At 45.2% G+C, this 117,882-nt stretch overlaps 2 protein-coding genes, 1 long non-coding RNA gene and 1 pseudogene across 4 annotated transcripts; 1 reads left to right on the top strand and 3 right to left on the bottom strand.

The window, feature by feature from the left end:
* The first annotated feature begins 16,897 nt into the window (after positions 1-16,897).
* On the top strand, positions 16,898-39,928 carry MYH7B (myosin heavy chain 7B). 2 transcript variants are annotated; one of them, XM_055343734.1, is made up of 42 exons: positions 16,898-16,914; positions 17,225-17,325; positions 18,616-18,722; positions 18,905-19,048; positions 19,471-19,627; positions 19,891-19,918; positions 20,945-21,041; positions 23,216-23,239; positions 23,414-23,506; positions 23,633-23,696; positions 24,657-24,755; positions 25,251-25,354; positions 25,494-25,632; positions 25,936-26,054; positions 26,146-26,295; positions 26,470-26,640; positions 27,850-28,029; positions 28,120-28,252; positions 28,337-28,413; positions 28,842-28,929; positions 29,130-29,247; positions 30,776-30,899; positions 31,005-31,141; positions 31,826-32,081; positions 32,960-33,202; positions 33,769-33,945; positions 34,051-34,196; positions 34,532-34,622; positions 34,702-35,091; positions 35,688-35,814; positions 35,909-36,027; positions 36,119-36,315; positions 36,449-36,798; positions 36,965-37,089; positions 37,192-37,307; positions 37,782-38,178; positions 38,259-38,384; positions 38,487-38,657; positions 38,742-38,846; positions 38,929-39,024; positions 39,495-39,632; positions 39,714-39,928. In XM_055343734.1, the coding sequence occupies exons 2-42, from the start codon at positions 17,235-17,237 to the stop codon at positions 39,723-39,725; spliced, it is 5,826 nt and encodes a 1,941-aa protein (XP_055199709.1). In that variant the 5' UTR covers positions 16,898-16,914; positions 17,225-17,234; the 3' UTR covers positions 39,726-39,928. The 2 variants fall into 2 exon arrangements, with proteins under 2 accessions (XP_055199709.1, XP_055199718.1); XM_055343743.1 differs by lacking the exons at positions 16,898-16,914; positions 17,225-17,325; positions 18,616-18,722; positions 18,905-19,048; positions 20,945-21,041 and having other exon boundaries at positions 19,561-19,627.
* Positions 31,055-32,960, bottom strand: LOC129521907 (uncharacterized). The gene is made up of 4 exons (XR_008666873.1): positions 32,517-32,960; positions 31,841-32,018; positions 31,206-31,253; positions 31,055-31,127 (listed from the first exon to the last, which is right to left on the bottom strand). It is a non-coding gene; the product is annotated as an uncharacterized LOC129521907 (long non-coding RNA).
* TRPC4AP (transient receptor potential cation channel subfamily C member 4 associated protein) lies at positions 39,900-111,616 on the bottom strand. Its single transcript, XM_055343756.1, has 19 exons — positions 111,408-111,616; positions 95,636-95,764; positions 92,065-92,181; positions 85,376-85,433; positions 82,871-82,926; positions 80,470-80,598; positions 74,155-74,362; positions 66,961-67,146; positions 55,428-55,594; positions 51,235-51,366; positions 49,208-49,266; positions 47,138-47,239; positions 45,974-46,057; positions 44,917-45,007; positions 43,754-43,894; positions 42,900-43,008; positions 42,163-42,275; positions 41,029-41,235; positions 39,900-40,815 (listed from the first exon to the last, which is right to left on the bottom strand). Exons 1-19 carry the CDS (start codon positions 111,573-111,575, stop codon positions 40,678-40,680), a joined length of 2,394 nt encoding a protein of 797 aa, XP_055199731.1. The 5' UTR covers positions 111,576-111,616; the 3' UTR covers positions 39,900-40,677.
* On the bottom strand, positions 100,982-101,092 carry LOC129498674 (U4 spliceosomal RNA; annotated as a pseudogene).
* Positions 111,617-117,882: the final 6,266 nt, after the last annotated feature.

Below are 117,882 nucleotides of genomic sequence, written 5' to 3'. Positions count from 1 at the left end.
GTGTGATAAGGGAGGTCCAGAAAGGGGCCGAGACCAACGCAGGCAGGGTACCTTAGCACGTTCCGGGCTGAGCCAGTGTTGGAACCCAGGCTTCTGTTTTCCACCCAGAAAAGACCACCTAACTTCGAGGGAAACTGCTGGAAAAGCTATAGAGGCCAAAGAAAGGATTTTCCTCTTTCCGGCAATTTTTTTAAAAAAGATTTTATTTTATTTTTTAAGATTTTATTTTTAAGTATACATCCAACGTGGGGTCGGAACCCGCAAAACTAAGATCAAAAGTCACTGGCTCCACTGAGCCATCTAGGTGCCCCTTTTCCAGCTGTTTTTAGGTTGGGAATGTTTGAGGATAACATACTGTCTCAAAATGTCCAAATCATTTGCATCAGTATCTGGGGCGATTTTTTTTTTTGAGAAGGCAGATTCTTGATTCCTATTCCCACCTTGCCTCTTGGCAGCCCTCCAGTTCTTTTAATTGTTCCTTCTTTCTGGGTTGTTAATAGGATCTTCTCAATGTGAAGCACATCATATGAATTTTAAGTGTAACCTGAATTCCTGTCTAGGCTCTGGGAAATTAATCATAACTAAGAACCCCAACTTTTCACATCTGACTAAGAAGGTAGACTGGTAAACACTACTTTTCTGGGGAATCAGGGAAGGCTTTGGGGGTCTTGAGGAGTAGGTAGGAATGCATAAGCAGTGAAAGAAGTAAGGGTGGAGGTAAGAGGCAGGAAGGAGGACAGTGTTCCAAGTAGCAGGGACAGAAACAGCAAAGGCAAATAATTCTGAGTGTGGCTATGCTCTTTTTAGAGACAGTGAGGAGTTTGGTATAGATACTGAGGAGGGCCTGGGGGTTGAGCAGACTGTTAGGAGCTCAGCCTTGGAGAGGGAGCCTTGAATGCCAGGTTAAGGAGCTTGGCATTTGTCCAGGGAGTGATGGGGAGCTATCTAAAGATTTTGAGCAGAGGAAAGACCTGGTCTTTAGGTGCTGGCTACAGTGTGGCAAATGGTTTGTAAGAGGGGATACTAAGGCCAGAGAGCATGCTCAGAGGGTATTAAGGTGTGAGGTAGTGGCTCAGGAGATGGAAAGAAGGGGACATGCTAAAGAGACATTTAGGAGGGAGAACTACAAATGATCATAAATCAGAAGCCCAACCCAGGGGCCATGATGTTTCCAGCTCCTTAAATAAAGCTTGTACATTCTCTGTCTACAGGACAAACTGAGTCCTCCAATCTTGTTGGTGGGAGGGATGCAATAGCTGGTCTGATTATGGGCATAACAGTGTTTCCATGATGCCCTTCCCTTGTTTGCCTTTATAACTGAGGGAGAGTCTAAAGCAGCAGTTATGATAATAGGCCCCAGGTGCAGGTAAAGTCCACCATGTTAACCAGGAACCAAGGAAACTATTTGTGCAGCATGAAATTTAAAAATTAAAAATTATGACCCAGGGTTCTCTGTGCAGGTCCCCGCCTCCAAGATGGGTGCCAAAATGATGAATATCAGGTGTCTATTGGTGAAAGTTGGGGAAGATCCCAGATCTTAACAGCCCTTTGGTGGAGTCCCCCCACATTGTGGCAGGTAAGGTGCATTTCTTCCCATTTTGTAGACGTGGCAGCTGAGCCTCAGAAGTTATGTGACTTATTCAGTTCGTGGTGCAATTGGGAGTTAGGGGCTCTTGGCCAAGGATCTTTCTTTTTTTAAGATTTAATTTATTTATTTATTCATGAGAGACAGAGGGAGAGAGAGAGAGAGACAGGCAGGGAGCCCGATGTGGGTCTCCAAGATCACTCCCTGGGCTAAAGGCGGCACTAAACCACTGAGCCACCCGGGCTGCCCAGCCAAGGGTCTTTCAAGTGAGACTGTCTTTCCTGCTCCTTCTGCCCTGATGCTTTGCCCTTGAATCTTGGCATAATTGGTTCCTTCTTGTCATTCCCATGTTTCCTCTGCAGATGCCACCCCTGCCCCATCAATCTCTATCACATTATTCTATGATTTTCTTCATTGCACTTACTAGTGTCTGAAATTATTAATTTAGTCTGATTCTCTCCATCATGTGAGCTCCACGAGAACAGGCACATCTGTCTTGTTTACCACTTTACCACCTGGAGTGGTATCTGCCACATAGTAGATGCTCAATGACATTTGCTAAGTGATAGCAATAAGCTGGGGAGAGGAAGGCAGGGTAACCAACATTAGGTGAAAACTTAGGATGTTTCACATACTTTTCATAAAGTACTTTCTTTAATCCCTTCAGCCTTTCAAGGTAGGTACTGCATCTTCTTTGGGTAGATAAGAAAACGTGCCACGTGAGGTCAAGTCAGAAGTTTGTTACTTTTGAGGTGATACACTCCTTCGAGAATCTCCATTAGACACAAGCTTTTTTTTTTTTTTAAGATTTCATTTGTTTATTCAGGAGAGACACAGAGAGAGAGGCAGAGACACAGGCAGAGGGAGAAGCAGGCCTCCTGAGAGCAGCCCAATGTGGGACTCAATCCCCAACCCCAGAATCATGCCCTGAGCCAAAGGCAAATAGATGCTCAACCACTGAGCCACCTAGGTGTTCCTAGACACAAACTTTTTGCAAACCATGTGGAGGAATTCACAGGTCTCCTTGGGCCCACTTGGGGGTCCCAGATCAAGGAACCCAGGGTTGGGGAGTTTTTCCTGAGGTCTCTCTAGCCTCAAGCCTTTGCTAGTTCCCCACTCCATGGCAAGGATAGATTCCATTTAGTGGACTGCAGCGGGCCTGCTGAAGATTCTGGAGCAGAGGGAGATTATGATGCAGTGAGCTTTTGATGTGTCAGATGTGGGTTCAAATCTTGACTCCTAAGCTGGCCATGTAACTATGAGCAAGGGTTCTCACTGCCCTGAATCCCATTGCCCTCCCATTGAAAATGGAATCTATTTTTTCCCCTAACTATAACAAATCTTTTTTTTTAACTATAGCAAATCTTTATTAAATAATCTGTTCACCAAGTGCCAGGTACCTGGTTAATGGCTTCACAGTTGTTGTCTCACTTTTTACCACAACCCTGTGAGATCAGTACTGTTATCTCCATGTTATAGCTGGGGACTTGCAGGCTTGCAGAAGTGTCCTGACTTGCCAGAGATCATGCAGCTTCCCACTGTTAGCCACTGTGCCCCCACACATGCACCTAGGTGTGTACCATGAGCTCAGGCTTCCCAAAGCTGACTTTTGAGTTTCTGCTCTCGGGGCTTGTGGGAACATTTGAGTCTGAATTAGGTGAAACAAGACCAGGAGGGCTACACTGCAGTGTGAAGGGAGTCCAGTCCCTTCACTTTGTATGTGTCTTCCATCCCACCTCCCCCACCTCATGAGGGCTTCTCGCCAAGCCTGTATTGGGCCTCTTGATTGGAACATATCTGTCGCCCTGGGGTTTACAGTGCACATGGTCTGCATGTGTGCACGTGGCTGCTGTCTCTTTTTAGCAATAACATCACCCTGCCTGGTACTGTTCATGAAGCTGTCTCCCCACCTGGCTGGGGGCCATCACTTGGTCACTCAGTGGAATTCCTCTGTCTTCTAGCCCCCTAGCACAGGTCTGGCCCAGCAGTGCTGCTCAGGAAATGCCTGTGGAATCACAGTGAGGACTGTCCCATGTGTTGAGGATTTACTGTGTGCCAGGCCTATCTCGGACACCTTATATGTGTTATCTCATTTACACCCCCCACCATAAACCTGGGAGGGAGAAATTACTGTCCCTATTTTACTGAGAAGAAATAGAGACTCAGCTGGACTTTACTTTATTTTAGGCCCACTTGTGATGATTGATGGCACCAGGGCTGACTCCAGGTCTGTGCTCTCATTGTGCATAAGGAATTCTTGAAACTGTGGGCTGATAAAGGGAAGGCACACTCCTTCCCATCGCCCCAGGACACTTAGACATTTTCTACTAACAAGCTTCTAATCCAGCTCTCATTTCACCCATGGGGAGGGGTGCTTGGCTGGCTTGGTCAGTAGAGAATGTGCCTCTTGATTTCAGGGTTGTGAGTTCAAGCCCCGCAATGGGTATAGAGATCACTTTTTTTTTTTAAGATTTTTTTTCATTTATTTGAGACAGAGCACTAGTGGTGGGAAGGGCAAAGAGAGAAGGAGAAGCAGACTCCCTGCTGAGGTTGGAGCCTGATGAAGGGCTGATCCCAGGACCCCAGGATCATGACCTGAGCCGAAGGCAGACGCTTAACCACTGAGCCACCCAGGTGCCCTACCATTATGTTTTCAAGGTTTATCCATGCTGTAGCTTATACCAATATCTTATTCCTTTTATGTCTGATTAGTATTCCATTGTGTGGAGATACCACATTTAGTTCGGCTGTCGGTGAGCATTTTGGTCGTTTCTCCTTTTTGTTATTATAAATAATGCTATTATGAACATTCATATACAAGTTTTTATGCAGCTGTATTTAATTCTCTTGGGAATAGACCTGGGCATGGACTTGCTAGTTCACAGGGTAGCTCTATGTTTAACTTCTTGAGGAACTGCCAGAGCATTTTTCAAAATGGCTACACTATTTTGCACTCCCACCAGCAGTGTCTGAGACTTCCAATTTTTACATCCTTACCTCTCGTTCTTATCTGTCTGATGATGACCATCCCAGTGGGTGTGAGGTAGTGTCATATTGTGGTTTCAGTTTGCATTTCCCTAATGACTGATGATATTGGGCAGTGCTTCTCAGCTGTTTTTATATCTCCTTTGTCTATTCCCATCTTTTACCTATTGTTTTTAACTTAAAAAATTATTATAATGAAAGGTATTTAAAATTTGCCATTTTAACCACTTAAGTATGGTTCAGTGGCATCAAGTATATTCACATTGTTGTGCAGGTATCACCATCATCCATCTCTGGAATGTCTTAGCATCTCCAAACTGTACCCATTAAACAATAATTCCCCTTTCTCCACTCCCAACCAACCCTTGGTAACCATCATTCTACTCCTAGACTACTCTTTGACTCAGTTTCTCTTTCACTTAATAAAAGAGAGTTTCTATTTTGAAATTAGGTCATATTTTTATTGTTGAGTTGTAAGAATTCTTTATATATTCTGGACATTAGTCTCTTATCAGGAGTAGTTTCTCCCATTCCATAGGTTGTCTTTTCAAGTTCTTGATAGTGTCCTTTGAAAAACACTTTTTTTTTTAATTTTGAAGAAGTCCAATTCATCTGTTTTTTCTTTGGTTGCTTGTGCTCTGTCATATCTAAAAAACCATTGCCTAATCAGAAATCATGAGGATTTATATCTATGTCTTCCTAGAGTTTTACAGTTTTCACTCTTACATGTACATCTTTGGTTAATTTTTAATTTTTATATATGGTGTGAGGTAGATCCAATGCATTTTTAATCCTTATACTAGGTATATGTGTTTCTAAATACTTGATGCTATTTTTCCTGTTTTTTGGACTTTAACTGGTAACATTGTATATATTATCATTCAGCTTGTTTTCTCATTCAGCCTTATGTTCGGAAACTCATCCATGTTGATAAAGGTGACTAGTTCATTCATTTTCACTGCTCCATAGGTTCACTGCATAAAAGCCACATTTTGTTTACCTTCTCCCCTGTGAATGGTCTATTGGTTTGTCTCTTGTATTTTATTATTACAAATGGTAAACCGTCTAATATGCCTTTAACACACTGCCTCCTTGTACAGTGTGTTAAAGATCATGAGCATATTCAGATTTCCTAGATAATACAAAATATCTCTTTTAAGTGGTTTTATAAATTTGCACTCTTGCCAGTAATATATTAGAATTGCTAGATTGTTGGATTGGAATTACATCTTCACTAAGACTCAGTATTGTCAGGCTTTTTTGTTTTTGCCAGTCTAGTGGGTATGACATGGTATTTCTTTGAAGTTTCCCAGATTAATAGCAAAGTTTATTTTTCAGTAAATACGTACATAGTTGAATGCATGGGTATATTAAAGCAAAATGGATGCAGGGCTTTGAGGAATTACCCTTGTGATTCTGCTTGTGGCTAGATGGTGGCAGGGTTCTGGGCCTACACTGTGCTGGCTGTTTATAGGGAGACTCTGGAGCTGGGAAGTGCTGGGTGAGCCTGACAACGCCATATATATATGAGAGAAGGCGTTTTTCACCTTGACATCAATGATGGCACCCTTTCTTCAGGAAGAGGCTATAGTCTTGCCCTTCCATCTCCCTGAACTTTCACCAAGAAGGGAAGGAGCTGCAGAGAGAGAGAGAAGCCAGGAGGGAATTTTGTAAGGATGAGAATGGGGTTCCACAGCCTTAGGAATGACCTTTTTTGGGAACCTTCTCATTGTGTTTATATTGGTGGTATGTATTTCTCTTGTTTATAGTCCTGAGTTTGGGGGTGATGATAAGGATAATAAAAAGAATAGTAATGATTGTGTATTAAATGCTTCCTATGTGAGACCTTGTGCCTTTTTAAATGATTATTATCTCATTTAATTCCAATGGAGTAGGTGCTGTTATTATTCTTGCCTTATAGATGACAAACAGGGAACCAAAGAGACAAAGCAACTGAGAGATTTCACTCAGTCTGGCTCCAGAACTTGTAAGCACTGTAACATATTATTAGCCTGGCTCAGATAAACCCAGGAGAGCAAAGCCCAAGCTTGGGTGAATGAGAAACACAAGTCATGGTATCCACTGGGCCTGGTGTGAAGGGGACAGCAGGAAGCAAAGTGAGAGGCCCTGGAGAAGGTGGTTCTTGAGAGGCAGGTGTCCCCATCCCGGTGGACACAGCCCATTTGGCACACACATATGGGCACCTCTTCTGTACAAAGTCCTATGCTAGCTGCTGGGGATGCAGGATGGAATCTGCCCATTTCTGGGTCTCAAGAAGCTCCTAGACAGATGGAACAAGAATTTGGAGGATATGGGTGCCCTTAGCCCCATAGGACACAGGTGATGAGACAGCTCCTCCAACTGAGGGCTGTCCAGGAGGGGCGTCCAGATATCCCTCGACCGGTAAAAGTTTAAACAAACTGTGGTACATCTGTGATATGGAATACTACTCAGTAACAAAAAGAAACAAATTATTGATATAGGCGACATCAATCTATTGATGTAGATTAATCTCTAGGGAATTATGCTGAGTGGAAAAAAGCCAATCTTAAAAGTTACATACTGTATGATTTCACCTATATAACATTTATGAATTGACAGTTTTAGAAATGGAGAACAGATTGGAGGTTGCAGGGTTAACAATGGGAAGGAGGAAAGTGTAGTTATAAAAGGGTAACACCTTTTTGTTGCTGAAATTGTTCAGAATATAGACTGTGGTGGTGAATCTGTGAACCTACACAGGTGATAAAATCATATAGAACTGAATACACACACACACATACACACACACGTATATGTAAAGCTGGGAAAACCTGAATAAGCTTGGGGATTGTATCAGTATCAATAGAGGTGATCTTTCTGTATTATTTCTTATAATTGCTTGTGAATATATAGTTACCTAAAAGAATTTCCATTAAAAAATGAAATTTAAGGCCCAAATTTAAGGTCCTCAGTGGCAGGACAAGTAGAGATATTTGTAACAACAGCATTTTCAACCCATATAAAAAAATCTGAGGGCTATGTGCAAGGAGGCCTCTTGCCCTTAAGTTTGCAATCCAGCTCCACAGAGAGGTGGGCAGTACACTCTAAGATGTGGAGGAATGTGGAGTCACCATAATACCTCAGAAGATCCGGGGCAGACCCACTGGGTTGGATTCTGAATTTTACTCTTTGAGCTTCTCTCTATCCTTTACCTCCTGAGCTGACTGATGATGATTGTAAGGGTAAGGATAGAGGTGCACTCACCCCACCCTAACCTCCCACTCCACCTCTAATTGGCCTTTGGAGAAGGACAGATGTTCTTCCCTTGTTCTCTGCTCTACCAGGTTGGGCTAAGTGCCCCTCCCCTAGGAGGCCCTGTGCCTATTGTTATTAACGTGCCTCCTCCATTTCTGTCTCTTCTACTAGACAGACCCCTGGGCGTTAGGAGCAAGACCAGAACCAGTCCCGATTTGGGGGACATCAGAGAGTGTTTGTTGTACTCAACTAAGTGGGAAGCTGACCCTGGCTGGAATAAGCCTGTTCTGATCCTAAGATTCTTAGGGAAAGCCTGGGCTGTGGCACAAGATTTTGGAGGTAGTATGGCTATGGTCTTAGGAGATTCTGGGACTTTGTTCCCACATGGTGGTCCCACTAGAATGTCTCCTCCAGAATGTTGGCTGCCATGGGCACTGCTTCAAATTCCATCCCCAGAGTGGCACACCCAAGGCTTGTCCACCATACTACCCTAACATACACATAGTCACAGGGTTCCTATGTTCACATTATTGACCTCTTACCATGGGATAAGCACTTCAGTTTATTGTTTCTCTCAGCAACATTATAGGGCAGGTATTCTTCACCTATTCATTTTGCAGAGAAGGAACCCAAAGCTCAGAGAGGTTAAGTAACTTTCTTTGGGTCACTTAGCTTGTGAGTGGCAGAGCAAGGACTTGAGGAGGCAGTCCTAATGTGTGCCAGTCTAGTCCCTGCAGGTGCAGAGCTGAAAAAAGAAGCATTCCTGCTCTTATGGAGCTAAGGATAAAATCACCAGACATCTAGATGTGCTTAGCTATGTCAGTCACAGGCTAAGCTTTTTACATGTATTCTATCATTGACTCTGCATAACAACCACAAGAAATAAGGTTATGCCCATTTTATCATGGAAATTGATAAAAGCTCCAAGAAGAAAAGTAAGTAGACACATAACAAGTAGAAGCAGACCTGGACAGTCTGATTCCAGAGCCAGTGCTATCAGACCCTCTTCTGGCATCTCTTCCCCAGACCTATTTTTGGCTTTTTCCCTCCTCCATATACTGGCCCTCCCAGGCTCTCTCCCTGCTACCATTTCCGCCCTCCCCTCACCCTAGCTCTCCTGTCTAGCCTGTGTCCATAGACCCCACCCCTTTCATTCATAGTCTAAGCATAGTTTAGACCAGGGGTTTGGGCCAGAGTGTGTATCTGCACTGTGACTCCTAGGGGGATACCCTGCACTCTGCCGGGCAACGGGAGTCTTGGAGGAGCCTACTACCCAGTCCCCTTCCTTACCTGTGGTGGCCAGAACATGTGCAGCCTGTGTGGTGCAGGGGATAAAGCGGCAAGAGGCCCACACCTGACAGGGAGGCCAACACACCGGGGGTGGGGGGAGCACTGGGCCTCTCAGTGCTGGTGGTTCTGGAAGCTGATATGGGCAGCAACAACTGCTGGCATTATCTGGCCTCCAAGAATAGCTTGCCTTAAGAGTTGGGGGCTGGGGCCAGGGAAGAGGGCAGAAGCCTGTTTCTACTGCCCCTTCCACCTCTGCTGCTGCTTGGTCTAGAAACTGGGAAACCTCCCTCTGGTCTACTTTTTGCTATTTTTAAAAATTTAATTTATTTACTCATGAGAGACAGAGAGAGAGGTAGAGACATAGGCAGAGGGAGAAGCAGGCTTCCCGTGGGGAGCCCAATTGAGTCCCACAGACTCAATCCTAGAACCCTGGGATCACGCCCTGAACTGAAGGCAGACACTCAGCCACTGAGCCACCTAGGCACCCCTCTGGGATGGTTTTGCATGGATACACCTTGCCTGCTATTGGGCTGGGGGTGTCCCAGAGACTCAGACCTAGGGGTGAGGGCAATGAGCCTGCACCCTGAAGCCCGGCCCTCACCCAGGCCTTCCCCACTGGCACAGAATAGGAGCTTGCTTTTTCAAGGATCATGTTCAAGGAAGTGACCCATATTCACTTAGCAAATCCTTAAGAAATAGGTAATTAATACCCATGATTCAAAATTCAAAGGTATAAAAGGGTAAATAAGGAAAAAAAATGGCGTCCCTCCCTTCCCTAGCCCTCAGCCACTTATTCCGCTCTCCAGAGGCAACCACTCTTACCAGCAAAGGTGGTCCCTTCATAGGTGGGCACACAAATATATTATTCTTCTCTCCCCCCATTTTTAGAGAGTGATACCATATCCATCCATTCTTTTCCTCACTTCTTTCACTTAATGATGTATCTTGGAAATAGGAGTAACTTACTGAGTCTCTCCTCTGTGGCATGCACTATTCTAAGCACTTCAGATGTTATAATACTCATCAGAATCCTGTGTGGTTGGTAGGTACTTTTTTTTTTTTTTAACAAATTGCCATTGTTAAGAGGTTAATTTCCCAAGATTTCATAGCTGGTAATTGGCAGATTCTCAGGAGTTTGACTTTACTGAAGGTATTTTTCATCACTACCCTACACTGCCTCTCATACTTGGGTCCTCTCACTACATAGCATGCCGTCCCTCTCCGTAAAGGCCAAGGTAAGAAATATATGTTGAACACTCACCATGGCCCAGTTCAGGCTGGAATACAGCAGAAAGTGGAAAAGATTAGGTCTCTGCCCTTGTGGAACTGGCACCCTGTGCTCCTGGGTGTTTGTCACCCAAAGCAGGAGGAGGGAAACACACCTGTCACACATGCTCACCTACCCACGTACAGGTCTGCTGTTTGCACACACTCTGCTCCCTTAGCCACTGGTCCTCTCCTCACACAGCCTCTGAGCTGAAAAGCCTCACAGCCTAGAGCTACAGGTGGAACATGGGGGTCCAAACAGAGGTAGATACTTACAAGAGATCATGACATGGCCCCCATGAGCCTCACTCATCCCCGGCCCCCTGGGATCTATTTCAGCAAGGCTGGTGGGGGGTGCCTGTATAATCCAGGCCCCAGCTCTTGTTTGAAGTTGGGAACAATTGAAGGGCAAGGGAGCTATAGATAGATCCACAGCTGCTGTCACCTGTTCCAGCCTGGGCACTGAGCCCGAGCATTGTCTACATGGGGGCACTCTACCAGTGAGGTAGAGTGGGTGGGAGTTTGGTCTAGTCCAGCTCAGCCCTAGGTACACTGAGTCAGAGGTCAAGACAAAGAAATACGGAGTCTCAGAGGGCAGAGAAAGACAGGGTGACCCAGAAGGACCAAGGCTGTGAGAATTACAAGAGACCCCCACCAAATGCAGACAACACTGAGAGACTGGTGGGGGTGGTGGGGGCGTGGGCAGAGACAGTGAGCGCCTAGAGCAGAGATTGAACTCAAGGATGCAGCAAACCAGAGCTCCAGACTGCTTGAGTCCAGCACAAGTCTTTCTGTCCATCCCTTTATCTCCAGGAGGGCTTCCCACACACATTTCTCTCTGGGGGCAGCCACATCCCAGATTCTTCTAGGGCAGTCTGAGGTATGCTTGGGAGGGATTCGGGAGGCCCCTGGGGTCTCTGGAAGGGGGAGTTTGTGCTGTTGGCTCTAGCCATAGGTCTCATTCACTATGTGGCCTCAGACAAGGATCTGTCTCTTCCTCTGTGCCTCAGTTTCCATAGCTGTTCAGTGTGAGAGTTGGTTTGCATGATCTCTGAAGGGTCCTTTCGTCCTCTGATGCCTGTCAGGACATTTCCCCTCACGTGTCTAACCTCCCTCCCTGTTGCTGCTGCAGAAGCCACAGTCCCCTCCCTTGTGTGTCCTTTGTGAAGATGGGGGACAGCTGGTCCCCCCCACTCTCCCCCCAGTAATCTTTTAGCCCTAAATCCACGCTGAGGCATCTCTCCTCCGGATAAACAGCCCTGATGCCTCTTGGCAGCCCTTATCCTATTTTCTGCGCAAGCATCAGAGCTGGGGCCCACTCAGGGCCTCTGCAGCTGCCAGGGCCCCAGGAGGGGAACAAGCCTTGGACAAGCAGGGCACCCCCCAGGTCTTTGGGGCCTCACTGCTTTTCGTCTGGACCGTTATGGCAGCCGCCTCCTAAGCCAGTCTTCCTGCCACCGGTGTCATCCCTTAGGTCCTTCCTCCACACCAGCTGCCACAGGGATCTTGTGAACACATAAATCTGACCACGCTGTCAGATGTCCTTGCTCAGAGCTCTTTGATGAGAAACATAAAGTACAAATGCCTTTGATGGTTCCCCAGCTCCTGTAGGAGAAAGCGCCAAACCCTGATCTGGCTTCTGAAGCCCTTCACAGTCTAGTCTCAACTGCTCTGGTCAGCCTGGCCTCCCTGGGGGGCTGCTCCAGCCTTGGAGTTTGGGCTCCTGTTCTGCGTCCCCTCCCCTCTGCCTTCAGTGCCCTCCTCCCATCTGGGTGACCAGGGCCTCCTTGCTGCTTCCAGCCCATTCTCTAGATGGCAGCCAGGGTGGTCAGCATTCACACTTGAACCACGTACTCTCCTGTCCTGACAGCTTTCCGCTGTACTTGCTGTGAGGTCCAGGGTCCCTTCCAAGTCCTACAAGACTCTCAGTGACCCAGCCCCTGCCTACCTCTGTCACCTCACCTTGTAAAACCCTCCCCCCATCTCTGCTCCCCGCTCCAGCTGCACTAGCCTTGTGACAGGGCCTCAAACACACCAAGCTATTTTCTGCCTCACAGCTTTTGTATTAACTGTTCCTTCTGCTCAGAATATTCTTCCTCTGGCTCTTTGCATGGCTCCTTCCCATCCTTCATGTCTCACTGTGAAGCATCACCTCTTCAGAGAGGCCCTTCCTGACCAATCTGAGTAGTGTACACCCCCATGACCCTCCACTGCATTACTATAGTACCTTCAGAGCCCATGCCACCATCTTTAATTACCCTGGAAAACATATTTGCTGGTTTATTGACTGTTGCTCTGTGAGGGAAGGGGTCTGGTCGTCATGCCCCTCTCCTGGCCCGTCTAGGTGTCAGACTTGCTTATTGTCCTTCAGACGCCTCCACTCTGACACCTCTTTTGGGTGTCTCTCCTTTCCTGGACAAGGAGTATTGTGTTCCCATCCTGGACACAGAAGCTGCCAGATGCCTGTCGAATTGGATTCATGTGTCTCTCCCAGATGAAGTAACATTTGAAGAGTCCTTCAGCATCTTTATCAAAGAAGGACTTCCAGGCACTGAGGTGCACTGGTGACCGATACATTTCTGGCCAGGTATAGCTCCCAAATCACATCTTCTCTGTCTCCCTGTCTGCCCTTGCTTTTTCTAACACTCAGCTCCTCCAGTGGCATTTTGGGCTAGAAGAAGAGAGGCTGGAGGTATGATGTCCCTTTTGGGCTTTGTCCTATCAGCTCATTGCTCATGGGAGTCTCCCCCAAATAGCCCTGGCTCAGTAGCTGCCTCCAGTTCTGGCTGCTACTAAGCTGTGAGCTCCAGGACTCCTGGCAACTGCTGATCTGAGGCCTTTGATAGAAACTGGGAGCACCTCGACCCTGATGCCCAGTTTGGCCCCCACGCCCCTATATCCTAAGACTGCCTGTCTCTGTCTTTGGCCACTTTACTGTCTACCCTGGATCCTGCCCTTCCTCTTCAGGGTCTAGGGCCCTGGGAGCACTGAGGCTGAACTTTCTTGCACCATCAGCACCTTCATTAAGTCCCTTGAAGACTGCAGTTCTCAGAGCGATTTCCAGTCAAAGGCCCTGCAGCCCAGGAAGGTAGACACACTGTAGGCCAGGCTGCAGGTGACCTAGCTGTCCTCATGCCAGTCCTCACCATAGCTGCTTTTTCCTTTATGGGTTTCCATGTGCCGGGTTAGAGAGCTAACCTTGGGAGTGGAATCCCAGAGTCTGGCCTGGGCTCCCTCTGTCCCTATAAGGGCCTCTGTGCCCTCAGCTCACCGGAAGGTCTAGATGAGATGATTTCCCTTTCAGCCCTGATACTCCTAATTTCTTATGCCCTGCTGTCTAATTGGAGATGAAAAAGGGGGAAGGTAATAAAAGATACAGGAAAGTACAGAGAACAATTAACAAAGCATTGTGTACATTTTGTCATATTTGCCTCAAGTCTTCTGCTCCTGGATTCTAACACTCCAGGATTACAAACTGAGGTGCACCCATGTCTTGGCTCTGTACTCGTAATCCTGGGAAGAAGAGGCAGGAAGAAGGACTTTGGACTGTCTACACTGGCTACTCAGTGGGTGGGTTAGTTAGGATGTGAGGGTGGTTATGAAGAAATGAAGCTTCTGGAGGTTCTAGAATCCTAGGGTCCTGAAGTTGGAGCAGATCTCTGAGATTACCCAGTCCAAAGCTTCAAGCCCTGCATGATTCCCCATTGCTGTTGGCAGGAATGCTGTTGCTCATTTTCTTCCAGGCAGCCTCTTCCATGGCTGACTGGCTCTGAGGGTGAGAAAGCCCCTTTTTCTGTGTGTATATCCAAACTGCTCCCTTGTAACCACCCCATTGGCCTGCTCTTGAGACCACCACAAATCACATGGGCTTCCTCTGCTCCAGGATGGCTCTTCACATATGTAAGGTTGGTCCCAAATTTAAGTCCTTGCAGACTGTGGCAGTTGGTGCCTCTCTCAGGTGTGTCTTGGGTCTCCCGGTGTTTTGTCATTTTTGTCTGTAAATGGTGTGCCCTGTGCAGTAGAAGCAAACTTAGCAAATTCAAAACCCATTTCTTTTGGTTGTTTTTTTTAAAATTTCTTTCTTTAAAGATTATCTTTATTTATTCATGAGAGACACAGGAAGAGAGGCAGAGACATACATAGGCAGAGGGAGAAGCAGGCTCCATGCAGGGAGCCCGATGCAGGACTTGATTCCAGAACCCCAGGATCACAACCTGAGCCAAACGCAGACACTCAACTGCTAAGCCACCTAGGTGCCCCTCTTTTGGTTGGTTTCTTAGCCCCAGGTTTAGACACTGAGCAGGTAATTCTAGAATTCAGACTCACATCATGTTTGGTATAAGCTAGGCTCGTTAGAGGTTCTGATTCTCTGGGCTAATTCTATTGCTTAGGTATTAGGAAAGAAGCCCTGCCTTCTGAGCATCTTCAAACAGTGAGCAGGGGTTTTCCCACCCTCTGGACTTTCTATAAATTGCTCAGGCATAGTCCCCTAGCCTCTGACCCCATAAGGAGATCAAAACCCTATCATCTTAAACTATCAAGTTTGGTTCATACTCTTACTCAGCACAGATTTATTGACTTTCTACTATGTGCAGGTGCTCTGTGAGGTGCTGGGGGTATAGACCAAGCTCTTGCCCATTAGTTGTGGGGAGGCAGGCAAGAAACAACCTAAGTTCTATGAAGAGAAGAGAATTAAAACAGAGTGATGTCCTCACAAAAAAAAAAAAAAAGAAGAAGAAGAAGAAAGAAGAAAGGAATGCATAATATAGGATTCCATTCATAGAAATTTTGTAAAATAGGGGCACCTGGGTGTCTCAGTAGTTGAGCAGATGTCTGCCTTTGGCTCAGGAAGTGATCCTGGAGACCTGGGATTGAGTCCCACATCGGGCTCCCCACGGGGAGCCTGCTTCTCCTCTGCTTGTGTCTCTGCCTCTCTCTCTGTGTGTCTCTCATGAATAAATAAAATCTTTAAAAAAGAAAAAAAGGAGTAGGTGTCGGTAATTTGTTTCTTGAATTGGGTGTGTTTATTTTGCAAAAACTCAGACTGTATGTGACAATATTCATTGTAGCCCTGATTATAATGGCAAAAAGACTGGGAACAACCTAAATGTCACCCAAAGGAGACCTATATCATTTCATAACATGGAGAAGTATCTGTAGGATTGATTCCTAAAAGGATCAGAGCATATGTATTTTAATAGACATTGCCAAATTTGGCCATGCACTTTTTGCAAAATTTGTGTCACATACATGCAGTGAAGTATGGACATCTTAAATGTACAGCTCATTTAGTTTTATAGAATGAACACACTTGTGTAGCTACCGCTGTGCTCAGTATATAGTGTTTCCTGCATTCCAGAAGCTTCTCTAGTGCCTCATCCATTCATTACTCTCCCTCAAAGGACTACTACTTTTATCCTCCTACATTAGTTTTACCTGTTTTGAACTATATACAGTTGAGATGTATCTTTGAAATTATTTCTATATCTTTTATGGAATATAGATATATCTGCGTATTTGGAATTGGTAGTCAGTTGGTACAGAGGATTTCTCTGCATGAGCTCAGCCTGACATCTAGCTGGCATCCTGGCTCTGGACCTGCGTACTTCTACACGTCCACTGTCTCAGGTTCCAGGATCCTTGGATTCTCTGACTCTGAAATTCTGTGGTATCACAAAGGCCTGAATGGGGTGATGGACAGGAGAGCCTGGAAGCGCCCTGATGTATTCCGAAGCCCATACCAGACAGACTGAATGCCAGCACATCCAACCCCTGTTAAGAGTGGGGTGCAGGATGGGGCTAACAGTGAGAAGTTGGTTTCCTGTGAATCTTGAATGTCTTCTAGATGTTCTGAATTTCCTCATTTTGCTTTCTCTTCAGCCAAATTATTCCTTTAAGCCTGTGGTCCCTGCTCTAGTTTTCTTCATGTGTGATTTCCCCAGGGGACCCTGGGGAGATGGGGACAGAGGTAGGGAGGAAAGAGACGCAATGCAAGTACTGGAGAGGGATGTCTCACTTTCTGTGCATCTCTTTTTGATCTGATCTCTGCTACTGCTTATCTGTGAGACTTACCAGTGCTTTCTTTTCTCTGGGCCTCAGTTTCCCTGGATGTATGAAGAGAATTGTGCCAAATAGTCCCAGAAGGCATTCCATAGTTTCCTCTGTCTGAGTCTCCTTGCTCTCTGTTTCTGAGGGTGTGAGTGTTTTTCTGGGTGGATCAGACTCCCTGTGACTCAGTTTCTCTCTCTGAGCTCCTCAGTCTTCCTAGATCTCTCATGGCTTTGTCCTTGCCCCCTTGGTCTCTGAATCCCAGCCTCCCTATCTCTTAGTAAGAGTGTCTCTCTCCGCCTTTGTGATCCCATGACAATGGGAGGTAAAAATAGCCCAGGGGCTGTGCTAGTAGAGATAAAAGGGAATTTGCCTTTTGTGTCCTGTGGCCAGGCTGGGGGGGCTGTGACACGTGGAGATTGCTGACATAGCTCTCCTCCGCTGACCTTGACTGTGGCAATAAAAGGGGTAGCCCAGCTCCCAGCCCTCACCGTGGTGCTGAGGTGGGTGATCAGGGTTGAGGTTGGAACCAAAGGGTGAGGGTCCCCATGGGTGGGCACGAGTCTCTGTATCTGTGGGAAAGGATGCACTGGTGTGTGTGTGTGTGTGTGTGTGTGTGTGTGTGTGTGTGTGTTGGGGGCTCATCAGGGAGGCTGAGATGGGGACTCCACTGAGTATTAGGCCATATGAATCATGTCCCAGTTTGGGGTCCCTGGTCCCTCAGTTCCTCCATCACTGCCGTCTTCCAGTGCCTGATGCCTTGGACTGCCTTGAACCTCCAAGATTTTTAGTCCCTCGTTCTCCACCTCTCAGTGCCACTGCCATGATGGATGTGAGTGAACTTGGGGAGTCTGCTCGCTACCTCCGCCAGGGCTATCAGGACCTGATGAAGGTTCACACTGTCCCATGGGATGGTAAGTGAAGACAGAATGGTCCAGCCACAGTGTGGCCCTTATGGACTCAGACCGGGACTGGGGAGGGCTGGCACTGAGCTCGGGGCTGAGGGAGCACTCTGGCCTGACAGCCTTAGCCCTGGCCCTTTCCCTCAGAGTCTGGGGTCCTAACGGTACATTCTCAGAGACCCTGTGCACATCACTGCATGTTTGCGAGCAAGCCTCAGTTTGCTCCTCTGTAAAATGGGACAGACAGTATTCCTTGTCTGCTGGAGCAGTGTCTGTGGCTGGAGCCTGAGGCCCCTAAGGTGGGAGTGATTGGTATGTATGTAGGCTAGTGTCCGTAAAACCTGTGCTAGAGTTATTTTTAGTGCTTTCCATAGAGCCAAAGCCAAAGACAGGAATAAAGACTACTATTTATGACCTGGCTTGCTCATAGGACAATAATAACAATAGGCAATGTGTATCAAGTGCTTATTTTGTGCCAGGCCCAGAGTGGATGACTTTCCATGTGCCATCTCAGTAACCTGGGGAGGTGGGGACCAAGGCCAAGGCCAGTTTCATGGGCATGTACCCTCTGCAGTTGCACAGGGCATCATTCTCAGAAAGTCCTCATGTTTGATTTAACACTCTGCTATCACCATCTTGAAATTTGTAATAATTTTTTTTAACCAGGGGCCTGCACTTTAACCCCAGGGCCTACAAGTTATGTAGCTGGTCCTAAGACAGGTGGTGGTAGCAGGATAGGGAATGGAATCTGGCAGTCTGCAATCTGAGTCTGTGCCTTTAGCCACCATGAAACATGGGCTCCCTGAAGTTTGGGGGCCAGCTCACCAGGCAGGAATGCACACAAGACAGAAGTAGGAGCAGTAGGTTTGAGTCTGCAGCGAAATGGGGGGAGGCAAAACACCCCCCCCCAGGACTATGTGCCTGGTTTTATGGGCTGCTCCATGTGGGATGTCAGGAGATGCCCATAACATTTTGCCTTTGATGGAGAGAACGAGGGATTTTCCAAAGGTCGCAGGGTAGATATGGCAAAGGCAGGAATCTGAACCCAAGTGCTAATCCAGGGTGGTGAGGGACTGTTACCTCAGTCAGGGAATCCTCTGAAGAGATCCCTGTGGACTCTCCCAGCACTGCTCTTCCAGGATCCTGGATTTAGAAGGATCTTCTCTGTATTTTCTGCATCCTGACCAAGGGGCTCATGGGAGGGGCACAGCTCTATGGACATGGCTTGAGAACCCTAGCTTGGCTCCCCACCCCTGGATGTGCCTCAGCCCTTCTCAAACCCCAATGTTCTCCCCTAACCAGGGAGGAAGAGGGTCTGGGTACCTGATGAACAGGATGCCTATGTGGAGGCCGAGATCAAGTCGGAGGCTACTGGGGGCAGAGTCAACGTGGAGACCAAAGACCAGAAGGTTTGGCTCCCCTCTTTTGAGACTAACTTCTCTGTCCCCGGGGGTGCAGCTCCTCGCTAGCGGGCACGGAATGAAAGGGGGTCTGGGAGGGCACAGGGGTAAGAGGCTGAGGTCAGTAGGTTCCTGCCCGCCTACTACCCCAGCCCACGTTAAGGTCTCCCACGATATGGTCTCCCGGACAGATGCTGATGGTGCGCGAAGCAGAGCTGCAGCCCATGAACCCTCCCCGCTTTGACTTGCTGGAGGACATGGCCATGATGACGCACCTCAACGAGGCAGCAGTACTGCACAACTTGCGCCAGCGTTACGCTCGCTGGATGATCTACGTGAGCCGCGGGCCAGGCTGTGTGTGGCGGGGGTGGGGCCATAGGGGTAGGGGCGGGGCTAGGGGAAGAGCCCCTGCGCTAGGCCCTGGGCCCGGGGAAGGGGCGGGGCCAGCGGGGGTAGGGTGATGTCATGGCCCTGGGAAGGCGGGGCCCCGCGCTGGGGCGGGGCTGGGGGCGGTTCGGCTCCTGGAGTGTAGGGGTGGAGCTGCAGCTGGGAGGCCTGGCGTGGCAATGTGGAGGTGGGGCCCCGGGCTGCGGGGGGCCTGAGTCAGGGCTGGGCGGGCTAGGAGAGCCCCAGAGGGTGTGGCGGGGCACTTTAAGTGATTCCTTGGCGCATGTGGCAAGGGTCACGGTTTCGTGAGGGCTGGGGCCAGAGGATGGGAACTTGGCCTTCAATAATCCACTTTACATTCTCTCCTCAGACGTACTCGGGCCTCTTCTGTGTCACCATCAACCCCTACAAATGGCTCCCGGTCTACACGGCCTCCGTGGTGGCTGCTTACAAGGGAAAGCGCCGCTCGGAGGCCCCACCCCACATATATGCAGTGGCAGATAACGCCTACAATGACATGCTGCGCAGTAAGAGCCGCCTTGATTCCTCTCCCCTCACCCAAGACCTCTTCTCCTGCTCCAGTGAGGCCTCTGTAAAGAACCCCTTTCCCTCCACGTGTACTGCTTTCCTTTTGATCCTGCTGGAGTGTCCAGCATAGCGACCCATCTTTCCAAGTGGGAGCTGGCCACAGGTGGAGGGGCTGCCCCAGTGCCATGGATACTCACAGTGTTCCACCTGTGACTGGTTCCTCACCTTGGCTAACTTCTCTGTCTCCTCCCCTTTCCTCCAGACCGAGAGAACCAGTCCATGCTGATCACGTGAGTGTGGGGCTCTGGGGGTGTGGTGGGAAGTGCTGGCCACCTGGCAGGAGGGGAGTGCAACTAAAATAATTTCCCCGAAATCCTTAGGGCAGGGCTTTTATTTTACCACCTGGAGCTGGCATCCTGCTGAAGCTAAATTAGAGCGTTTTCTCTGCCCCCAGGCGGGGGAGATGCATTGTGTCCCGGTGACCAGGGAAGGGATACCGAAGCACCAGGGTGATAACCAGCTGTGATACTCCTCTAGTCCCCTTGATCTTTGGGGAATTATGATTCTGGCTCATTGGGAGGGAGGAGATTACTCTCCCTCTCCTCCTTACAATCTCCTTGTCTCTGAATCTTGCTTTGATTTTTCATTTGCCCCCATGAGAAAGTGGTGGAATTCTTACATGCCAGTTTCATGTCCAGCCAAGTCAGTGTGGACATTGTGTGTGAGTGTGTGTGTGTGTGTGTGTGTGTGTGTATGCAGCCCGGTGGTTAAAAGCAAGGCCTGTAAAATCAGAAGGATCTGGGTTCAAATTCTCACATGTCTACTTCCTGCTGGTACCCTTGGGCCCCTGAGTCTCATAGAGCAGAACAATCCTACCTACCTACCATGCAGAGCTGTAAGGATTCAGTGAGTTAATGTATGTGCCTGGCACACAGCAGGGACATTTATGTAACTTCCCTGAGTCGCATTTCCTTACCCATAAAATAGGGGTGATAATGGTGCCTGCCTTACAAGGATTCTAAGGGCTTAAATGAGTCAGAACAGGTAAAGCAATTGGCCCAGTGTCTGGCAGGAAGTTAGTACTCAGTAGACAGTGGCGTCATCATGTGTGTTCTCATCTCACATGGATGTTCTGTCCTGGCTTGCTGTGTAAACAACTCCACACCTCTGTCTCTGGAGGGTTTTGAGTTGGGGGTGGTGAGTTGGGAGCTGGGTGGGGGGAAAGAGTGGCCCTGCTTGAGGGGTGGGGTGTTGGGGAGTGGGGGCAATTAGAGTGGCCAGATGGGCTTTGGTGACTCCTGTTTGTGTCGTCTAAGCGGAGAGTCGGGGGCCGGTAAGACGGTTAACACCAAGCGGGTCATTCAGTACTTTGCCATCGTCGCTGCCCTGGGAGACGGGCCGGGCAAGAAGGCCGTAAGACTCGCCCACACGGGCGCCGCTCCCCACTCTTCCCACTGCTTCTCACTATTTCTTTTTTTCTTTCTCTCTCTTTTTTTTTTTTAATTCTTTTTTTAAAAATTGATTCCCCAGAGCCTCTAGCCCTGCCTGAGCCTCCCACCCTGGTGGTGGACTCTGGCCTGAGCAAGACTTGACCAGGAGAGAGGTTGTGACCGCCTCATCCATACCATGGGACCCAATTCTGGGCCTGCCTCAATGGCCCCATCTGTAACACAGAGGGGCTGGACCATAGTTGTTCCTAAACTTCTTCTGTAATTTTGCCTTCCATCCTGACTTTTGTATTTTCAAAAAGTTTACCAAATAGGCTGCTTTTACTATGAAGTGATTATTTTCTTGGTTTTCATGCTCTAAAGACACAATTACCTGTCAATCAAAAAGCAGGCTTATATGGAATCTAACCAGAGCCAAGGGCACTTGGCATTCCCAACAGCCAGGGTCAGGGGGAAATTTCTCACCCTGTGACTTCTGTACGGATTTTTGAAATTTCTGAAATAATGGGGAACCAATATTTTGTTTTATTTTTGTTTTCCGGGCATAACATTCATTCCTAGCCCCCAAAGCCAGCTCTTCAGTTCTGGGTGTGCCCCTCCACCCCAAAATGGGCTGCTTTTTCTTTCCAGAAGCCCAAGGCCACCTCCCACCCAGCCCCCACTCCTGGTCCTGTTAAGCCTTGCTTTATTCTGGGGCATTTTTCTTTCTTCTTTTTCGTTGCTTTTTTCCATTTTAAAGTTGTTTTTCTTTTTGCTTTTTCCTTTTTCCCCATTTGATTTTCTTGCTTTTGTTTTTGTTTTTCCTTTCAGTTTTGTTTTTTTGTTGTTGTGGTTGTTTTTGTTGTTTTGTTTTTGCTGTTGACTTTTTGGTGCTCTTTGCTCCCTCCCTCCCTCACCCCATTTTGGAACCCCCCACAGTGCCTCTGAGGATGCTGCAGAAAGTTGGGGCTTGGTCCAGTAACGGGAGAGGTCAGAGCTGGCAGGGGTGCAGCTGGGAAGGGTGGGGCAGAAAGGAAACCTGCACAGTGGAGCATGGGGGTGTCAGGCAAGGGAGGTGGAAAGAAAGGCTGGCTCACAGGGTCCCTGGATGCTGGGACTTAAAAGCCTCATCAGCCCCCCCGCCCCTTCTCTCAGCCCCAAATTTGACTACATCTGCCATAGAGAGCCCTGTCCAAAAGGCCTGGACATGAGTGTGTGGGGCAGAGCTCAGGAGGAGGGCTCTTGCCGTTTCCCCCCCTCTGTCCCTCCAGCCATGTCTCTTGGGCTCCCTGGAGGTGAGTGAATAACCTTAGTACTCTGGTGGCCTGGCACTGGGCATTCCAGAATCCATTCCTTCCTTTGTCTCCCTTCCTCCCCTGGCTGTAGGGAGCCAGGGTGGGGAAGGAAGGGGACATGGACAGAAAACAAGGATGAGTCCAAGAGAGGAGGGGAGGGAGATCCTCGCCATCCAGCAAGTCCCTCTAGACGAGACCTGCAGTGGCTATGGTGGCATAGGAGGCAGGATGCCTGGGCCCAGTGCCCACCCTGCCCCTCACTCACCACACGGCCTGGAGATCATGCCCCTGCTCTAAGTCATACTGTCCTCATTGGAAATTAGGACCAATAATCTGCACCTGGCAGGGCCATCATGTCTAATAGTACACAGGTGCAGCTCATACAATACAAAGGAAAAGGGTGAAGGACTCTCACCGGGGGAAGTAAGGGGTGAGAAGGTTTGAGCAGCAAGAGGGCTCCTCTAGCATCAGAGCACAGGGAAGCCTTCCTTAGAAGTGGGCATTTGAGCTGGGCTCTGAAGGGGAGTAGATTTTAGTCAGGAAGATCTAGGGCTTTGGGGCAGGGGCCACTTCTTGGAGTTTGGAAAATGAAGGGATATAGAAGAGGCCAGAGACAACTGGGGGAGGGGAAAGGCTGCAAGGAGGAGATCCCGAGACATAGTCCCTTGCCTCAGGCTCCTGACTAGGGCCAGGTCTTCTCCCACTTTCTAGCATTTCTCCTAACAGTGCTGACAGGGTCTGGGAGTGGGGTTGGGGGCTACACATTTGGGTGACTAACATTCACTGTCCTGCTAACCACTGCCACCCCATCTGCCGGCCTCGTGAGACCTCATATTTTCTAACATTGTCTTCCTTCTCTCTCCAGCAATTTCTGGCTACAAAGACTGGGGTAAGTATGGGGTCAATGTGAGTAGGGCAAGCAATGATAATGAAGCCCTGGGGAGCCCCCTTTCCTTTTCCCCACCAGAGGTCCAAGATAGGCTGATATCCAGGACCACTGGGCACCTTGGTCCCCCCCTCAGTGGCACCAGGGCTGACGGGCCCTTCACCCTGCTGTTACCAGGGCACCCTCGAGGATCAAATCATTGAGGCTAACCCTGCTATGGAGGCTTTTGGCAATGCCAAGACCCTGCGGAATGACAACTCATCCCGCTTTGTGAGTGTCCACCATGGGAGAGGTGGGTGGGGGTTAGCAGCAGGGAGTTGGAGGTTGTGAAAGGTTTCAGCAACTAGTGCCCCCTGGGTGGCTGGACCTCAGCTGAGTGTACTCCTTTGCCCATAGGGCAAGTTCATCCGCATTCACTTCGGTCCCTCTGGGAAGCTGGCATCTGCAGATATTGACAGCTGTGAGTCTAGGGGAAGGTGGGAAAAGGTGGGGATGGGGGACAGAGACCTGGGTCTTTCTGCTTGGATTGAGGACCCATCCTCAAGTCCCTGGGGCTCTCACCTGTTTTTCTCCATCCCCTGCCCAGCCTCTGCCACCTTACTCTCACCTGTAACGTTCCACCAACCTCCACATGGCCTCCCAGCCTCTGTTCCTCTGCTTGATCTTATAGCCAGAGCAATATTTTCTCAGACACTAATGTGATCACATTATGTTTCTGCTTAAAAACCTTTTCTAGATTCTGTTACCTTAAAATGGAGACACAGATCCTTATTGGGCCAGTCAGGAGCTTTGTGATTCAGTCCTTACCCCACCTCAGTCCTTTCTCTGCCCCCTGGCCCCAGACTCATGTACACAGAGTCCCCGTCCTTCCTGGAAGCCTACCCTCCTGTCTCTTGGGGGTTGTTGCCCATCCCACCTTACTGAGCTGCACTGTTCAGACACCAGGTCCCAGGCTGCATGTGCAGAGAGGCCCCACACTGACCATTCCCCACCTTGGGATGCATGGCCAGACCTTGATGATAAGTGCAGGTGTGTGACCAGGGAGCCTTTTAATTCACTCCTGACTGACTCCTTTGCAAACACACACCAACACACCAGGTCTGCTCTGGAGGGAAGGAGCGTGTTCTGTGGGTGAAGGAATGAAAACACAGATGAAAAAAGGACAAATAAAAAAAAAAAAAAGAAAAAAGGACAAATGCAGACACCCCCCCCCAACAGACACAGACCTACAGACACACATTCCCACGACTGCACATATGCTGATAGAGACACACCCTTCAGTACATGCTGGCACTTGTGTGGACACGGTGCCTCTCTCCACACCCTTGGCCCTCACGGGTACCTCCTCCCTGCCCCCTCAGCCCTAGATGGAGCTGGGGAGGTACAGGGGATGGTAGGCCAGTGCCCCTCTTTCTCCCAGATCTCCTGGAGAAGTCCCGAGTGATCTTCCAGCTGCCTGGTGAGCGTGGTTACCACGTCTACTACCAGATCCTTTCGGGGAAGAAGCCAGAGCTACAGGGTGAGGGTCAGAGATGGATAGAGTGGGAGTCAGAGCCCGCGGGGGGACTGGGACTCTCCCCTTGCTCATTAGCCGGGACTTCTGGTTATTGTTGAGCTCTCTCCTTGTACTGGAGAACAGGCCCCTTGGTGTCACTGCCCTGGCAAGGTTGTCCCTTCTGGTGTCCTGGGTCTGGAGAGGCCTCATCCAGCACCAAGGGGGAAGCACTGGCTCTGTCTCGGCCCAGCAGTTCCCCTCTCTTGCAAGCCCTAAAAGGGCAGAGTGTGGTACTCCCTGTGCCCTGTCACCCGGCATGGGGCCTGGGCTCATTCCTCAGAGAACCACAAAGAAAATAAGCCAAGAGCATGGGGGAGCGGGGTGAGAAATTCAGCTACGGGGAGTCCTGGGAGGGCCCTAGAGTCTCCTGCAGGGTGGCTCCAGGACCTACTGTGCTGGGATGGGGGCTGCTGTCTAAGTGAACACAGACAAACCCACTCTGCTCCTCCGTACCCCCAGATATGCTGCTTCTGTCTATGAACCCCTATGACTACCACTTCTGCAGCCAGGGTGTCATCACCGTGGACAACATGGACGATGGGGAAGAGCTCATGGCCACTGATGTACGTCTGTGGTGGGAGAGGGGCCGAGCGGCTGCCTATGGCGCAGGGATGTGTGAGGCTGGGTAGAGATCGGAGTGGCTCCCGTGCCCTTCCCTTGGCCAGCCCCTGGACCTCTCTAATGCTTCTTCCCTTGCCACAGCATGCCATGGACATCCTGGGCTTCAGTGGAGATGAGAAGGGTGCCTGCTATAAGATCGTGGGGGCCCTCCTGCACTTTGGCAACATGAAGTTCAAGCAGAAACAGCGGGAGGAACAGGCTGAGGCCGACGGCACTGAGAGTGAGGGGTCCTGACCCTGGTCTGACCTGGTCATCACCTTGACCCTGATTCCCGTGCCTTGTCCATGACCATTACCCCTAACCCTTGTCCACAGCTTTTGGCCTCAGTCTTACCTGGCTCTGATTGTAACCTCTGACTTTTCAACCCCAGACCCTCACCACCTTCCCCAGCCATATCTTTCACCTGCCCTGAACTCAACCTCTCCCAGCCTCCGTCTCCTGACCCCAGGCAGAGGCCCATAGAGCCCCCAAGTGCGCCTATTCTTAGCCTCCTCCTCCTCAACCCAGTCGTGTGCCCTGCCAGGTGCTGACAAGGCTGCCTACCTCATGGGGGTCAGCAGTGGGGACCTCCTCAAAGGCCTTCTGCACCCCCGAGTGCGTGTGGGGAATGAATATGTGACCAAGGGCCAGAGTGTGGAGCAGGTGAGCTGCTTGTGGGCCAAGCCCACCTGGGGACAGCTGGGGCAGGGACTCCTCCCTGTCAGGTCCCAGCCCAGCCTCTCCACACCTCCAGGTGGTGTTTGCCGTGGGGGCTCTGGCCAAGGCCACCTATGACCGACTGTTCCGGTGGCTGGTGTCTCGGATCAACCAGACCCTGGACACCAAGCTGCCCCGTCAGTTCTTCATCGGAGTCCTGGACATCGCTGGTTTTGAGATCTTTGAGGTGAGAGCAGGCTTATGCCCCTGGGCTCTGTTCTTCCCAGGGTGGAGGACCACAGGTGGGGAGGGGTAGGAGCCCTGGGCTTCTGCCTGGAGGTGGGGATGAAGTCATGCACATCGCCGATCCTCTGTGGGTCTCCCTGTCCCTGACCGCTGAGCCCGGCGCCTCCCTTTGCAGTTTAACAGCTTCGAGCAGCTGTGCATCAACTTCACCAACGAGAAGCTACAGCAGTTCTTCAACCAGCATATGTTTGTGCTGGAGCAGGAGGAGTACAAACGGGAGGGCATCGACTGGGTCTTCATCGACTTTGGCCTGGACCTGCAGCCCTGCATTGACCTCATTGAGAAGGTGAGGCCTGGGCCAAAGTCACTGCAAGGAAAGAGGAGTGTGGGTGTGGTGAGGGGGCAGGAGGAAATGTGTGCTGGCTGGTGAGTGAATGTGTGCAAGCATACATGTGCGTGTGTGATTGTGCTTTGATGTGAGCTTGTGTATCTGAGTGTGCCTATGACTGTATTTCCGTTTGTGTGTGTGAATGGCAGCGTGCATGGATGTGAGTAGGTTTGTTGGAGGTGGTGTGAATGTGTGTTGGTGAGTTTGTGTGAGCGTGCACCCCAGCACTGTTGACAGCAGCCCCATGGGCACGCACGACTGCAGTTCCTAAGGCTCCACTGCAGCCACAGTTTCCTAGGACCTTCAGAACTGCCCTGGGGCAGCAGGACTGGGTCCACTGGCTTCTTTATTTGATTGGTCACACCTGTGTCCCCATTGTACAAAGACGAGAAGAAAGAAATCAAAGAAAATTTGAAAAATCAGAAGAGGGAAAAAAATGTTTCCCACTAAATCTGTACCTCGTACAGCCTGTATCTGGGCACCTTGGTGAGTCTCCAAACCCTTTATCCTGGGTGTACATTTTTTCCCATAGACCCACATTTGTTTCTCATCTTAGTTTTTCTCCGAAAATGTGTTTTGAATGTTGAACGTTGTTGAATAAGCAGCAATAGTTCATGCAGCAGGTGATTTTTATGCATTTCTGTTATCTGCACATTTGGGTGCTCAAGTAGTTTTTTGCTGTGAAATCAGCACTGAAAGTATTCATTTTGTCACTTTGCAGGTTAGGGAGTTGAGGCCTAAGGGCCCCTGCTAGTAAGTGAGGAAGCCAAAATTTAAACTGCTTTTTTTTTTTTAAATTATACTGTGTGTGTGTGTGTGTGTGTGTGTGTGTGTGTGTGTGTGAGAGAGAGAGAGAGAGAGAGAGAGAGAGAGAGAGAATGAGCACAGACGTCAGGACATGAGTGGCAACAGGTGCCAGTTTGGGTTTGGGCCCCTGGGAGCACAGAGGACAGCCCAGAGCTGGAGAAGGGGCCTGGCAGCCAAACCACAAACTTCTCTTTTAGAAGACAGGACTCCTGGGTACCTGTCTGGTTTCTGTTCCTCCCAGCAGGGGGTTAGGGGTATGGGGAGGCTTCCAGAAGAAGGGGCCCTAGGATATGGGGATCTGGCCCAGCCAGGATGGGGCTGGCCTCAGGGCAGCCTTTCAGGCTTGTTCCCTGTCCCCAGCCACTGGGCATCCTGTCCATCCTGGAGGAGGAGTGCATGTTCCCCAAGGCCTCAGACGCCAGCTTTCGGGCAAAGCTGTATGACAATCACGCGGGGAAATCACCCAATTTCCAGCAGCCACGGCCTGACAAGAAGCGCAAATACCAGGCCCACTTTGAGGTGGTCCACTATGCGGGCGTGGTAGGTGCCTGTCAGAATCCCAGCCCTCCTCCCTGCTCTTGGTGCACACACACCCCCTTCTCTGCTCAGCACCTGTCTGGTCTCTGCAAGGTGCCTTACAGCATCGTGGGCTGGCTGGAGAAAAACAAGGACCCGCTGAATGAGACGGTGGTCCCTATCTTCCAAAAGTCGCAGAACAAGCTCTTGGCTACCCTCTATGAGAACTACGCAGGCTCCTGCTCCAGTGAGTACAGGACAATGTCGCCATCCTGTTGGGTACTCCCAGAGTGACGTCCCCTGGAGTGACCGGGTCCCCTCTCTCTCCTAGCCGAGCCCCCCAAGTCTGGGGTGAAGGAGAAGCGTAAGAAGGCAGCGTCTTTCCAGACCGTGTCCCAGCTGCACAAGGTGAGGCCCAGGCCAGCCCAAGCAGGCCCTCCCCCGCTGGGCTCCATCCCTAACCCTGCTCTGTTCCTTGCACCCTGGGCGGGCGGCCGTTAAGACTTGCAGTGATGTTTAACTCCTCTCCACGTGAACATCACAGCAAGTCTGTGCTGCTTCCCGTCCCCATGCTGCCTGGGCAGGGAGCTGTGGGGCCACTGGGTGGGGGGACTGATGGGAGAGAATGGAGATGGGGGGGGGGAGTGAAGACTTCGGTGACAGTGAGAGGGACCCAGTCAAGCAGAAGAGGGAAGAGGGGCACAAGGAGCTGAGTGAAAGGACAGGTGTGCAGAGGCATGCTCAGACGCCTGGCTCTCCAGTCCTTAGCAGGCTGATCCACTATGGTTTCCAATTCTGCTTCTTGCCCCTCTTGTGCCTTCTCCTCCCACCCCCAGGAGAACCTCAACAAGCTGATGACCAACCTGCGGGCCACACAGCCCCACTTTGTCCGTTGCATTGTCCCCAATGAGAACAAGACCCCAGGTAGTCACCCCGAGGCTGGGTGGGTGGCGCGGGGGCATCAGAGGGAGGGGATAGGGCAGACTTAGAAGCTGGGTCTTCCCTCTCCTCCGGCCCACACCAGTCTCATAGGAAGCCCATTTATGGGCTGGTGGTCTGTCTCTGGGGCATGGTGGGGTGTTCATGGCCCTCTAACCTTACCCTCTAACCGTCCCCATGTCCAGGGGTCATGGATGCCTTCTTAGTGCTACACCAGCTGCGCTGCAATGGGGTTCTGGAGGGGATCCGGATCTGTCGCCAAGGATTCCCCAACAGGCTGCTCTATGCCGACTTCAGGCAGCGGTGGGTGTCTCCCTGCCCATGCCTTCCTGTTACCCAAAGCCCCCTTGCTCTCCTCCCTAGGTGGAGGCAGCGGTCTGAGGGAATGGGAAGGGCACACACCAAGCCAAATGGATCCAGGGTCCCAGGACTGAGATTCAGTTCCTGAGGGGAACACCAGGACCAGGGAGATGACTGGGCAGGCTTCTCAGGGGGAGATGGTGACAGCTGAGATGGGAGCGTACTGGGTGGCTTGGGGTAAGTGTTTGAGGTGTAGCCAATAGGCCATGTTGGTAGATTGGATAGGGAATAAGAAAAAGACAAGGATGATCCCAGGTTTTGAGCCTGAACAACTGGGGAGTTGGTGGTAGATTTGCTGAGATACCAAGACTTTTTTTTTTTTAATATATTTTTTGGGGTAGAGGGATAGTGGATTGAGTTCCACTTTGAACAAGTCAAGTTTGAAATGTCTTCAGCAGATGTCAGAGAAGAGAAGTCGAAGAGGGGCACACCGAGCTGAGTGTGGATTTGGGAATTGAGTGAGGGGCCCCCATAGACTAGACTTCATGTGATACCAGCCAGTGCGCTCCCTCCCCTCCCCTCCCCAAGTTTGATTTTGTTAGGTTCTAGGCGCCAACAGTTCCCTCCCTCTCCTGAAGTCCCCATGGTCATCCACACTGACCGACCCCTACACACAGACACAAGTGTGGCGGGCATGCTTACACACGTACTTTCTCGTGTGTGTGCACGCTGTCAACCTCTCTCCTCCAACCCTTGTTTTGTGAGTTTTTCTCATGTAAGAGAAAGAGAATGCTCCTTGTCAGCAGACATAAGTCTGAACCATCACCTTTTTCTTTTAATTGATTTTTAAGAGCAATTTTAGATTCATAGCAAAATGAAGGGGGAAGTACCTAGATTTCCGATGTACCTGTAACCCCCACCCCACATGCATAGCCTCCCGCAGGATCAGCATCCTTCATCAGAGTGGGACATTTGTTTCAGCTGATGACACACCATAACCACTCAAAGTCTGTAGTTTAGAGTTTGCTCATGCTGGTGGACATTGTGTGGGTTTGGACAAATGTATAGGGACATGTAGCATCACTCGTTGTGTTATGGCTGTGAAATAGCCCATAGCCTAGTGAGCTGTGCTTTGTTCACCAGCCCCCTCAGGAGGGCTCTTCGTATTTCTCTGGCCTTCATAGTGTGACCACCACCCAGACCCCTGGCCGTGCTAGGAACCCTTGTTCTTGTTTCAGATTCTCCTCAAATGTTCCTTGAGCTTTGATACACCATACTGTATCACCTTTATATTCTTGAAAGTGCGGCATGCCTGTTGTAAACACAATCTCTTAGAGAACTTAAAGAATGCATTTAAATGCAACCCATAGTTTTTAAGCAGAATGTGCTCACACACAACCTCTCCCCCACTGTTGCCACCATGCTCCCCTGCTGGCTTGTTCAGCTGGGACCCCCCCTGGAGCCTCTGTCTAGCCTCTGCTAAGCTTCCCTGTCTGGCCTCCTCCTCACCAGTGCTTCCCTGCTCTCCCAGGTACCGCATCCTGAACCCCAGTGCCATCCCGGACGACACCTTCGTGGACAGCAGGAAGGCCACAGAGAAGCTCCTGGGTTCCCTGGACATTGACCATACCCAGTACCAGTTTGGCCACACCAAGGTCAGGGCACATGGGACTGAGGGCTGGCCGAGGTGTGGGTGGTCACAGTGGACAGGAGCCATGCAGGCGGTTGGGATTTACACCTGGTACGTCTCCTAACCCCAGGTGTTCTTCAAAGCTGGGCTCCTTGGTGTTCTGGAGGAGCTTCGTGACCAACGTCTGGCCAAGGTTTTGACATTGCTGCAGGCACGGAGCCGGGGCCGCCTCATGCGCCTCGAGTACCAGCGCCTGCTTGGGGGCAGGTGTGTGTGGGATGGGAGCAGGGGCCAGGAATGGGGGCAGGACCCCCAGGCTTGCCACACTCACCTTCTCTGTCATCTGGGTCAGCTTATCCCCGGGGCTGGCCAGGTGGCTCTGAAGGGGCAAGGTTCTGTTTTATGCCCCTCACGGGCCAGTTTGCATTTCCTCCCCTCAAAAAGTGGGGCAAGAGCACCTTTCTCTCCACTGCAGGCTACCCAGAGTGTGGCCCAAACAATAATAATGACCCGCAATGTTTTCCAAGACTCTAAGTGCCAGGTCCCAGGCAAGAGGCTTTATTTGCATTATGTTGGTTAAAGTGCACAACGCTCCCATGGAGGTGGGCACTGTGATTATCTCCAGCAGAAGGGCCGTGTGAGTCTGAGACCAACTAAGACTGCCCCAGGGCCCACAGTGTATCTGGGTACATTCCTGGTATCTTCAGGACACTAGCAAAGGACACCAGGACATTAGGGCTTGTGAGCCCTTGGCCTGGAGGCAGGCCATCTGCCCTTCAGCCTCTTTCTCTCTCGACCTCACCTATAAAGCAGAGGCATTAGACCCCCTTGGAAGGGCTGCTGGGAAGATGAAAAGAGATCACATGCTTGAGTAGGAGCCTCGCCCAGGGCAGGTGCCCTCTGAGGGGACAGCCCCAAGCCTCCCAGCCACCTGTGGCTTTCCCTCCCCAGGGACGCGCTGTTTACCATCCAGTGGAATATCCGTGCCTTCAACGCTGTCAAGAACTGGTCATGGATGAAGCTCTTTTTCAAGATGAAGCCATTGCTGCGCTCAGCGCAGGCAGAGGAGGAGCTGGCAGCCCTGCGGGCAGAGCTGCGGGGACTGCGAGGGGCGCTGGCCACCGCGGAGGCCAAGCGCCAGGAGCTAGAGGAGACACACGTCAGTGTCACCCAGGAGAAGAACGACCTGGCCCTGCAGCTGCAGGCAGTGAGTGGGAGAAGGGAAGAGAGGAGTTTCCCCTGGTGACCTGTGCCCCCTGGCACCCCAGAGAACCCCAGGCTGCATTGAGGAAATACATAATCACTCCCTCCCCAGCCAGGGGGGACCTGGTACACCGTGGGTGCTCTGGATCTGGATCTTTCTTCCCAGTCCCAGATGTGCTGGGAGATGTGGCTGGTGTGCTCACGTCCATGCTTAGCGACCCGCCCCCTGCCCCCCACAGTCTGTCCACGTGTCCTGATGCTCCTGAACCAGTGCTCTCTGGGCTCCCTGCTGGAGCCACAGTGGAGCCCCCTCTCCCCTGCCCTCCCTGAAACACACCCCTGCTCCCTGCTTGCGGGAACCCAGGTGGCAGGGACCTGGGGTCTGGAATCTCCCCAAGCCACAGAGCCATTCCTTCCTGCCGCAAACCTTGAGTCTCACCTGTGTGCCAGGCCTCACGGTGGCTCTGGAGACATGGTGGTGGGAAGGCGGGGTGTGGTCACCAAATTCAGCTGCTAGTGCAGGGGGGTGTGAGGCAGCCAGGTGGTGAGGAAACGGGTTGAGGTGGGAGAGAAGGCCTCAGCCCAGAGCTTCTCCCCTAGAGCCTTTGTTGGGATGTCCCTCTGGGTTGCCCCCAGCCTGTGTGATGGAGGTTCCCCTCTCCAGGGTACCACTTCTGCCCCTGCCCTCCCATCTCCTCAAGCCCACCCTCATTCTACCACCCTTGAGCCCCCTGGGGCCACAAGCAGGAAGGTCACAGGCATTCCTGGTCCCCAGAGCCCAGTTTGCATGGCTGTCAGACCTCTGCCCAGACACATGAACCTCCTGCTCCAGGGCCTAGCCTGGGGTCCCTTGGCCGGCTCATTCCCCACGTCCCTCTCCAGGAGCAGGACAACTTGGCAGACGCGGAGGAGCGCTGCCACTTGCTGATCAAGTCCAAGGTGCAGCTGGAGGCGAAGGTGAAGGAGCTGAGTGAGCGGCTGGAGGATGAGGAGGAGGTGAACGCTGACCTGGCTGCCCGCCGGCGCAAGCTGGAGGACGAGTGCACGGAGCTCAAGAAGGACATTGATGACCTGGAGCTGACGCTGGCCAAGGCAGAGAAGGAGAAACAAGCCACAGAGAACAAGGTGTGGGCCTGGCTGGGGCTTCTCTCTCTCTCCCGGCTCGAGGGCATATGCCTGCTGGGTGGCCTTGGGCAGCTTGCTTCCTCTCTGTGGTCCTCAGTTTGCTCATTTGCCCAATGGGGTTCATAGCAGTACTTACCTTGTTAGAGTGGTGGGGGAATTCAGTGTGTAACCAGCTTCTGCTAGCACTCACCCCGGGCTTTGCACATGGCAGTGCTCCGCAGATGCTGGCATTTGTCATCCATCCTGGCCAGCAAGCCTCTTGAGGGGTAGGAAGCTGCTTTCCCAGCTCCGCAGCCCCTAGAGGCCTCTGATGCCATGTGCTGCTGGGGCACTGGGAGGGGAAAGGAGGCTGGGAGTGGGCTGCTTGCTCAGGTGCTCCCAGGGAAAGCCAGGACTGTCTAGAACATGTTACACTGAAGGAAACTGGCATCTATTGATAATTGAAGCTCAGGGTGAAGTGACTTGCTCCAGGCCCTCTAGTTGGAAGGGGGGGATACTGTGACCTGGTGTGGTGGCTTCTCGGACCACAGTGTGGGAGGGGCATCCTCACGGTGACCCTGGCACAGGTGAAGAACCTGACAGAGGAGATGGCGGCCCTGGACGAGTCAGTGGCCCGACTGACCAAGGAAAAGAAGGCATTGCAGGAGGCCCACCAGCAGGCCCTGGGTGACCTGCAGGCCGAGGAGGACCGTGTGAGCGCACTGGCCAAGGCCAAGCTCCGGCTGGAGCAGCAAGTGGAAGATGTGAGTCCCGGCCACAGCAGAGGCCTGTGTAGTGGGGCTGGAGCAGCTGGGACGATGGCTTGCCATACCTGGTGGCTGAGCCTGCCCACCCCTCTGGCTTCACAGCTGGAGTGCTCCCTGGAGCAAGAGAAGAAGCTGCGCATGGACACAGAGCGGGCGAAGCGCAAGCTTGAGGGTGACCTGAAACTGACGCAGGAGTCAGTGACAGATGCTGCCCAGGACAAGCAGCAGCTGGAGGAGAAGCTCAAGAAGTAGGGATGAGGTTGAGGGGGGGCAGCAGACCTGACCCCCTGGCCTGCAGGCAATCTCCGAAGCCTGTGCCCCATTTCTCCCTCTGGACTCTATGGTCACTTCTGCATCCCTGTGGAAGTTGAATATGGAGGATGGAGGCAGGGATCACTAGGGTGTAGGCGGCAGGCTCCAGGCTGGGGATTTGAGAGGGACAGCGGGGGTGGGGTGAGGCCCCGTAGGGCTTGGTGCCCCAGGCAGGGAGCAGGGAGGTGGGAGGGCTGGGAGGCGGGGGAACTTCCAGGCAGGTTGATGGAAGGTTGGGTCTGCCCTGGCTCACACCTCGCACTACCTCCAGGAAGGACTCAGAGTTAAGTCAGCTGAACCTGCGGGTGGAAGATGAGCAGCTCCTTGGGGCGCAGCTACAGAAGAAGATCAAGGAACTGCAGGTGTGTATGGGGCACGGGGGTGGGAACGGCCAGGGCCAGAGGCCCATGGAGGTGACTGCTGCCATCTGCCCATCCCCAGGCTAGGGCAGAGGAGCTGGAAGAGGAGCTGGAGGCCGAGCGGGCGGCCCGGGCCCGTGTGGAGAAGCAGAGGGCCGAAGTGGCCCGGGAGCTGGAGGAGCTGAGCGAGCGGCTGGAGGAGGCTGGCGGGGCGTCGGCGGGGCAGCGGGAGGGGTGCCGCAAGCGGGAGGCCGAGTTGGGCCGGCTGCGGCGGGAGCTGGAGGAGGCAGCGCTTCGGCACGAGGCCACCGTGGCTGCCCTGCGCCGCAAACAGGCCGAGAGCGCGGCCGAGCTGGGCGAGCAGGTGGACAGTCTTCAGCGGGTGCGGCAGAAGCTGGAAAAGGAGAAGAGCGAGCTCCGCATGGAGGTGGATGATCTGGGCGCCAACGTGGAGACTCTGGCCCGTGGCAAGGTGTCCGCCCCCTTCCTGACCCAGCCTCCGACCCTGCCTGCTGAGTTCCTATGCCATACCCAGCTTGACTCTGAGCTGATTCTACTCTGGTGGTGACCCCACCCACTGACCACCCCCTGCCAGTGCTGACCCTGGACCTGACCCTGTCCCCTGACCTACTCACCTGTCCTGCAGCCCTAGCCCCACGCCAGTCCTGACCTCAAACACTAACTCCTAATAAACTCTGTGCCCTGATTCCAGGTCATTTGTGACCTAGCATCTAATTTTAATGTCTCAGTCCTTGATCTCTATCTTGTTTGTCGCAAACCCAGCACCCAACCTTGACCCCTGACCTTTGTACCACCAGTTCTGACAGCTGACCTCTGACTCTAGGATCCCAGACTCACCCTGGCCCTCTCACTTCTGACACCCATCTTTTTAAACCGTGGTCCAGCAGACTCTCTGACCCTGAATGGGGGGTTCTGCTTTTCCATTTGCTTCCCGGGCCCGTGTCTAGCCTTCTAGTTCCCAACCCCAGGGTCCCAGCCTCCGACTGGCAGCCTGGGACACTGCTGGTGATGGGCAAATGTGTTCTGACTCCTGATCCTGGGTCCCAGGCCAGTGCGGAGAAGCTGTGCCGGACCTATGAGGATCAGCTGAGCGAGGCCAAGGTCAAGGTGGAAGAGCTGCAGCGGCAGCTGGTGGATGCCAGCACTCAGCGGGGGCGGCTGCAGACCGAGAGTGGTGAGGCCAGGGGCTCAGCTGGGCCACCCCCAGGGCCTTGGGGCCACCCCTCTCAGGGGCCAAATGACCTGTGGGCTCACTCCTTCGTGTGCAGGGGAGCTGAGCCGCCTGCTGGAGGAGAAGGAGTCTCTGATTAGCCAGCTGAGCCGGGGGAAGGCCTCTGCCACCCAGAGCCTAGAGGAACTGCGGCGGCAGCTGGAAGAGGAGAGCAAGGTGGGCCAGCCACGGGCTGCCCCCAAGCAGGCAGGGTGGGCACTAGGGCCACTGGCCCGGCCCCGTGCTGAGGTTCCTGAGGTGCCTGCAGGCCAAGAGCGCGCTGGCCCATGCTGTCCAGGCTCTGCGGCACGACTGTGACCTCTTGCGAGAGCAGCACGAGGAGGAGGCAGAGGCCCAGGCTGAGCTGCAGCGGCTACTGTCCAAGGCCAATGCTGAGGTGGCCCAGTGGCGGAGCAAGTATGAGGCAGACGCCATCCAGAGGACCGAGGAGCTGGAGGAGGCCAAGTGAGTGTCTTGCCCACAAGCCCGACACCACGAAGGGGTGGTGCCCGAGCCTCGGAGCCATCAGGGGGCAGGCGGGGGGCGGGCAGATCTGGGGACTGCTGCCAGCCTCCCACCATTGGCTTCCATGGCCTAGAAAGAAGCTGGCACTGCGGCTGCAGGAAGCAGAGGAGGGAGTGGAGGCTGCTCATGCCAAGTGCTCCTCCCTGGAGAAGGCCAAGCTGCGACTGCAGACGGAGTCAGAGGACGTGACCCTTGAGCTGGAGCGGGCCACCTCAGCGGCTGCTGCGCTAGACAAGAAGCAGCGGCACTTGGAGCGGGCACTGGAGGAGCGGCGGAGGCAGGAGGAGGAGACGCAGCGGGAGCTGGAGGCTGCCCAGAGGGAGGCCCGCGGCCTGGGCACTGAGCTTTTCCGGCTGCGGCACAGCCATGAGGAGGCGCTGGAGGCCCTGGAGACGCTCAAGCGGGAGAACAAGAACCTGCAGGGTACGCTGCCCTCCTCCCCCGCCCCTGCTTCGGGTTGGAGAGCTGTGTTGCTGGGGTCGGCAGGAGTGCCCCAGCGGGGTTCCCCTGGAATAAGGAGTGAATGAAATGACCTGGGTTGGAGCTGAAGGCTGGGGCATCGCACCTCATTGTGCTTTTCACTCTGCAGAGGAGATCAGTGACCTCACAGATCAAGTCAGCCTCAGCGGGAAGAGCATCCAGGAACTGGAGAAAGCCAAAAAGGCTCTGGAAGGGGAGAAGAGTGAACTCCAGGCCGCACTGGAGGAGGCGGAGGTTAGGGGCTGACCAGAGGGTTGGGGTGGCCACTGGCCTGCTCCCCAGGCCTCTGTTCTTCTGTGACACATGCTCTGCAATCCTCCCTGTTCTGCACTCCAGGGAGCTCTAGAGCTGGAGGAGACCAAGACTCTGAGGATCCAGCTGGAGCTATCCCAGGTCAAGGCTGAGGTGGACCGGAAACTGGCCGAGAAAGATGAGGAGTGCACTAACTTGAGGTTTGGCTAGAGTCCTCCCTATCCACCACACTCGGGGCTCCACTCCTCCTCTGGGGGTGGACACCTCTCCCATCCCAGCTGCCTGAGGGCAGGAGAAAGGCAGGCTAGCAGTGTTTGCCAGGCCCCTCTGTGCCTGCCGACACTTAAAAGTTTGCCCCTCCTCTGGGCCTGTCAAGGGCAAGACTATCGTCCCCAGGATAGAGTGAACTTCAGAAGCTAAAGGACTTGCTCAAGGTTCCATAATGCAGGTAGATCCCAGGTTCAGCCTGCGTCTGGCTGGAGTTTCACTTTTGTCAATGAACTTACTTGGGGGTGCCGGTATGGGGTGGGGACAGGTCACTTCCACAATGGGTTCCCGTCTGCAGCATTCCTTGGGCATCTGTAAGAGCAGGTCCAGTGCCTGTACCTGCCCCCTTCTCCTAGGCCGAGACCCTTCCTGCCCTTCCTCCTTCCCACCCTTCCTCCTTCCCACAGGCGCAACCACCAGCGGGCAGTGGAGTCCCTGCAGGCCTCCCTGGATGCAGAGACCAGGGCTCGCAATGAGGCGCTGCGGCTCAAGAAGAAGATGGAGGGCGACCTCAACGACCTGGAGCTGCAGCTGGGCCATGCTACCCGCCAGGCCATGGAGGCCCAGGCAGCCACGCGGCTGCTGCAGGCCCAACTCAAGGAGGAACAGGCGGGGCGGGACGAGGAGCAGCGGCTGGTGGCTGAGCTCCGGGAACAGGCGCAGGCCCTGGAGCGGCGGGCGGCACTCCTGGCCGCAGAGCTGGAGGAGCTGCGGGCTGCGCTGGAGCAGGGCGAGCGCAGCCGGCGGCTGGCTGAGCAGGAGCTGCTGGAGGCCACCGAGCGCCTTAACCTCCTGCACTCGCAGGTGGGGCCCAGAAGGGTACAGGGAGGCTGAGGGCTGACTCAGGGCAGCAGGCCGACTCTGAGGCCCTGCTTCCTCCCCAGAACACAGGCCTCCTGAACCAGAAAAAGAAGCTAGAGGTGGATCTGACCCAGCTGAGTGGGGAGGTGGAGGAGGCTGCCCAGGAGAGGCGGGAAGCCGAGGAGAAGGCCAAAAAGGCCATCACCGATGTGAGTCCGAGCTGGGGCCATGGGGTGCTGGAGTGGAGTTCACCTAGACTTTCATCACCTGACCATGCCAACCCCCCCCCCCAACTCGCGCTCCACCCACAGGCGGCCATGATGGCGGAGGAACTGAAGAAGGAGCAGGACACGAGCGCACACCTGGAACGGATGAAGAAGACCCTGGAGCAGACGGTACGGGAGCTACAGGCCCGGCTTGAGGAGGCGGAACAAGCTGCCCTCCGTGGTGGGAAGAAGCAGGTGCAGAAGCTGGAGGCCAAGGTGTGTGCGTTCCTTCCAGTCCTTTCCCTTGCAGGGTGGGCCAGCCCAGGCTCTGGGCAGCGGGCCCATCTCTGGTGCTCATAGGTGAGGGAGCTGGAGGCCGAGCTTGATGCAGAGCAGAAGAAGCATGCTGAGGCCCTCAAAGGGGTGCGGAAACATGAGCGCCGGGTCAAGGAGCTCGTGTACCAGGTGGGTGGCTAGGTCCATCTCAAGGGGTGACCCCAGAGCCGGCATGGTCGGTGTGAGGCCTGAATCGCTCTTGCCTGCCTAGGCTGAGGAGGACAGGAAGAACCTGGCCCGCATGCAGGACCTAGTGGAGAAGCTGCAGAGCAAAGTCAAGAGCTACAAACGGCAGTTTGAGGAGGCGGTGAGTGGCCTGGAATCTGGGCAGCTGGAGTCTGGAAGTTTGTGACTCAACTGCAGCGTCACTCCCAGGCTCCATAGCCAGAGATGGCAGCGGTGGCCAGCCCCACTCCGTCTCTTGGCCATGGGTGGCTCTGTGTGTAGGCAGGCTGCCCCTAAAGGACAGTGACCTGACTGTCCCAGTGCAAAGAGGGACAATTCACTAACCGCTTTGGCTGGAGACAGGACCCAGCTCTTGTCTCTGGGGCGACCCCCCCACCCCCCGCCATGCCTTCCCTCTGTGCACCTCTGGAAGAAGCACTCACACCCCCTCCTTCCTGCCATGGGTACTGGTGAAGGGGGAAAACGGGAGCAGGAGGTGGTGGCGGCAGCAGTTGAGGACCAGGAGAAGCCAGCCCCCTCTGGCGGTTCGGGGGGACCAGACTGAGCCTGTCTCAGTTACCGAAGGGTGACTGGGCCTGCCTGTGCCCCCAGGAACAGCAGGCCAGTACCAACCTGGCCAAGTACCGCAAGGCCCAGCACGAGCTGGATGATGCGGAGGAGCGGGCAGACATGGCAGAAACCCAGGCCAACAAGCTGCGGGCGCGGACCCGGGATGCCCTGGGGCCCAAGGTGAGGGGCTGCATGGGGCGCCCCTGCCCTCTGCCTGGGGGGAAGGGGGGGTGTGCAGCTCAGCCACTCCTATCCCCTCAGCACAAGGAGTGATGCCTGAGTTCCTGGGCTCTGCAGACACTGCCTCTTCCCGCAGTCAGCCCCGAGCCCCGCTGTCCCCGGAATAAATGCTCGCATCTGCAGCTCCAACTGGCTGCCTTCTCCTTCTTTGAGGTTCAGGAGAAGAAAGGAACACATGGTCCTTGGACAAAAGTCAGGGCCACATCAGTCATTTAAAATAAAGTTCTTTAATAGTCTCCATTTAATCGGTTTATTTGTTGTTAATAAATTGGCAACACAAGGAGGGGCCGAGGGTGTGCTCCTAGCCAGGCTCCTGTGTGTGTGGGCTCAGGCAGGAGACGCTGCTCTGGGGCAGGGCACAGCCACCCTGTGCCGCAAGGGATGGAAGTGGAAGAAAAAGGCCCCCACTTCTAGGGGAACCCCCTGGGATGAACACAGCGGCCAGTGAGCAAACAGAACCAGAGGTGCTAAAGGAAAACAAGGGAGGGAGGGACAAATGGGCAGAAGTGGGGGAAGGCAGCGTCCTCTGGTAGCCCCCACCCCTGCCTGGTGGGGAGGAGGGGCTCAGAAGCCTTTGCCTGGGTCCAAAGGCCAGAGCAAGCTTGGCTCACAGATTGGAGGAGGGTGCCCATATCTCCCTCCCCACCCCAGGACTGACAGCCAAGAGACTGGGCAAGAGCTCAGACAGAGCTATTTTTAAAAGTTCCCTTACCTCTGGGTGGGCCAGGGCCCCAGGGTTCTGAAGAAAGGGTGGGCGCAGCGTCCCTGTCCTTATGGCGATCGTGAGGGAACCGAGGCTCCCCAAGGACCTGGGGCTTCTAGATGCTCCCTCCCACCAAGCCTGGACCTGAAGACCTGGGGCAGGCAGAGTAGCGGGGAGGCGAGAGGGGGGTGGGGGCGTGGACAGGGCACGGCGTGTGGCACACGTACCCACGCTCACCCACACTGGCCCTGGCCCGGCAGCCTCCCGAGGCCTGGCCTAAGGTCACTCCTCGGTGAAGTCCCTGTCTATGTCCATGTAGGGCTCCTCAATGTAGCTGACAAGGGCAGAGGGTGACTGGCGGTCTGGGTTCAACAGGATGGACACGGTCTCTTTCCAGTATGAGAAGCTGATGCAGGAGCTCTGCGCAAAGAAAGCGGGGCTGGTGGGGGGGGGGCGCCTGGAGGACCCAGGTTGAACCCAGCACCCCGTGGGGAGGGCCTTGGTAAGGGGACAAAGAGCAGCCCACAACATGGCCCAGGCGGGGACCACGCACCCTGGATGCCCCTCGGAGGGGCCCTGGGGCTGTGTGTCCACAGCACACCCACCAACTGCTAGGGCTGAGGGAGAACTCACATTCTCCAGGCAGGTGCTGTCCTTGTCCTTGTGCAGGTAATGCTGCTGCCAGAAGCGCAGCAGGTTGTGGAAGTTGTTAAGCAGGAAGCCGGGGTACTTCTTGCTGTGCTCCATCCGCTGCAGCAGCCGCAGGTATAGGGGCAGCCGCTCTTTCCGGCGGGCTAGCATCAGGATCACCAGGCTGGTGTTGAGGCAGCTGACGTTCTCCTGCAGGGCACCAGGCCATCCAGGTTAGGTGCGGGTGGGCAGCCCCAGTGGCCCCCAGTGGACCTGGGGTGCCACGCGGCAAGGAGAAGGGTGGCCCACGCCCCAACCCTGTGGGGCCCTGGCAGATCCCACAGGCCACGCACGCCCCAAGCTGCCCCGGCACACACCTGAGAGGAGGGGGAAGGAAGGCCACCAGCGGGCCACCCTGACCACCTTCCTGTCCCTCTGCCACCCACCACCCATCCCCACACTGGTGGGGCCATCGTCGTTGGTCCAGTGAGAGGCCGCTCCTCTTCCAGAGTCAGCTCAGGCATTGCTTTCTCCTGGGAGCTCTGGCTCCTGGAGCTTCGATCCCCAGGGTAGGGCGGGGTGCCTGCCTTAGGTGCGGCTACCTCACTCCCTAACTTGCACTCGGAACTAGGCTGGGGGCGGCACAAGGGAAGGGTCTCGTGCTCTCTGGTTCACTACAGCCCCAGCCCAGTGCCCAGCCGCAGTGTATGTTAGCTGAAGGAACAGAGAACCACCTCTGAGCCTACAGCATCACCCCCATTTTAGAAAAGAGAGTGAAGACACAGAAGGGATAGCCATGGTTAGTTAGGGAGGGGGTGGGAGGCAATATCAAGTCCAACTCCAAAGCCTGGAAGGGGCACCAAGAGCACTGGACTGGGAGTCAAGAATGCAGTGCCAATCCTGACCCATCCGTGACCCCAGAGACTTGTTCCCTCCTCAGGCCCTGTCTATAAAATGGGGCACTGATCCCTGTCAGGAAAAAGTCGTCAGAATAGCTGGTAGGGTTTCCCAGGAACCAACAGATGGATCAAGATATGCTTCTAGGGTGAAGGTGGGAGAGATCAACCGTTGGGCTCTGGGATGAGGGAAACGGTCTCCAATCTCTCTTTCCCGCTGTGGGGCCACAGAGCATCTCACCTGGGTCAGAGTCTGCACGTGGATGATGTTGATGAGGCGGAAGAGGAAGGACATCTGCGTGGGCACCTGGGATATGTAGGCAAGCAGGCGGCACTCAGACAGGACCTCGGCAACTGGGGACAGAGAAGCAGAGGTGTGCTAGCAGGCTCGGAAGCTGGTCTATGGCTCAGGCCCAGCGATCTGCCATTCAGGCTTCCAGCCAGGACCCCTCCCATTGCTGGGGCCCGGACTCTGGAGCTGGGAGTCCCCACTGTGAAAGAGACCACAGGAGAGGGTAGTTGCAGCGGGAACACGTGTCTCCAGCTGTGCTGCCTCCCAGGCTGAGCCCATGGTCTCAGGAAGTCCCACTAGGAGCTGACTGCCACCTCTTCCCACAGTCAGTGCAAGGGCTGCCTCATGAGGCCTGCCCTCCCCTCAGCTCACCACCTAGGCCTCTCACCCCAGAAGATTCCAAGCAGGATGGGGTGGTGTGGGGGGGGGGAGGTGTTTTCATTTTACTTGCAAAAATAGTTTCTTCACTTTTATTAAAATGTACGTCTCATGAAAGGAAGCACAGAAGACAGAGAAAAGTCAAAAGCCAGGAAAATCTCCCAGGGAGCCACAACCTTGACCTCGGCCACATGGGCATTTGGGGCAGCTGCCTCTAGCCATTTCTGTCTCCTTGCCAGATGCTGAGTGTTTGACACCAGTGGGGCCACCTTGGGTTGATTCGCCCTGGCGTTAGGGCTTTTTCTTACCTTTCATGTCCACCTGGTTTTCGAATCGGTCCAGCGACAGAGTGACACAGCGCACCAGCATGTTGGAGTCCACCAGTGAGCTGTTGATCTGCTTCAGGAACACCTGGAACTGGAGCGGAGCCCGAGCCTCAGATGGGCGGTGGGGGCGGGTCCCGCTGCAGGCAGCTGTGGCCCAGGCTGTGCACTTGTCTCGAGGGGCCCCCATTTACCAGGCCCAGTTGCTTCTGATAAGACCAAGGCCCAGACAACCTGGGTAGGCTGCCCTCCAGCCCCATGGGACACCAAGTACAGTGTTTTCTGCACTGATGGGGACTGGATTCCTCTCATTTTCACTTCAACTGGTCTGAGCTGGGTTTCTGTCAAATGCTCCATAAAGCTAACACACCAGGCCCAGTCCTGGCACCCACATCACATGCCTGCTTACACCATCTCACTGGCCCACAGCAACTGTGACGGTCACCCCTGTACACCCAGGGTCTAGTGTAGTCACGGCACAGAGCAGGGGTGAATGGCTATTCGGTGAAGACTGCCCACTGACTCACCAGTATTTTCCAATTTTTTTTTCCTTATTTTCCAATTTAAAACCAGCACCTGAAGACAGGCAAAGGCCAGGCCTCTAAGATTACTATTGCTACTACTATTTAAAGTATTCATTCATTTGAGAGAGGGAGTGAGTGAGCACGAGCAGGCGGGGTGTGGAGGGGAGGGAGAAGCAAGCTCCCTGCTGAGCAGGGAGCCTGACTTGGAGCTGGATCCCAGGAGCCAGCCCCTTAACCGACTGAACCACCCAGGCATCCCTCCAAGACAACTTCTGAACAACACAGCAAACCCCACGGAGTCTGGGTTAGTCTTACCTTTGCATCAGTGTTGATATATTTGTTGAATCTCTTGAATGCATCAACATTGAACTTCATTAGCTCCCCAAGAAGGTCAAAGTAACTCTGGAGCACATCCCTCGATTTGCACTCGCTGTCCACAATGCAGTACAGGATGTGCTGGGGGTGGGAGAGGACAGGATCAAGGCAGGAAGGTGGCTGAGCCCTGGGGCCAACAGGCAGATGTGGCTGCTACCCCCAGGCTGGGCTCATCCAAGATGCCCACTGCCTGCCTCCCACCAAGGCCGGGCACGGAGCTTCAACCACATGACACCTGCTTCCAGTAGGCATCCGCGTCAGTTGATGGAACTTGTTCCCCTGTCCAGAGTCTCATCTGGGGATGCTGGGAGCTGCGAGGGCAGGCCTATGGCACCTCACTAGGAGGTTGGGGTGGGCTGGGGTAGGCAGTCAAGACTTCTCCTGCTTGCCCAGGGCTCTCCCGCTTGCAGGCGAGGGGAGCTGTCTCCAGATATAACACAGGCCACTGCCTAAGCACTGAGGCCATTCGAATAACTGAAGCACAGGGTTTAAGGGCAGAGGACACATTTTGACCCCATGGTTTGTCTGCATATTTATGAATAAAAAAGTTTATACTAAAATCAATGAAATTTTGTCAGGAACATAAAGCCAATTTAACTTCTTAATAAAGTTTTCTGTAACAGTTCAACTGTTTCCATTTTTTATTTTCATTTTCCTGTAGTTACGCTAATTTGGATCAATTCCATTTACAATTCATGGGTCAGTTTGTTTGTATCCTTAATTTTTTTTAAAACCAATTATATCTTTGGCCCTTTTTCTCCCTGTCTTTAGCAAATTTTGCTCTTTCTGAAGGCCATTTTACAAAAGGGAAATTAACTTTTGGTCAACAGCAAAATATCCTCAGGGTCAAAAGGCCTTATTGGGTAACAACAGACTCTTCCCCCTCTTCCATGGCCACCCTCAGCTCCATCACCCGTTTTAAGCACCTACAGGACCCACAGCTGGAAACTCAGGGGAAGTCCTAGGGCAATCTTGATTAGCATTTTAAAATAAAGAGATTTGGTCTGTGCCTGACCACCTGTCTAGGTCTCAAGAAGGAGAGCAATGCATGGGGCTGTGGGGGGAATGGGACACCCAACACCCTGGCTCCTCCAGGCCATTACCTCCAGAAGGCCTCGCTTCAGCAGGAACATCTGGTCTGCATAGGAGGTGGTCCCTCGGAGGAAACTCTCCACAGCCCGGGCTTGCCAAAACCTGCGACCCAAATGTTGACCCCTGGGGCTGGGAGATGTCTGCTGCCTTTGGACTTATTCAACATTTACTGAACATCTAGGTGGCAGGCCTCATACTAGGCATCAGGGACACAGCAAGGATAGGTCCTCACAGGGCGGACAGTTCAGTGGGGAACAGTCCTCTATTTGGTTCTGTGTGGAAGAAGATGTGTCTCAGAGAAGGTGGATCTAGGATCAAAGGGCTGGCTACAGTAAGTCACTCTAGGCTTTGACCCTTCAGAAGGAGAGAGGGACAATGGAAAGCGAGGCTGGGAATGCCTGAGGGAACCAGACAGACATATGTAGATGGGACACCAAACTGACTTTGGATGGGAAGAAGTGGTCATAGAGGGTAAGGCTGGGATCAGTGAGGGGAAGTCTGGACAAGTCAGGCTGAGGTGACAGGGGTCCTATGAGGGCACGGAGCCTACTGATGCATTACACCCCAGGCCTGAGAGACTGCCTTCCTTACTCACTGCTTCTGTCCATAGCCTTCACGACTCCTCTTAGGTGAGCTGGAGGAGCTCTGAGAAGCCCTCCTGTCCATGCCCACCCCACCAGTCTCCAGCTGGGAAAGAGGATTTCCTTTGCACCCTCAGCAACTAGGGCAGATCCCAGCTCTGCTCCTTTTCACAGTGTATTCAAACAGGTTTCTTTTCATGCTTGTTTGCCACAACCCAGGGAACTCCCATGGGCAGGGGCTGTAGCTTCCTACCACCTGTCCAATGCCAGCACAGAGGAGCATTTGGTTAATGCCAGGTCAGTTCTTGAAATATGTTGTTGGTATGCAGCAGCAGCTCACATACCTACTGAGTCAGATCCCCTTTCCCCCATAGTAGTCAGATGTCCAGGGTGGAAGCTGGTAACTAAATGAGGTATTTCTAATCACCTGAGAAACACTTAGTTTCTGGGCCCCTCAGGAGTGGCAGGTGCCTGTCCCCAGACCTACCTGAAAGAGGACTCAGCTGGCTCCTTCTTCATGACCTGCAGCAGACGAGTTAATAAGCCCCTCTTCCCATCACACACCAAACTCCTGGAACAAAACAGGGACATTGGTGGCAGACCTGAGGCTGACAGGGCCCAGTCCCACTTGGCCGAAGGACTGTTGTCCTGGGGTTGGGTTTCTCTGCTGCTTTAAATGGGTAAAAAAGCCTGGGGACATTTCCAAGCCGGCAGGATATCCTCCCCCACCTCTGTCTGGGCCCAGAGCACCCCAAAGACGCTTGCAGTCTTAGAAGTGAATAGCCAAGTGGATTCACACCACATCTCAGGCCAGCTTTCCCTCCCAGACCCACTAGCAAGCGATGAGAGGCCAGAAAAACCCAAAGTCAGTGCTCAGAACTGCTGGAGGGGTGCTGGTTACACCAAAGGGAGTCTGAAACACCACAGCAGAGTCTATCAGATGGGGTAAAGTCTGTGCCAGCAGGGTGAGACAGAGTACCCTGGGCCCCATGTTCAGCTCCAGCTGGTTTCCGACAAGCCCCTGTGCCCCTGGGCCTCAGCTTCCTGGTCTGATAAAGACATCTGATGAGGAAATGACTCGGGCTGCATCATGGGGGGAAGAGGGCCAAGCAGGCAGGAGTCTGGGCCCTTAAGTTCCCTCTTCAATAGAATGGCTCTACGTTTATCCTCTGTAGACATTATGGACTGTGCACAGTTTCATCTGAACAGATTTCTCCTGCTTTAAAAAAAAAAAAAGAGGCTGAGAATTATGACTTCTCTTGCTGGATACAGCCCTCCCTGCCCTGACCCCCGTGAGCCTGTGACCTCTCTGCTGTTCAGGTGATATAACCCAGCTAATGGGACTTGGTACCGGACAAGGAAGAAGCGTATCAGCAAAGGTGACTGACAAAGGAGTGGGCAGAGCACACATAACCTCTGGCAGGTGACCTCTACAAGGCCCTGCTCCCCGTTCTGTAAAGTTGAGGTAATGATGGCGCTTCTTTCCTGGGGCTGCCGTGGGACCCAATGAGGTAATGCAGGTGATGTGAGGACAGTGCCTGACACACAGGAACCCTCAGGATACAGCTACATGTGAGTGAGAAAGGACAAGTACCACACCTGCAGGCATGTAGCCAGGGTAGGCTGTGGGCCAGAGCTGCACTTCACCTACCTGTCAGTGTTAAGGACGGCTTCCACCTCAGGGATGTTGGCTTTGAGAGAGATGGCACTGAGTTCGTTCAGCTCCTGGTTATTGAGCAGCAGGTACTTGTTCCTGAAACAAATGGGTTGAAAGGGATAAAGGACAGGCACTGGGCCAGCCACCTTCCCATTTCCTGTGGTGAGAATCAGAGAGTCTCTCTCCCAAGTGCCCTCCCCTGACCCCACCTGCCTCTGAGGCTCAGGCTCAGGGAGCCTCCCTGGCTCCATCCTCTGCCCCTCTCACTAACAAGACCCCTTCCCTCAACATTTCCGGGCCTTTTGTTTGCCACTGAACATTTCTATTTGACTTCTCAAAGGCACTTCCAACTCAATGAAATCCAAATCCAACTCATCATTTTGCTTCACATCTAGCCCTATTACAGCACTGCCACCAGGGGGCCTGCCTCCCTCACCTCTAGGCCTCGCATCACTCCAGCCACGTGGACAGAACAAGCTTCCTAAACGGTCTCTCAACACACAGCACTCAGAGAGATCTTTAGAAAAAGGACCCCCTGACCATGTTACTCTCAAGTCAAAATGCCCCCACAATTTCACAAGCCTTAGAACACACACAATCCGGGCCCACAAACATGACCCACAAGGCCCTCTGGCTGAAACCAATCACCATTGCAGTCTCACTCTGAGCCAAGCCCGCCTTCATTCACATCACCTGCCACACTGCCCTTCCTGAACACATGGCGCTCCCTCCTACTGGGGATTCTTCTGGAACAGTCAGCCTCTCATTCTTCCTTTTCACCCAATTTCACTACCAACCCTCAAGGTCTCAGCCAACAAGTTACTTCTGCAGAGAGAGCTCCTAACCACACTCTGGCCAGTTCAGGACCCCTGTCAAATGTTCTCTCACAGAACCAAGCTCCCTCCACCAGAATACTATCCCTATCTGTCACTATACATTCAGTGGTGTAATTCTCTGATAACTATCCTTCTCCCTTCCAGGACTGTACCCTTCATTAGAGTGGGGGTCATGGCTTTCACCCATCACTGTCTCCCCAGAGCCTGGCCCATACAAATGCACATATGCCCAGCACTTACAAGTGCTCAGATTCAAGAGTCTGATGAAAGTTAGGGACCCACTTCCTCAGAAAAAAAGTCCACATTCAGAACATACTGGTGCCATTTTTCAGAGGGTTCACATTACTTCCTGGAGCTTAAGTCCTTCAGACAGAGAACCTCTGAAAGAGGAAGGTCAACATGATCCAGACGGAAGTAGCAAAGTAGAGGCGCCTGGCCATTATTTGTCCTCAGGCACCCACGTTCTGGTAGTTTATACAATGTTTCAAAAGAATTTAAGCCAATGTTTAAAATCAGGACCTTTCACGTAAATCTTAATTTCTAGCTTCCTTTGGGGGAAAAACTCAGAAGCTGTGCAATAGTGAGCCCAGTTTCCTGTATACCAACAGTTGGCAAGAGCTGAGCAGTAACTGCCTGTGTGTTCCAGCTCACCAAAGTCCCCACCACGCTGTCTCCCCAGTGTCAAGATCAAGGGTCAGCTGCTATGCACTCCTTCCCTACACTATTCCCCCTATACCAGAGAATCATTCTCTTATACATTCACCACTGAAGGCTGAAAAATACAACATGAGAGGGCAGAATGTGTTTCTAAAAAATGAGAGAGGGTACATCTCCCTGTGTGGGTGAAGAACAGTCCCCTGTCCGATAAGCAAACACTCAGCCCACCTGAGGTCCCCGTGAAGAGCCAAGCTGTCCGCTCCTGGTTCAGGAGGGCAGACAGTTGAGAGATGTATTGACTCCCAGGGTCACAAGGGGCCAGCAACACCCATACTCACTTCCTCATGTGGCCATGAGGGCTCGGAAGAAGCCCAGCATGGAGCCCGGCACACGGGGAGAGCTGCGCCAACAGCAGCTCTCGGTACAGCATTGTGCAAGTGTGGCCACACACGGTAACCGCAGTGGCAGCAGCTCCTGTGGCTCCCAAGTCCTCCGGAGTGGAGGTCGACGGGACACAGAGATGAGAGGAGCTGGCGCAACAACCCTCCTTCCAGGAACAGCTTGTACTTACTCATGGTGGTCGCTGAAACTCTGGAGAAGCCTCAAGAACTGTATCTTCAAGGTAATGTCCTAAAACATATGTGCATCATTGTTAAAATCACCACCACAATAGAAACCAAAACACTACAGTGAGAGCCTGGGTGTGTGGCTTTGCTTCTCTGAGCCTGTGTCCTCATGTACAAGGAGGACTTTTCTAGTCAGAAACCCTCTGCTGACTTCCACATCTGGCCAACGGCAGATTAAGCTAACGTGGATCCTTCCTAACTCCTACTCCGCCGACATCTTGGGTAAAAAAATCATGGAAATTCTTTTACATGTGAGGTAAGTTCATAACAAAGGAAAATGCGCAGGAATCAGAATTGAAGAAAGGACTGAGCCCAGAGCTAGAAGCACGAGAGCAGATGGTTGATGGCTGGCAGCTCTGGGTAGGATGGAGAAGTGGAAATGACACTCACTCATCCAGGGTTTGAGTTTTAATGCTGTGCAGGGACTAGAAAGAAAACCTGAGCCCATGTAAAGTCCAGGAAGTATATACACTCAGTGAAAGAAGGTTTAAGAAACTCCCACACTTACCAGCCCAGGGAGCTAGCAAGGACACTTGTCTTTGCCAGGGTGCTGCTGGTGGTGGTGGAAGGGAAGCCCCAGGAAAAGGATTCTGGGCTCACATCTCCAGGGCCAAGGCACTCAACATGATGAACACTTGCCCTGGGACTTACCCCTAAAGTACCAGGCAGACAAAAGCCAAGTGCTCTAAAGAAATACTTCCAGGACCCAGGCTACATTACAGAACATGAGGCCACATTCCACCCTGAGTTGAGTCTGATGACTCAAATACAAGTATTAGCACCCCATGAGCAATCTGAGACCATAAAAAAGATGTTACAAGTAATGAAAGAGATAGAATGCAACAGAACATTAACATAATGAATAACACCAAGTAGTTTTTGACAAAGAGCCAGATGTTTCAAAATGCAGAATATGTTCACTTGAAATTAACAACTCAGATGGAGGGGCTGAGAAGCAAAATCTAACAAGGCTAAAAAGGAAGACAGTAAGCTGGCAGACGGGGCACTGCAGAAAGTTCACAGGACATGGTCCAGAGACCAAGGAGGCCCCACAGCACTGACGGCTGTGCCGCACTATAAAGCCCCAGGATACTGTCCCTTTTTTGGGGTGGTTACTGAGCCTCCACATGGCCTATGAGGACAGCAGGCAAGGGAGTGGTACCTTCCTTTTGCAAGAAACAGGCTCAGAGGGCAGCCCAGGTGGCTCAGCGGCTTAGCGCCACCTTCAGCCCAGGGCGTGATCCTGGGGACCTGGGATCGAGTCCCACATCGGGCTCCCTGCATGGAGCCTGCTTCTCCCTCTGCCTGTGTCTCTGCTGCACTCTCTCTCTCTCTCATTAATAAATAAAATCTTAAAAAAAAAAAAAAAAAAAAAGAAACAGGCTCAGAGATTCGGTGAGTTGTTTAAGCTCTCCCAACAAGCCAAGCAGCACAGAGGCCTCCTGACTCTATTCTGTGCTCTCCCCGTGGCACTAGCAGAGCAGCTTGCAGTGAGCCCCTAACTACCCCCCCCACACACACACACAAAGCATCCTAAAGCCCTTTCTGCAGGACATTGGTGGTGCATGGTTTCAGAGGGCAAAACTACTACCGGTGGATGGATGATATTAATGGGGTAGAGTACAGAATGAAGGAAACTTGCTACTAGGTCACGGGGTGGCAGGGCCCTGCCTGGAGGAAAGTGAGCACCCCATTCCAGAGGTGTACAAGAGAAAGCTGGCCCAAGGGCCTCAGAAGGGATTTCTGCACAGGTAGAGAGGTGGGTCAGACCCTTCTCCAAGCAGCTTCCACTTACAGGATTATACAGACTTCAGAAATAAATTATAAACAAATATATAAAAATAAAATTATACAGACTTTAAACTTTCAGTTTCTGCTCTTTCAGAAAATGAGATTTCAAAGGGTCAACAGCAGATCTTGAAACAACTACCCCTGGCAAGTAAAGCCCATCTGTTGTCATTCCCCTGCTCACCGGGCTACAGTCACAGTTCTGGTTGTGACCATGGAGGACAAGGGCAGATGCTGAGTGCTTCCTCCAAATCAGCTTGTCGAACAAATTATTGAGCCCAGGGATCAGCTTGAACTCTGCAATCATTCTGTGAACCTGGATGGAGTGGGAAGGCAAAAGCATTATGACAAATGTGCTGCCAAGATCCAGCAAAGCCTTATGCTTGGCATGTACAAAATAATCTTTAGGAAAGAAAATGATGATCAGTAGGGACTGCTGAGATTTAAAGAAAATACCCCACTGAGCCTACCCCTCTCTCACCACACTCCCACTATGCACAGATACACTTTTATTCTCTGCTCATGGATCCCCACAATACTCCTAGGAGTCCCACTATACGATGGGTCCTTTCTTAAGAACACAAGTTTGGATTCAGAAACCCCTAGGTTTGACTCCCAGCTCTAGCACATACAAAATTTGTAACCTCAATCAAATTTCTTAATCCTAGCTTGTTCCCTCCTCCTATCATTAAAAAAATAAAAATAACCCTCTCATGCTTCAAAGTAGGATAAATTTCAACTGGAGGCAAGATAAACATATTTTAAAAATTTAAATGCTCAATAGCCTAGGAAAATCTATGCAAAGACTAAAAAAAAAAAAAGATCACACTTGAGAAAGACTTTTTAAAGTATTAAGTATATTAGGTAAATCTAGAAGCCAAGACAGAAAACCATTCAATTCAACCATATAAAACTTTAAAAATTCTATATGGCAAAATTTATAATAAGTCAAGTCCTAAGTCAAATAGGAAAATGGAGAAGATACTGGCAATCTGACATCACAGGTAAAAAGCGAATTTCCTCCATAAGGAATCCTACAAATCTCTGAAACAAAAAGACTACCCTTAGGAAAAAGTGGGCAAAAGACACTGACCGGATAATACAAGATATTCTTCAATATATGGTAAGTGCTCAGCTGCACTTAAAATACTAAGAGAAATTCGAATCACAACCACTTTTTCACTTTTCAGATTAGCAAAGATAATACTACTGTGTTGGTGAGCTGGGCCTCAGGCATGCTCATACACAGCTGGTGAGGGGGCATATTGGAGGTAACACAAGAAGGAGGAGGACATTTCAGTAATACCTGTAAAAACTACAAATGCATATTCCCTTTGATGAGTGATTCTACTTTTTAGGAATTTATTCTCAAGCAGATCCACATATGTACTAAATGACATATATACAAAGTTGCTAATGGCAGCATTATTTGCAATACAAAATAGATATAACCTATACTCACATTAATGGGGATTAGTTGCATAAATTATGGATATCCATTCAGAGGGGTATAAGGTACCAGTAAAAAAAGAATTGCAGTTTTTTTTCAGACGTAGTGAACATTTACCAAGATTCAACATTAAGAAAGCAAATATGTATATAAGTACATGACTGCATTAAAAAAAAAGAGGAATATATTTGCTGTTATAAGCATAATATGTCTCTAGAAGGATACATGAATAACTAGTAAAATTAGATGCTTCCTAGGAGAACCAAAATGTTCAGGATCAGAGGAGAGAAAGGCTTGATACCTATTTATACATTTTAATATAGAACTATGAGTTATTTACCTATCAAAAATATTTTTTTTACAGAAAACAAAGCTATTACTACTTCTCAGGGCTACTGTAAGGATAAGGTCAGAAAAGGTATGTAAAGTCCTGAGCACAGCGCCAGCGCTTATTAATTCCCATTTTACAAGGGGAAGGGGAAGTTGAGGAGGACCAACTCGGGCAAATGGTAGAAATGTCACCCTGATTCAGGTATTCTAATCCTAAAGCCTGACTTTTTCAGACCCACCACAGGTGTGCATATATCTCAAGAGACCAGAACTTAAAAAAGATGGGATTCTGGGTAGCGTTCTTCTTTGAGCCTGAGTCCCTTGACAAAAGATGAGGGATAACAAAGCTGCTGAAAGGATTCAATGAGGTAATGTGGGGGAAGCTCAGGGCCTGATGTATAGGAAGTACTGCATGGATTATTTACTTTAGCACCAGAGAAATGGAGCCTCTGACTTCTAGGGAGAGTTTCCAGTATAGTGATTTCAACCATACCAAGACTGGTCAGAGAACTTGGTCTGAATGCACAATAATAAACACTCTAAGAAGGAGCCTTCTGGGAGACCTGGCCAGGGAAACCCTTCCCCTTGCTGTCCCCATCTCAGCGAGGTCCATGAAACCATATCCCCACAGTGCCGGTCACACAGCAGGAACGAGTTAATGCTGACTGTGCAAAGGCGGCTGTGCCAGCTTTACACTGGTTCTCAGGTGGACAGGATCCTGAGCCCAGCCTACAGTCCTTCTAGGGAAGCAGTGGCTGTAATCATACAGTTTAACTACAGACCACAGTGACTAATTCATAAAGACTTGGAACAGGAAAGCTCAGGGAGTAGGGGACAGTCATGGGATAGAGTACAGAAAGCAGAGTCAGGGTGACGGAGTTTAAATCTTGGTTCTACCGATGCCTGGAGCCTGAGAGCACAGTCCTTTTTGTACCTTGGTTTTTTCAAGTATCAAGAGAGAAGAGAGTCACCACCTGTTTCATAACTTACCAAATACCTGAAAATTCAAATATGAATAACTGTGAAGTGCCTCAAAAAAGGTAAAAGCACTCAACACATGTAAAGCACAGTGACTATTATTTTTTTTTATAACAAATATATTCTATACTGAAGGAAGGTGCTTTGATACTGTGGAGGTCAGGGTGGGATCTCATCCAGGGTCCTGGTTTTAAATACCAGCTGCAACTTGACAACCCCAAGTTCTATCTCTAGGCCGGAACTCTCTCCTAACTCCAGGTATGGGTAATCCAGGTGCCAATTCTAACAAATACTTCAAACCTAACTTGTTCAAACAGTATTCCTTGCCTTTCTTTCTCTCTACACCTCTGTCCCCTACCCCAACTCCCTAACTCACAATCTTAACCATCTCAATAAATGGCCCATCCATCCCCCCACCTGCTTGGGCCAAAAACCTTAGAAGGAGTTAAAGAAGTTACCCGTAACCCCTTTCTCATGCCCACATCCAAACTTGGCAAATTCTACTTGTTCTACTTTCACAGAATATATTCACAATGTAAGCACTTCTCACCACTCCCCTCCACCAACATGCTGGTCCTGGCTACTATCATCTCTTTCACACAGCAGCCAGAGGGATGACTTCCTCATCACTCAGAGTAAACACTAATGTCCTTAAAACAGCTTATGAAAGCCTGATACAATCTGGCCCCGGCAGTCCTTCCCTGCCCCCCTTGCTGCTTATTCCAGTCCATGACCCCTCTTCCCTACTGTTCCACCAACCCACCAGGCACGCTCTCACTTCAGGGCTTGCTCCCTCTACCTGGCAGGCTGCCTTGGGGATCAGCATGCCCAGCACCCTCATGTTCTTCAGAACATCCCCCTATGGGATATCATCTTTTCAGTGAGTCTTCTCCCTGGCTATCCTAACCAAAATGGCAGTAACTGCCTCTGTGTCTCACAGAACTATTGTGATGGTCCAGAGTCTGACTCAAAAAGGAGCTTAAGAACTGTTGAGTGCCCCACCACCACCACCAGCCACCACCATTTTTTCATCCACAGGACAATTAGCTAGTGGAGAAAGCTATTTCTCCCTTATCTTGAAGAGGAGCACTATATACTTCCAGAGCCCTTTCTCTTTTTGTAGATTATAGGTCCTTGCTCCTCCCTCTTGGAACTGTTTCAAGGCTCAGGGAACCCCAGCACATTTGGAGCCCCCAATCCTTACCTAGTTTTTATAACCTGCCCCGGCTCCGGGCTCTGGTCCATCACCCTAAATCCCCATCAGATTGGCAACTTTTCTAGTGCATCTACAGGGTGGTAATCTTGCTACCATGACCCTTTATTCTTCATATTAACAAGGTAGGTATTATGGCCAAGTCACCAGCTGCTGCCCTGGGCACCAATGTTCTGCCCAGAAATGCTGCCCACAGCAAGGTACAGTGGAAAAGACTGCGGACTCTGGAATGAGACTAGTTTCCTGATGTGTAAAACAGAGAGAAGGAAAACGAGCCCTATGTTTTGCTGGACTAGAGACAGCCATCCTGAGAGGTGGCCTAATGGAGTACTTGGCATGCCACAAGTGCCCAGAAAGCATTTGCTCCCCATTCCCCCTGTTCTGAGGCATGGTGGGAGGGGCCCACCTGGTTTCGCTGACGTCCCATCAGCAGCACGCAGAGAACATAGAGCACTTCCAGTTTGTACATGATTTCATGCATAATCTTCATTGACTGTGGCAGCTGGGTCCTGGTGGAAGTGTGAGGGAGGCCATTCTCCTCAGAAGCCCCTGGGGGAGGGAACACAATGGAGGCTGAGACAGCCACCGAGAGAGAGGATTGAGTCACTGCTTGTTAAGAAACATGTCTCTATCCCCTCAAAACCACTCTGGACAGACTTGAAGTAACAGAGCCATCAGGCTGGCCCCTGAACCCATGATAGAGACTTTGAAAGCCACAAAAACCCCTCCAGGCCGACAGAGGTCAGGTGAGCTTAGAAACTTAGAAAAACTGACTTCGTGTATCACAAGAAAAATAATTCAGTATGTATGGTGACATGTTAACTAGACTTACTACAGTGATCATTTGACATTATATACAAATATCAAATCATTACGTTGTACACTGGAAGCTAATGTAATGTTGTATGTCAATTATACCTCAACAAAAAAGGGGAAAAACTAACAACTCTGCGGTTTCATTCTATTTCATCAACTTTAACATAGCAAAATGCTGTGATACAGCCAACACAGTAATGCGATCTATCCCTTCTCCCACCACCATCAGAGAGTGCCCCCCACCTAAGTGCCCAGACAGTTACCTAAACAGCAAACTGTGCCAAACTCTCTTCAGGCCACAAATGACTCTAAGTACTTGGTTCCTCTGCCTAGATTCTATGAGGAGGCACTGAAAGACTGAGAAGGACCATTTTCCAAGACTCTTCTCTTTTTCAAAGAACCATCTAAGGTTCAACTTTCTAAGGCAGAGTTGGCACTACAATTGCTATCAGTGATACAGATGAACGCATTATCTACCAGCAGACTTTCATTTTACTCAGTTTCATTATTAATAACAATGGCAGCAGCAAAGTAATATTTCTGGGACACTTGCGATGTGCCAGGCATCGTGTTTTGGGCAGCAGTAAACCATCACATTTATTCTACTACCCAGTTAACAAACAAGTCTCAATGAGCCATGCACACGCCAGTGAGGTGTATTCATGGGAAGGTGGCAGAGCAAAGTGTGAGGACTGAGGGCTCTGGAGTTTCAACTTGCTGGCCATGTGACACTGGGCAAGTCATCTCCTCATGAGGCCTCAGACTGCCCTGCAGAAGGGAAGTAACAGTAGTACCACCATGACAGCCAGGGTGTCTGTCTACAGGGTAGCTGTGTGGAGTAAATGAGAACACAAGAAACACCCAGCACCTGGTTCTTGGGGTAAGCCTTCCTCTTAGGTCCCTATTATTTTAACAGAGCACTAGCCAGAGTCAGGAGACCTTAGGGTTTACTTCCCCTCAGTTTTCCTCATCTTTACAGTGAAAGGATGAAGCAGCAGTAACTACTAAGATCCTTCCAAGCTCCCACTGGAACTGCTGCCCTAGAGGCCTTTTGCAAAGGGCCAGGAAAACTATATGGAACAGAGCAGAGGTTATCAAATAATATTTGGGCAAGGTGCATGCAAAGAGTCTGGTGACTTCTGCAGGGTGATACCATGACACAAGAACCCAAGCTACTCTGCCCTACAGATATGGAATTATTTTTTCCAGCCATATTATGTCACTAATATAAACTCCAGGAGACGACCAGCTGTTGAGTAAAGTCAGACTGAAGGGCAGCACAGCCCAGGCATGAAGAGCATAGACCCCAACCAGCCGGCTGGGTCTGAACCCCAGCTCTACTGTTCACCAGCTGAGTGGCCTTGAGTAAACTGGAGGATGTCACCATGCTTCAGCATCCATCCTCACCTGTAAAACTGGGAAAATAGCAACAGTACCGATCTCTTACCCATGTCACAAAGATGAAAGGATTTAATATATTCAAAGTGCTGAAAACAATGCCTGGCATGTGTAAAGAATACATAAGTATACGTTAAATGGAAGTAAAACACTTGAGTTTTTCTGTGAATGCTTGCTTGCTACTTGTTTTTTTTTTTTTTTTTCTTTTTAATCTGCAACTAAAAGTGGCAGTGGGCAAAGATTGAAGAAAAATCTACTGGAGAAAACCGAGCTGAGAAAATTTTATCTCAAAAAAACACATATTTTCCTGCATGTTGGGAGAAAAATCATAATTACTCAATTTCCATGTTGGGACTCCTTGGCCCAGCTCCCAGAACAGTTTAAGAGTCAACTGATTTGTGGAGAGAATCTGAAGAGCTATCATGTAGATCCTGCCACCGCTGCACACTTGCTGCATGGCCTTGAGAGCCTCGGCGTCCTCATCACCTAGCTCAGGGGGCTCAGGGCCGACTGCAGGACAGGATGCCTACAGGAGGAGCAGGCGCAGCGAATGGCACACAAGCCCTCCTCAGTAATAAACGTCTGTGGAGAAAGAGAAACACAGGCAGCTCGGACTCTTCCCCGAGGCATTGCCCATCTTTCATGCCTGGTTTTGCACAGGCCTGACGAGAAAGTCTCTGGGATAAGTATTTTCAAAAAAAAAAAAAAAAATGCAGTTCTTAAAGCAATGGCCAGAGCTTAACAACAAGGTTAACTCCCAAGGACAAGGATGGGCAAACTACTTTGAGAGGCCTGTGCTTCCCTCCACATGTCTTCAGCTCCGCAAAACTGATTCAAGGGGTCTCCACCCTCTGTGTGTCTATACTGCACTCTGGAGCACATGCACTCTTTTTTTTTTTTTTAAGATTTTATTTACTTATTCATGAAAGACACAGAGAGGCAGAGACATAGGCAGAGGGAGAAGCAGGCTCCCTGTGGGGAGCTCGATGAAGGACTCCATCCCAGGACCCCGGGATCAAGCCCTGAGCCAAAGGCAGATGCTCAGCCACTGAGCCACCCAAGCTTCCCTCATTTTTCCCCCTAAAACAGCTTTGAGCTATAATTCATATACAACTCACCCACTTGAAGTGTACAATCAGTGGTTTTTAGCATATTCACAGTTATGCAGCCATCACCACAACTGATTTTAGAGCATTTCTGTCACCCCAAAAAGAAATCCTATACTCACTGGCAGACTACCCACTTGCCACCAAACCTCTCATTCCCAGACATCCATTAAAGTATTTTGTTGGAGAGGATGTGGAGAAAAGGGAACCCTCTTACACTGTTGGTGGGAATGTGAAATGGTGCAGCCACTCTGGAAAACTGTGTGGAGGTTCCTCACAGAGTTAAAAATAGACCTGCCCTATGACCCAGCAATTGCACTGCTGGGGATTTACCCCAAAGATACAGATGCAATGAAACACTGGGACACCTGCACCCCGATGTTTCTAGCAGCAATGGCCACAATAGCCAAACTGTGGAAGGAGCCTCGGTGTCCATCGAAAGATGAGTGGATAAAGAAGATGTGGTTTATGTATACAATGGAATATTACTCAGCCATTAGAAACGACAAATACCCACCATTTGCTTCAACGTGGATGAAACTGGAGGGTATTATGCTGAGTGAAATAAGTCAATCGGAGAAGGACAAACATTATGTGGTCTCATTCATTTGGGGAATATAAATAATAGTGAAAGGGAATATAAGGGAAGGGAGAGGAAATGTGTGGGAAATATCAGAAAGAGAGACGGAACATAAAGACTTCTAACTCTGGGAAATGAACTAGGGGTGGTGGAGGGGGAGGAGGGCGGGGGGTGGGGGTGAATGGGTGACGGGCACGGAGGGGGACACTTGACGGGATGAGCACTGGGTGTTATTCTGTATGTTGGTAAATTGAACACCAATAAAAAAATAAAATTATTAAAAAAATAAAGTATTTTGTCTCCTACGGAACTGCCTGTTTAGGACATTTCATAGGAACAGAATCATATAGTACATGACCTTTTGTGTCTGGCTTCTTTCACTTAGCACAATGATTTCAAGATTCATTCAGGTTGTAGCACGTATCAGTACTTCATTTTTTAAATTGTTGAGTAACATTTTAGTGTATGAATGGACCACATTCTGTTACCCATTTAACAGCTGATGGACATTTGGGTTGTTTCCATATTCTGCAGCTGTGAGTATTCATGTATAAGTTTTTATGTCAACATTTTTCATTTCTCTTGAAAATATAACTAGGACTGGAATTTCTGGGTCTATGGTAACTGTTAGCCTTTTGAGGAACTGTTTGAAAATTGTCAGACTGTTCCCAAAGTGGCTGTATCATTTTACATGCCCACCAACAGAGAATGAGGGTTCTGATTTCTCAATATCCTTGCCAACACTTGTTATCATCTGTCTTTTCAATGACAGACATCCTAGAGGTATGAAATACTATTTGATTACGGTTTGAATTTGCATCTCCCTGATGGTTAATGATTTTGAGCATCTTTTCACATGTATTTATTGGCTATCTGGACATTTGCTTGGGAGAAATACCCATTCAGGTCCTTTGCCCACATTAGAAATGTACTGTCTTTTTACCACTGAGCTAGAGGAGTTCTTTCCCAAGTCCCTTATTACTATTATTAGATATATGGTCTGCAGGTAGTCCATTTTTGCAAAGAAGCCAGTTGGGATTTTGATAGGGACTGTGTTGAATCTGTAGACTGACAAATAGGCCAACACATGGAGTACTGCTACCTTAACAACACCGAGTCTTCTTATCCATTTACATGAGATACTTTATATTTATTTAGGTCCTCTTTAATTTAACTTTTTTTTAATTTTTATTTATTTATTTATTTATGATAGTCACAGAGAGAGAGAGAGAGAGGGGGGGGGGCAGAGACATAGGCAGAGGGAGAAGCAGGCTCCATGCACCGGGAGCCCGATGTGGGATTCGATCCCGGGTCTCCAGGATCGCGCCCTGGGCCAAAGGCAGGCGCTAAACCGCTGCGCCACCCAGGGATCCCAGTCCTCTTTAATTTAGTACTAAAAATGTTTTATAATTTTCAGAGTAAGTTTTGCATTTGTTAAGTTTATCCTTATTTATTTTTTGATGCTCTTATAAATGTTTTCTTAATTTTCATTTTGGTGTGTTCATTACTACTGTAAACAAATACAACTGAATTCTGTATATTGACTGTATTCTGAAACTCTGTTGAACTCACTTGTTAGTTTAGTGGGGTTTTTTTTACTGGATTCCTTAGGGTTTTTGTTTTGTTTTTTAAAGATTTTATTCATTTATTCATGAGACACACACATAGAGACAGAGAGAGAGACAGAGAGAGAGAGAGGCAGGGACACAGGCAGAGGGAGAAGCAGGCTCCATGCAGGGAGCCCGACGTGGGACTTGATCCTGGGACTCCAGGATCATGCCCTGGGCTGAAGGCAGGCACCAAACCACTGAGCCACCCAGGGATCCCCCCTTAGTTTTTTTTCTATGGGAGATCATGTCATCTGTGAAGAGACAGCTTAACTTCTTCCTAATGCAATGTCTTCCATGTCTCTTTTTTGCCTGTCTAGCCAGAGCCCCCAAAACAATACTGAGCTGCAGTGGCAGGAACAGGTATCTTTCCCTTGTGCCTGATCTTAGTAGGGGAGAAGGTTTCATTGTCTGGGCATGAAGTATACTGGCTGCAGGTTTTTGTAGATGCCCTTTAACAGGTTGAGGCAGTTCCTTTCTATTCCTAGCTTGAGTGCTTTTATCATGAACGGGTGTTGGGATTTTGTCTGATGCTTTTCTGCATCTACTGAAATGATCAAAGTTTTTGTCCTTTGTCTACTGATATGGTATATACATCAACTGATTTTCATATACTGAATCAACCCTGCATAAATCCTCCTTACTCATGTGTGTGTATATGTATGTGGTCAAGTGTATAATCCTTGTATGTTGCTATAGTTGGTTTACTAGTATATTCTTGAGGATTTCTACATCTATATTCATAAGAGATATTGGTCTGTGATTTTCTTGCCGTGTTTGGGTATCAGGCTAATAACGACTTCATAATATGAGTTAGGAAGTGTCTCCTCCTCTTCTATTTTGTGGAAGTCTGTGACATACTGGTGTTAATTCTTTAAATGGTTGGTAGAATCACCAGGGATGCCATGTAGGCTAGGGCTTTTTTTTTGGGGGGGGGGTAGCTTTCTCATTACTAATTCAATCTCTTGTCATAGTTCTGTTCAGATTTTCTATTTCTTCTGTTCAGATTTTCTATTTCTTCTCAAGTCAGTTGCAGGAGTTTTCGTCTTTCTCATCACTGTCCATTTCATCCAGGCTGTTAATTTGTTGGCACAAAGTTGTGTACAGTATTCCCTGAGTCCCTTCTATCTTTGTAAGGTTGTCATGTACCCTCTCTTCCATTCCTGGTTTTAGTGGTTTGGATCTTTTCTTTCTTTCTTTCTTTCTTTCTTTCTTTCTTTCTTTCTTTCTTTCTTCTTTCTTTCTTATCAGTGAAGCTAAAGGTTAATTTTGTGGACCTCTGCAAAGAACCAATTTCTGGTTTTGTAGCTTTTTTCTATTGTTTTTCTAGTCTCTATTTCATTAATTTCTACTCCAATTCTATCACTTCTATCTGCTTGCTTTGAGAATATAGCTTGCCTATTCTTTTTTCAATAACTTGAGAAAAATTAGGCCACTGACTTGGGATTTTATTTTTTCAGTTTTTTAAAATGTAGGCATTTATAGCTATATATTTCTCCCTTAGCAGGTTTTAGTTGCATTCCTTAAGTTCAGTATGTTGTGTCCTCATTTTCATTCGTCTTAAAATACCTTTTAATGTTCTTTGTGATTTTGTCTCAGAACCACTGGTTATTTAGAAGTTTATTACTGAATTTCCGCATGTTTCTAACATCTGATTGCTAATATCACTCCACTGGGGTTGAAATACATGGTCTGTAGAATCTTTTTTTTTTTTAAGATTTTATTTATTTATTCATGAGAATACACACAGAGAGAGAGAGAGAGACAGAGAGAGACACACAGGCAGAGGGAGAAGCAGGCTCCATGCAGAGAGCCCGACGTGGGACTCGATCCCGGGTCTCCAGGATCACACCCTGGGCTGAAGGTGGCGCTAAACCACTGAGCCACCTGGGCTGCCCTATGGTCTGTAGAATCTTAATCCCATTCCCTCTGCTGAGGCTTTTAGATGGCCTTGTATATGGTCTTTGCTGGGGAATGTTCCATATACACATGAGAAGAATATGCATTCTGCAGGGGTTGGGTGGCATGTTCTATATGCCTCTAGTAAGTCTAGGTGGTTTACAGTGCTGCTCAAGTCTTCTATTTCCTTCTTGATCTTCTGTCTAGCTGTTTGCTCCATTATTGAAAGTGGGCATTCTAGTCTCCAACTATTACTGTTTAACTTATTATTGCTCTCTTAAATGTTAGTTTTTGCTTCATTTATTTATTTTTGGCTCTGCTGTTAGATACATGTTTTATGTTTATAACTGCTATATCTTAACAGACTCACCCTTTTATTGTTATAAAATAGCCTTTTTATCTCTGATGACATTTTTTTGTTTTAAAGTCTCTTTTAGTATTAGCCACTCCAGCTTTCTTATGGTTGCTCTTTGAAGGATGCATCTTTTTCTATCCCTTACTTTCAACCTATTTTTATCTTTGAATAAAAAGTATGCCTTGTGGGGGCTGGCTCAGTCAGTAGAACATGCAATTCCTGATCTCAAGGTTTTGAGTTTAAGCCCCACATTGACTGTGGAGCCTACTTAAAAAGAAGAAAAAGGGGAAAAAGAAAAGAAAAAGTATGCCTCGTATAGGCTGCGTACAATTGGATCTTTTTTTAAAATCCAATATGGCAATCTGCTTTTGGGATGAACTGCTTTTCTCCATTCATATTTAAGGTTATTAACAACAGTTGGATTTACTTCTGCCTTTCTACTTTTTGTTTTCCACCGATCTCATGTGTTTTTAATTCCTCTATTTCTCCTGTAACACTTTCTTTTGTAGTAAGTGAATATCTTCTGGTATAAACACTAATTCCTTTAATGACTTTCTCACTGTATTTTAAAGTTACTTTCTTTGCAGCTTCTATAGGGTTTGCCACATACATCTTAACTTGCTACATCTTTTCAGATTTATACTGAGTTCCTCTACAGCTCTATTCCTTCCCCCCTTTTGTGCTATTACTGTTCATGCATACTACATCTACAGACGCTAACCATTCAACAACATATTGTATCATACACTGCATACATTGTTATACAAGTGTTGTAATTATTACTTTATATAATTTTATGTCTGTCCACGAAGCTAAGAAAAGAAAGTAAATATTAACAGAATTTGTTATACTGACCCTCTTATTTACCATTTTGGTTCTCTTCATTGATTCCTATTAATTCAAGTTACCATCTTGTATAATTTCCTTATTGCAATACAACTTTAGTCCCACCCAAGCTCCCACAATTTGGTTCCAAAGAGTTTCTCTGTGCTGTTACTGTCAAGTGTATTACTCTGTTATGTCACAGATTCAACATTATAAACATATGGTTTTTACATAAACGCTTTTTTAATTTGTTAAGGAAAGGAGAAGAAATATGTATTTATACTATCTTTGATGATTATGTAATTACCTTTACTAATGCTCTTTACTGTTTTGTGTATATTTAAATTACTGTCTGAGGTTACTGCTTTCAGTCTGAAGAATTTCCCCTGGTATTTCTCATAAGGTGAATCTATTAGTAACCAATTCTCTAAGTTTTTATCTAGCAATTTCTTTATTTCACCTGTGTTTGTGAAACAAAGTTCTGCTGTTGAGAGTTTTTTCTTCAGCACTCTGAACATGGCATCCCACGGCCTTCTGACCTCTACTATTTCCAGGAAGTCAGCTATAAATCTTATGAGACATTCTTGAAAATTAAGAGTTGTTTTTCTTTGGTTACTATCAAGATTTTCTCTTTGTCTTTCAGTATTTTTATAATGATGTGTCTGGGTGTAAATATTTTGAGTTTAGGCTACTTGCGGTTCTTTGGGCTTTTCAGATAGACACATTAATGCTTTCCAAGTTTGGGAAATTTTCAGCCACTATTTCTTCATATATTCTTCCTGCTCTTTTCAGCAAATTTTTCATTCTAGTTATTTATAGTTTAATAACCACAGAACTTCCGTTTAGCTCTCCTTTATATCTCTTTACTGATATTCTCTATTTGATGTTGTCACAGATTCTCAAGCTGCTCCTACTTCTTTAAGCATAGCTTCCTTTAGTTCTTTGACCATCCTTACACCGGGTGCTTTGAAGTCTCTGTTAAATCTGGTATCTGGACCCTCCCACAGCCAACTTCTGTTGCCTGCTTTCTCCTGTGTCTGGGCCATGCTTTTTTGTTTCTTTGCATATTTCATAAACTTTATTAAAAACTGACATTTTAGGTAAACAATGCAGCAACTCTGGATACTGATTACCCTTCCTTCTGTTCAGGGCTTGTTATTTCTTTGTTCAGTGACCTGGCTAGCCTATTTCAATAAAACCTATTTCTCGATGGACTAGTCAGGTCTTTGGTGTTTTGCCTCAGAATGTGCAGCTATGGTGTGTTTACAGTCTCCCTGGATGAGTGTTTTAGCAGGGCTTTCTATGGCGCTTTCCTTGATCTCTCTGTTAAGATTTCTACCTCATCTGGTATGGAACCCAGCTGTCAGACTCCACTATTCCTGGCTGAATGCTCTACTTTTGACAATGCCTTAGGGCATAAAGTACTCCAAAGTCTAATCCAATTAAAATTGGGCAAAGGTAGTTTTTTAATCTGAGGTTTATTTTGACCTCAGAAGAGCTCTGCTAAACTGTATGTCTGGTTCTTGCCGGTAAACTACCCAGCCTATGGTTTAACTTTGTTCTCATTTAAGAGCGAACAGCCTACTTTTATTTGCTTGCCACCAAAATCTAGACTGTTACTGAGAACACTCTTAGGTTTGAACTTCCCTACCTTCTGTTCTTGCCTATTAACTCTCCTCTTGGCAAAATCTTGGCACCACTACTCTGAGAGGGTCAACAGACACTTAGTCTTCTCAACTTCCCTCTCTCCCTGCATGGAATCTCTGTCCTACAGTGAGTTGGGGCAAGGGCAAAAGGGTCAGAAAATTCTTGCTTGCCAGGCCTAGAACATAGCTTGTGTACTGAGTGTAGCACAGAGGTGGGAGGGCGGGCAAGGGAAAGGAGCCCCTGGCATTATGTGAAATAAGTGAATTAAATGAAATAAGTCGGAGAGTATAATAATATCACTTATATGTGGAATCTAAAAAAGCTAACTCAGAGAAACAATAGAATGCTGGTTATCAGAGGCTGGGAGAAATAGGACGATAGTGGTCAAAGGGTACAAACATTCAGTTATAAAATTAACAAGTTCTGGGCATCCAATGTACAGTACGGTCATTATAGCTAATAATATTTGAATGATGCTAATAAAGTGGATCTTAATGTTCTCACCACAAAAAAGAATGATAATTATGTGATGGGATAAGGTGCTAATGCTATGACCATAACTATTTTGTAATATATAAATATATCAAATTAACATGCTATACACTTAAACTTATACAATGTTATAAATCTATTATATCTTAATAAAGTTGCATTGGGGAGCCCCTGACCTGAAGGGTACAGTCATCAAGAATTTAGCCTCTTCAACTTGGAATTGGAGGGAATGAAAAAAGCTGGTAGGTCTGCCCTCCTCCTTAACAGTGATATCATATTCCTTATTTGGGAATCATGTCCTGTTGAGGGTTATCTTTTTGGCCACATCTGCCTACAGTGGAACCTCCAACAAGCAAAACTTCAAATGTCACAGACTCAGTGTTCTGAATTTTAGCAGATTATCTTAAAGATTTCCTCGTTTACTGTATGCTCTTAGAACAACTTCCATAGAATTTAAATGGATTTTTTTAAAGATTTTATTTATTTATTTATTCATGAGAGACACAGAGAAAGTGAGAGGCAGAGACATAGGCAGAGGGAGAAGCAGGCTCCATGCAGGGACCCCGACGTGGGACTCAATCCCGGATTTCCAAGATCACACCCTGGGCCGAAGGCAGCGCTAAACTGCTAAGCCACCCGGGCTGCCCTACATGGATGGTTTTTGTTATTGTTTATAGGTTTTGTTTATAGTTGCAATGGGGAGCAGGTCCACAGAGCTTCACACCCTGCCATCCTGGAAACAGAACTCCTTTTCACTTTTACAGTGAGAATTCCTGGGTTTGTACAATCTGACCCCATCCTGCTGGCTAGGATCAAATGCTTCAGGGTTGAGCAACAGACCCAAGATGGGCCAGAGCCCTTTACCACAAAGCTATTGCTGAAACTAAGAGCCTACTCATCAGAACAGTGAGAAGAGAACACCAAAGAACCATGGAGAATGAAGAGGAGACATGGAAAGGACTCTGAGTTCCTAAAAATGGTCTGGTTATTGGATTCAGCCAGTCCCTTCTCTCTGCTTTCATATCCACTGAGAGAGTTCAAAGAGGTTTCTGTCACCAGCTTTCAAAAGTATCTTAACAGTTATGATCTAGGACTTCCCTAAAGAAATTTCTTTGAACAAATTTTAATTAATCCTCCTTGGAAAAGAGGTCAAGAATGGCTCCAAGGAGTCTAAGGGAAAGGTCCCCACCTCATAGAAAACGGACCCCAAGTACCTTGATTGTGCTCGGATTCCTCATTAGCCACTCGCATCAGGGCATCCAGCACCAAAGCATTGTCTAGCCATGTGTACCACTCCTCCAACTCCTGAAGGAAACTAGCTGTGCCTGTTGACTCTGATACCTTTCGAGTTGCAAGCTTGCAAAGCCGCTCAACAAAGCCAGGGATGCTGAGAAGGGCCGCTGCCAAAGAGAGAATAAAATAGTGCATTTTCAAAACAGAAACCAGCTCTAAAGATCTGAATAAAGGGCCTGTTCCTTACCTGCATGATAGGAATGATTTTTAATCTGACAGTAGCTAGTCAGAGTTTCCTTTCAAAATGAAATGCTAAGCCAAGGTAAAACAGTACTTAAGTTACAGAAACAAGTTCAATAGCAGGTGTAGGGAAATAGGCTCTCTTACATCTACTGGAGAAAATATAAATTGGAATCACTTTAATTTCTTAAACCTGTATGTCTTTGAGCCATTCGTTTCTGGGGATTTCCTGCAAAGAAATAACCAATCACATGTACAAAGATATTCACTGATGTGGTTTCTGCAACAGCAAAACGGTAAAGATGATCATCAACAGCATATCTGTTAAACACAATAAATTCCACTACAATAGAATACGACAAACACTAAGAACAAAGATATATATCTTTACATAGAGTGACTCAAAAAAATGTTTAAATTTACTTGCTAGAGAAAAAATTACTAAATATTGGCTTAAACCCATTTTCTTTAAAAATTTGCTTCTTTAAAATATGCACAGAATATACATATAAACAATGAAGGTTTTACAACAAGATGTTTATGTGGCCATTCCTGAGTAAGAGAGGATATATATGCTATTAAAACCACTTCTCTCTAGTTTGATTTTCCTGTAACAAACATGTACTAGCAGGAAGAAAGGAGGGTTTTTTGTTTTGTTTTGTTTTTTTAAGGTAAAGAACAAAACTGAATAATCACCCAGCTCTTATTTTCCCTAATCCCATTTTGGTCACAATAGTAAAATGGAAATTCTGATCAGCATAAGAGAACATAATAAACTGAGGAGGCAGGGGAATGCAGGTGGTAGATCTTTGATCTATCATTTAACCTTCTTTAAAAATAAGGACTAACATCTCTATGTATTTGCTTATACATGTATTAAATTTTCCTGGAATGACAGAAAACACCAGTGGTTGCCAAAGGCAAAGAGAATTAGGCCACTGGAAATAAGAGTGTGATGGAGAAACTTTTCAATGAATGCCTTTTCGAATCTGTAGATTTTTTTTGAACCATGTGACCGCATTATCTAACTGAATTAATAGGTACTTCATAACAGCAAGATTTTACTATTAATTTGGGGGGTATAATATGGTGTCAGGGTTATTTTTAACAAGAGTCACTATCTTGTGTAAACACTGCAATATATGCAGGTTAAATTTCATGATATCTGAGATTTACTTCAAAATAATTCAAAGTAGAGTAGGGAAGAGTGAATGGGGATACAGATAAAGATACTGACAGGTGAAGCTAGGTGATGGGTAAATAGGTATTATTATTATTTTTTAAATGTTTTGGTTATTTTTTTAAGATTTTTTTTATTTATTTATAGAGACACACAGAGAGAAAGAGGCAGAGACAGGCAGAGGGAGAAGCAGGCTCCATGCAGGAAGCCCGACATGGGACTCGATCCCGGGTCTCCAGGATCACACCCTGGACTGGAGGCGGCGCTAAACCGCTGAGCCACCCAGGCTGCCCAAACAGGTATTATTACAATGTCATATGTGTCATACGCATGTCTCTGTGTGAAGAATTTAAATGAAAAAATTTTAAGTAACATTCAAAAGAATATTAAAGAAAAATTTTCAAAAATAAAACAATTACAACAAACTAATTAGTTATGATTATACAAAGTCATATAAATTCAGTTCCAGCACAGAGCTCAGCAAATAATCTTAACCCCCTTTCCATCCTCTATAAATTAGTGACTATCATATCTGACCTCATTTTTTTAAAAAAGCTAATTAAAACTATATTAAAATTAGCTTTTCCTCAAAAAGTTGGACACAAGGGCGCCTGGGTGGCTCAGTCAGTTAAGTGTCTGCCTTCGGCTCAGGTCATGATCCTGAGAACAATGTCCTGGGAACAATCCCCATGTTTGGCTCCCTGCTCAGTGGGGAGTCTGCTTCTCCCTCTGCCCCTCCCCTCTGCTTATGCTCCTGCACGCTCTCTAATAAATAAATAAAATCCTTTTTTAAAAAAGTTGAAAATAGAATTACCACATGACCCAGCAATTCTACTCCTAAGTATATCCCCCAAATCACTGAAAACAGGTGCTCAAATACATACACATACACACATAGTCACAGCAGCACTACTCCACAATTGTCAAAATGGGGAAACAACTCAAATGTCCATCACCAGATGAATGAATAAACAAATTGTGGTATATACAAATAATGGATATTATTCAGCCATAAAAAGAAATGAAACACTGATGTGCTACAGCATGGATGAACTTAAAAAACATCATGCTCAGTGAATGCAGCACGATACCAAAAGTCACATACTGTAGGATTCCATTTCTAAAATATCTAGACAACAAGAAAGCAGGCAGTTGCCAGGGTTGGGAAGAATGGTGAATTTCAGTTGTTTAATGTGTACACAGTTTCCTTTTGGAGTAATGAAAATTTCTCAAAATAGATGGAGATGTGCTTTCACAAACTGTAGACATTTATTTGGTTATGTGACATTCACTTCAATTTAGAAAAAACACATGGAGATAGCTTTTTTGTTTTGAGATATCATTTTTCACTTATTGGCTTGAGAAGTTTAAAAAAGGTGTTGTACTGGGAACAGCGTATAGAGTGGGGGAAGATGAACCAGTAAGTTCTTCAGAAGGTTAACCTGTGAACATCTATCAAAGCTTAAAAGGGAAATATCTATCTAGCACATCATACTCCAAACACAAGGCTGTTATCTGTAGGAACAAAGATTTAAAAATAAGTCAAATTTCCATCTATCAGGGATTGGTTAAATAAATTGTGGTATGCCCAAATATTAGAATACTCTAGCTGTAAAAAGGAATCACATAATTCTATATGTACTGGAATAGAATGCTGTGCAAGATAAAGTAAACAAAGGGCAGGATGGTGCCTATTTTATACTATCATCTATACAGATAGGGAGAAGCCAATCTCTTTCCCTCCTCCACCCCCCTGACTGGACACGTACAGAATTTCTCTGGAGGGACATGTGAGAAAATATAAGAGGGTGCCACAAGGAAGAGAACAAACTTTCTACTATAGACCCATATATATTTAAGAAACTTCAGATACATAATACTTTTTCCCAAAAATAAAGAGTGGATTCTATATGAAATCTTTCCAAAGCTGGATTTTTGCTCTCAAACTCTTTTCTGCAAGGATAAATAGCTGCAGTTTCTCTATTCCTCACAAGACAGTTCCTAAGACCTAGTCTTCCTACCCTGCACACTCAACACAGCCCCTCAGATGTGAACTGCCCAGCATTCAGGGTTCTGGGATTCCCACCCCCACCCTGGAAATTCCTGCACCTTTGTGAATCATTCATCTCTTGAAAAAGTGATGAAAAGCTAGGGGAGCTCTCCCCAGGAAAAAAAAAAAAATCATTGGCCTAATTATGCTCATCAAATTATACACAACCTCAGGGAACTGGTACCCAGTGTCACAGTGTCCTTCTAACTCGCACAGCCTTACTGACAGTGATCACACACTATGGTTAATGTTATACTGGTTGACAATTGAAACACCTACAACTTCTGAGAATTTCTGCAAAAGCAAACCTTTTCTCTCCTCATATTTGTAAAAACATCAGTATTTTGAAATATTCCCGTAAACTTTCCTCTTCAGTTTTGGCCCTACTTTCCAGCTGAGAGGATTCTGAATTCTGTCCTAGCTCACATGTTACAAAAATAAGCAACTCTTAGCTTAGGGTCACCTATAAATTGATAATTATCTGGCCTGTGACTTCATCTACATCTTTGACTAAATTTTTGAATGATTTTTTTCCCCCAATGAAACCATCTGTTCCCATCCGAATGGAAAGAAGAACAACTGGTAATTCTAAGAAATCCAAAAAGGGCTCAAACATTTTTATTTTTATAGGAGCTCCAGGAAGACAGTATAAATCATTATTTTGCTGGGCAAGAAAACAGCCACGGTTTATTCAAAACAAAACAAAACAAAAACATGTCCACTTTCCATACTATTATGGACCAAATTGTGTCCCCTCTCTCAAATTCCTATGTTGAAGCCCTAATTCATAATATGACTGCATCTGGATACAGGCAGGGCCTTTAGGGAGGTAATTAAATGGGGTCATAACAGTGGGCCCTAATCCAATAGGACTGGTGTCTTTATAAAAGAGGAGGAGACACCAGGCATCTCTTTCTCTTTGTACATACAGAGGAAAGACCACCTGAGGACACAGTGGGAAGGCCAGTCCACTGCAAGCTAGAAAGAAAGGCCTCACCGGAAACCAATGCCAACACCATCTTGATCTCGAACCTCTAGCATCCAGAATAGTGAGAAAATGAACTTCTGTTTTTTAAGCCACCCAGTCTACAGTATCTTGTTATAGCAGCCTGGGATGATTATTACACATGCCTCTATTTAAAACTATTTAGTACTGGAGTTCAATTAAGGCATGACAACACTGAGAACTAAGATCTTTTCTCACTGTACTTGTGATTTAATTATGTTCACCTTGACCTTCCCAGGGCATGTGGCTGGAGAAAAATATGTGTGGGGTGGGGAGCAGGGAAACAGAAGTTATGGTCAGAAAGCTGGGAAAGGTCAGACCCTGTACATCATGTGCTAAAATACATTTATTAAAGCTTTAACCCAAAAGCTACAAGCAAACATCACATATAGATTATCTCATGGGTTAGCCACATAGGTATACAAGTGAACCTAGACATTTTATGAAGACTTTTTTTTTAAATGCCCAAATCAAATAAATCTGAGTTTGGGGTTAACTCTCCGTGAACTAAAAAACCAACTAGCTAAAAAACCTCCAAGAATGATGGGCAATGCTAGTTTCACTTAAGGCAGCTTACAAACAGGTATGTGAAGGTAATCGATACCAACAGGATAAAAATAATCTTCCAGAACAGATTCCTTAAATGGGAAACTAAGATGAAAGTGACTCAGTGCCCCCAGCACACACAAGTATCCAATGACGAACCTTTATGACCCTCAGCTTCCCAAGCTATGCAATGGTGATGCTAATCTCTTTTTCATAGGGCTGCTTGGAGGAGTAAATAAAATCATTTCTAGGTAATGCAGTTAGTTCAATGTTTGCTACAAATGTGAGCTTTTGTCAGTGTGTCTATTTTTTATTTTTTAAAGATATTATTTATTCATGAAAGACAGAGAGAGAGAGGTGTAGACAGAGGCAGAGGGAGAAGCAGGCTCCATGCAGGGAGCCCGATGTGGGACTCGATCCCAGGACCGCACCCTGAGCCAAAGGCAGATATCAAACTGCTGAGCCACCAAGGCATCCCTGTCAGTGTGTTTAAATCAGCTTTAAGGTATAATTTAATCATAACAAAATTCACACGTTTTTAAGAATGTGTATTTTATGATTTACTAAAATGAGTACTCCTTAAAAGTCATAAGAAAGGAGGGAGGGGAAGAAAAGCCTACACAGACCAAGGTAGGCCTTGGATCTATGGATTCAGGAAGGAAAATCAGCCTGGAGGGAACCACCAACCTGGGTCCACAGAGTTCATATATTTCTGTTTTTACATATGACTAAAACATGTAAAATTATATTAATAACCTAGAAATACAGTCATGACCATCTAGTGTTCATAACTAAAACCAGAATGTTCACCAAGTTAACAGAGGACTCATATTCAGTATTTAGAAGGGAGGCTGCTGTGTAGCACTTAGCAATTCTATAGAGCTAAGCCCGAGAAATCACATATCCAGTCAACTGGACTTCAGAAACAAAGTATTTGTTTTCAAAGCATCCTCAGGGCTGCCACAGGATGATCATCACTCTCTATTACTGCTTTTTAATGCTAAGTTTTCATTATTTCACCTTGGTTATTCAGTTAACCCAACATATAGCACAAAACTTTATGTTGCAGGCTGTTCATGTTCAAGAATGAGCTTTTAAGACACATAAATATTTTAGTTCAAATGTGGATCATCTATACTCTTACAACCAAAACAGATATATGCCAAATTTCCCCCAAATCTGCTTAGACCAGTATAGAAATAGAAGAAGTTCTCTTGCTACCAAAAAGCAATAGGTAGGGAAGTAATTAACATACTCACAGGGTTCTAAAATCAAACAATATGTAAAATAATACATTAAGAAGTCTTACTTCCACTGCTGTCATTTACCTCATTTCCAGCCACCCCCAACAGGTAACTATTTCCAGTTTCTTGTGCCTGCTTTCAGTTTATGCATACTCTATGTGAACAAATATTCCCCCCGTCTCTGCTTACCACACCAAGTATCATACTATACACACAGCTCTGCATTCCCCTTTTTAACAGTAATATATCTTGGAGATATTTTCCTGTATCAGTACACAGATATTCATTCTTTTTTCTTAAAAATTATAAAATTTCCCATTATATAAATATTCTAGAAATTAAGTAGTCTTGTTTCTGGTCTTTTGTTACTACAATTTTGCAATAAATGACCTTGTATATATTACATCCTATATACCTATAGGATAAAAGCCCAGAAAAGGCTTAGTGATCAAAAGGTATGTGTATTTGTAATTCTGATAAACATTTTTTTTTTTTTTGATTTTGAGAGAGAGAGAGAGAGAGAGAGAGAGAGATGGTGGGGAGGAGAGGGAAAGAGAGAATCTTAAGCACACTCCATGCCCAGTGCAGAGCCAGACATGGAACTTGATCTCATGATACTGAGATAATGACCTGAGCTGAAATCAAGAGTCAGACGCTTAACCAACTGAGTCACCCAGGTGCTCCTGGTTCTTAACTTTTTTGAGATTCTGAATCCATTCAAAAATCTGATAAAGGTTATGGACTTAGCCTCCTAAAATAATGAACAGATATACACAAAATTTACATACTCTAAGTGGACCCTAGGAGCCCTCACATAAATCAATCTCTAGGGATACTGAAAGAGCAGATAATTTACGAAAGGGTCTCAGAGCCACAATCTCAAAATTCTGAAAATTTAAGAGACTTTACCTTGGTTGATTTCAGCTGCAGAAGGCCCCAAGCTCAAGCTCTTCTTCTGCTGAGCATTTTTGGCAAGTAGGGTGTGCTTGTCATCATTCCCTGTATCCATCTCTGAAATGGTAACAGCTAGAATCCGGCAGAAATTAGCAAGCTGCTGCTGATCAAAATTGGATACTAAAGAACTCAGATTGGGGACTTCATCTAGTCGGATCATTTCCTACAAGAGACACAAATAAAACAATCAGCATGTTCAGTTCATTTGAGACTGGATGTGTCCTTCCCTTTGCATTCCCCTAAGAATGGGACTTGGTGCCAAACCACTTAGGTCCAAATCCCAGCTCTGCAAACTACAGCTGTGCAAACATAGGTAAATTATGAAACTTCTCTAAGTCTTTGCTCAACTGCCAAATGGGACTAACATACCCTTTAGGACTGGTTGAGGGTTAACCCCTTTGAATACCACTGTTCTTATTTCTCTACCTTTGCTCATATGGGTCATTCTGCCTATCTAAAAAAGAAAAGAAATGCCTACCACACAAGTTTTATCACTCATAAACTGCCATTCTTCCTACAGATGTTTTCTTTTTAAGAAATAAAATATTTCAAATATAACTGAAGGCCCTTGTATATTCCTACTCAGTTGCAGTCCCATCTCTCCCACCAGAGGTAATCATTATTTTGAACTGTATTTATTATTCCCATACATGCTCTTATAAATATTTCCATAAAAATATATGGTATTAAAGCAAAGGAAGCCACCAATAAAACAAAAAGGCAACCAACTGAATGGGAGAAGATATTTGCAAATGATATATCTGATGATGGGCTAATATTCAAAATATATATAAAGAACTCACACAATTCAACATCAAAAATAATCTGATTAAAAATGGACAGAGGTCCTGAATAGACATTCTTCCAATGAAAACATACAGAAGGCCAACAGACACATGAAAAGTTATTAAACATCACTGATCATCAGGGAAATGCAAATCAAAACCACAGCGATACCACCTCACATCTGTCAGAATGACTAATATTTAAATGACAGGAAATAACAAGTGTTAGGATATGGAAAAAAAGGGACCCTTGTGCACTGTTGGCACAATGTACCACTCTCTATGGAAAACAGTACGGAGGCTCCTCTAAAAATTAAAAACAGAAATACTGTATGATTCAGATATTCCACTACTGGGTATTTACCCAAAGCAAACAAAAACAACAATTTGAAAAGATATATGCACTCCTATGTTTATTACAGCACTATTTATAATAAGCCAAGATACAGAAGCAACCCAAGTGTTCACTGATACATGATGGATAAAAAAGACATGGTTTTACACATACAATGGAATATTATTTAGCCATAGATGAGATCTTGCCATTTGCAACAACACGGTTGGAGATCTCTCTCTCTCTCTCTCTCTCTCTCTCTCATGAGAGACACACAGAGAGAGGCAAAGACATAGGCAGAGGGAGAAGCAGGCTCCCTGCAGGGAGCCCAATGCAGGACTCAATCCCAGGATCTGGGATCATGACCTGAGCCAAAGGCAAATGCTCAACCACTGAGCCACCTGGGTGCCCCACAACATGGATGGATCTAGAGAGTATAATACTAAGTGAAATCAGTCAGAGAGAGAGACAAATACTATATGATTTCACTCATATGTGGAATCTACAAAACAAATGAACAAACAAAACAGAGAAAGACCCAAATACAGAGAACAAACTGGTGATTGTCCGAATGAAGCAGACTGGGGGAAATGGGCAAAACAGGTCAAGGGGATTAAGAGGTACAAACTTCCAGTTATAAAATAATTAAGTCCTGGGGATGAAAAGTACAGCATGGGGAATATAGTTAATAACATTGTAATAAAAAAAATAACATTGTAATAACATTGTATGGGGATATGGTAGTGAGCATACCTTAATGTATAAAATCATTGAATCACTGTGCTGTATACCTGAAACTAATATAACATTGCATGTCAACTATACTCCAATAAAAAATAAACTACAAAATTTAAAACATATGCTATTGTTCTGTATGCACAGTGTGAACCATATATTATACCTTACTTTTTAGTCAACACTGGGATTTTTTTTTTTTAATTTAGGTCACTTCAGACAAGTATTTTTTTTTTTTCTAAAACATGTATTTATTTTTAAGTAGGCTCCTAGGCTCAATATGAAGCTTGAACTCATGACCCCAAGATCAAGAGTCACATGCCATATCGACTGAGCCAGCATGTGCCCCTTAACACTGGGATTTAACTACTCTGATAGAAGTAGCTAATTCATTCATTCTTCACTGTTTTACTCCACAATGAATTTAACGATTCTTTTAAATTTATATATACATATATATACACATAAAAGAACATATATGTGTATATATGTATGTTTAGGTAGACTATAATTTTCACTATTAAACAACATTGCAATAAACATTCTTATAGGAATTACTGTGTAATTCTCTCAATTACTGTGTATGTGCACAGGTAACCAATTATCTAGAGTAAGCAATAGCAGGTGTTATTTTTTTTTTTTTTACTTTAAGAAGAGTATTTCCGAAGTTTCAATATTAAGTTTAATATTTGCTGTAAGTTTTGTTATCATATTAAGGAACTTTCCTTCTATTCCTAGCTTTTGTCATGAATAACTACTGGATTCTACAAAATGCTTTCTGTTACTTGGTCATATCTTTTTTTTTCTTCTTCTTTAAAATCTGCAAATGTTGTGCATTACATGAGCCTCTGCTTTTGAAACATTCTTATATTCCTCAGATAAAACCTACTACCCTACATCTCAGTAATTCACTTTCACTGGACTAGGTATTTATCACTGCACTTATCACAGGACCTTGTAATTACCTGTTCCTTCATCTATTTCCAAATAAATTCATATTGCCTTGAGGGAGAGGTATGTCTTACTTTCTTTCCAGAGCCTCAGCACATAAGACTTGATATAGTAAGGGTCTCAGTATATGTGAATATGAATAATGTCAATTATTCCTAGAAGCCTCCATGGCCTCCACTCTTATTTCTGGTAATGAAGAACAGGAGCTTGCTATGGAGGGGGTATGTGGAAATAGCTTCTTCCACCTTTGCCTTCTCCTTCACCAGGACACAAATGTTAGTTATTGTTATTAGAGGAAACTGTAACTTTCAGCCTTGTTCCTCTAGCCCTGTCTTAGTGTATGGGTCACAAACCAGGTCCAATAGCCCTCCAACCCCACTTTGTGTTATATTTTAATACTTAATACATACAATATATATTATGAAGTATAACCAAGTGAATAGCTGTGTGTGTCTTTCCTATCACATCTTCCTGTCTCTCTGCCAGAGGTAACCACAGTCCTGAATTTTATTTAGCCTTATATGAGTTTGCTTATTTCAGAGCTTAATAAAAATGATACACTAGAGGCGCCTGGGTGGCTCAGTCAGTTAAGCATCCAACTCTTGATTTTGGCTCAGGTCATGATCTCAGGGTCATGAGATCAAGCCCTGCACTGGTACCTCCATGCTGATTGTGGAGCCTTAAGATTCTTTCTCCCTCTCCCTCCGTCCCTCCCCTGCTTACACTCTCTCTCTAAAAAAACAAAACAAACAACTATATAGTCTTCTGCAACTGACTTCTGTCAATTTCTATGATTTAGCTATGTTGTTGCCTATAGTAACAGCTTATTGACTTCCACTACTCTCTAATATCCACTGTATGATTAGAGAACATTTATCCATTCTCCTATTGATGGATCATGGACTTGGTTTCAGTTTTTAACTCTGAAACAATAATATTATAAGCATTCTTGTGCATTTCTTGATGTACATGTGCAGAAGTTTTTCTGGGGCAGTGGCTTCCAAATTACATTGACAATGTCCAAGAATAAGAAAAAATTTCTATTATAACCCAATAAAACATACATAGGTGAATATATAAATAATGTAACAAAAACTGAAACAATACCCTTACATGACTTTGATCTTTTCTTTTTGGCTGGTAGACCCAGCTTTCGTGACCTCTTGGCTTTGATGTAGTATGTTCATTTCTAAAAACTACTGTGCTGGGATTGAGTTTATCCACAAACATGCCTGGGCACAGGTGATCCAGGCACAAGAATGACACATCAGCCCTCAGGGTAGTGCTTCCCTAGGTGCTGGGTCACAGGGTATGCACATATTCAAGCAGAAAACAAGGAAAAATAAAGAGATTCTGCAGAAACAAAAAGGTATCAGCAGTATATAAGTGATTCCAAAGATACACCTTCTCGGGGTGCCTGGATGGCTCTGTCAGTTAAGCAACCGACTCTTGATCTCAGTTTAGGCCTTGAGCACAGGACTGTGAACTCAAGCCCCACATTGGGCTTGGAGAAAGAAAGAAAAGAAAGAAAAAAGAAAGGGGACACCTGGGTGGCTCAGCAGTTGAGCATCTGCCTTTGGCTCAGGACTCAGGGATCAGAGTCCTGGGATCGGGTCCTACATCGGGCTCCCTGCATGGAGGCTGCTTCTCCCTCTGCCTGTGTCTCTGCCTCTGTGTATGTCTCTCATGAATAAATAAATAAATAAAACCTTAAAAAAAAAAAGGAAAGCCAGCCAGCCAAAGAAGGAAAGGTCAATGATATACATTCTCACCAACACTTGCTCTTTCTCTCTCACTGTAATCTTAATTTGCATTTCCCTGATCATCAATGAAGTTAAGCACATTCTGTTTATGGATTATTCGTATCTCTTTTGTGAAATGCTCATTATATCATTGCCCTCCTTTTTCTTTACTGAGCTATTTGTCTTTTTCTTGTTGATTTGTAAGAACTCTTGATAAATTCTGAATACCAATTCTTTATTAATGAGTTACATATATCTTTTCCCAGTTTGTGGCTTAGGTTCCCATTTTCTTTACCGTGTCTATCCCTCTTTCAAACTGTACCAAGGTTAACCATGTCTAGCAGAACTCCTCACTATTTTTGGTAACACACAGAGAAATGAATGTCAGGTCACGAGGAACAAGTGGCTAAAGTTATGAAGGAGCAATCCTAGACTCTCATGCTCAGACTGCCAGGGAGTCTGGTGTTTCCACCCTGGAAGCTCCCTTTCACACACTGGCTGGAACATACAATTATTGGAAAAATAACAAAGCCTTTTCATCAGAGGGTACAAAGGGTTTGTCTGGGACCTGCACACATCTCCAGTGTGTTTCTATAGACAATGGGCCACTTGTGCATCTTCTGCTTGTGCATGACAGGCAGGGCCTGGGGAAAATGCAGCAGAAAGACAGAAATGAAAGCTGGGATAACCACAATGCACGTTGGTAGCCTTTTCCCTGCAACAGCAACTCTTAAGAGGCTGCTCCTGCCTCCTCAGTAATAAGAGGAAGAAATCTGCCAGCCTACAACCAACATAGAGCAGTGGAACAAAGACTGGGGAAGTAAAGTAAGCTCCACATCTTCACAAGCATTGCTCAAAAATCTAATTTAGTGATTATCTAACAGAGGTCTATAGATGTGGTTTTTTTGGGGTAAGTTCTTGATGATAATTTTTTAATTTAGTGTTTCATTTCAATCCCAGTTTTTTGTTTTTTTCATTTTTCTTTCTTTTTTTCTTTTGTAAGTAAGCTCTTCACCCAACATGGGGCTTGAACTCATGACCCTAAGATCAAGAATCACATGCTCTGCTGAGCCAGCCAGGTGCCCTTTGTGTTTTTGTTGTTGTTGTTTTTAAAGCATATCTTTTGAATGTCCACCTTACAACCAAATGGCAGGATGTCAGTGTTCACATGTGCATCCTCTATGCTGGTATCAATTAAACTGTAACTGTTGAAGACTAATGAAAATAAACAGAAGTGGACTTAATATGTGAAAGTCAAACATCACCACCCAGGAAAACATATCCTAAAGAATGAACGTTTCACAGCTTTCAAGTATCGAAAACTGGTAGGAAAATGTAGTCATCACATAGCATATAACAATTTAAGTATGCTACAAAGATCTTGCATCAAAATAATTAGTGAGGGGTAATCTGATTTTGGCAAAGTAATGTTAGTCATCACATTAAATTCACAAAGTCAATCTGAGCTTTTGAGTCTTATCATTATTTTGATTTCAATTTACATACTGGTTTAGGTTTTATTGTCATTTAAAACCCATTAGAAGGAGGAATATAACCTAGTTTTGTACTTGAATATATTAAGTAAATAGAAAAAAGTTAATACTAGGAATATGGAAGAATTTTGTTTTAAAAGAGCTCTGTACATCATTCAGGTTTGATAATCCCAATTGTCTGAGACATCCTCCCCTGTCTGGTCATCCACCTGCTGGAAAACATAGCTCACCTTTTTAACACCCAAAATATCTTCAATGAGGGTTGCTGTTTGTAAGAACGTTTTCTTACTCGTCATCAATGTAAACAGGAAGATTACAAAGTCATTCTTCTCTGCCAAACGCTTTGTAACTCCTTCCGTCTATCACAAGAGAAAAGGAGAGAAAAGGCAGAATAGGTTATAATCACAAAATAAAACATGAAAAGCAAGGTATTCCCCCTTCTAGACATTGGAAAAGCAAGTCCAAGCTACAACAGGAATTCTTGGCAGAGGCCGTAAATCACTAAAACATTGTGTGCAAATGAAAGGGGGGCGGGTCATGGTTGGTTCATCATAGGTTCTTGACCTAATGTCTGCCTAGTAACTAAATGAGAAGCTACAAACCAGCACCCAGTAGGCCAGGTTTTATTTGGTCAGCAGTATGTTTTAAATTTGGAATGTAAATGTCTTCAGGCAGGTCATGCCTACTCCAGGTTAGCCACAATTTGCACAAGTTTCCGCCCCCAAACAGGCACCATCAGACATTTCTTGGTTTCTGCCTACTCCCTGGAATTAAGCCAGATCAGCACAGAGTTGAACCATATTATTCTATGTTCTTCCAATTTTTGTTTCCTTTACTTTTTTTTTTAAATGAACTGTTTTGATGGAATATTGATAATTAACATTAGGTACCATTAACAAACAGCCTCATAAACTAATGACTATATGGAAGTTGCCACTGATGGGAGTACTTATATCATACATAGGTCATCTTTTAAAAGAAGGACAAGTTCTTACTGACCTTAGTTGCAAGAATAGTTGTGTGTTAGCTGAACAATTAGTTTACTTTTATCTTCTAGGTCTGTCCATGCCTATCTGCCTGCTAGCTACCTGTGGCTACTGAGCACCTGAATTGTGGCTAGTCTGAACTGAGATGTGCTCTACATGTAAGAAACAGAGTGGATTTTGAAAGCTTAGTACAAAAAAGTAAGGTAAATATCCCATTAATAATTACGTTGTTCACATGTTGGAATAGCCTTGATATACTATAATAAATAAAATATATTATTAAAATTAACTTATTTCTTCCTACTTTTCTTTCTAAAAAAAAAATGTGGCTATAAGAAAATTTAAACTATGGGATCCCTGGGTGGCGCAGCGGTTTGGCGCCTGCCTTTGGCCCAGGGCGCGATCCTGGAGACCTGGGATCGAATCCCACGTCAGGCTCCCGGTGCATGGAGCCTGCTTCTCCCTCTGCCTGTGTTTCTGCCTCTCTCTCTCTCTCTCTCTGTGACTATCATAAATAAATAAAAATTAAAAAAAAAAAGAAAATTTAAACTAATCTAAGTAGGCTCATGCTGTATTTCTGTTGTGCGGTGCTGTTAAAAGATGCTGAATTGTGTTAAGTGTTGAAACTTATTTCCCTATTTGTGTTGGCCAATAAGTTTAAACCCAAATTTGTGCCCCATTCATACTACAGATGATTTTATGGTCAGCCCAATTCCTGCATACATGTTATACCCTCACCTTGTTCTACACTTTTCTTTCTTCTACTTCTAAATTTATGATTTATGATATTGGTAGATTTTACATATTACTACAAGAATGCCTGAAATCTCTTTCTGAATGATGCAAGAAAGGACATGGAATTAAATGTTCCATTGTATTTTCATAACATACAGGTTTCACTTCCATAGGATCACTTGTTTCATTCTGGCGTGTATTATGATTCACTGCTTACACGTTACCACATAAGTTCCTAAAAGACAGGTACTGTGTCTTACAAAAACTAGCACCTGTATATTGCTTAGTCCTCACAACAAGCCTACAATGTTAATAAGATTACTAACTGCATTCTACAGATAAGAAACTAAAGCTCAGAGAGGTGAATTAATAAGTACTGAGCCAGGAGCCAGAACTCCAAACCCAGTTCTAGCACTAAGTGCTAGGCTTTTTCCTTTCTACCAAATTGCTTCTTTTATTCACCATTCTTTCCTTCTCAGGGGTCAAATAAGCAGAGTCTCCTGCTTAATACACTGGTGGGGCTTCTAGTTCTGGTTTTGTTTTGTAACAAGGAAAACAAAGGAATGGAAATAAATAATGGAATTAAAAGGAACCTTAAAGGTTACACATACTCTTCCAGTGTATGTATCGACTTGGTAAAGGATTGTTCAGTCTCTGCTTGGACACCTCCAGGGCTAAAGGAGATCACTACCTGCTGGAGCAGCCCTAACTCTTAACAATTTCTACGAAATTCTGCCTCCCTACAATTTCTACCTGTTGGTCCTGGTTCTTAGGCCCACATAAGTAAGTCCAATTCTTGCATGTCTGAGGATAGCTCTCATGTCCACCACCCCCACTTGAACGTTCCCCTCTCAAGCACTGCAAATGTGGTGGGGACAAAAAAGGAGGCCCCAAGAACAGGTATACTTACACAGACACACGTATTATACAGGATGCTCAAACAATCCTTGGACATTTCATCACTTACTGAAAGTGAAAGGGGAATAATTGGTTATTTTTCTCACTGAAAAGATGGTTGTAATTAAATTTTTGAACCTAAGAACTGTTCCTCACAATCTCCTCCAAGATGATTATCTTCCTTTTAGTATACCTCTTTCAAAGAGGTGTACTAAATCTTGTTTACCAAAGATTTTCAGGATGCCTATCAGAACCTACAAACCAATTTGTATACTGACTTTGGGTTTGATGCAGTAGCCATTTTCTTCTTAAGCTCCATAGTCTTCATACTTTGAACCTACTGTGGTGTCATCTTGTAATAGCCATGATAAATTTCCAAAAGCAGAAATGTTAGAATCCAAAGTATAAACTTCCTGATTGCACGTTATAAATTTCCACTGGTGGTTCTACTAGCAGCAAACAAGGGTATCACTTTTACTAAAGACTCACAAGTGTGTTTTTGTTTTCTTTTTTGTTATTTCTGTTGGGGAAATGGCTTTTAATGCCTGACCTACTAACTCCAACAAAGAACTAGCTACTTTTCTGTGAGCAGGAACAGGGGAATACAACAAAAAGGAAGTAATTTTTATGACCCCTAAGCCTGAAGAGAATAAAACTGAGTATGAATCATCAAAAGAGTGTTTTTGCTCGGCATTAGTTTTACTTTTAAAAGTTGTTTCCATTCATTCCATCACTGCCACAAACTCTAAAATATTAGGTCTCCCTCTGAGAGGTCAATGGGCAGCCCTGCCAAGCCAGCTTGACCAGAAGGGTTATCTGACATAATCTGGAGACAATGCAGATGTCCCATATCCCTTATCACTACCTTTCAACCTGTGGGGGCTTTTTGGTTTATCTCTTGACTTCAGAGCAGGTTGGAATACCAGATCAGTGTATCTCTGCATTTCTAGACCTTTCATTTTCAAAGGGAACTGCAATTTACTCATTCATCAAATATTTATTCAGCACCTACTCTAGAGCAAATGAAGAATACACAGTGGTTAGCAAAAGAAAAAAAAGTCTCTAAACTTAATAGGAGGCAGAGAGAGTAAGTACACCAACAAGTATTTACAAGATGCTACTTGCTATCAGGGTAGACAGGGAACATGAAGAACCAATTTAGATAGAGTACAAAGCTGAGACATCAAAGACAAATATGAATCTTCTTAACCAGTGTTGCACATACAAACGAGGTCTTACATAATATGTTTTGAGTTAAGGCAGGAATTTTTTAAATTAAACAAAAATATGTATTTTTCCTTTTGCCTCGTTATATCCGAGGGACAAGGTAGGTCCCCAGCAGCTCTCCTGGACCTATCATAGGAAGTCTAGCCAGGGTTCTCCTTCTTGCTGCATCTGCTCAAACCGACACAGTCTGATTGGGAAACAGCCTCAGTATGGACCACCAGTGTTTCTGTCAGTACTCGAAGGCCACAGGCTTCACTGAGTTGGATTAAGTGAACTTCTTTGAATAGGTCATCCAAGATACCTACCTTACCTGCAGATACCCAGGATACCTACCCTCATGCTACCTCCTTGTATTTACATAAAAATACTTCAATTAGGGATCCCTGGGTGGCGCAGCGGTTTGGCGCCTGCCTTTGGCCCAGGGCGCGATCCTGGAGACCCGGGATCGAATCCCACATCGGGCTCCCGGTGCATGGAGCCTGCTTCTCCCCGTGCCTGTGTCTCTGCCTCTCTCTCTCTCTCTCTCTGATGACTATCATAAATAAATAAATTTAAAAAAAAAATAAATAAAAGATAAAAATACTTCAATTAAAAAAATATGTATGTGATGTTTGTAGAAGGGTATTCATCAAATGTTAAAAGTGATCTCTGGCCTGTATGTATGTATTTTTGTGATCTCTGGCTTGTGCCAGAGTGCTCTTACTTTTTTTTCTTCTTTAAATACTGAATACCTAAAAATAATAACTGTAACAAGTATAAATTATAAAAAGGAATGAAAGAATAATGCCCATAGAACCGTCACACAGCTTAAGAAATAACATGCTACCAAAACACTTTGACTTTCTAATCTCTACCATTTTTGGTAATGACTAAACTTTTTACCAAGAGCACATATCACCTTTACCACAACAAAAAAATATATATATGCTTTTGAAAATAAAAACAAATGATCTTACCAGATTATTCTTTACTCTCTCAATTAACTAAATAGGAAAAATAAGAATTTCCAGAGAAAACATAAAAGCTGGGCCCACAGACTATTAGGAACTACAAACATGCAATTCTTTTAGCCCAGTGGCTTTCACACTTTTTTATTTAAAGTCCCAGATCAATATCACTACCTAGTACAAAATGAAGAAAGCGAGCTGCTTAGTTGGGGATGGAGAGCACATACTGCCACTGAACGAAAAGCAGACCACCACTGTAGAGCTAGGAGGGGAAAGAAGCCCCCGGAACCACATCACATCTGCAAGCTGGGAAGTGAGGACCAGTGGCTCACAAGTATACTTACTTTTCAGTTTCTGTCCCCGGATAGAGATTGTAGGCCTCATAAGAATTTCTACAAGGAGCTACATATTTGAAAAAGAAAAAAAAATTTCAGTAAAAATCTGCAAAATTAAGTCCAAGCACAACTTATAAAACAACCTTTGCCATGATGACCGACAGCCCAAGTATCTGTCACAGTACTAAAAGACCCTCTTGTTCCCAACATGGCCAGAAGGCAGTGAGGCTTGTGGGAATGAGCACTATACCAAGGGTCAGGAAACCAGTCACAGCTCAGCCACCTAGTCCTCATGTCATCTTGAGAAAGTCAATGTCCCTCCATGGCCTCAGCTTCCTCATTTTAAATAAGCACGTTAAACTAGGATCCAATGTGGCTTTAATTTTTAAAAGCTATAGAACATTATCACTATGATTCCTCTTTTGCTTAAAGAACATTTGTGTTCTTTTACAGACATAGGTTAATAAAACAGAATTTCAAAAAATATACCATAAACTGTTAATACGAATTTCTATGGGGGATGGGGCTGATATGCATTCATTTTTCATTTTATATACTTTTAACACAACACATAGTTTTTGCTGCTTAAACTCTTAAAATAAGCATACACTTAAAAACCCGTTCTGTTGAGACAAGGACAATTTATTACGATGATCAATCCAGTAGGAACAATGATAAATATACACATCTAACAAGAGAGCCTCAAAATACATGAAGCAAAGCTGACAGAACTAAAGTAAACAGACAATTTAAAAATAACAGAACACTTTAATATCCCACCTACAATAATGGACAATTACACATCACCAAAGAAATAGGAAGACTTGAACATTATAAACCAATAAACTCTAACAGACATCTGTAGGACATTTTGCCTCATAACAGAATACATATTCAACTCAAGCACACGTGGAACATTCTCCAGAATAAATCCTATATTAGATAAAAAAACAAGCCTCAATAAATTAAAAGGACTGAAATTACCAAAGCATATTCTCTGACCGTAATGAAATCAAATTAAAAATAACAGAAAGAAACTTGGGAAATTTACCAATGTGGAAAATTAAAAAAGATCCTAATTAATAAATGAGTCAAAGGAGAAATCACAAAGAAAACTGGAGAATAGTTTGAGAGAGATGAATACAGTAGAACTTAGAGCTAAGGCAGTGTTTAGAGGGAAATTTATAGTTGTGAGTACCTATTTTTTTAAAAAATAAAAAACAAGAATTATCTCAAACCAATAACCTAATCATCCACATCAAGACACTGGAAAAAAAATGTACAAACCCAAAGCAAGCAGAAGAAGAAAAAATAAGGATTTGAGTAAAAACTAATTTAGTAAAGAACAGAAAATAGGGGCAGCCCGGGTGGCTCAGCGGTTTAGGGCCACCTTCGGCCCAGGTGTGATCCTGGAGACCTGGGATCGAATCCCGTGTTGGGCTCCCTACATGGAGCCTGCTTCTCCCTCTGCCTGTGTCTCTGCCCCCCTCTCTCTCTGTGTATGTGTGTCTCTCATGAATAAATAAATAAAATCTTAAAAAAAAAGAGAAAAGAAAAGAGAAAATCAACTATATCACCACCGACCTTATAGAGAAAATTATCTTCCTTCTGATGGGACACTTTTAACTACTATATATATGAAGCCACACTAAGCATCTTCGTATACAAAGTTTCATCTCATTTTGACTTACATCTTTATGAGAGATTTATAGAAAGGTAAACGAGGCAAAATGGGTAATGATCTTTAAGGTTTAAGGCATACTACACAGTTTTCAAGAGATGCCCCACTTCTCACAATCATCAAAAGGTGTAAGATGCTCAACTGTATAGAATATAAATTCACTTCAAGTGAAAGATGAACTATGTCAAGGAATACATTAAAAGTCCTTGAACGCCAAGCTATGGATTACACCTGGCCCAGACATTTCATTTGGTCTACACCTACTGAAAAGCTGAGAGATTTTACTCAAGAATCTAGATTTCCCACGTCCCCCAGGGCAACAGCAATCCATAGTCATGAAAGAGTCATTTCTCCATAAACAGAGCCACACTCTCCACTTCTCCACAGTCCCCGCAGGCATTTGATCTGATCATCTTACTTGGGCCTCCCTCGCTCCATTAAGTTACCTACTTGCCCCTATAACACATCTGACTTTATAAACTCTCAGATACACTTTTCATTGTCAGGTCAGGGTTGACAAAGGAGTGGCCTAACCAGCAGCACGCCCAATTATTCCAATTCAGCTGAGCTTTGGGCAGCATACTGAAGAGAAGGTTACTTTGGGGCCTTGATAGTGACCGATGAAGAAATAAAGAGCCCTGTCTCAAAAATACTTTCAGGAGCAAGATGACAAGGGAGTTCAACAAGAACAAATGTACCCAAATTAAGGTAAGTGAAGGGCAAAAAGACCAAAGCAAAAGCTCCTAGTTATGAACAGACTGAAGTTCCTAGAGAAGCTAATCTTCTCCAAAGCAGACCAAAACTTCACAAAATCAGAAGCTTTGATGCAAAGATGTCCATGACAGTCATCTGCAACAGAAAGCCACATTTTCATTGCCTACAGACATCAGGCCTGAGACCCACACTATTCTTTTTTCCTCCCATAAATATACTGGTTTCTATTAAATAACTTCCCTGATGAGCCATTCAGAGGTGAAGGGTTCCTCAAGCTGGCCATTAAGTATGCACTACAGGACCACTAGAGCTGTTGAGGAGAGGCAATGCTGAGCAACAATTAGGGAATAAAGGCTAAGGCTGATGCTCTGGGTGCAAATGTGTAACAATCTTTACTTTCACAATAAATGGCATCTTAAGGAAATGGTTTTTATTTTTTTTTTAAATTTTATTTATTTATTCATAGAGACACAGAGAGAGAGAGAGGCAGAGACACAGGCAGAGGGAGAAGCAGGCTCCACGCAAAGAGCCCGACATGGGACTCGATCCAGGGTCTCCAGGATCACGCCCTGGGCTGCAAGCAGCGCTAAACTGCTGCGCCACCGGGGCTGCCCAGGAAATGGTTTTTAAATTGCAATAAAATATGACACCGCAGAGTATAAACAATAAGCCTACAACTCTGGGTTTTACAAAGTGATCATTCCTGTACAGTCACCACCCAGATCAAGATACAAAATAACCATTAACACCCAAGAAGTAAGGACAGATATCTGGGGGGAAAATGTAGGATCCCAGGCCCTCATTCATTACATGGTGCAAAAATGTAAACGTATGTGATAAAAACTTTAAATATATTACAAAGAAATACAGACACAGTTTATAATCCAACAGAGGGAAAAGCAAGAAAAGCTTTGAAGCCATAAAAGGAAAGACCAAGCAATCTGACAACTTAAAAAATAAATCCCTCTACATTTAGAAGTACCATAAGTTAAATTCATAACCATAGGTTTATTTCATTTCTCAAATTTGGGGAGAAAAATACAACACATATAACAAAGGACCTTTAAGAATGAGTAATTACAAAGTGCTACCATCTAAGTGTTTGTGTCCTCCCAAAATTCATGTTAAATTCTAATGCCAAATGATATCTTTAGGAGGTGGGGGTCTTTGGAAGCTGATTAGATTAGGAGGACAGTGCCCATATAATTGGGATTATGTCCTTCTAAAAGAGGCTCTTGAGAGATTCCTAGCCCCTCCCACTACACTGAGGACACAGGGAGAGGCTGGCAATCTGCAACCTGGAAGAAGGCCTTCACTAGACACCAAATCTGCCAGTGTCATGATCATGGATTCCCAGCCTCCAGAACTAAAAGAAATAGATTTTTTTTAGATTATTTATTTATAATAGAGAGAGAGAGAGAGAGAGAGAGAGAGAGACGCAGAGACACAGGAGGAGGGAGAAGCAGGCTCCATGCCGGGAGCCTGATGTGGGACTCGATCCCGGGACTCCAGGATCGCACCCTGGGCCAAAGGCAGGCACCAAACCGCTGAGCCACCCAGGGATCCCCCAAGAAATAGATTTTTATTGCTTATAAGTTACCCAGTCTATGACAGTCTGTTATGGCAGCCCAAACAACTAAGAAAATCAGTAAAAGAAAGACCCAATAATCAAACAGAAAAGGATATAAAAGCTACTAAGAGATAACGGGCATAAAAAGAACAAGTTATAAACACATGAAAAAATATTCAATCCCACTCATAGAAGAATGCAAATTTTAAAAACTATGAAAAGACTATATAAAGTACTCTCAGAATGAATAAGACAATCCAACTAAAAAATGGGAAAAGGAGAGGTGCCTGAGTGGCTCATTCAGTTAAGTGGGTTTAACGGCTGACTCTTGATTTTGACTCAGGTCACGCATGATCTCAGTGTTGTGAAATCAAGCTCTGTGTCAGCCTCCGCGCTCAGCAGGGGTCTGCTTTAAGTCTCTCCCTCTGCCCCTCCCCGACCACCACGTGACGTGGCACATGGTACAAGCACTCTCTAATATAAACAAATCTTTTTAAAGGAAAATGGGAAAAGGAGATAGATATTTTCCAAGGAAGACATACAGATGACTTATAAGCACATAAAAAGATGCTCAACAGCATTAACCATCAAGACAATCCATATCAAAAAACAGTGAGAGGGACGCCTGAGTGGCTCAGTGGCTGAGCGCCTGCCTTCGGCTCAGGGTGTAATCCCGGGGTCCTGGGATCGAGCCCTGCCTCAGGCTCCCCGCAGGGAGCATGCTTCTCCCACTGCCTATATCTCTGCCTCTCTGTGTGTCTCTCATGAATAAATAATCATAAAAAAAAAACAAAAAACAAACAAACAAAAAAAAACAGTGAGATACCACTTCACATCCATCAGGATGGCTATAATAAAAAACAGATAATAACAGATGTTGACAAGGATATGGAAAAGTTAGAACCCTCATACACCATAAGTGGGCATGTAAAATGGTGCAGTTGTTTTGGAAAACAGTCTAAAAGGTTAAACTTAAGAGATTAAACTTAAGAGTTACCATGTGCCCCCGCAAACCCACTTCCAGGTATACACCCCAAATTAATAAAAACATGTGTCCACATAGAAGTGGGATGCAAATGTTAAGAAAAGCATTATTTTTTTTAAAGATTTTATTTTATTTATTCATGAGAGACACAGAAAGAGAGACAGAGACATAGGCAGAGGGAGAAGCAGGCTCCCTGCCAGGAGCCTGATGCAGGATTCAATCTCAGGATCCTAGGATCATGTCCTGAGCTGAAGGCAGATGCTCAACCACTGAACCATGCAGCCATTCCAAAAGCAACATTATTCTTAACAGCTAAAGGACAGAAGCACAAAAGTCCAAAAGTCCATCACCTGATAAACAGATATACAAAATGTGGTATACCCATACAATGGAATATTCTTCAGCCATAAAAGGAACAAAACACTGATACATGCTACAACACAGATGAACTTGAAAACAGTAAGCTAAGTAAAAGGAGTAACAGAAGACCACACATTACATGATTCCATTCAGATGAAACATCCAGAATAGAGATATCTATAGAGATGGAAGTAGAATAAAAGCTGCCTATGATAGAGGTGTGTAGGGGAGTGATAGGTAAAACATACAGTTTTTCCTGGGGTGATAAAAATATCCTAAAATTGATTGTGGTAATGCTTGTGTATATCTATGAATACACCAAAAACCACTGGATTGTAAACTTTAACTGGGTGGATTGTACAGTATGTGAACCATATCTCAATAAAGCTTAAGAAACTCTAGAAATACACTTTTTCTCATATCTACTTAATTAATATTTAAAATTTACTTAAAATGTACTATTTGGTAAAGGAAGCTGCTGGGGGCTGGTAATGTTCCATTTCATGATTTGAGTGGTAGTGACAAAGATGAACTTATTTGGTGATAATTACTGGTGTACTCTTCTGGTAAGCAAGACTTAGATAATACAGTCCATAAAAACACACATATATACATGGTGTTGGTGATGATGTGGATTAACAGACACTATTACACTTTGTTATTGGAGATATAAGCCAATAAAACTTCCCAGGTATATAATCAACGAGTTTATAAACAATAAAGCACACATATATTTTGATCACATAGGTATATAGTCCCATGCACAGAAACATTTACTGCAACCTCGTTGTAAAAGGAAAGGTGTGAGAAAACTCTAAATGCCCATCAATTGGGGCCTGGATAAATAGACTACAGTATAATTATGCCAGAGAATACTATACAGCTATTTAAAATAATGAGGCAGATTTATAAATACTGAATCTATCCCCAAGCTAGAGAACTACACAGAAAGAGCAAGGTACAGAGTAGTATATCTGTATATAGGGAACGACACCTTTATGTGGGTAGAAAAATATAAGGTGAGGACAGTGGGGGTTATTTACACACACACACATACACACACGCGCAAGCACGCTAAAACAGAACATCTCTGGAGGGACACAGAAAAACTTGAAATTGTAGCTGCCTCTGAAGAAGGGGTGGGAGAAGTAGGAGACACACTTTTTACTTTGCGCCTTAAAAAAAGAAAAAAGGTGGATATATTATCAACTCAAATAAATCATTCTTCTAATGTAAAACCTATGGTGCTTCAACACAAGTGAGTGTCCCTGAGCATCTAAAGATTAAAATTCTGAAGTGTTTGCTATAAATTCTGCAATGTCTCCTTTCTCTAATTTCAAGAGTTAAATACTCAAGCCATTAAACAGTAGTAATAATGAACTACTTACATCAACACCTCCAAACAGGTCAAAAATATAAGTATTTGGATAAGTGGTTTCTTGGGTAAGTTTCCTCTCTTCAGTAACAAATGCCATAGCCTCCATGGAGAGAAGAGGAGAAATTTCCTAGTTCAAAAAAAGTATACAAAGAGACTTTCAGTTTTAGTATTCAAGAGGAACCACACACCAAAACGTTGGTTTGCATTTTAGTCACAACCTGAATGCCCATGAGCCCAAAGATAGCCCCCAATGAACCACTGTAGAAAAAAATAATCTTATAAAAAAGCTAGAATGATGGTCAAAATTTTAATTTTAATAGTAACAATTTAATACTTATTATGTACCAGGTATGGTTCTAAGTACTTCATGTATGATCTCTTTTAATCCTCACAAACCTATGAGATAACAGTAATTTATCATCCTAATTTTACAGATAAGCAAACTGAGATAAAAAGCTGTCAAGGTCACACAGCTGGTAAGTGACAGAGTTAGGATTTAAATCTAAGAAATCTGGCTCCAGGGACGCCTGGGTGGTTCAGCGGTTGGGCCCCTGCCTTCAGCTCAGGTCGTGATCCTGGGATCCAGGATCCGGTCCCGCATCAGGCTCCCCGCAAGGAGCTTGCTTCTGCCTCTGCCTGTGTCTCTCCCTCTCTCTCTCAGTCTGTGTCTCTCATGAATAAATAATCAGAAAGAGAAAGAGAAAATGAAAAAGAAAAAAGCTCCAGAGTTTGAAGAAAAAAATAATTATATGGAGTGAAATAGGAGCTAGAGTGTGGGAAGAATCCAGGACGCTACTCATGCTCTCTCTTCAGGGACCTTGAGGGAAGATGGAACACAATGGGCTAGAGCAGTGGATCTCACACAGTGGTGAACATCAGAATCACTTGAGGGACTTGTTAAAACCCAAACTGCTAAGTACCCCCTGCAGCATTTCTGATTTAATAAGTCTGGAGTGGGGCATTTATAACAACTCCCAAGTGATCCTGATACTGCTGGTCTAGGTACCACACATCAAGAAAAGCAGAACTAGGGCAGCCCCGGTAGCTCAGCGGTTTAGCGCCGCCTTCAGCCTAGGGTGTGATCCTGGGGACAGACCTGGGATCGAGTCCCACATTGGGCTCCCTGAGTGGAGCCTGCTTCTCCTTCTGCCTGTGTCTCTGCCTCTTTCTGTGTGTCTCTCATGAATAAATAAATAAAATTAAAAAAAAAAAAGCAGAACTCTTGCAGACAACCTGTTATATGTTGGGCACTGGGCTTTTATACATTAGCCCATCTAATCCTTAAAGTAATTCAATGACTTGAGGATAGTTTTACCTATTTTATAGGTGAAAAGTAAAATCACAAAGTTGCCCAGGCTCACGTAATTAGTGACTGAACTACTTACTAAAGATTGAACCACTTCCTCTGGGTCTCATTTTTCTCAACTATAAAACTAGGATGTAGGGCATCTGGGTGGCCCAGTCAGTTAAGTGTCGGCCTTCAGCTCAGGTCATGATCTCAGGGTCCTGGGATCGAGCCCTGCGTTGCACTCCCTGCTTGGCAAGGAGTCTGCTTTTCCCTTTCCCTCTGCCTTCCCCCCTGCTTGTACACGTGTTATCTCAAATAAATAAATAATCTTAAAAAAAAAAAAACTGGGATGTAATTCCTGCTAGCAACATGATACAGTGGAGGCTGGTCTTAGGAGTAAGACAAATCTGGGCTCATCATGTAACAGCCACAGGCTTTGAGTGAGTTATTGCTGAGACTGTTCTTTCAACTGAAAAAGGGAACTGTAGAAGACTTCTGAATTTGCCTGCCCACTATCTCTTTTTCTCCAAGTAAACGTCCCATTTCCATGGGAGAAGAGGCCTCTCCCCACTTTCCACAGAGTTGTGTGAGGGCTGCCACCAAGCACCACAGTGCTAGCACCAGGAGCAGGTGATCAGGCCTAGTCAATAGTCTCTCGTCCCCCTCACCTTTGGTGGCTGACCCAAGTTGTAGAAACGTCACCCTAGAACTATAATCATGTGGAGGAACATGAGGCCACACATGATGTCAAAATAAGAAATGAACAGCTTAATCCTGTTGAGCCCCTGAATTCACACCTATGCTTTCTAGTTATGTGAACAATAAAGGACCGTTTTTGCTAGTCTGAGTGGGTTACTGTCACTTGCAATCAAAAGTATTCTGGACTAAAACAAATATATCATGCATGTCATAGACTTAAATATCAAGAATTAAATATGCCTAGTCCACAGACTTCAAATAAGTAAGTGCTGCATGAATAAAGAAATAGTGACCTCACAATGTTCATTTCTCTTCTACCCCATATTTCAGAAATTTTGCAGGAATCAAGTGTAATAATTTATAATTCCTTGCAAAGTGTTTTCAAAAAAATGTAAAAGACTATAATTTCTATCCCATTCAGACTTATAAGAATACAAAACATCTTTTTTTAATTAAACTTTTATTTGTAAATGATTTTCAAAAAAAAGGAAAGGATTTTCATTTTATAGAAAAGTTGTACAGACAAAACATCTCTTCTTAAAGGTAAAGCTTATTTGCTGCCTACTATATTTTAGAATGACTTACATGGTATAATAATCAAAACTTTACCTCTGATGAACATTCTATGAAGTTTTATTATAATCAACTATAATTCGTATGGGTTTTATTTTATTTTTTTTAATTTTTTTTAATTTTTTTATTTATTTATGATAGTGAGAGAGAGAGAGAGAGAGAGAGAGAGAGAGAGAGAGAGAGAGAGGCAGAGACATAGGCAGAGGGAGAAGCAGGCTCCATGCACCGGGAGCCCGACGTGGGATTCGATCCGGGGTCTCCAGGATCGCGCCCTGGGCCAAAGGCAGGCGCCAAACCGCTGCGCCACCCAGGGATCCCCCTCGTATGGGTTTTAACTGTAGCTAGAACTGGTGATCTATTTCAAATTTGGACTCACCCCCCCAAAGCTAAAGTCTGGATACAGTAACTCTAGACCTACTGAACCAGATACCCCAGGTGGGTGCATGGGGCCCAGCACTCCGTTTTATCAAGCCTTCCAGGTGATACACACTCAAATTTTTTTTTAATAATAAATTTATTTTTTATTGGTGTTCAATTTGCCCACACTCAAATTTTGAGACCAAGTGCCTTGGCATGTCTCTCTGCACTCTTCCATTTCCCTCCCAACTATCAATCCCAGTTCCTTTATCTTCTTATCCTGTTCATAATCTATCAACAACCACAAGGCCACTTCCTTAAACCTTTAGCAATATGGGGTTTTTAAAATCCTGCTCAAAAAAGAATGTCATCCCAATCCCAGCACCTAGTGTTGCCTCCCAAATTAAGCAAGCACTGCCACAAAATAAGTGTAATAAAGTCCAGAAGGATATACACAGAGAACTTAATGGTGATTATCTCTGAGTGGCCGGATCATAGTGGACTTTTGTTTTCTTCTTTGTAGTTTTCCTGAACTTCCCAAATTTTCTACAGCTCACACATTAAAAACAGACTATTTTACAAAGTAGACTAAAGGAGAAAAAATAAGATATCTGTGTCACCTGGAGGCTTTGAATGCAGCCCTTCCAAGGCCCCTAAGAATTACCTTGAGGATGTTTTGGCACTCAATGAAGTCACTGTGGAGGTGGCTTGCAGCATACAGCTTCAGAAGCAGCTGAGGAATTCCACTCCATTTGGATTGTTTGTCCCTCTCTGCCAAAAATGTCTCCGTGAACTGTGAGTCAAAAGAAAAAAAGAAAAAGGAACATTTTACCGGCGACAAAAGAACTACTAGCATGCATGGCAAAGGAAAGCAGCTGCCTCCTAAACACACCCAGGACAAAAAAATTCAAAGGTCTCTTTCTAGAAACTTTCAAAAGCTCAACAGCCTATAAGCTAAAAGCCCAACTCCTTGCCTGGTGACACAGGAGCCTTTATATTCTATCACCTACTCTCCTCTCGTTTCATCTCTTTCCCATGCACACTCCAGGCTCCAAATGCACCTATTCTCTATGTCTCTCTGCATGTGTTCTCCCTTGCCTAAAATGTCCTCTCCCTGTCTTTACCTGGAAAGCTCCTTCTTCAACGTGTAAGCCACATAACCAGAAATTTTCCTTGTTGGGTCTTCTCCTCTCCCCCCCTCTTTTTTTTCTTTTTTTAAAGATTTTATTTGAGAGAGAGAGTGCATGCATACACGTATGCACACTAGGAGCAGAAGGGGAGGGAAGGGGAAAAAATCTCAAGCAGACTCCATGCTGAGAGAGAAGCCCAACATGGAGTTCAATCCCATGATCCTGAGATCATGACCTGAGAGCCCCGAGATCAGGGCCTGAGCTGAATCCTCAACTGATTGAGCCACCTAGGAACCCCTCTCCTCTCTCCTTTCTAAGTGAATAAGTGCCCCTCCTCTGGGGCCTTGTCTAACATTTTTCTTCTGTATCATAACTACTGACTGATTTATCCCCCTTCTCCTATAGACCACAAGCTCCTTCAGAGTAGGTACCAGGCTGTATTTATCATGTCCACCTTCTCTCTCTCAAAGAATGCCAGGCAGAGAACAGAGACTCAGTAAATGTTTGAAGGAATGAGCAATAACCTTCTAATCTAATAACAGGTTCATTAATCAATTATGGCAGTTCCACTAACACTCTTAGGACTTACCATTAACCAGGGGTCAGATGTGAATTATTTTCATATACACTCTCAATCACATCAAAAGCACCTTATGACTGTTATTACAAGACACTCAGGTCTTCAATAATATCTTAGTCTATCCTGATGCACATCAGTCCTATGATTTGGGACAAATACCATCATCCTTCCTGAGCCTGTTTTCTCAGATTGTAAAAATAAAATACAGAAGTAATACAGAGGTAATGAAATGTTTGTGAGAGTAATTTGTGTGAGTGAATCAAGGGCATTATCATTTCTGTAGGTAAAAGAGTGACTGAATGTCAGCAATTTCCTATCATTCAAGCTAGTTCAAATCAAGGCAAGTCCAAAAACAACGGGAAACCATCTTTCCTTTCCTCGAAAGGAAAAAAAAAAAAGAAAAAAACATGGTTTCATGGGACTCAGTAAAAGCAGTATTTACAATTTTACAGGTATAGACATTTACATTAAAAATGAAAAAGAGGGATGCTTGGGTGGCTCAGCAGTTGACCATCTGCCTTTGGCTCAGGGTGTGATCCTGGGGTCTGGGGATCTAGTCCGCATTGGGCTCCCTGAAGGGAGCCTGCTTCTCCCGTCTCTGCCTCTCTCTGTGTCTCTCATGAATAAATAAAATCTCTTTAAAAAAAAAAAAGGAAAAGAAAGAAAGAAGGAAAGAAAAAGATTTCAGATAATCTGTACTTCCACTATGAGAAACTAAAAAAGAATAAATCAAACTCCAAACAGGCATTAAGGAAACAAAGGGAAAAAATACTATTGCAAAAATAAATGATATGGAAAACAAATTATCAAGAAAAATCTACAATTACCAAAAGTTGGTTCTTTGAAAAAAAAATCAATAAAATTAAAACTTTAGTTATAATGACCAACTCAATACTGACTGAAATAATTCAGGAATGAAAGAGGGGACATTACTACCAACCATATGAGAATAAAAACGTTCATAAAGAAGTACTAGGAACAATTATATGCCAACAAATTACATAACCTAGATGAAATGGACAAACTTCTAGAAAGAAAAAAACAACTGAAACTGACCTAAGAGCTGAATCAGTGATTTAACAAGAAAAAGGGAAAGAAAACTACCCACAAAGAAAAGCCCAAGTCTAGATCTTTCACTGGTAAATTCTACAAAACATTTAAAGAGAAACTAAAAATTCTTCACAGACTCTTCCATAAAACACTTCCTAACTCATTCTATTACCCTGATATTCAAACTAGACAAAGATGTCACAATAAAACTATAGACCAATATCTCTGATGGATATAGATACAAAAATCCCCAGCAAAACACTACCAAACCAAATCAACATATAAAAAGGATTATACACTATGCCAAGCTAGGTATATTGCGGGAATACAAGGTTGGTTCAACATATGAAAATTAATCAATGCAATCAATCTGATAAAGGGTATTTACCAAAAATCCACAGCTATCATCATGATGAACAGTGAAAGCCTGAATGCTTTCCCACTAAGATCAGAAAAAAAGACAAGGATGCTGATCCTCATCACTTCTATTTAACACTGTACTAGTGATTCAGACCAGAGCAATTAGGTAAGAAAAAGAAACAAAGGCATCCAGATGGAAAAGAAATAAAACTGTATTTGCCATCCTATGATCTTGTATATAGAATATATTATGGAACCCACATTTAAAAAAACCTATTAGAGGGGATCCCTAGGTGGCTCAGGGGTTTGGCGCCTGCCTTTGGCCCAGGGAGCGATCCTGGAGTCCTGGGATCAAGTCCCGCGTCCAGCTCCTGGCATGGAGCCTGCTTCTCCCTCCTCCTGTGTCTCTGCCTCTCTCTCTATTTCTATCATAAATAATAAATAAATAAATATTTTTAAAAAAAAACCTATTAGAGCTAATAAAGGTGTTCAGCAAAGTTGCAGGATAAAAACTGATATGCAAAAAAAATAAAAATAAAAAAATAAAAATAAAAACTGATATGCAGGGATCCCTGGGTGGCACAGCGGTTTGGTGCCTGCCTTTGGCCCAGGGTGCGATCCTGGAGACCTGGGATCAAATCCCACATTGGGCTCCCGGTGCATGGAGCCTGCTTCTCCCTCTGCCTATGTCTCTGCCTCTTTCTCTCTCTCTGTGTGACTATCATAAATAAATAAAAATTAAAAAAAAAACTGATATGCAGGGACACCTGGGTGGCTCTGTAGTTGAGTGTCTGCCTTTGGCTCAGGGCATGATCCTAGAGTCCTGGGATGGAGTCCCACCTCAGGCTCCCTGCAGGGAGCCTGCTTCTCCCTCGGCCTATGTCTCTGCCTCTCTCTCTCTCTCTGTGTCTCTCAGAATAAATAAATAAAATCTTTTAAAAAACCCGACAGGCAAAAATTAGCTAATTTCAATATACCTACAATAAACAATCAAAAAATGAAATTAAGAACAGTCCCATTTATAATGAAACCAAAATAATAAAACATTTACGAATAACTGTAACAAAGGAATACAAGGCTTGTAAAATGAAACTACAAAATATCATTAAAAGAAATTAAAAGAAGCCTACATAAATGGAAAGCTATCCATATTCATAGACTTAATATTGCTAAAATGGCAATACTCCCTATATTGATTCAATGCAGTTTCTATAACAATCTCAGGTGCTTCATTGAAGAAATTGACAACCTGATACTAAAATTCATATGGAAATGCAAGAGACCCAGGATGGCCAAAATAATCTTGAAAAAATTGGAAAGAATCTTGAAAAATTGGAAGAATCACACTTTCTGATGTCCAAGTTTATTACAAGCTTATAATAATCAAGCCTTTGGCCTAAGGACAGCCAACTAGATCAAGGGAATAGTACTGAGGTTCCAAAATTAAATCCTTACATTTATGGTTAACTGATTTTTGACAACAATGTCTACACAATTCAATAAGGGGGAAAAAAGTCTTTTCAACAAATGTTGCTAGGACAACTGGTATCCATAAGCAAAAGAATGAAGATGGACCGCTTTACACATACCATATACAGAAATTTACTCAAAATGGATCAAAAACTAAAATGTAAGAGCTAAAACTAACTATAAAACGTTTAGAGGAAAACATCTGCATGAATTTCATAACTTTAGATTAGGCAATGGTTTCTTAGATATGACATCTAAAACATAAGTAAAGGAAAATAGGTAATTCATCACACTGAAAACAAAGAACAATTATACGAACATCTCAATTGATGAAGAAAAAGCACTTTGTATAATTCAACATCATAAACTGAAAAAAGAAGTGAACAGGGGATCCCTGGGTGGCGCAGTGGTTTGGCGCCTGCCTTTGGCCCAGGGTGCGATCCTGGAGACCCGGGATCGAATCCCACGTCGGGCTCCCGGTGCATGGAGCCTGCTTATCTCTCTGCCTCTCTCTCTCTCTCTCTCTCTCTCTCTCTCTCTCTGACTATCATAAAAAAAAAAAAGAAGTGAACAAATAATGGTATCTACAGAAAACCTTCAAAAAACATACTTAATGGTGAATTGTTTAAGGCTTTCCCTATTAGGAACATGTCCCTTCAACTCAGGCAGCAGTTAGGCAAGAAAAAGAAAAAATTTAAGATTGGAAAGGTCAAAATAAAACCTTCATTTGCAGATAAATTTCCAAATGACTGTACACATATACAATCCAAAAGAATCTAAAGGTAATGTATTAAAATATAAGGGCCATATAAATACAAAAATGATATAAAAATCAATCTTGTGGGGCGCCTGGGTGGCTCAGTGGATTATGCATCTGCCTTCAGCTCAGATCATGATCTCAGGGTCCTGGGATCAAGCCCCATGTTGGGCTCCCTGCTCAGTGGGGAGTCTGCTGCTCCATTCTCCCTCTGTCCCTTTCCCCCTACTCTTGTTCTCATTCCCTTGCTGTGCTTTCTCTCTCACCTTCTCAAATAAATAAATATATTTTAAAAAATCTATCTTGTTTTTATACTACATCTACAGTTAAAGAGGAGTGAAGAGGGGGGAAAGGAGAGGAAAAGAGGGAAAGGGAGAAAATGACTGTATTGTATTCAATAGATTGAATGCAATCCCAAACAAAATTTTGTTGTAAAAATGTACAAACTCATTCTAAGATGTATACAGAAATGGCAAAAGGCTAAGAGCCAAGGAATTCTTGAAGATAAGTAGGAGAAGTTACTCCTATTCAATATACTATAGCCAAAATCAACACGAATAAAGTTACAAAAAATAAGGCAAAGTGGTATCAGCACAAGGATAAATAGACTGGTGGAAAAAAGAAAGAACAGACATGAAAACAGACACCACAGGGCACTGGTGGAATAAGCAACTTTTGAATAAATAACGTGGGGTCAACTGGATATCTTTCAATTAGCAATAATCGTGCCTCAGATAAACCTCATTGGCTACAATACCGCCACTGCACAAAGCTCAACTGGATATCTTTATGGACAAGCTTACACCACATCCAAAAATAAATTCCAAATGGAGCATATTTTTAAGTGTAAAAAACAAAACAATAAAGCTTCTAGAAAATAAACAGAATTTCTTCATGACCTTTATAGGGTAGGCAAAGACTTCTTAAATAGAATACAAAGGGATCCCTGGGTGGCGCAGCGGTTTAGCACCGCCTTTGGCCCAGGGCACGATCCTGGAGACTCGGGATCGAATCCCATGTCGGGCTCCCGGTGCATGGAGCCTACTTCTCCCTCTGCCTATGTCTCTGCCTCTCTCTCTCTCTCTCTCTCTGTGTGACTATCATAAATAAAAATAAAAATTAAAAAAATAAATAAATCTTTAAAAAAAAAGCACTAACCATAAAGGAAAACAGTGATACAATGAGCTATATTAAAATTAAGCACTTCTGTTCATCAAAATATCTTTTTAGAGACTAAAAAGGCAAGCCACCAAATGAGAGAAATATTTATAAAACATCACTATAAAGACTCATATCCAGGAAATGAAAAGAATTTCAAATCAATAAAAAGAAAATAATGTGCAAAAGATCTAAACAGGCCACCCACAAAAGAGGATGTCCAAATGGCCAAGAGACCTCTGATTAACTTCATTAGTCATTAGGGAAACACAAACCAAAACTATAAGGAGATACCAACACACAACAGTAAAATGGCCAAATTTAAAAACACCGGCAACACCATGCTTGAATTAGTGAGAACATGAAACAACAGGAACTCTCATACATTGCTGGTGAGAATATAAACTAGTACAATCGCTTGGAAAAGTGTTCAGTAATAGCTGCTGGTGCTGAACCCATGCATATCCTATAATCCAGCAATTCTAAGTATAGACCCAAAAGAAATTGCACATATATGCGTCAGGAGATATGTACAAGAATACACATAGAAGTGGTACTCATAAAAGCCCCAAACTGGAAAGATCTCAGATACTCATCAAAGGTGGAATGAACTGTGGTGTGTTAATAGAATATCATACAGCAATAAAAATTATTGAACTACAGCTTTATTATCATGAATGAATCTAACAAATATTTATATAATGCATAAAAACTATACCTAAATACATGTTAGAAGTCAGGCTACTAACTTCATTTGGAGAGAAAGAAAAGTAGAGCAGTAGACTAGAGGTACAGAGGTCGTCAGGTTGATTGCTACATATTTGATTTTATTATTCATTGAGCTGTACACATCTTTTGTGCATTTTCATGTTATATTTCAACACAAGAAGTTTTTTATTTTTTTATTTTTATTTTTTGAATTTTTATTTATTTATGATAGTCACACAGAATGAGAGAGAGAGGCAGAGACATAGGCAGAGGGAGAAGCAGGCTCCATGCACCGGGAGCCCGACGTGGGACTCAATCCTGGGTCTCCAGGATCGCGCCCTGGGCCAAAGGCAGGCGCTAAACCGCTGCGCCACCCAGGGATCCCCACAAGAAGTTTTTTAAATGCCTGAAACAAAATAGATTTGTAAGTGCTGATTATGGAAGGATCTCTATAATACATTTTCAAGCAAAAAAAGATAAATGCACAATAGTATATACAGTATGATACCACTTGTATAAGAAAAAAAAGATATATAGAGACATTTACTTTTCTAAATTTAACATGTCTCTATATAGATACACAAGAAATCAGTAACCATAGCTGCCTCTGGAGGCAAAACTGGAAAGTGCTAGCAGAAGGGGTAGTGGGCTATTTGCAAGGGAGACTTACTTTTCTCTGTAACCTGTATGTGTATGTGCATATGTTATCTATTCAAAACATATATTACCTCTGGTAGGGAGGGAATGAGATGAAAGGGACATTAAATATATTGGTACTAGCATAAATTTGGTAGTAGGTATGTGGGTATTGTGGTATTACTTACTATAAAGGTTTTTGTAGGTCAAATATTTAATAAATAAATCTCTGAACAATGGCATCAGCAGATGCTCAATAAATATTAATTACCTTCCCCATTCCATTTCCAACATATCTACACTTATCTTGCAGTATCTCCCATACAAACATTTCACTGTCTCTTCCCTGTCTTCTAATGGCCAATTGGGAGGACTTTCTCAGTGCTGTTCTTAGTGCCAGAAATATCTCCACCACTCTGTGCAAATTCTACTCATTCTTTAGAACCAACTCAACTCTCCCCTATTCCATAAAGTTCTCCAAAACAATCATAGCCCAACATAATCACAGGAAAGAAAATGGCTTTTAAAAATAGGAAGACCCTAAAATATTTTTTTAATTAAAGAATAAAAACAGGATGACCCCCAAGAGAACATTTAGTGCATATTTATTTATTTATTTATTTATTTATTTATTTATTTATTTATGATAGTCACAGAGAGGGGGGGGGCAGAGACACAGGCAGAGGGAGAAGCAGGCTCCATGCACCGGGAGCCTGACATGGGATTAGATCCCGGGTCTCCAGGATCGTGCCCTGGGCCAAAGGCAGGCGCCAAACCGCTGCACCACCCAGGGATCCCTAGTGCATTTTTTAAAAAAGATTTTACTTATTTATTCATGAGAGACACACAGAGAGAGAGAGAGAGAGGCAGAGATACAGGCAGAAGGAGAAATAGGCTCCATTCAGGGAGCCCGATGGGGTACTCGATCCCAGTACTCCAGGATCACACCCAGGGCCAAAGGCAGGAGCCAAACTGCTGAACCACCCAGGCATCCCCATTTAGTGCATTTTGTAGAGGAAATTAATGTCAGGTGATAGGCATGACTTTTTTTTACAGTTGTTATATATTTTTTAGTTGTTACATATTTTAATGTATATCTACACAAAATGTCCAGCACAATGAATAAAAAGAAAGATAGTCACCATGACTAAATTTCAAAATGCCAGAGAAAGAGATGATCCTTTCAAGGGGTGAGAGGTGGGAAAATAGGTCATATATGAAGGAATGGGAAACAGAACAGTTACACCAAATGCTTAAAGACAATGGAATAACACCATTAAAATTTTAAGGGAAAAATAACTTCCAACTTAGAATTTTATACCCAGCTAAACTTAATATACAAGTATAAAAATAAAAGACATTTTCAAACATGCAAGCTTTAAAAAAAGCCACCTCTCATGTACATTTTCTTAGGAGGCTACTAGAGAATGCACTCCCCCAATACAGGATTCATGAAACAAAGATCTAAAACATGAAAAAAAGGGATCCCTGGGTGGCGCAGTGGTTTAGCACCTGCCTTTGGCCCAGGGCGCGATCCTGGAGACCCGGGATCGAATCCCACGTCAGGCTCCCGGTGCATGGAGCCTGCTTCTCCCTCTGCCTGTGTCTCTGCCTCTCTCTCTCTCTCTCTCTCTGTGACTATCATAAATAAATAAAAATTTTAAAAAAACCATGAAAAAAATAAAACACTTTGAATTTGGTGAAGATGTATCCCAAGAATTCAGATGTATAGCTGTCCTAGCAAGGAACTAGTCCAAACTGGAGGAAGATGGAGAATTCCAAGAAGGATCTCTTTTTTCAAAAAGAAAGCTTTAGAATTTGGTACTAAACTATAAGCACACAAAAGCAAGCAAATTTTAAAAGAACGAGATTATTCTACTGAAAGAAGCCAGACTCAAGGCTACCTACGGTACAGTTCCATTGCAATTACAGTCTATAAAAGGCCTAACTGTAGTGGTGGTCACACAACTGGGTTCATCAAAACTCACAGAACTACAGGCATACCTCAGAAACATTGTGGGTTCAGTTCCAGACCACTGCAATAGAAAAATCAAATGGATTCTTTGGTTTTCCAGTGCATATAAAAGTTATGTTTACCTTATACTGTAGTCAATGTGAGATAGCATTATGTCTAAAATGTACATGCCTTTATTACAGAATGCTTTATTGCTAAAAAATGCTAACCATTATCTGATCTTTCAGTCTTAATCACTGATCACAGATCATTATAATAATGATGAAAGTCTGAAATATTGTGAACATTACCAAAATGTGACAGAGACACGAAGTAAATGCTGTTGGAGAATGGCACCAATAGACTTGTTTGATGCAAGGTTGCCACAAATCTTCTATTTTATAAAAATACAGTATTCTTGAAGTGCAGTAGACAAAGCACAACAAAAAGTATGCCTGTATACACTAAAAAGGATGCATTTTACTATATTTAGATCTCAATTCAAAAAATGGGGGGTGGATGGTGGCTATTAACTCAAAGAGAAACAAAATAATATACAAAGCAAACACTATACTCTATGGCTCCACTGTAGACAATGTTATCATCGTGATCATCATATAAATACTTAACACCAACAACCCAAATTGTGATATATACATTAGTAGAATGAAAAAGAAATATGTGGCATAGGTGTTGTGAATTAAATCCTAGTTTTACAAGGGAAGAAAACAGATAATGTCTAACAAATAATGTCTAAAATTAGAAAGTCAAGAAATAGCCTTAAAAGCATGTTACTTAGAAATACTGGCTACCTTGTTTCCTGTAGGACCCTTCCCCTGCAAAACAAATAGCTATAGTGTGGACATTGGTTGTGTGGGGAGGGTAGAATTTGGGGGTGAAAAGTGGGGCAAGTCATGGCCATTTTTAGTTACAAGGCTCATGACAGCCAGAGAGCTCCCCCCCCCCTTTTTTTAAGTTCATGAGAGAAAGAGAGAGAGAGGCAGAGACACAGGCAGAGGGAGAAGCAGGTTCCATGCAGGGAGCCCGACATGGGACTCGATCCCCGGCCTCCAGGATCATGCCTCGGGCCGAAGGTGCCACTAAACCACTGAGCCACCCGGGCTGCCCTCATATTCCCTTTAAAAAAAAAAAAAAGTTTTATTTGTTTTTTTGAGAGAGAGAATGCACACACACACAAGCAGGGGGAAGAGGCAGAGGGAGAGGGAGAAGCAGGCTCCCCGCTGAGCAGGGAGCATGACATGGGGCTTGATCCCAGGACCCAGGGATCATGACATGAGCAGAAAGCAGACACTTAACTTAGCCACCCAAGTGCCTTCCTATCGTATTCCAAATATTTAACTACACAAGGAATTTCTTTTACCACTTCTATACTGTCTTACAAGTTGTGTGCTTATAGTTTAGTACCAAATTCTAAAGCTTTCTTTTTGAAAAAAGAGATCCATCCAATTTAAAAATAATCATTTGGATGTTTTCATTGTGAACAGCTGAGTACTGTGATGAAAGTACCACCAAGCCAGTCATCTTCAAAGCTGAATTACTGGCAGGTGTTGTATGGGTTTCTTCTCTTGGAGTACTTGTGGTTTGACAGTTTATAGCAGTGATAATCTCTTACATCATGCTGCCTAAGCTGTCAACGAGCTCAGTGGATGTGACATTTCCAGGCACTTAATTTTCATTGACTTATTTTGTCTTTACTGCTTTTCTTTTTAAATAATTAATGGCTGGGGCAGCCCAGGTGGCTCAGCGTTTATCGCTGCCTTCAGCCCAGGGCGGGATCCTAGAGACCCAGGACTGAGTCCCCCGTCAGGCTCCCTGCATGGAGCCTGCTTCTCCCTCTGCTTGTGTCTCTGCCTCTCTTTCTGTATGTTTCTCATGAATAAATAAATAAAATATTTTAAAATAAATAAATAATAATGGCTGAATTCCATAAACATAAATGTTTATCTTATTTGTTTAGTCCTAAGTGTAAAATATCTTATGTCATAATATTAAGTGCAAATAAATACCTGTCTTAAAAAATAATTCACGAAGATGAAATTCTTCGTTACATTATTCTAATAACAACTATTAACTAAGGAATACCTGTGTCCACTTTAACGGGATTTGTTTTGTTTCAATATAGTTAGGAGTGAATTTTATGGCTTGTAAATATAAAAACTTCCTGTTAAAACGAATAGTATTTATTATTTTTAATTTACGAGAATTTATCCTATCCTGGGGTTTTTCAATCCCAAATTACCCTTGACAGGCAAGACTATATTAACTTAAACCCTTAGGTTTCACAAATACTAATGCATAGGCTGAGGCTAAAACAAGCTGTGCCTACTGAAAAAGAAAAAAAAAAAGGCGTCTATCTCAAGAAAAAGCGTGAACACTCATGTAGAATTTAGATATGCCAGTAATCATAAAGAAAGCAATGACTGGGATTTGGGAAAGAGAATGAGGATGCCATAATTTAGTTTGTCATCATACTGCCAAATAAAAGCACTAGCTCTAGGGGTGGTGGGTCATGACCTGTGTGAGTTACTCTGCGTTGAGCCCAAGGTTTGCCTATTGTATCCCTTTCTCTCGATTCCTACCGATTATGCAGGTCTGGTGCACCCACTGTAAGGAACATGGATTTGATTCTAACTGCGTGGGATGCCACTGGAGGCTTTAAGCAAGGCATTTGTCGGGGTTTTAAGATTGATTTTATTCATTCATTCATTCATTTGAGAGAGAAAGAGCTCATGCACACCACCAGAGGGAGGGGCAGAAGGAGAAGCAGACTCCCCGCTGAGCAGGGAACCCAATGTGGGGCTAGAACCCAGGACTCTGGGATCATGACCTAAGGCGAAGGCAGAAGCTTAACTGACTGAGCCACCCAGGCACCTCAAGCAAGGGATTTGTAAGATCTAATTTACCGAAAGGATCAAATGTGCTGATAAATGTACAAAGGATCCATAAGTACTAAAGCATTACACCAGCATTACTTTATTACCTTGACAGAGGACAAATTAAGTGGGAGAAAAAGTAAGACACCCTAAAATCCACCCAGCACAGGTCTGTTCTAAATCATGTGGTCTGCAGTCTTCTCCCAGACTTAAAAACCATTTAGGGAAATGGGGAAGCCTTGGGGAGAATCAGGTTTGGTGGAAGAGGAATCAGGAATTTTGACATACTCTGTTTGAGATGCCCACTAGACATTTAAGTGGAGGTGCTGAGAAGATATTTAAATATACCCATCTGGAGCTAACGAGAGAAATCTGGATGGAAATCAGATTTAGGATCCATCAGGATATAGAGTATTTGTTAAACAATATTCGCTAACCTTTATAGCATGCTTACTATGTTTTAAAACACTATTTTAAGTGCTTTATATGTATAAACTCACTTGATCCTTACTACAATCTTACAGACTAGGTCTCATAATTAGCCCTACTTTACAAATGAAGAAACTAAGGCATAAAGAGATTAAGTAACTTGCCCAAACACAGACAGCAAGTATGTACCAGAGCTGGAATTCAAACCTAGGCTATCTGACTCTTAAAAACTCTTTAAAGCCATGAGTTTAGGAGCAGAGACAGGATTGAGGAAGAGGAAGACTGAGCTCTCACAAACAGTATTTCAATTCAAACAATTTTCTGAGTCCTGTATATCAAGGGCCTAACACTGTTTTAGGCTCTGCAGACACAAAATCCCTTAAGAAGCCCAGTCTAATAGCTACAAGTTGACGGCAACTACTACTGAACATCTACTATCTGCCTCACGCTGGCCAAGCTTTTTAGACATATGATGTCACTTACTCTTCCGAACACCCCTATGAACATCAGATTCCCTTTTTAGAAATAAGGAAACAGAGGTTCAGGAAGTTTAAATAACATAACCTAGGTCACTCAACTAGTAAGTAATGGAACTAGGGTTCAATCCAGGTCCAGCTTTCTTCAAAGTCTGGTCTTCTTCAAGGAAATCCTGTTACATGCCACAATATGGATGAAGGACATTAAGCTAATTGGAATAAGTTAGTCACAAAAGGACAAATATTGTTTGATTCCACTTCTATGAAGTACAGAAAGTCATCAAATTCCTAGAAACAAAAAGTAGAATAGTAGTTGCCAAGGGGTGGGAGGGGAGTTTTTTTTAATGGGAAGAGTTTCAGACTAACAAAGTGAAAAAATCCTGGAGATCTGATTCACAACAATGTGAATATGCTTAACACTACTGAATTGTACAAGTAAAAAATGGGTAAGATGGGGTTCAGCGGTTGAGTGTCTGCCTTTGACTCAGGGTGTGATCCCAGAATCGAGTCCCGCATTGGGCTTCCTGCATAGAGCCTGCTTCTACCTCTGCCTGTTTCTGCCTGCCTGCCTGTCTCTGTCTCTCTGTCTCTCTCTCTCTCTCTGTCTTTCATGAATAAATAAAATCTTTTTAAAAATGGGTAAAATGGGAAACTTCATGTTATTTGTTCATCACAACTTAAGGTTTTTTTCCAATCTGGTCTTTCCCAGTATACTATATGCCATAATGGGCATGCTTACTGTGATATGGAAATGAAATGCCTTTGAGGAAAGAATTTACCTCTAATGTGGGGAAAGGGAGTGTGGGGGACAAGGAAGAGATAAGTTACCAAGAAAGGATACATTTGAAAGATGAAATTCCCCACTTTATCATCAGGAGGGTTTTAGGAAGATCTCTCCATCCTACCTCTAAAAGAGCTTTCACACCTGCATACAACTACTGATTACCACAATAATCAGCCTAAACCAGGCTCAAGAATATTCTAGCACCCTTCTATCTGGTGAGCTTCTCCAATCTCCCATTCCAAGTCATCCAGCACTGGAAACAAATTAAGTGTCCTAAATTGCCTCATTTATTACTGCAAATGACTTCTGTGGCTCCCTACTGCCCTCAGAATGTAAAGGATTTGCAAGATGCGTATTGAGTAGGGCCTGGTGGCTCAGGAGTTGAGCGTCTGCCCAACTCCTGAGGATCGAGTCCCGAGTGGGGCTCCCTATGAGGAGCCTGCTTCTTTCTCTGCATCTCTCATGAATAAATAAAATCTTAAAAAAAAAAGGGTGTTTAGTAGATCACCTAAATTTTCCGAGCCTCATCTGTGTTGAGAGGAGTCCTGACACCTCATTCAAAAGACTGAAGATTAAATGAAGACATTGTATACTTGCACAATCTTTGATCTGAAGTAGGTACTCAGTGAAGGTGAGTTAGCTCCTTTTCTGCCTGTCTCTACAACCCAGCTAGGTAAAGCATTCTGGTTTAAAGAGCAAGTCTTTCCAGGATGTGAAGGCAGATAGAGAAGAAAGCAAGGGGGAAAAAGTTGCTCAACTATGATTATCTGATGTTCAGGAAAATACTGCTCACCCAGAACTGGTTCTTCATCTGTAACCCACTAACACAGAGACCACCTAGTTTTTATCTTTATTTTGTCCTGTTAATGATATGAGTAATATTGAAATGGCTATATAGTAGTATAGTGTGAAAAATCTCACTCCCAATCCCTCCCCCATCTACTCAATTGCCACCCACTCCACCAACCACTTTATTAGTTTTTTGTGTATCCTTCAAAAAGTTTTTATATGCAAAAGCTGTCTTTAAATTAAGTTTTTTACAGGTGTGTTTGCAACCTAAGTTCTGGGAATGAAGGGGGGGGAGCGAAGACCCTACCTAGGTCTTTTCATCCTGCCTTACCCTAAAGCAGTGTCCTTCATTCATTCAAAAAGTACTAATCATATACTGGGCCCCTATTATAAGCCAGATACCAAGTACAGCATTAACTGATTATCCTTCAAGTCTTACTAAGCAACAAAAATGCACTTAACGCTTTACACAAATGTCTCCATTGATCCTCACTGCACCTTAGGAGGCAGGTTACTAATTATCAGCTCCATTTTACAAATGAGAAAACTGAGGCACCAAAAGGTAACTTGTTCAAGCAAGGCTCTGAATCCAGGCCTGACTCCAAAGTCCTCGCTCTTAACCATGACGTTCGACGTCGGCAAAACAGATACAGTCCCTGCACCCTTTGGAGCTCAGCCTAACATGGGATACAGGCGAGAAAAAGGGTAGACAACAAAGAAATATGTAATTACAGACTAAGAAAGTAATGTGAGCGAAACGAATTCAGGGCTGTGACTGAATAACAATGGGGACCTATTTTGGAACCAGGGTGGGGAGTAGTGTCAAGCAAAGGCCTCTCTGAGAGAATGACATTTATGATAGGCTTGAGAACCGTTCGGGGGCTGCAATAATGACCCACCGCCCAATTCACGGGGGAGAAACTCGAGACCCTTAGAAGCTAAAGCAAACTCGTCCAGGGTCTCCCAGATGTGTAGACGTGGCGCAGTGTTGGGAGGATCCAGGAGCCCGGCCCAGGGCTGGTACACGCCATCGATGCCCGATGCAGCCCAGTGCCGCACAGCCCCTAACCGGGCCCTCCAGCCGGCTGCTGCCCACCGCCCCGCGGCGGCTGACAGCATCCGGACAGCCTGCAGGAAGGCCCCGCGGCCAGCCAAGAGGGGTCGGGCCCATACTGCGGCGGCCTGGAAAGGCCTCTTCTCCGGCCCCCCGCCAGCTCCCGCCCGGTCCGCCCCGCCCCGCCCCTCCGGGCCGGCTTCGTACCTGCACGGCCCGGACCAGGCCCCGGCCGGTCAGCTGGCCTTGCCGCAGCTGCAGCAGAATGTTGCCAGGCCGCGGCCGGCCGCCCCATCCGCCCCAAGCCGCTACCGTTGCCGCTGCCCGTCGCCCTCGGCCGGCCCCAGACCCAGCAGCCGCCGGCGCCGCCGCCATGTCTCCTCGTCCGACAAACAGGAAGCAAGCGGCCCCGGGGCCGCGGAGATTTCTACGGGACGGCGGAGGGGTCGCCGCAGCGCCCCCAGCGGGCCGACGGCGGAGGCGCAAGCCGCGTGGCAGGGGCCGTGCGCGCCGCGGGGCCTTCTGGGAAATGTAGTCTTGCTCGCAGGCGGGGCAGGTGAGAAAGACAGATGTGGCGTTTTCTGAGCGCTTGCTTTTGGAGCCGCTCGGTCCAGCATTTCAGCGAGGTGCCCCGAGGTCAAAGACAAGTTCTGCGTGCGCATCCTCCCATTTCTTGCCTGTTTTGCGAGGTTACAGCCAATTGGCTAGGAAAAATCCTGGGCTCCAGTCCAGGAATCAAGCTGCCTAGCCTGATTCCTGCCTGCCTCTCTCTGCCTCTGACTGGTGCGGAGGGACCTCGGCTCTCTGCCCCTTAATTTTCTTTTAGTTCCTTCGATCAATAGCTCCTGGGAACGTGTTCAGCCGGTAAGTAGTTCCTAGGGGCCTGCTCTGTGCTCGGCCAGAACCCGTCACTGTGAATACAGTGGTGAGCAAAACAGACTAACTAGGTCCCTGTTTTGGAATGCAGGCTACAGCAGAAGACAACAAATCCATGCAGAAATAAATTGACGAAGTTGTGTAAGTGGGTAGGTTGTGAAGTTAAGTGAAATAATGGAAAGGGATCGGTAAATTATGACCTCTTATCCTCCATTAGGGGAAACTTGTCCTAATTTCTCCCCACCAGACAATGTGTTCTCTCTACTCTGAGCCCATGTAATCATTCTTTTGGCAAGCCTCTGTGTCAGGATTGTATTGTTGCCTCCCCTTTTCCTTTCCTGAAAGGGGTCTTGTACCATTAATGAAAGAGTGCCTCGGTGGAATGCAATGAGGAATGGTGGAGATTGTGTCTTATTTATCACCCAAACCAGAACACTTTTAAAAGAAAAGAGACACAATTAATAATTATGCTGGGACAGCAGGCATGGTGACCATTATCCCAGTTTGCCCCATACATGCCTGCTGTTTATGTTACAAGACCCCTCCCAGGAAAGGAAAGGGGCAGGCAACAATGTCCATCTAAAATGATTGGTCTCTACTGGCTTCCAGCAGATAGTTGCTGGAGCTTCTGGTTTTTCCAGAAAAGCCAAATATCTGGGTTTTTATGTGAAGTTCCCAAATTTTGAAAATTCCACGGACCAAATAAAACCCTGTCTCTTTTTGACCACTGGAACAGGGGGACCAGAAACTGGTCCATGGATACATGGAAGTTGAGCATGTGGTAAAGAGGATATTTCAAATCAATAGGGAAAGAAAGAAAAGCTTAGGTCTTTCGCTTCACACCACATTCTAAAATGAATCTCAGACATATTAAAGGCTATATATAATGAGAGCACCTGGGTGGCTCACTTGGTTAAGCACCTGACTGATGATTTTGGCTCAGGTCATGATCTCAGGATCGTGAGATTGAGCCTGAAGTCAGTTCAGAACTCAGCAAGGAGTTGGCTTGAAGATTCTCTCCCTCTACCCCTCTCCCCACACATGTGCATGTGTGTGTGCACACTCTGATTCTCTCTCTCTCTCTCTCTCAAATAAATAGATAAAAGCTATATATAAAGTGAAATGAAAGTACAGTTCTAAAACTATAGTGGTTTGGATTGTGAACTCAAAATGGGTGAATGTTATGATACATGAATTATACCTCAACAAAGCTGTTAAAAAATCAAAGCATAAAAATAATAGAAGTGAACCTGTGAAAATACTTTTATTATTTGGGGGTAGAAAAGTTCTTCTTAATCATAAAACCCAGAAATCATGAATATGAAAAGTTTGACAAGTTTGAGCTCAACAATATTAAAACTTCCATACAGGACACTATAAACAACCATGAAAGGCAAGAGATATTCTTGGAAAGAGTTAATATCCAGAATTTACAAAGAACATACTGTGCCCTCTGCCATAAGTTTTCATTCCCAGGAAGCTCTGAATAGATTGCTTCCTCATGTACTCCAGGCTTCTGTTCAAGGGGAGACCTTCCCTGACCACCCATATAAAATAGCATTTCTTACACTCTTAATCTTATTACCTGCTTTATTTGCTTGCACCATCTCCACCTGACATACAGTTGTTTATTTTTTGCACTCCTACTTCTGACTAGAGTATATTTTTGGTCTGTTTTGTTTATGGTCATATTCATCTCCAGCACCTATAATAGTACCTAACACAACAGGTGATCAAATATTTGTTTATTGGGTCAATGAATTAACAACCCAATAGAAAAATAGAAATGAACAGGCAATTCACAGAAGAAAAGTCAATGACTAGTAAATGTGCAAAAAAGATGTCCATCCTCAATTTTACTAATAGTAGAATGTTGATGGTCAGAACATAAATTGCTATATCTTTCTGGAAAACAATTTTTAGGAATGTGAATTAAGTTAAAGGAAGTCCAATCTTTTGGGGGCACCTCGGTGGCTCCGTGGTTGAGCATCTGCCTTTGGTTCAGGTCATGATCCCCGGGGTCCTGGAATAGAGTCCCACATCAGGCTCCCCAGAGGGCCTGCTTCTCCCTCTGCTTATATCTATGCTTTTCTCTCTGTGTCTTTCATGAATAAATAAAATCTTTAAAAAAAAAGAAATTCAAACTTTTTGACTCAGTAATTACTCCTTTAGGCATCTCTTCTAATATCATTTGAAATGATGATCACATACAAAAATGCTTATTGTGTTGTGATTGTAAAAACAGAAACATCACCATAAAATAGCATGTTTAAATAGATTCTAATATTTCAATATAATTGAAATATAGTAGCGTCATTGAATATCATTGTTTACAAAATAAAATACTAAGATTTCAAATAATATTAAGCATGCATATCGTTTGATCTGCTTCCAGGAATTTATGTTCTAGCAACAATGAAAGAGGTATACCAAGATATATTACTAGAATAGCCAGTGATGAGGAACTTGGGTGGCTTAAGAGTCAGTTAAGTATCTGACTCTTGATCTCAGCTCAAGTCTTGATCTCAGGGTCATGAGATCAAGCCCTATATTAGGCTTAAGAAAATAAAATGAAAATGAAAAAAAAAAAGAATAAAAAAGAATAAAAGAATATTCAGGCAGTTATATCAACATATTGAAAACAATCTAAATATCAGAAGGTGACTAAACATATCTATACAGAATACTCTGCAGCTATTACATACACATGGACATGGGAAGATGTTCAAGACACAGTCATGAAATGAAAAAACCCACTGAAGACCAACATGTATCTTGTGATCCCATTTATGTCAAAAATTATCTACTTATATAATTTATGTATATATTGCAAAATTTAGAAGACTGTGCATAAAATAGTTAAAAGTAGTTATCACTGGGGAATGGGATTAGAAGGTGGGGGAAGAATGTTCATTTTCCTAATTTTTATATTGTTATTTGCATTTTATTATGAGTATATATAACTTTCATAATTTAACATTTAAAAACTTTTAAGAGTATATATTTATAACTGGATAGGAAAATGCTCACCACTGAAAGAAAAACAAAGCAAGTTATAAAGGAATAGGCATATTATGATCCCATTAATGTATAAGTCAATAGTCAACATTCCTACTCTGTGTGCTTATATGCACAGAATTACCTAAAAGAAACATCATAAATATCAAGTGTGGGTGGATGTGGGGGGGGATATGGGGGGTGGCTCAGTCAGTTAAGTGTCTGACTTTTGGTTTTGGCTCAGGTCATGATCTCCCAGTCATGACATTGAGCCCCGAATTGGGCTCTGGGCTTAGCGAGGAGTCTGCTTCAGATTCTCCCTCTCTCTCCTGCTCACTCTAAATAAATAAATAAAATATTTTTTAAAAATGCCAATGATGGGGATCCCTGGGTGGTGCAGCAGTTTGGCGCCTGCCTTTGGCCCGGGGCACAATCCTGGAGACCCGGGATCGAATCCCACGTCGGGCTCCCTGCATGGAGCCTGCCTCTCTCTCTCTCTCTGTGTGTGTGTGACTATCATGAATAAATAAATAAAATCTTTCTAAATAAATAAATAAATAATAAATAAAAATGCCAATGATGTTTTTCACAATGCAGACAGATTTCAGGTGATTTTTACTATTAATATTTTTTATTATTTTTTACATAGGCCATGTGTCATTTTTTAGAGTTTTTATTTAAATTCCAGTTAGTTGGGCCTTCAGCTCAAGTCATAACCCCGGGACTCTGGGATCGAGCCCTGCCTTAGGCTCCCTGCTCAGTGGTGAGTCTGCTTCTTTATCTGTCCTGCTCATGTTCTCCCTCTTGCTCTCGCTCTTACTCTTGCTCTCGTTCTCAAATAAAAATCTTGTAAAAAAGCAAAAAAAAAATTCCAGTTAACATATAGTGTAACAGTTTCAGGTGTGCAATACAGTGAATCGGCACTTCTGTACATCACCCTGTGCTTGTCACAAGTGCACTCCCCATAATCCACATCATCTATTTAACCCATACCTCCCCTCCTCCCTCTGGTAACCATTAGTTTTCTGTAATTAAGAGCCTTTTTCTTGATTTCTTTCTCTCTCTTTTTTCCCCTTTGTTTTGTTTCTTAAATTCTGCATATAAGTGATATAATATGGTATTTGTCTTTCCTGACTGACTTCTTTCACTTAGCATAATACTCTCTAGCTCCATCCATGTCGTTGCAAACGGCAAGATTTCATTCTTTTCCATGGCTGAGTAATATTCCACTGCATATGTATGCCACTTACTTATTCTTTATCAGCCATGAATTATTTTTACACTCAGGAAAAATAATTTTTTTAATGTCAGAAACTAAGAAAAAAGAAAAGGCATTTCCAGGGATACACGCTGGGCATTGGTGAGCTGTCTGGGCAGGAGCCCAGTCTTCCCTGGACAATCACAGCCCAGGGTTCTGCCTAGAGTTCTTCCCAAGGTCTGTGGTGGAGTATACGCTCATCCTTGTCAGAATGAATGAGGAAATAGAATCCTGACAAATTTCACAGTTCAAATGGCCCTTCAGGTTTCTCTTGACACTCATCATGCTGGGAACAAGTCTTTCCACCTAAGCTTTGACTCAACTACCAAAAGTCACCTCTGCCATTCCTAAATTTGTACCTTGTTCCGTCCAGCCCGGCACAGCATTCCCCAAAGCTGGCTATTCATGGAGTCAAAAATTATCACATTAAATTCAGTCTTTAAGGTCACCATGTGTCTAGGAAGTCAGGAGATAAGTTTTCAGAAATCTCTGAGTAAAGGCATTTTTTCCACTTCATCTCTGTTCTGCAGGCTTTTCTCGGAGAAACTAGATGTGTATCTCTTACCACCAGAGGGCATAGTACCCCTCTTATAAGAAGCCAGTTGATGTCAATTTGGGTCAGCCTTAAAAAAAATGAAGGTCTTAAACTGGTACTTTTTTTTTTTCTTATAGTAATCCCAAATGGTTTAACCAAACATGCTGATGTTACTCAGAGACTATTACTTCTTGTAAATGAGTTACCAAACTCAGTTCGGCAGAAAGCTTTTCTGGGGCAATTTTTTAAAATATTTTTTAATCATGGGAAAGTCATTTTAATCAAAACAACTGACACAGCTATACTCAGACCACAGAAACAGCTGTCCCATGTAGTTACGTTGTCCTGGAGTGGTATTTCAGTCATAATTTTTTAATCTTAACATTTCTAATGTACAGTCTCTCAGTGATTTGTTTAAAAACTATCGAGTACCATCTTTTTTTTTTAATTGAGTACCATCGTAAGTGCCAGGCACTGATGTAGGTGCTAGGAATAATGTGCTAAATAAAAAACCAAAGTCTCTGCTTTTATGGACCTTATATTCTTGTGTAAGACCTACCCTTTTTTGGAGCATTTATCATTGGCCAAGTACTTTATTTGCACTCTCTTATTTTCCTGCAGCTTTTTAGGGGAAAATTTTCAAATCTACAGAAAGTTGAAAGGGTGATACAATGCACATACATTTTCTTTGCTTAGACTCAACAATTGTTAACATTGTGTTTTATTATATCTACTCTTTCTCTCTTTCCCTATCAATCTGCATACGTATACATATATATACATATATTTTAGCATATATCTCCAAGAACAAGGCCATGCTCTTAATAACCATGACATCATCATACCCAAGAAAGATAATGTTGATATAACATTACCCTATATTTAATATTCGAATGTCTGCAATTGCCCCCAGAATGTTCCCTTACAGTCTCTCCCCCCTCAATCCAGGATTCAATCAAGGATCATGATTTTTGAACGCCTTGTCTCTTTAGTGTCCTTCAATCTAGGAGAGTCCC

Source organism: Nyctereutes procyonoides, unplaced genomic scaffold, assembly GCF_905146905.1.
Source record: "Nyctereutes procyonoides isolate TBG_1078 unplaced genomic scaffold, NYPRO_anot_genome, whole genome shotgun sequence".
NCBI classification, from domain to species: domain Eukaryota; kingdom Metazoa; phylum Chordata; class Mammalia; order Carnivora; family Canidae; genus Nyctereutes; species Nyctereutes procyonoides.
This window is presented reverse-complemented; position numbering and strand designations above follow the sequence as displayed.

Bases quoted from the DNA above. Each gene is read 5' to 3' on its own strand.
- TRPC4AP (XM_055343756.1), bottom strand. From the start codon at position 111,575: ATGGCGGCGGCGCCGGCGGCTGCTGGGTCTGGGGCCGGCCGAGGGCGA. The intron at 85,434-92,064 runs GTAAGTAGTTCA...TCAAATATGTAG, and splicing joins ACCTGTTTGGAGGTGTTGAT to CTCCTTGTAGAAATTCTTAT. The intron at 40,816-41,028 runs GTGAGTTCTCCC...TTCTTTGCGCAG, and splicing joins ACAGCACCTGCCTGGAGAAT to AGCTCCTGCATCAGCTTCTC.
- MYH7B (XM_055343734.1), top strand. From the start codon at position 17,235: ATGATGGATGTGAGTGAACTTGGGGAGTCTGCTCGCTACCTCCGCCAG. The intron at 19,919-20,944 runs GTGAGTGTGGGG...GTGTCGTCTAAG, and splicing joins AACCAGTCCATGCTGATCAC to CGGAGAGTCGGGGGCCGGTA. The intron at 37,090-37,191 runs GTTAGGGGCTGA...TCTGCACTCCAG, and splicing joins CCGCACTGGAGGAGGCGGAG to GGAGCTCTAGAGCTGGAGGA.